At 36.5% G+C, this 144,179-nt stretch overlaps 7 protein-coding genes and 3 pseudogenes across 20 annotated transcripts; 4 read left to right on the top strand and 6 right to left on the bottom strand.

Annotated features, from left to right (window-relative positions):
• The first annotated feature begins 11,077 nt into the window (after positions 1 to 11,077).
• LOC132162293 (cuscuta receptor 1-like) lies at positions 11,078 to 28,938 on the top strand (annotated as a pseudogene). The gene is made up of 12 exons (XR_015909378.1): positions 11,078 to 11,490; positions 13,104 to 13,262; positions 13,365 to 13,439; positions 14,171 to 14,326; positions 14,553 to 14,807; positions 14,896 to 14,970; positions 15,800 to 15,955; positions 16,036 to 16,110; positions 17,648 to 17,749; positions 18,023 to 18,982; positions 20,749 to 20,755; positions 27,702 to 28,938. The product of XR_015909378.1 is annotated as a cuscuta receptor 1-like (transcript).
• A 1,127-nt stretch (positions 28,939 to 30,065) lies between these two features.
• Positions 30,066 to 46,503, bottom strand: LOC132162296 (glycerol kinase-like; annotated as a pseudogene).
• A 1,004-nt stretch (positions 46,504 to 47,507) lies between these two features.
• LOC132161828 (class V chitinase) lies at positions 47,508 to 51,960 on the top strand. 3 transcript variants are annotated; one of them, XM_059572025.2, is made up of 7 exons: positions 47,508 to 48,667; positions 49,676 to 49,813; positions 50,008 to 50,186; positions 50,400 to 50,610; positions 50,906 to 51,143; positions 51,229 to 51,379; positions 51,481 to 51,960. In XM_059572025.2, exons 1-7 carry the CDS (start codon positions 47,569 to 47,571, stop codon positions 51,787 to 51,789), a joined length of 2,325 nt encoding a protein of 774 aa, XP_059428008.2. In that variant the 5' UTR covers positions 47,508 to 47,568; the 3' UTR covers positions 51,790 to 51,960. The 3 variants fall into 3 exon arrangements, with proteins under 3 accessions (XP_059428008.2, XP_088367004.1, XP_088367005.1); XM_088510878.1 differs by having other exon boundaries at positions 50,110 to 50,186; XM_088510879.1 differs by lacking the exons at positions 50,008 to 50,186; positions 50,400 to 50,610.
• A 4,184-nt stretch (positions 51,961 to 56,144) lies between these two features.
• Positions 56,145 to 61,780, bottom strand: LOC132162298 (uncharacterized). Its single transcript, XM_088511368.1, has 8 exons — positions 60,631 to 61,780; positions 59,039 to 60,181; positions 58,823 to 58,977; positions 57,595 to 58,692; positions 57,493 to 57,546; positions 57,262 to 57,401; positions 57,036 to 57,130; positions 56,145 to 56,209 (listed from the first exon to the last, which is right to left on the bottom strand). The coding sequence occupies exons 1-8, from the start codon at positions 61,778 to 61,780 to the stop codon at positions 56,145 to 56,147; spliced, it is 3,900 nt and encodes a 1,299-aa protein (XP_088367494.1).
• Positions 61,781 to 68,764: 6,984 nt separating this feature from the next.
• Positions 68,765 to 89,817, top strand: LOC148583342 (uncharacterized). Its single transcript, XM_088511369.1, has 2 exons — positions 68,765 to 70,052; positions 89,645 to 89,817. The coding sequence occupies exons 1-2, from the start codon at positions 68,765 to 68,767 to the stop codon at positions 89,815 to 89,817; spliced, it is 1,461 nt and encodes a 486-aa protein (XP_088367495.1).
• Positions 89,818 to 97,178: 7,361 nt separating this feature from the next.
• Positions 97,179 to 121,246, top strand: LOC132162126 (cuscuta receptor 1). Of its 10 annotated transcripts, none has more exons than XM_088510868.1 (13): positions 97,209 to 97,367; positions 97,980 to 98,394; positions 98,575 to 98,797; positions 108,235 to 108,360; positions 109,975 to 110,130; positions 110,233 to 110,307; positions 111,041 to 111,196; positions 111,511 to 111,666; positions 111,755 to 111,829; positions 112,668 to 112,823; positions 112,903 to 112,977; positions 114,505 to 114,606; positions 114,885 to 117,168. In XM_088510868.1, the coding sequence occupies exon 13, from the start codon at positions 116,180 to 116,182 to the stop codon at positions 117,059 to 117,061; it is 882 nt and encodes a 293-aa protein (XP_088366994.1). In that variant the 5' UTR covers positions 97,209 to 97,367; positions 97,980 to 98,394; positions 98,575 to 98,797; positions 108,235 to 108,360; positions 109,975 to 110,130; positions 110,233 to 110,307; positions 111,041 to 111,196; positions 111,511 to 111,666; positions 111,755 to 111,829; positions 112,668 to 112,823; positions 112,903 to 112,977; positions 114,505 to 114,606; positions 114,885 to 116,179; the 3' UTR covers positions 117,062 to 117,168. The 10 variants fall into 10 exon arrangements, 9 of the variants coding, with proteins under 9 accessions (XP_088367003.1, XP_088367001.1, XP_088367000.1 ...); XM_088510871.1 differs by having other exon boundaries at positions 114,508 to 114,606; XM_088510869.1 differs by having other exon boundaries at positions 97,209 to 97,346.
• On the bottom strand, positions 104,128 to 106,608 carry LOC132174111 (uncharacterized). The gene has a single exon (XM_059585811.2). The coding sequence runs from the start codon at positions 106,586 to 106,588 to the stop codon at positions 104,132 to 104,134; it is 2,457 nt and encodes an 818-aa protein (XP_059441794.2). The 5' UTR covers positions 106,589 to 106,608; the 3' UTR covers positions 104,128 to 104,131.
• LOC132162300 (glycerol kinase pseudogene) lies at positions 117,886 to 120,454 on the bottom strand (annotated as a pseudogene). The gene is made up of 2 exons (XR_015909352.1): positions 119,480 to 120,454; positions 117,886 to 118,448 (listed from the first exon to the last, which is right to left on the bottom strand). The product of XR_015909352.1 is annotated as a glycerol kinase pseudogene (transcript).
• Positions 121,247 to 124,052: 2,806 nt separating the features above from the next.
• LOC132162127 (cytochrome P450 81Q32-like) lies at positions 124,053 to 126,401 on the bottom strand. The gene is made up of 2 exons (XM_088510996.1): positions 125,460 to 126,401; positions 124,053 to 124,679 (listed from the first exon to the last, which is right to left on the bottom strand). The coding sequence occupies exons 1-2, from the start codon at positions 126,351 to 126,353 to the stop codon at positions 124,053 to 124,055; spliced, it is 1,521 nt and encodes a 506-aa protein (XP_088367122.1). The 5' UTR covers positions 126,354 to 126,401.
• Positions 126,402 to 129,719: 3,318 nt separating this feature from the next.
• On the bottom strand, positions 129,720 to 131,724 carry LOC148583343 (uncharacterized). Its single transcript, XM_088511370.1, has 7 exons — positions 131,460 to 131,724; positions 131,097 to 131,338; positions 130,750 to 131,001; positions 130,547 to 130,639; positions 130,367 to 130,471; positions 129,908 to 130,260; positions 129,720 to 129,807 (listed from the first exon to the last, which is right to left on the bottom strand). Exons 1-7 carry the CDS (start codon positions 131,710 to 131,712, stop codon positions 129,759 to 129,761), a joined length of 1,347 nt encoding a protein of 448 aa, XP_088367496.1. The 5' UTR covers positions 131,713 to 131,724; the 3' UTR covers positions 129,720 to 129,758.
• Between the last annotated feature and the right edge of the window lie 12,455 nt (positions 131,725 to 144,179).

Genomic DNA, 144,179 nt, shown 5'->3' on the forward strand with positions numbered 1-144,179 from the left:
TGTCTGACCTCTTGACTGTACGTCTGGGCTTGAGAGCATACGTCCGGTCAGTGAGTAGGCATTTCGACCAAACGCTCCAACTGCGTTTCAGGGTTTCTATAAAGCTTATAAGCTATCATTTCTCCTTCTGGGCTATTGAATAAATACATGCAACGTAAGAAAACTCAATCATCATGCAATATAAGGGATCAAAGGCTCTTTTAAACTCTTTCAAAAACGTTCTAGGCTTTGTAAGAAATGATGCAAGAACTCTAACATAGTGCCTCTAATACTTAAAACAGTACAGAGACAACATTAAAAACATAGAAATGGGCAGGGGTTACCTTGGGAAAAATGGCAAGAACTCAAGCTCTCGTCCTTTCTAAACCATTCATTTATAATGAATGATCTGAATTGAATGAACTCTTAGCCTTGCAATTTTAGAGAATTGTAGAAACCTTAATCCTCATATTTTCAGTAACAATATGAAGAGTGTACGTATGCCTAACCAAATCATGTTTATGTGGAATTAGTGCTCTTAATCAAGTGGTTGTGGTAGTTCAATGGCCAAAGAAAATTTTCAAGTAGTTAGGTAAGTACTAGGGTGTGGGTTCGAATCCCCGCAATAAATAATCCATATGCCTGATTAATATAAACCACCTTGGTTCTCATTGATGCCATGCTGGGGTTGGCGGTTAAGCAATAGCTCGGTTGGTCTTAAGGGTGCGCCTACAGTTTCGCAGTTTAGGTCCCTCATGAGCAGTCTCTCGCGGGTTGGTACTACTATGGTCATGTCCAAGTAGAATAGCCATAATTGGTCTGCTCCAACCAAAAAAAAAAAAAAAAAATTGCTTCTAATCAAGACATTGTGGTTCATGTCAGGCTGAGTCTTGTTCTATTTCTAGTATTTCTCCCTCGTGCGAAAATAGATATATAGCTTGTTAGTAATTAGGACATCCGTGATACTATTATGAGTTCAGGTTAGTCATATATTTGGTCATGTACTCTTGCTTGCTGCTTAACTTTCTATGGTACCCTATTAAAGTTTTTTATTTTATTTATTTTTTAAAACAAATTAATTATATGTTCAAGAAGAAACAAGAGTACTAGAGCTTATCCGATCTAAAGGGAGTTTCATCGGGAGACAACTTGACTTAAATGTTATTTTTTTCTTTTTACATGTCACACAAAAGGGGAGGTAAATACACTCTTTGGCATGCCCTATTAATTATGACTCTCTCTAATATATTCGCGAAAATTGAAATACATGATGAGCTTGAGATTTTGTTTTGGGATAATGGTCTTGAAGGCAACACTAGACGGCAATCAATCCCTCCGTGCAATAATTATTGGACCAAAGAAGGACCCCAAGAAAGAGATCTCAATTTGAAGATAAGGAAAATATTATGAGAAAGACATAAATAAATTCTCCAGTTTCTGTTTTTTCTTTTTGTTGGGTAAAAATCTCTGTTAATTTCTATGTATATATAGTTGTGATCATGCATATACCTTATTGAGTCTGTATATATGCAGTTTAAAGATGTTAAAGGCTTAATTGCTTAGTACGTAGATAGCTTACTTAGTGTTAGTAGATAGTTTGTTATTAATTTCTATTGAAAAATATATATATTTTAACTCTATGAATCATTATTTATTTTGCAATTATGCCTTTAACTTTTAACATGAAAAAGATGGTATAATTTGACAACAACTCAAATGCTTTCTCTTTTTTATTTTTTCTTGGTTCAGTTGATGCGAAAGTTTATGAAAAAGTATAACAAAAAAATTAAAAAAAAATTAAATTAAATTAAAAAAATAAAATAAAATATTATAGTTGTTGTGGATAGGCATCGATCTGGGCAGGGTCACAAGGAGGGGACAATTAATTTACCTTGACTTGGGTGGGGAGAAGTAGAGGTCATTTTTCCATTTAAGGTGATAGAATAAATGGAGGCACATCACTGTAACGTGGAAATTGAGGCCACCAATTCATGTGAGAGTGGAAATTAAGGAGAAGGGTCCCTAGCTAGATTAGAAGACAGTCTGTAGCCATTGACTCAAACCTTCAAACACGGCAACCATAATTATTGAACCACAAAGAAGAGCTCTCAATTTCAAGACAAGATAAATACTAGATTTCAACGACTTATGAGAAAGAATGCCACCAACACACGAGGATATAGATAACTAATCTAATAACAATAACTTCAGAAGATTAATATATATAAGATCACAATTACCATATCTAATAAATTAATATTTATTCAAATGAACATTGCAATATGAAAATATTAAAACTAATGGGCATATGTGCCCCTTCAACAACAAAATGACAATTTCTTAAAATTTGATTAGTGAAAAAAAAAAATTATAAAAAAATTCTCAGGTTTCGTTTTTCTTTTTGTTGTGTTCTCTTGATCAATTCAGTTCAACTTTCCATTAATGTTTTTATTTTATTTTTAATGTAATTATCATTGTTCCGCACATTCTAACTTTGTTGAAACATTATAAAAAAAATAAAAATAAAATAAAAAAAATTAAAAAAAAAACACTTTTTTGAAACAAATTATTCATTAATTAGTGATTTATATTATGATCAATTATTTATTATAGTACTATCTCATAAATGGACCTCACTTACTTTAAGCCCCTCTATCTTTGTTGAGTTTATTGTTTTACCTTAACATTAAAATCGGAATTGTGAGAGCTGGTTTGGTAGACTATTATTGGAGTAATGCTAGAAGTCATTCTTGTGTCACTTTAAAATAATGTGGCTTCTACAATTATTATTGAACTTGTGATTGATCATTATTGAATTTTAATGAAATTGTGATTTTAAAGCCAGGCCACCTCATTCTTGGAGTGACACAAGATAAACATAAGAGCAACTTCTAGAGCAATTGGAAGGTGTATCAGACGAGTAATTCTAAAAGTCCCTCTTGTGTCCCTCCAAAAATAGTATGGCTATTAACATCACTATTTGATCAAAGTCCAATAATGATCAATTACAAGCCCAATGGTAATTTTAATAGCCACATTATTCTTAGAGGGACGTAAGAGAGACACAAAAGTGACTTATAGCATTACTTTGTATCAAACTTTGAAAGTCTGTAGTTGTAAGAATTGTGGACAGTTTTGATTAAATTTCGAGCGATTGGAAGGTTGAGATTAAAAAGGTTGAATTGGAAAATGTGTGTTGGCAAGTGGGCATTAAAGGGAATTAATCAAGGCGACAGATGAATTATATTTTCGAAGGGGCAATAAATGTTGCTGAAAGAGAATTGTATGTGGCATTTAATGTTGATAGAAGATAACAAAGGAGAAGCATCCTCACCATTTCATTTAGGGATTAGGATCCTTTCCAGTCCAAAATGAACGAGAATATCTAGTTTATAGTTAAGATTTCTTTTAAAAATCCTAAAGTTATAAATAGGGCACATGTCCACTAGCTAAAAATAACAATAAGATATTATTTTAGATTTTAAAAAAATAAATATAAAAATAATAAAATATTAGAAAATATTTTAAAAAAACTAAGGGTGGCCGGCCAACCCATAAGGGGTGGCCAGACCACCCCTGTTGGCCTTGGGTGGCTTCGGCCACCCCATGGCCTAGCAGGGGTGGTCCGGCCACCCCCTAGGGCCACTCCATTAAATTTTTTTTTTTCTTAGTTTGGCCCAATGGTTCGGCCAAACTAAAACGTCGGCACAACATCCTTCGCTGGCGTCGACAGAGGACGCCTACGCATCCTCCTCTGCCAGCGTCAACAAATGACGCCGGCACATATTCCTTCTCCGGCGTTTGTAGAAGACGCTGGCATCCTCCTTTGTCGGCATTGACAGAAGACATTGATACATATTCCTTCTCCAGCGTTTGCAGAAAACACCGTCCTTGAGATTATCTTTACCAGTGTTCGCTCAAAATGACGGGAAAAAGCTTTGCCGACACTGTTTAACACGGCAATAACACCAAACACCGGGATTACAATTCACAGCGTTTGTTTTCTCTTCCCTAGCACTTTTTGGGCGCCTGGAGAACCTCTTTTTTTTTGGTAGTGTGTTAAAGCTAGGCTTAATTGCTTAGTAGCTAGATAGTTTACTTATGGTTTGTTATTATTTTCTAGGAAAAAATGTAATTTAGCACTTTGAACAATTATGTGTTTAGTAAACTTTTATAAGAATTAAATAATAATAATAATAATAATAATTATAATTATTATTATTATTATTATGGTTTGTGGATAGGCCTCTGGCCGAGCAGGGTCACAAGGAGGGGACAATCCGAGATTAAAAGGATTAATTGGAAAATGTGTGTTCGCAGGTGGGGATTAAATGCGCAAGGATTTAGATTCAATGGCTCATATTGGACGGGATTAATCAAGGGTGACAGATGAATGGTATTTTCAAAGGGACAATAGATGTAGCTCAAAGCGAATGATATTAATTTGGCATTTAATGTTGATGGAAGAGAACAAAGGATAAGGATCCTCACCATTACATTTAACCAAATTTAAGGAAAATTATATGGTTTAGAGGGTTGCTACTTGCTAGGTATTCTAACACTTCTTCTCAAATTCCCTTTCCCAAATTATTTGGACCCCACATTCATTTAAGAAAAAAAATATATATATATATAATGAACCAGATCATTTGAGAAAATGGATTTGAGAAGAACTGTTGGGATATCTAGTTTTATCCTATGGTTTATAGGCAGAAGTAACGACGGGGAAAAAGGCCAAAGAAAGGAAAAAAAAAAAAAAATTACTTTTTATTTTTTAATGTTTCAATAAATATTAAAAATTCATCTAGTACATGTATCGCGTTTAAGTGTGTTGATGTGAATTTCAGTTAGAAAAATAGACAAAACCTAAACTAAAGATGCAAGTTGGTATGTTAGTTTACGACATGTATCACATGTAATACTTTTTGAAACCAAAGTAGCTATTTGATAATGGCTCTAACCACAACTACCAAAAAAAGCATTTAACTCTTATATATATATATATATACGTGTTACTTTCATAAAAAAATAAAAACTAAATTCCAATAGTAGATTAAAGATAGATGAACATGTATTTACTTTGAATGTAAAGATAAAAAGAGATTTTCGTCTTTGGAAGACTTATTCTACCAGACATTATATACACTAGTGAGAATGGGATTACAATATAAAAGAAAGGAAACTAATTAATAAGCTCTAGAGTCTAATATCGCATGGAGCAACAGCTAGTATTGCATGATTTAAGGCTTGCTAGTGGCACTTGAGATATTGTCATTTTTCAAATATACTTGCGATATTTCCAGAAAAAAAAGAAAAAAAAAAAAAGAAAAAAGAAGAAAGATAATGGTAGTTGTGGATAGAAACTGTTAGTTAGCCCTATGAGCACGTTCACCAGTAGGGGACAATTTACCTTGACTTCACTAGGAGCCAATAGAAGTCATTTTTCCACGTAAGATGACAAATATTTGGAAAAAAAACACTAAAAATAGTCTGGAGGTGCTTGTCCCATGTGCTGAAATATAATGGATGCCTATTCCTCCTCAATTTCACTTTCATTATGAAGAGTCCCTATTTTAGAAGAGTCAGAAGGCTAACTCTATCTGGCCATTCAAACATGGCCATCAATCTCTTCTTCCTGTAATCATTGGACCAAATAAGGATCACAAACAATATCTCTCAGTTTGAAGATAAGTAAAATATTATATTTCAACAACTTAATTATGAGAAAGAATACCATGAACACAGGATGATATAGATAGCTAATAATAAAAAGGGATAAATGTAAAATTAGTTTCTAAGGTTGGCCTAAATTATAAGTTACTCCTTGTGGTATAAAAAATAATTTATAGGTCCTCAAGGTAGACCAAAATAACAATTTACTTCCCAAAATCAATTTATGTTAAGTAACTTAACAGAATACGTAACTTTTTCACGTCATACCCAATAAAAACGTGACATATATTATTAATTTCTGACTTTAAAAAATGACAATTAAATTTTTTCACATCATTTTAGGACACCAGCTAAGATTAAATATCATCCCTCATTCTACTTTATATTGCTAAAGTAAATTAACCTAATCTATTCTATCCCTAAAATTTTACTATGTGTGTAACCCTCTCTCATTTTCATCTTCCTCGTCATGGTTTGGGAGCATTTTGTGAGAATTTGACCATCACATCTTCTAAACATTGAAAAATAAATATAAACAACATAAAAGTTAATAAATTGTGACTAAGTTTTAATTCAAATTAAGATGGAGAAAATCGGTTTAGTCCATTTATTATACTGACATTTGTCTTTAAAGCATGAAAATTTATTTCAGGAAATAAACTGTTATTTTGGTCTATCCTGAGGACCTATAAATTATTTTTTTATACCACAGAGAGTGATTTGTGATTTAGGCCAACTACATGGACCTCTAAATTATTTTTTATATTTGAGTGTGTGTGATTTCTAATTAAGCTAAGCACAAGGACCAATTTTGCAATATTTATCCCCTATAATAATAATAACTTCACAAGATTAATATTTTTTCAGAAATTGATTGGTTACTTTCTTTTTGTTTTTGGGTAATTATCATTTCCCCCCATGAGCTACCACTCGATTACCATATACCCCCATCAACTATCAATTTTACATTACGACCCCATCAAAATACCCTTTCACTACCAAAACCCCATTTCCGTCAATTAAGGTCATTAAGTTGGACGGTCAACCCATTATGTGCGCGTAAAGTTGGTTTTTTTTTTTTTTTTTTGACATGTCCGCACAAGAGGGGGGAGGGGGATTCGAACTAGTGACCTCCGCTTTATTAAAAGGATAATTACAAAAAAAAAAATGCATATGCATTCAAGGCATGTGACACCCACGTGATGGGTTGACTGTCCGACTTACCGACCTTGACTGTCGAAAGGGGGTTTTGGTAACGCAATGGTAGTTTGATGGGATCGTAATGTAAAGTTGGTAGTGATGGAGATATATGGTCATTGAGTGGTAGTTCATGGGGGTTTTAAGAAATTGTTATTTTGTTGTTGAAGTCTAACATATGCAAGTCAGTTTTGATATGAGAAATTATTAGTGTCAATAATTTGTCCATATTTTCTCTATATTCTCTTACAAATTTAATAAATCAACTATTAAATTTGTGGGATTTACCATTGACTTATGTGGAGTTCACATAAGTCCACAAATCTAATGGTTAATTTCTAAGATGAGATAAGAAAAATATTAACACCAATCATTTCTCTTTTTGTATTGCAACACTTATCTGAATAAATATTGATTTATTAGATATGGTCAATAATCTTATTATATCTTAATCTTGTGAAGTTATTATTATTAGCTATCTATATCAACGTGTGTTCTTGGTATTCTTTCTCATAAGTTCTTGAAATATAATATTTTTCTTATCTTCAAACCGACAGATATTTTTTTGTGATCCTTATTTGGTCAAATAATTATGGGAATGTCCTCAAGAGATAGTTCAATCGGCTGGAAACCACGCCTTATGAAGCGGAGGTTACTAATTCGAATCCCCCTCCCCCTCTTGTGTGGACATGTCAAAAAAAAAAAAAATTATGGGAATTGAAGGAGGGATTGATTGCCGTGTTTAAAGGTTTAGGCAATGGCCAGACAGAGATAGCCTTCTGATTCTTCTGTAATGGGGACTCTTCATAATGAAAGTGAAATTGAGTAGGGACTCTTCATAAGCACATGTGCTGGAATATAATGCCTATTCCTACACATCAATTTCACTTGAAGGCAAGTTCGGCAACAGTCATACTAAGGAAGGCCTTTTGTTACTTCTATTTTTCTCAAACTCAAAAATAAATAATTGGGGTAGTTATTCTTTCCGCCATGAACTACCACTCGATTACCATATACCCTTATCAACTACCAACTTTCCATTACGACCCATCAAACTACCATTTCGTTACCAATGCCCCATTCCGACAGTCAAGGTCGTTAAGTCGGACAGTCAACACATGCCTTGAATGCATATGCGTTTTTTGAGCGGTAATTATCATTTCCCTACATGAATTACCACTTGATCACCATAAATCCCCATCAACTACCAACTTTACGCACACGTGATGGGTTGGCCGTCCGACCTAACGACCTTGACTGACGGAAATGGAGCTTTTAGTTACAAAATGGCAGTTTGATGGGGTCGTAATGTAAAGTTGGTAGTTGATGGGGTACATGGTAATTGAGTGGTAGTTCATGAGGGAAAGGATAATTACCAAATAAAAAATTAAAAAAAAATCTCAGTTTTTGTTTATCATTTTGTTGACTTCTCTTGGATTTGGTTCAATTTTCCAATACAGTCTTTCTTTTTCTTTTTTTTTTAAACGTAATTACCATTCTTCCGCACATTCTAACTTTGTTAAAAAAAATTATTCATTTAATTAGTAATTTTTATCATGATCCATTCTCTATCATAGTACTATCTTATAAATGGACCTGCACTTACTCTTAAGTCTCTAAGCCCCTCTATTTGAGTTGGGTGAATTTACTGTTTTACCAAAAATCTAGTTAGGTGGACCCTCGGTGTTTCACACTTTGAAAGTCTGGAGTTGTAAAAATTATGGACGGTTTTTTGGATTAAATTCGGGGAGAATGGAAGGTTGAGATTAGAAGGGTTGAATTGGAAAATGGGTGTTGGTACTCGCAGGTGGGCATAAATGCACAAGGATTTAGACTCAATGGGTCATTTTGAAGGGGATTGATTCAATGGCTCATATTGAAGGGGATTGATTAATCAAGGGCCACAGATGAATGTTATTTTCAAAGGGGCAATAGATGGAGCTGAAAGAGAATGGTATTTGGCACCTAATGTTGATGGAAGAGAGCAAAGAGAGAATAGGGTCCTCTCCAGTCTAAAATGGACTGGAGAATATCTAGTTCATGACCATAATTTCTTCTTAAAAATCCTAGAACCATAAATAGGATACTTGTTTCACTAACAAAAAATAATAATAAAATATTATTTCATATTAAAAAATAATAAAAAAAATAAGGGGTGGTTGGCCACCCCATCTTGGCCATAGGGGGTGGCCGGACCACCCCATTTTAGTTGGGGTGGCTTGAGAGCGATCCCCAATGGCCGGGCCAGGGGTGGCCGAACCACCTTATGGCCCTTGGGGATGGTCTGGCCACCCCAAGGGCAAAACTAAAAAAAATAAAAAATAAAAAATTTGTTTGGCCCTTGGAGGTGGCCGGACTACCCCGAGGCCCAACATGGGTGGTCTGGCCACCCTCAATGATCAATTTTATTTTTTATTTTTTATTTTTTTTTTATTTTTTTTTATTTTTTTTAGATTTGGCCCTTGGGGGTGACCGGCCACCCTATTACTTTTAATTTTTAATTATTTTTAAAATATATATAATATTTTATTATTTTTTTTATTAATGGGGCAGATGTCCAATTTATGGCCTCAGGATCTTTGGCCATTAATTGGATACTCTCAAGTCCAAAATGGGCTGGAAGGGATCCGGATCCAGCAAAGAGAGGATTGAGATCCCAAAATTTTTTAAAAATGACATAAATTTCCTCTAGATTAATTTGGAGGAAATTTCATTCAACCTACTTCAATATGAGACAATTAAGTGTCATCTCTCACATATTTTTTTTTAAAAAAATTTAAGAGTTACTTATTGACATTCTACTAACTTAAGAACCTATATCTTGATTGAACGATCACTTCCCAAAAAGATCCACTAGCATTGAATAACTGCATTATAATTTTATTTTAATTAGGAAAAACCAAGACAATGGGTGAAAGTTGCTGCTTTAGGTCAGATTCCAAAAGCGGTGCTCATTGTTTGAGCGAGGAAGCTAGGTAGTACGAAAATTATTTCTTATAAAAATGGACAAAATTTTCCTCTAAACTGGATTAGAGGAAATTCATTCAACTTAATCTATAAAACTGATACGTGTTTCTTAAACATGTGAAAATCACATGTTTTTTTAATAGAAGTGACAATGTTGGAATAAATTGTATTAAAAATTCATGTGCATTTTACATTCTATTAAAAAAAATGGACATATGTCATTTTTATAAATTAGGTTAGAGAAAATTCATCCAATCCAATTTGAAAGAAAACTTTATCCTTTAAAAATTACTTAAGTCTCCGACTTATGACTTGACTTCTTTTAGTTTGGACACATCCCACCCAAACGGAAAATACCCAAATGGTACTTTCGAAAATTACCATTGATGGGTTGATTAGATCATCACATTTCATTTATAGTAGTATTAGAGTAGTACCATCAATTTTTACTATAAATTATTTACAAGTTGATATGAAAGTTTATGTGATACTTATAATGTCACTCCTTAAAATATGAACTGTCACGAGATTGTCTATAGTTTTCGAATCCAATCTCAATTAGACAATCTTCTGGCATGTCAATTTTACAAAACCAATCTCAATTTACCAAGTCAGCCTTAGATAGAATAGCCTAACAAAATGGTGAATTCAGTTGCCATGTATATAAACTACAAAAGTAAGTCATCGAACAAAATCAAAAGTTTGTTTTCTTTTTGAATTTAGTCGTTGAGTTACCTAGTGATGCCTTCGAATCTTCCACGTGCGAATCACTCATCTCACGCAAGTCTTTTGTTTAAAAAAAAATAAAAATTCATTTATAACTTTAATAGGATTTTACATTTACCAAGGCTCTAGCTACAAGCCTACGATCTACGCCTAGAAGAAGGGAAAAAAAAATTAGGAATATGCACATATATATATATTTTGGTTTTCACATTAAACATTCAAAATTAAATATTTAAATTAGGATAATTAAATTCTCTTTTATCAACCATGTTACATTAATAGGACACGGCTTAATAGTGATTCAGCAAATGAAGACACTATCCAATATTATAGACACGCACACGCCTCTACACATGAGAAAATAATTTTTTGGACAAACAACTTTTTCTGTGGACCCATTAATCATGGATTCGGAAATGAAACCGTCAAACTTGTATATACCTATATATATATATATATATATGAGAGGCCTTTCCCTTCGGGGTACACTGGTTTATTATATTGTTACAAAATAATGAAACAATTTTTGTCAAGAATGGAGTGGCCTAGTTTTGTGAAAGCTTTGCTATGGGGTTTACTTGTGTTTCTTCAATTTCATCAGCAGAGGCTGCTTCCATGAAGAGAGAATTGCTCTGCTTGAGCTGAAGGCGTTTCTGAAATCCAATATTATTCATGCAGATGTTCTTCCCTCATGGATGGACGACGCAAAGAGTGATTGTTGTAGTTGGGAGAGGGTCACGTGCAACTCCACCAACTCTCATGTCATCAACCTTTCCCTCTACAACTTAAACCATGATCCTGATTACTATGAAGATTATGATTACAATTATTACGGTCAAGATGATGAGAACCGTTGGTTGCTAAACGTGTCAATGTTGGTGCCATTGAAGGAGCTAAAAAGTCTTAATCTATCCGCCAATTCAATTGGTGGTTGCCTACCAAATGAAGGTATGTTCTCTCCCGCCCCTCTGCTTTTCCTTTCTTATGCATACATACCACCGACCCCCTCCATAAAAAACAGGGGCAGATCGAAGAATTATATTATGATCGTCTTTATTCTAGCTAATTCCCTCCACCCAAAAAGAAATAAAAAGCGAAAAGATTTCCTTGAGCCCTTTTGTTCTCTTGGGTGATAAAATTAAGAATTGCAGGGGTCGGATTTACCTCTTTAATTACAAATATTAATTTATAAAGTTTTATAATTGGTATTTTCTGTTGAATCACGGGTGTCCCGCGTGATTCTGAATTATATTAATAATTACAGCCAGGGGTCGGACCTTCTTCAGCCTTGGAGTTGGAGTATACACATATATATTGTCAGCCTGAATGATTAAGCATCACATTTTACTGATGTTGTTGTCTGTGAATTTGATAGTGCTTGGATAAATTCCACTCCAAGAGGGACCATATTGATGGAAAAAAAGTGAAAGACCTCCAGAAAAATAAAATGAGATCAGGAGACCTTTTGACAAGCTACGAGGTCTCTTTTTTACAATAAACCTATATATGTGGTTACAATGTCATAAAGACAAATATAAAAATCTTATAAGCAAGTCATATTTATAACTTCAATATTCACTAACTCATGTCTAAACTTCAGTTATAAAATAGATTTGCTCCAAGCAGACTCAATCTAATACATAGGTAGCTCATATTCCTAAATTTGATTTTCACGGTCATGGGAGTAAAACCCTCACACCGAAACTAATCATCTTCGACTCAAAGGTCAGGATAAAAACTTTCTCCCCAGAGATTGCTCATGAAAGTATATTTAAGGAGAAGTTAAACCCTTATTCAAAAAAAATAAAAAAGCCAACAAACAGCTACAACAGCTGGGGCAAGGGAGGCAAAACGCACTGGCCGGCGTGTGATGGACGAGATGGAGCTGTTTTGCGCCAATGGGTAGCTGAGGAGCCAGGGAACACGGTGGGCCGACACGTGGTTGAGCGAAACCAGTTAAGTAGACTAGATCTAGATTTGAAAAACTAGATCTAAAGCCCAATTGATTATGGGGAGGAGAAGAGCAGTGCAGCATGGTGGAGGACGGATGGAGGCAGCGCAGCATAAGCTAAGGGGAGAGGGAGGAAAGAAGAGGGGAGTAGGGGGGAGGGGAAAGGAGGAAGCAAGGGCTCCCTCCTCCCCACAGGGTTTTTAACGTTGAAGTTATTAAAAAATTAAAATTAAAACATATAACCTGGAAGTTATTATAAAAATAAAATTTCCTACTTCCCTCTCCTCTCCTTTTTCTGTATTTTCCTTCACCCTCTACACTTCCAAGTAAACCATTGGATAATTTCCATGTTAAGTAAATCCATAATACTTAAATTGAAATGAAAGCCATATAATGTAAAACTAGATTACTATTGCATTCCATTAGACGAATGGTCATGGGTTGTTACACATATACGTACTGAAGTCTGAAGGCATGCATGTATTGTATGAATATTTTAGAAGTATAGTACAAGAATTATGTAGTGAACAAACGCCGTTGACAATTAGCATCATTTTTTTAATTAATTTTCCTCATTCAACCAGTAACTTTTTCTTTTTATCTTTTGTAGGATTTGAGAAGATGTCAAGCTTAAGGAATCTGAGAATTTTAGACCTTGGTTATAACTACTTTGATAATAATAGTATTCCACAGTCTTTGGGTGCAGTGACATCGCTTGAAACTTTGATTCTTACTCAGAATAAGTTGCAAGGATACTTTCCTGCTCAAGGCGATTTCTTCTATCTTATATCTTATGAGAGGATTTATAGTTTGATACATTGATTCCACTTGGTTCTTACTAATTTTCATTTATCTTTAATTTGAAATGCAGAGTTAATTGCATTGAGAAACTTGAACAAGCTAGATATAAGCAGGAATTACTATAATGGTTTCCTACCACTGCAAGGCAAGTTTTCTGTCATGGAGAGAGTAATTTAACGGCGGGTTAGATGCATCAATCATAAGGTTCAAGAGCATGAATATCAATTTGAATGGATCACTCCGAAAATTTTTATCGAGTTGCTTTTGAAATTTTTGTATTGAAGCATATATATATATGATGGAATTCTTTTTTGGTCTTCCAATAATGTTCTTCCAGGTTTTGAAAGGCTAGTACTACTTCGCAAATTGGAGATATTGAACCTTGGTTATAGCATTATAGCATCTTTAAGTGGATTCATGTCCCTTAACGCATTGAGTCTTGCAAGGAATTCTTTTGAACTTTGGAATACATTGGAAGCTATTCTACTACTATAGCCGGCCTTTTTCCCTTTATATTTATTATCATTTCAAATCTCTCTTTAATAGTACTTATTCCGTGATTATGTTCACATATTTATTATCTATTGATGGCATGCATGCATGTATTGTAGAATTATTCATCACATATAGAGAACAAATTCTGTTGAGGGCACAATTTGATACCTTCCATTGTACTTACTTCTTACTAATTTTCATTCGAATGTACAATTTGACAAGTGCTCTATAACCATAGGTTATAAGCATCAATCATAAGGTTCAAGCTAGAGTATGAAAATCAATTTGAAATTGAATATTTCTATCAAATTAATCTTGAATTTTTTGTATTGAAGCATAAGATGGGGTTCTTTTTTGTGTCTTCCAATCATTTTCTTCCAGGTTTTGAAAGGCTAGCACTACTTCCAAAATTGGAGATATTGGACCTTTGTTTTAATTCCTTTAATTATAGCATTATACCATCTCTAAGTCGACTTGCCTCCCTTAAGACATTGAGTCTTGCAGGAAATGATTTGGGATGGTTCAATACAACTACAGGTAATCTAATATCGCTTCCCTTTATATTTATGATCATCATTTCAAAGCTTCTTTAATTGTACTTTTTCTGTAATTATATGGTCACTTCTTTAGTATCTCTTACAAGCGGACTTACATCCCCTAAAGCTGAACATATATTCTTGATTTAAAATAATTATCACGAAATACTAGTGATTATCAAGTGATGTTGTCCAGAAGTTTGAATTGTGCATATCTAGTTAGTAAGCCGTAAAATACTATTTTTCGTCTAAATACTACGAATTGCATACTTGCTTTTTTTTCTTTCTTTTTTCTTTTTTCTTTTTTTTTAATAGATCTACTACAGGTTTTGAAAGCTTGTCAAGATTAGAAAACCTGGAGACCTTAGATCTTAGTCACACCTATTTAGAAAGAAGCATCATAGAATCATTGCCTGCAATCAAATCCCTTAAGAATCTGAATCTTGAACAGAACTTCATTGGAGGATCTTTTCCAATCAAAGGTACATATGTTGATCTTCAGAATTATTTTATAGAAACTGGAAGCAGTTACAATCATATTTGAAATTTTCTTTGTTCTGCTTTATGTAGGAATATCGGCTTTTGAAAACTTGGAGAAGTTGGATTTAAGTTATAATATTCTCAATGGCTCCCTGACAATCCAAGGTAATGAGAGGGAGAGACACACACTTAAGTTTGAAATTTTCAATTACTTCATAACTATTTTACACACATCTTTCATATTTCTATTAAACTACTTATTTATTTTATGACACAAGTCACAATTTTCTCCACCTGCATTCAATCCTCTGTTTTGTTTTTGATTTTTTTCAAATTTTTACTGCTCAAAGATTTTAGGAAACGTTATATAGATTTCTTCCCCACGCAAAATAATGGAAAACTATACCATATTCTTCTTTGTTCCAATTTATACATAAATCTCTCTTAATTTTTTTTTACCAAAAATAGAAAACCACCACATAGGCTATAAAGTTTGCGATCAAAAGAATATAATTTCAATTACAACTGCAAGTGTAGGGTTGGGATGATGTTTATTGTATCTCAATCAATCACTAATATTCAATACAAAAATCCTAAATTCTTAAAGTTGTTATCAGTATTACAGTTAGTCTACCCTACTCGATAACAAATGCAAAATAGGAGCCGCCCAAGTAGCTCATAGAAGATAATTAAAAAAGTGTGTAAACATTATGAGATTGTATTGCTACATCGATCCCATTTTGTTGATGTTGACTTGAACCACAACAATTGTTCTTGGATGTCCATCATGTCGGAAATATGCAAAGAAAGTTGTGTGAAGCATGAAATGCATCAGTGTGTTTCCCTACGTGCATTATAATCAACATTACATATCAGTTACGGTTTCTTGTTGACTTTAACAGTAGAGTAGCCAAATTTGTTTAAGCTATAAAACGCTATTTTTCTTCTAAACACTGCAAATTGCATAGTTTTGTTTTTAATAGATCTATTACAGGTTTGGAAAGCTTGTCAAGATTGAAAAAACTAGAAACCTTAGATCTTCGTTACAACTTTTTCGACAAAAGCATCATTGAGTCATTGAGCGCAGTCAAATCCCTTAAGAATTTGAATCTTGCTTAGAATCATATAGGAGGATCCTTTCCTGCCAAAGGTATATTGATCTTCCGTATTACTTATAGAAACTTCCAATATTCATGTTTGAAATTTTCTATGTTCTGTTTAACAATGCAGAATTATCAGCTTTTGAAAACTTGGAGAAGTTGGATTTGTCTTGGAATAATTTTGAAGGCCCCCTAACAATCCAAGGTAATCAGCCAAACTAAAGTTTGAGGGATAAATGTAATCTTTGTCCTTGTGGTTTGAAATTTTGACAAATAGCTACCTTAGTTTTTTTTTTTAAGAAAATGATTAAACACTCATTGAGGTAAACACAAAAGACAGATTAATATTTGCATTTAAAAAAGTTGGTTGAATCCATTAGTGTGCTACATCACTACCATTCACACTGTAACAATATATGCCACTTTCAATTAAAAAAGAAAGTACTAAAAAGTATTAAAAACAATGAAACTAAGCAAGCCACTAAGAATATCTTGTTCCATTGGCGCATCATATGCCGTCTAGCTAGAACCTAATATCTTTTTCCCCTCTTTCTCATAGTGCCCAAAAAACTCTCTAGATAGTACTCAAAAGCTTTCAAGAATTTTCCAATCTTCTTGAGAAGCTCCTTATGCTTAATCTCACCATTCCCATTGACTGCGTCAAGCTTAATTTGTTGATTCAATATATATCATCGTGAAATCTAAAAATAAAAATCGAAGCGTCAGATCTTCCATGTCTATTGGGATTTTATCAAATGGCCCAATTCATCATCTGAAGTCGTACATATTGAATTGTTCCATTTTGTATAAAAGTCAACTACTTCACTCTCAGGATAAACCATTGTACCATTATAATTCTCATTTCAGCTTTTTTGCTGTGTCAGATGCCATTTGAAGACTCAAGTGGCCTGTTTTCTTCTTTAACAAAACTCCTTTGTCCTTCTCTAATTTTTTTCTTTTCTATTCGTCTATGCTCTCCCAGCATCATCAGCTCCTTTTCCAATGTCATGGTAAATGTGCATAACAGTTGGGTTTGATTCTTCATTCTGCGTTTTCGGGAACGAGATTGAATCTTTGTTGGTTTCCTGATGTTCTTTCCTCAAGCCATACCTTGCTTCTGCCGCACTCGCTTCTAGAGCTTTGGTCTCTTCCGCAAATGAATGGTTCGTGGTTTCTATTGGTTTTTAAATGGCAGCGGTTGCTGGTTGCTGGTTGGACAAACACGAGGACATAATTTTCTCAAGCATAGTACTTCATTAACGGTCTCCCTTTTAATAGAAGGGTAATAAAGAGAATTACTAATGCAAATAGGACTCTTAAATCATCTACATACCTGACCGACCGACTAGGACTAGGACTCTTAATTCATTGTAATCATCAATTAGGAGCTTATTTTGAATTGCGTTTGATAAATAGAGTTTTTAACTCAAAAATAGTTTTTGGGCAAAAGCTTCATTTTTAAGCTTTTGCCGAAAGTGTTTTTTAGTCATTTCTAGGCTTTTTGAACCTTTAAAAATGTTTTTAATTTTTTTACCAAACGAGTATTGTTTTCTTCAAACGGACTTTTTAAATGTTAAAAGCACTTTTAGGCCCCTCAAACATAATCCTAAACATGCCCTAAAACAATTTGGTAATCTAATTTCAAGGCTAAAATAAGTTGCAATCGAAATTGAATTTCTATTTATTATTAGTCGGTATGCCATTTTAAATATTTTATTGACACTATCTCTCTTCACTTGTAGTAGGTTTGTCTAATTCCAGTATTTCTCCATATATCGGGCCACTATCTTCTTTAAAGGCTATATCATTAGCTCACGGTTTTCTCAATGGCACTTTTCCAAAAGGTAAGAATCGACTAGAAAATCAAGTGTTTGCAAATTGTTAGTCTTACCAATCTAATAAATTATCTACAATTGATTAAAAATGTGAGATAAGGTGAATTGAAGGACCATGGTTGATTTAACTCAGCAATTGACCATTCACTTTCTTTTTTCTTTTTCTTTTTCTTTTTTTTTTTTCATTTTGTAAAACCCATATTTAAAACCTGATTTTTCTTGTTGATTCTTAGAGTGGAACATAGTTAAGATAGACATTTCTAATGTTATTCCTTTTGACAGATTTGTGCTCACTCAAGAAGCTTCAAGAGTTAGATCTTCATGATAATCTCTTTGAAGGGATCCTTCCAACATGCCTAAACAATTTGACATCTCTTAGATTGTTAGGTATATCTACGAATCGATTCGTTGGAAACATCTCTTTATATCTGATAACCAGCCTCACATCATTTGAGTACATTGATCTCAGTTATAACCAATTTGACGGTCTATTCCAATTCAACATATTTGCTAATCATTCTAAGCTTAAGGTGATTCTATTAGCGAGTGAAAACAACAAGCTTGAGATAGAAACTGAAATATCTGCAGGTTGGGACTTCTCATTTCAGTTAGTGATACTTGTGCTATCTAACTGTAATTTGAACAAGCTCACAGGAAACATTCCCAAGCTTCTCCTTGACCAGCGCGAATTGGAAATAATTGATTTGTCTCACAATAACTTGAATGAAAGCTTCCCTATTTGGTTGATTGAAAACAACACAAGACTACGAGAGCTATATCTTCAGAATAATTCTTTCATGGGTAAATTTCATTTGCCACCAAATCGATGCAAGAGTATTCTGTATATGGATGTCTCTGACAATCACTTAGGTGGGCAACTTCAAGAGAATATTGGAAAGATAACTCCGAACTTAAAATATCTAAATCTATCTCGAAATCATTTTGAAGGTTATCCTCCATCCTCAATTGTTCACAAGAGTCATTTGCACCAGGATTTGGACTTGTCCTTTAATTTGGACTTGTCCTTTAATGATTTCTCGGGAAAGGTACCAACAAAATTGATTGCTAGGCGCACCAACTTGATTAGTTTGAAGTTATGCAATAATCAGTTCACAGGATTTGATCTACCGGCTGCACCTTCTAAAGAGTTTGGATGGTCTGAAATGGGGTTTTTGGATATTAGCAACAATAAATTGTCAGGAATGATTCCTAGATGGATAGGAAACATGACAAGTTTGCGAAGTCTTGTAGTGACACTACAAAAAAAATGGGATTTTCTGACGTGGCTACAGTAAATATTTTGTTGCCACGTCAGCAATGTTCTGAAGTGGTACTATTCCCACGTCAGAAAATTATTACAGATTTAGAAATTTTAAAAAATTATATATTTTCTGACGTGGCCACATTTACCACGTCAGAATTTTTCTGACATTGGAATGTGCCATGTCAGAAAATTCTGACATGCTACAGTGCCACGTCAGAAAATTATATATATATATAATTTTGTTGGAACTCCTTCCAACATTACTTCTCGCATTTCTGATTATTTGAACAATCTTCGATGCCCTACTATGTCTGATTATAGATGGTATCAAGATGTTTTTCTTTCCCGTGTTATGATGAGGTCTGATAGCCAAAAGCCTTATTGGAAAGAAAAGTTTATTGATGGATTGCCTTCATTATTTGCTCACAAGGTTAAAGATGAATTGATCAGTACAGACACTGGTCTTATTGATTTTGAAAGATTAACCTATGGAGATTTATTCTCCACAGTGAAAAAACTTGGTATTAAGATGTGCATCGATAAAAAAATGATCAGACAGCAGCTTAAGAACGCCAAGAAAGCTAAATATGAAATGGGAAATTTCTGCGAACTGCTTATTTTCTGCATCTATTATCACCTCCCCCTCATCCCCTGCATCTATATGCATACTGCGCTTCCACCCCCCCCTCCTTGGTATCAGAGCCATAAGAGTTGTCGGTCTTTTGCTGCCTTGATTATACATCTTCTCTCTTTCTCCCCCCCTGAGTGCATAATCTTTGCCTCCTCCTTTTTATTTACCCCCTATTAACCTTTCTCTGTGTCGTTAGACGGTAGTCTGCCACCCCGTCACTTTTGTTGGAATGGTAGTCCACCACCCCGTCACCTCTGTTGTAAGGAACGGTAGTTCGCCACCCCGTCACTACAGTAGTCGAGGTATCTGTAAGTCCCGCTTGAGCCTGAGTTGGCGTTAGGGCGTGAAGAAGAGCTGTGGGTTAGGCCAAGGGTATGTGCGAATAGTTCTGGTTTCAGCTTAGGGCTAGGCCAAGGGTATATGTGGATAGTTTCACCAAAGGGCTAGGCCAAGGGTATGTGCAGATAGTCTAGTGTCTTTAGGAAGTTTACCAGTGTGTGAGTACCTAGGATGAGATCCTTTAAGACTTCACCCAGTGAGTGATTATGAGTTTAGTTTGTGTGTCATAATGTGGAGATCTACTTCTTCTGTTAGCTCTAATTCCAGTTTACCACCGGACGTGGTTAACTACGAAAATATTTTGGTTGATGGTGATAATGATTTCAGTAAGTGGAACATTCCCAAGCTGGACGCTAGGGATGTCTACAACACTACTTGGTTTCAATCTTCTTTTAAGATTCAATATTCTGTCAAAACTGTTGAACAGACCTTTCCGGTCACGGGTAATAATCAGACTATTACCTTGTTCAGCAAGCGTTTTGTTAACAATGCTCTTGTAAAGAAATTCAGATTTTTGCATGTTGGTTCTGTCCAGGTTGCAGTCAAATCCTTGACTCGACTCGGTATTAATGCATCTGTTTTGCTTTGTTTGCGTGATGCTCGTTTTCTTGATTTTAAAACAAGCATTATTGGTTTAATTCAGTCTTCATTATTTGGTGGCCCTGTCCACTTTGATGTTTTCCCAAACATGACTTTGAGTTTAACCGATGTTCATATTCTAAAAGCACTGACGCTGAATATTCTCACATCTGGTTATAATATGGAAGAAGGTAGCCATCCTGTTGCTATCATCTACCGTATTTATTACAAGTTGATGAAAACAAATCTTGATCCACGTGCTGTGATTAAGAATACAGGCGAATCGACTCTGTTGATTCAGAGCTCTACTCAGAATGCTCATATTAAAACTCCAAAAATGATCCGGTGGGCTGAGATTGAACTCCCCAACGAATGGCTTTTGGAAGGTGTTGCAAAACCTTCTCGAGTAGTTAACGATGCCTCTAATCTTGATTACATCCAACAATACATGGATGGATCTGTTAAAATCAATTTTGCTGATCTGGGATATTCAAACAGAATTGAACGTCCCCTGTTGATTAACGAACGAAGGAATTCTTTTGCTGGTTCAACGACCTCAGAAGGACTCCGTCGTAGAGATAAAGATGTCGAAGAATCCCTTAACGATTCTCCTCATCTTCATCCCACAGTTAGTCCTGGTTTGAAACTCAAAGGAATTTCCACTGATTCCCAAGTTTCATCTGCTTTTTATTCTACGAAAAATCATCCACTGACGGATGACGATCGTGGATCTCTTTCTCCCTCTGCTTCTGATTTTGTTGCTCCTATTCCTTTTGATTTTCCCCATCAGTGTAATGTTATCACTGCTCATATCAGAGATTTCTTCTCTGTCATTGATTGGTCTGCTTTGAACAAAGATTTTTCTTCAAAAGAAAATCGTGAGTTGCGGCATGCTTACCGTGCCAAATATTCTCAAAAGGAACGAGATCGTATCAAGGTCCGATGGGCTGAGACTATGATCGAGTCCCAGACTCACATTTTATTTTTTGATTTTCTTCAAAAACATTTTCCGGACGAAAATGATTTGAACGTTGTCAAAAAGAAGTTTGTCAGAGAGGATAAATTTGAAATCAGATCTTCCCATCCTCCTACTGAGACCACTCTTCTTAATGTCAACAACATGGTTATTAAATGTTCCCCTTTCAAAACTCATGATAAGGACCCTATCACGAACGATAGGAGAATCATCGAGCAAAATAATTTTATTTCCGAATCCATTCACATCATAGGTCAACAGTTAGATCGGATTGAAGAAAAACTTCCCTCTTCTTCCTCTGATTTAAAGTCTTCCTATGTTCCCCCAAAGATTGAAAAACCATTGATTTCTCTCCCTGATTTAAAGAAATCTCCTGGTTTAAAAACCACTTCTCAGAAGAACACTGAGAAAGTGAACAAATTGCTTGCAGAACTGACCGAGTTAAAGACGACTCGTGCCAGTACCCCTGGTCAGAATTTTGCCATGGAAAAAGCTTTTTCATCTGATTCTGAATCTTCTGCTAATTCCACAGATTCTGACATCAAAGTTCTTGAACAAAACTTTGGCAAGATTGAAATGGAGCCGAAACTTCAAAGGATCTTTGACGGATCTAGAACTTTCAATCAGACAAAGAATTTTTATCCAAAACCTACCCCTCCTGATTTACAATTTGAGGAAAGGTTTTTGCAAACTCAATTTTCTATTTCTGCTGATAAGTTGTATGAATGGAACATTGATGGCTTGTCCGAGCAAGAACTGCTCAACAAGATGAATCATATGGCCATGGTTGCTAATGGCTACATCTCAAACCACAGTAAAAGTCAAACTGATATTGTGGATTTACTTGCTACTGGTTTTTCTGGAACCCTTCGAAATTGGTGGGATAATTATCTCACTGAAGATAGAAGAAACCAGATCAGGAAAGCAGTAAAATGTGATGAAGAAGGTATACCCATTTTCAATGAGGACGTTGGCATGGGTGAACCTGATGGTGTTAACACCTTGATTTATACAATTATCAAGAATTTTGTTGGAACTCCTTCCAACATTACTTCTCACATTTCTGATTATTTGAACAATCTTCGATGCCCTACTATGTCTGATTATAGATGGTATCAAGATGTTTTTCTTTCCCGTGTTATGATGAGGTCTGATAGCCAAAAGCCTTATTGGAAAGAAAAGTTTATTGATGGATTGCCTTCATTATTTGCTCACAAGGTTAAAGATGAATTGATCAGTACAGACACTGGTCTTATTGATTTTGAAAGATTAACCTATGGAGATTTATTCTCCACAGTGAAAAAACTTGGTATTAAGATGTGCATCGATCAAAAAATGATCAGACAACAGCTTAAGAACGCCAAGAAAGCTAAATATGAAATGGGAAATTTCTGCGAACAATTCGGTTTGCCTCCTATTGCTCCTTCAAAGAAGCATAAGAAGAAAACCAGAAAAGATTTTGCGAAATCTTCCCCTCCATATTACAACAGAGCTAAGACAAGAAAATTTAACAAACCTAAATTTTCTAAACCTCCCAAACGGAGTAAAAACTCTAAATTTGAAAAATATTTTTCAAAAGATAAATGTTTTAATTGTGGAGAAACTGGACACTATGCGGACAAGTGCCCTAAACCTCCCAAAAAGATTAAACAAGAGATTAATGCTTTAAACATCAAGGACGATGAAAAGCAAAAAATCTTTCGAATTTTTCAAAACAATGGTTTTTCAGACTACTCTTCTAATGATTATCTTACATCCTCCTCGGATTCTGATTATCATTCTGATTCCTCTGTTTTTGAAAATTGTTATAAATTTGAGAACTGTGCCGGTTCTTGCTGCAACACAAAAACTTGTTCAATGATGTCCAAATCAGAAGAACAAGAAGATTTGCTTTTAACCCTGATTTCAAAAATTGATAATCCTGAGTTAAAAGAAGAGTATCTTAAAAAACTTAAGAAACTCATGTTAAAAGATTTTGAAAAACCAGCTACTTCCAAAATCTCTCTTGAAGACACTTTGAAACGTTTTTCAAATCCGAAAAACAAAGTGCTTACTGTCTCAGATTTGCAGCATGAGATTAGTAATATCAAGAAAGATATTGTGAAATTGCAGACTGACCTGCAAGCTGTGAAAACTGAAAACAAAGATTTACAACAACAGCTTCTACTGTTAAATCTTAACAAATGTTTTCCTGAAAGTACTTCCAGTAACGAAGACACTAAAATTTCTGAGCATAATGATGAGGCTGAATCCACCCATAAACCTCTCTCTGATGAGGTTAAGGTTGTCAGTATGATTAGTAAAGTTGTTCCTCCCAAATGGTATTCAAAAGTTCATATCCGTATTTCTGATGAATATGTTTTTGATGCTATTGCTTTAATTGATTCTGGTTCTGACTTGAATTGCATTCAAGAAGGTTTTGTTCCCAATAAATATTTTGAATCATCCACTCAAAGATTGAATTCTGCTAGTGGTGATAAGTTGCATATCAAATATGAACTCAATAACGTTCATGTTTGCCAAAATGATGTTCATTTTCATACTTCTGCAGTACTTGTTAAAAATATGAAAGAAAAAGTAATTCTTGGCATGCCTTTTCTTTCTTTGATTTATCCTTTTTCTGTTGATGAACTTGGTGTTTCAACTATCAAGTTTGGTTCTAATATCCAATTCCAATTTATTTCCAAATTTGAGATTGATATTAATAGGTTGATTAATAGGTTTTCAGGATTAGAGTCTGATGAGTACCCTATTCCCATTAGGACTTTATCTTGTTTAAACACTCCCCCTGGCGGTCGTGTTTTACCTACTGTTCATACCTGCACCCAGCACATGGCGCATATTATTATAACTGTTTTGCTTTGCATCAAAATAATTTTAAAATTATTTTGTGATATTTTAAAGATTTTTGCATCTTTATTCCTGATTTCTTTCCTTTTGAAATTTTGCAGTGCCACCATGGCAAGCAAAAAAGATAAAGAGAAAGTTACTTCCAAGGCTCTGACCATCAAGTCAGAGTCTTCCATTGTTCCTACTGCTTCCCCATTGCCATTTTCATCTGTTGCCCTAACCAACAGATTCACCCCTTTTTGTCCTGGTTCCCAGGTTTGCTACTCCAGCACTCTTGCTACTCCCTATGATCCCTTTGCGGATCCTACCCAGAAACCTTCTGTCAAGTACGACCGGACGTCGTCCAAATACATGACCCTCCCCTACTACCAAAATTTATTTTTTGTTGAGTTAAATCGGGTTTCCCCTTCTCTCACCCCCGGAGATATTGCCGTCTCCTATTTTCCCCCAAACTTTCATTGGATCCCTGAACATCCTTCGAAAAATTTGGCTTACTATTCTGCTATCCTGAAACAAACAGGTTCTGTTTTCTTCAAGACCATCCAGGATAAGATTAACCCCCAGAAAACAGTTTACCACAGTGTTTATTTCAAGAAAGTTATTTTGGAAAAAGAATGGGGTAATCACCCTTCTGATTCCAGGTCCCTTAACGGGTTCAACATCCCCTGTAATTATTATGATTACGTGGATGCTTTTTTCAAATTCTTGCTTCATCAAACCTCGAAATTTGAACATTCTTGGTTTGTCAGTTTTGATAAAGAGTTCTATGGTATCCTCCCTCTCTGGTTCTCCAGGTGGTGGAACCAATTTGGTTGTCTCCCTGATATTCTCCCCCTCCAACTTGTTGATGCCTTTCAAATGTTCAAAGGTCATTACAAGGTTGATTCCTATGGAGCAAAGTTTCCTACTATGCTTCATTTTGTTAAAAATTTTAAGATTCCTTGGATTCTGAGATGGCAATATCACCTCTTAGAGGACAAAATTCAAAGACATTGGTATATCAAATGGTGGGATAAATGCTCACTAAATGATTCCATTGTCCTTGCTGTTAAAAACATGGCTCATGCTCCCAAGGCCCTTCCTGCCCCAAAGGCGTCTGCCCTGTCTAATTTGTTGATTCCACCCAGTGCTTTCTCTTCTCCAAAACGAGAAAAAGAAAGTTCCCCTGCTTCCTCCCATTCGGCTTCTTCAAGCTCTTCAAAGAAGAATTCTTCCAAGAAGAAAGAAATGATTGAAGCCTTGCTTGCTGCCCTGGATACCTTAGAAGATGACGAAGACGAGACGTCTAAACCATCTGCTGAAAAGCCCATCCAGGTTCCTCCATATTTTGAAGACTCACAGGACTACTACCCTACCCAGGGGCTGAAGACATGTGAAGAATTGGGTCCTTAACGACCCCTCAAGGTTCAGTTTTATCTAGCCCTACAAACGGCTAGTTTTTCTCAGGTTTTTCCCAAAAAACTGGCTCCATGACGGCCAGTATAGTTCAGTTCGACAAAGCTAGCCCCTGACGGCTGGTTTTAGATTATTTGGTTTTCCTTGATCTTAGACGGATCACTGTTCATTAATACTTGGAGTTACTGTGCAAAATCACTGTTCACTTTTACTGTTCATGTCCGGACGACACGCGCAGGATTACTGTTCAGATGCACTGTTCACTCACTGTTCAAGATTTGTCCGCCGACTCTACAGTGCCGACAATCTACTATTTCAAATTGATGCTTTCACTGTTCAGACTGGCGCCAGACGTGCCTTTACTGTTTACTTTTTACTGTTTGCTTTTGACCGCATGAACGCGGCTCATGATTGTAATTTACTGTTTTTACTTTTGTTCAGCCTATATAACGGGCTCCCCTTCCCCCTTTGTAAGGCAGAGGCATTTGGAGAGGCAACTTAAGAGGTTCTCTGAAACTCTAGCCATTCCCCTTCAGATTCTTCTTCTTCTTCTATCCTTACTTCAGTAAGTCCGAACGCTTACTCCTGTAAAGGTTTTTATCATATAATCTATAACGATTATCTGTTTTCTGAGTTTCCATATTCATCAACTGCTTTTAAAATTTCAGTTGTTTATTTTGATTATCACTTGTCATACCGCCATCTTGGACGGTTCTATTGCTTTGATTTCAACTGCTTATTTTCTGCATCTATTATCACCTCCCCCTCATCCCCTGCATCTATATGCATACTGCGCTTCCACCCCCCCCCCCTCCTATATATATATATAATTTTATATTTTTTCTGACGTGCCAGGTGTCGCACGTCAGAAAGTTATATATATATAATTTTCTGATTGGCCCCCCAGTAGGCGGAATTTTGAATTTCTTTCCCTCTTTTTATTTCCCCCCTCAACTTTTTCCCACTTATTAATTTTTACCTCTTCATTTTTTTTTCCAGCACATTCACTCTCCTGTCTCAATCTCCCTGCTTCCTTGTTTCTCTGCAGTCTAGAGGATGAAGAAAAACAGAAGGTGAAAGGGGAAAATTGAGAAGCATGGAGCAGATCAAAGAAAGCAGAAGAAGAAGAAAAAGAAAAGGAGAAGAGAAGAAGAAGAAAAAAAAAACGAAAAAAAAGGAGAAGAGAAGAAGAAGAAGAAGAAGAGGAGAAGATCGATAAGAAGATTTTTTGGGTTTTTCATATTGATTTTTTGATTTCTTGATGGTTGGTTTTAATTTTTTGAAGATGTTTTCGGTTTGAGTTTTTGAAAATATTTTCAAAAACTCAAACCATGGTGCAGATCTGCACCATGGAGATCGACAAGAAGAGGGACAGAGTGAAAAAATTAAATGGATCAATAATGGGAGCTAGAGCTGGAGAAAAAATCAAGAGAGAGAGAATTGAGAAAAGAAGAAAGGGAGTGGGATCTGCACCATGATGCAGAGAAATGTGGGTCTCTGCACGGCAGCTCCCTCACTGCCGTGCAGAGGAATTCCCAAAAAAAATGAAAAATTAAAATTTAATTGAAAATTAATTTTAATTAATAAATTTTTTAATTTAAAAAAAATTCCAGAAAAAATTTAAAAAAAGAAAAATTAATATTTTATTTAATTTTTCAATTTTATGATGTGGTAGAAATACCACGTCAGAAAATTTTCTGACGTGGCAGAATTGCCACGTCAAAAAATTTTCTGACGTGTGACAAAGTAAAACGTCAGAATTTTCTGACGTTTTACCCACTCACACGTCAGGAAATTTTTTTTCCTAACATCTATGTTTCTGACAATCGACACGCGTCAGAAACGACCCGTCAGAAAAATTTTCTGACGTGTCAGACACTAAAAAACGTCAGAAATCTCCTGTCATAAAAAAATTGTTTTTTTGTAGTGTGAGTAACAATTCTTTTGAAGGTCAGATTCCTTGTGGACTACCAAATTCCCTGCAATTAGTAGACCTTTCTCATAACTCACTTTCGGGATCGTTACCTTCTTGCATGAATCTACAGAATATTGAGCACTTATATTTGCAAGGAAACAAACTTACAGGACCTATACCAAAATCTATTTTCAATTCATCGTCTCTTTTGACATTGGACCTTAGAGATAACAACTTTTTTGGCAGCATTCCATATCAAATCAGTGCACCTCATAACTTAAGAATACTTTTGTTGGGGGAAAACAATTTCAGTGGTATAATTCCAAATCAACTATGTTGGTTAAAGAAGATAGGCATAATGGATCTTTCCAAGAACTCTCTTTCTGGAACAATACCGCACTGCTTTCACAATATGTCCTTTGGAAAACTATATGTTAAAGATTTTCTCTATGGATCATATAGCGACGATTGAATTGTTGCGTCCCTGCAAGTTGATTCCACATTCCAAACGCTCAACGAATGGAATAATGGAAGAGATTACATAAACATAGTATATGGTCAACAAGTTGCAGTTGAAGTTGTAACAAAATACAGGTCTAACTCCTACCATGGTGACATCCTTAATTACATGTCTAGATTGGATTTGTCATGCAACAAGTAACAGGTAGAATCCCACAGGAACTAGGAGAGCTATCTTCAATTCTTGCATTGAACTTGTCTTACAATCAATTGACAGGTTCCATTCCACAAACATTCTCAAATTTGACCAAGTTGGAGAGTTTAGACCTTTCTCACAACAAATTGAGTGGAAAAATTCCTTCAGAATTGATTGATTTATACTCTCTAGAAGTGTTTACTGTGGCTTACAACAACTTATCGGGTAAACTTCCAGACATGAAAGCACAGTTTGGAACATTTGAGAAGAGTTGTTATGAAGGAAATCCGTTTCTTTGCGGAGAACCATTAGATAATAACTGCACTAGAGAGGATGAGTCACATCCATCACCAACAAAATCTTCAAATGCAAGTGAAGGGCAATGGTATGAAGTAGATCCTCAGGTTTTCTTTGCAAGCTTTATTGGATCTTATATTATTTTCTTCTTGGGTGTAGCTTGTCTTCTTTATATTCATCCTTATTGGCAACAACGGTGCGTTAATTTAATTGAAGATTTGAAGTACCGATGTTATTATCCTGTTTTTGATACCTTAAAAAGATTGTCAAACTGTTTAGAATCTTACATATATTGAGATTCCAAGGACATCTTTGGGTGGTAGTGATCATAGCTGTACATTTGATTATGAATAATGATTATTGTGGTCTAATATAAGACAAGGTGTTCACTTGCACTTGCTTTCTTCTGTATTGTAATTCTTGTCATTTGATGATGGATGTTGTTCTTATAGCTAAAAATACTATTAATAGTATGAATAAACTTGTTTTTCAACACATGTGATTTGTGGATACATTTCTAATCGGAAAACCATTTATTATATTTGGAATTATAACTTGTAGCTGTGCAAAAAGCATCGATTTGTCTAATCCTTTGCATTAGAAGAAACAAAATTGGTACTTGAACCCAAATTTGATACTCCAACTTGTGACTTAACTTTCAAGACAATGATCGACTTCGGTACAGATAAATGGATGCATTGATAATTTGGTGTTTTAGATACATTAATAATTTCTGCCTAGTCTTTTCATTCTGAAAATTGATGTTTTGTTGGAGTATTTTTGGGATCAAAACAAGCTACCTCAACAATCATCTTCTTAGACGTCTCCGGTGTGAGAATAGTGTGCGTGGAAAACAAAGAAAGCATCAAAAGCCCCTCAGCTGGAGCCAAATACTCTCCAATGCTTAAAATAGCATGTTTATTTTCAGAGTGAAGAGGAGATAGGAAAATTATCTCCGGTTCTTAGAGAACAGAAGGAGGAAGGCAGACGTTTTTTTGTCTGAGAGAGGAAGAATGAGGAGTGGGGCGCTGACAATGAGGTGTGTGTGCTGGCAATCAAATTAGAGTTAGCTCATGACTTGTTCCTCCTCAAGGATGTCATGGGGAATCCGAAAGCTAGCAAGACCGTGAAAGATAAGAATGAGAAACTCCCAGTGATTTAAAAAGAAAATGGTTGAGTATTTTCATATTGAAAAGATAAACCCACACTTTGATGACATTAATCAAATTAATTATAATATGGATGCATTGATAATTTGGTGTTTTACAGTATAAATCAGCATTATTATAATTTTATTCACTTCAATACATTCTGGTCTCCATAATTCACATAAATGTACCAAACATTAAACATTCCATAACTCAAGACAAAAGGACATGGGAAAATAAAACAGGGGATAATGGAAAATGATTGGCACGAGTACATCAAAGAGAAAGATCAGCCAAGTCAAAAGTTTTGGAAACAGCTTTGCACCAAGATTCAACCTTCTTCTTCCTTAACTCTTCATTTAATGTTGAACGGAAAATGGTTGCAGTTTTCAACTTTTCTTCAGAAGCAAATATCTCATCTTCTGTCCAAAAACCAACTGCTAATCCAGCAGCATAGGCTGCTCCAAGAGCGGTGGTTTCTATGTCAGCTGGTCTCTCGACCGGGCTTCCCAATAAGTCTGCCTACAAAACATTAATAAACAAAATTTACAATTATTGGACCACAAAAAGGAGCGCTCAGTTTGAAGAAAAATTAGATTACACGGGATAATAATATAAGATCACTAACCATATCTAAGAAATCAATATTTATTCAAATGAACATTGCAATATGAAAATATCAAAACTGAATGCCTTGGTGAAACTTTAACAAGAAAATGATAATTTCTTAAAAATTGGTTGAGGAAAAAAAAAACCCGAAAGACTACTCCTTTCACATATTATCAAATAAGTGAACGTAAAGAAGTAGCTAAAAACTTGAAGGAAATGATTAAGCAAACATATATAACATAGAATAGCTGCCCATGATTATTTACCAAAATTTATGAAAAAAGAAGCCAATCAACTCTAATTCAAAATGTAATCCTTCTCCAATATAAAAATAGGATGAATAGTGAGGTTGTGGGTTCACAGGCGGAACTAGGTAGGCACTATTGCCCTCTCAAAATTTTAAAATTTAGAAAAGTTACCTATCTTTATTAGATGCCCTCCAAAATTATTATTTTTTATTCCACTAAAATGTCTTTTCTCTTCTTCTCCCACCTAAAATTCTAATTCCACCCGTGTAGGTTCAAGACTTTGAGGAACCAAAACCCTTTTACACATAAAGATTGAAAAAATAAATTTCTCTCTAAAAACCAAAGCCTTTTGAAGTCGCTTCATTCGCTTATTCATATGGAATCCATAAGCAACAGGAAAATTAGATTCAGCCAACGACTCAAAGCAACTCAAACTAGCATCATGTTGCAAGCAGAAAGGTTGCAAATGATTTCCACAATTTGAGAAAAGCATGCAGCATAAATGGTCCAAATTCAAATGCGATGGTGAGATATCATTTGGTAACCAACATTTTGGTAAAAAATTTGGTACACCTAGCATTTTTCTTTATAAAAAGGGCGTTGATAGAAAAATAGGGAAAAAGGATGTATTGGTAATGTTGAAGTATAAACTAAAATGAAAAAAAAAATATGACAAAAGAAACACAGAAAGCCCAAACCTGAATCTGCATCAAAAGACTGTTAACAGTAGCACCACCATCTACCCTAAGCAAGAATTCCCCCTTCTCATTCTTAACCTCACCCCCCTCCCCTGCATCTTTGTGCACGGAATCCAACACATCTTTGACTTGGAAACACATGCTCTCCAGCACAGCTCGAGCAATGTGAGCCTTGCTTGTAAACCTTGTGATCCCAATACAAACTCCACGAGCATCATCACGCCACCAAGGAGCAAACAATCTATTAAAAGCAGGCACAAAGTAAACCCCACCGCAGGATTCAACCTTTAATGCCAATTCCTCAATCTCACTCGCACTACTAATTATCCCAAGATTGTCTCTGAGCCACTGAACTGTAGCTCCAGCAATAGCAATCGGTCCCTCCAGAGCATAATTTGTTGGTGTTTTGGGGCCAAGCTTGAATGCTAAAGTGGATAGGAGCCCATGCTTTGACTGGATTATCTCTTCACTTGTGTTGACAAGTATGAAAGCACAAGTTCCATAAAGTGCTTTTAGCTTCACCTTCCCGGCAAGATTGCCCCAACATTGCTGCATGTTGGTCACCTTTGGAAATTTGTCCAATAAGCTCAGAATTACTGACAATTTTGGGCAGAATTTCAGCTGGATTTTTAAAGTGGGTTTATCCCAATCAAGTGTTTTGAGATTCACGAGCATTGCTCTTGATGCATTCGAAACATCGGTAGCATGAATTCCTCCATTTATGCCACCTGTTAAGTTCCAGATTAACCAAGTGTCTCTCGTACCAAAAAGAGAATCCCCCTGCTTTCACACCCTCCTTAACAGCATCCACATTTTCCATCAACCAGAGCAGCTTCACTGCACTGAAATAGGTGCTTATGGGCAGACCACATACCTCCACAAAATGAGTCCTTCTCCAATTTTCTGTAAAACTAAAACCAGAAAAACCCAAATAAGGTACACGAAGTCATCCAGAAAAAGAACATGTACTCCTATATTGTATATTAATCGTTCAGTGAGAGGTTTAGGATATGTGAGAGTCTTAACAAATTGGGCTGGGATATTTTGTCCCATTCTTTGGCAATCTGTTCATAGATGGCATGACTTGCCAGCTTATTATAGTTGTTAAGATAAGAGTTGTAATATGTGGCTTTTTTAACTCCAAATTTATGAATAAAGTACTAATTGATCTCTCTCTCAATATCCTTTTTTCCCTCCAATTATGTCTCTCTGTAATGAATGTGATGCTACTAAATCGACACCATGTTTATTTACTCTTTTTTATAAAATATTACTATCTATGACTACTATGGGCTTTGACATTTCACTATTAATTGCATTGCGTATATATATACCATGAAATTCTTGAGTGGTCTTAAACCGCACAATTAAGATTAGCTTTATATAATTCATACTTGACAAATTAATTTCACTGAGAATGAGGGAAAGGAACCAGGTTTCATTGAGAATGAGGGAAAGGAATCAGGACTGTAACTGTTTTTTTTTTTTTTTTTTTTTACATGTCTACACAAGAGGGAAATTCGAACTAATGACATTCGATTAATTAGGCATGGTCCCCACCGATTGAGCCACCCCTTAAGAACAGTACTGTTAAAAACATGTATTTGCTTACATTGCCATCATGCTTTTTACACTCACAAGTTTATAGTGTACCCATTTGTTTTTGACTCAATACTTGATTCATACATTATGGAATAATGTTGCTATCTGCCTCAAGTTTATATATGTTTATTGTAAAATTACTTTTACTTTGTTGAATATTTATGCACTGTTCCTTTATGAGAAGCATGGATATCGGTGGGTATCCATGCTTTGTAAGAGTTTGTGATTTGATTTATTTGGAGACTTAAGTGCAAGACTGTATTAGTAGACTATTTATGTTGGGTTGATCTTGTGCCTTCCCAGTACTCAATCTGCTAATTAAACCATTTCTTAGTTAACATGAATAGCCCAATGAAGCATTTTTGTTTTGCGCACTTGTATTACCAACATAAATTCTCATCTTTCAGTTGGGCCGAGCCCGAATAAGCTATAGGTTTGAGAATGAGGCCCAGATCAAATTGGGTTTGCACAACCCTACTTGATGGATTATGTTGATTTAATCCCTGCAAAGCCCAAATTGCTTAGTTGACATGATTTTTTTTTTTTTTTCCTTCTTTAAAATTATGAATAATAAGATAATAATCTCTTTAACGGTTACCAATTAATGCATACATGAGTTAAACATATACAGCTTTTATTTTTTACAAGAAAAAAATGGTATAATTTAACAATGAGATATGCTATATATTTTCCCCGGATCATTTTCCCATCCTTCAACTTTTTAAAATTATAATTTTTAGTGTTTTCAATAACTCACATGCCTTTTCTTTCTTATTCACTGGGGAGCAGTAGAGGTCATTTTTCCATGTAAGGTGACAAAGATTTGGAAAAAATGTCTCAAAGATGCTTCCTTGCTAACATGATATCCATGAGATTATTTATCAATTTCTTTTTATTTATCATTTCTATCTTATGATTTTCTAGATATTTTGTAATTGCATAAAACATAATACAAGTATTAAAATGCTTTTGAGAGTAGGAATCAAAGCATTCTCAGCTACATATTGTAAGAAAAAGTGTTTTGAATTGTAGCCAAACAATGTTTCATCTATTTTCTGTAATACAAAAATTTCTGCTTTATCTACACTAATCACATCTATAGCATTTTTTTTTTTTTTCATATTTGTCTTTGCACAAGTGATTAGTCCCCAATTAATCTTTAGAAAAAAATGGTTTTGAAGCTTGGTATGGAAGCATGTGATGTGATCACCTTTACTCTGGCAAAATCATTACAACACCATTTCGGATGAATACAATTATTACCGCATGTTAGGAGTAAAATATATGAACCCTAGTTCCTTTGAAAATAATTACATCTTTTGCGCTCGTAATCAACCATGAAAATAATTACAAACATGTTACAGAAAGAGGAAGCAGAGGTTTGTTAGATCCTACAAGTAATTATATTTGGACCATAGCACTAAGGATTTGTTAATATGTGCGTTTAAGGGGCTTAAAAGTGTATTTAACACTCAAAAAATCCGTTTGAAGAAAAAAGTATGGGTTTGGTAATAAAATTGAAAGCGCTTTTAAGGGTCTAAAAAACCTAAAAAATTGTCAGAATGCAATTTTGGTAAAAGTTTAAAATTGAAGTTTTTGCCAAAAAAACATTTTGTGACTTAAAAATTATGTTTAACAGATACAATTTTAAACATACTCTAAGTCGATAAAAAAAATTTAAAAAAAAAACATCAATTGTGGTGATTGTGTATAGAAACTGTTGTATCTAGCCTTATGAGCACGGTCACCAGGAGGGGACAATTTACCTCGACTTCTATGGGGACAAGTAGGAGTCATTCTTCCATGTAAGGTGACAAAGATTTGAAAAAAAAACAAAACACTAATAAAGGTCTCGATCGAGGTGCTTGTCCCAGGTGCTGGAATTAATGCTACCAATGACGATTCCTTGCTAACATGATATCCATGAGATTATTTATCAATTGCTTTTTATTTATCCTTTATATATCTTATGATTTTGTAGGTAATTTAACTACCAAAATGGAGGCACATCACTGTAACGTTGAAATTGAAGCCACCAATCCATGTGATGTTAGAGTGGAAATTAAGGGGGTATTCATGTTTTAATGCATTAATTATATATTTTCAATGACTTTGGGAAAAAGTATGTCTAATTTAATCAGTCTATGAAATTCCATGCATTGAACTTCGAAAGTCCAGTTATTCATTTTTCTAAATCTTCACGCTCACGCGTTCTCCCATTATTTAAGTATTTTCTAAGATTTTATTTATTTTTAATTAAGATCTTCCGACACATTTTCTGTTGTACGGCCACGAAGTTTCGTTCAAGAAGGAAAGCAAAGCAAGCTTATGGTAAATTAATCTAACTTTAATGCATTATTCATGAGATGAGAAATATTCCTCATATATATATATATATATATATATCTCGATGGTTGAACTTTATATGTTTGGTCGGCAACCTTTTAGTTTTCAAAGAAACTTTCCGGTTTCCACACGTTTCTTTTGGTCTTTTTTTCTAAACTTACACATGTTTTCTAATAATGTAAGTCTTCGTTAGAGGGGAAAAAAAATAATTTATAACTTTAATAGGCATTTAAATATGAGAGCTGCTGCCATACGGTTGTGGCAGAAAACATGGGTTTTCTGCCCACCAATCACAACATGACACATCAACATTTTAAGAAAAATGCAAAAACTTAAAATGAGAACAAAACACCAAAACAAAAAAAAATGAGGACAAAAATGAGAAACCACCAGCCCCATCTGGGTGGCCGGCGCGGCCACCCCCAGGCCACGGGGTGGCCCGCGCGGCCACTCCCAGGCCACGGGGTGGCCGGCGCGGCCACCCCCAGGCCACGGGGTGGCCCGCGCGGCCACCCCCAGGCCACGGGGTGGCCCGCGCTGCCACTCCCAGGCCACGGGGTGGCCGCGCCGTGGTGGCTGGGGTGGCTTTGGGCCACCCCTAAGGGGCGGAAGCGGAAGAGGCGTTTTCGGGGCGGCGGCTTCAGGCGGAGGTGGGCGGCAGGTCAATGTGGGAGGAATAATATGTGTTTTGTTCTCATTTTGAGTTTATGTGCTAAGCTGAGGTGTCAGCTTGTGAGTGGTGGGCAAAAAACCCCCCCATTTTGCCTTGACCGAATTGAAGTTATTCCCTTTGAATATATATATATATATATATATATATATATATATATATATATATATATATATATATATATATATATATATATATATCGATGGTTGAACTTTATATGTTTGTTTGGTCGGCAACCTTTTAGTTTTCAAAGAAACTTTCCAGTTTCCACACGTTTCTTTTGGTCTTTTTTTCTAAACTTACACATGTTTTCTAATAATGTAAGTCTCCGTTAGAGGGGAAAAAAAATAATTTATAACTTTAATAGGCATTTAAATACGCTCTCCAGTGTCCCCAAGAGGTAGCTCAATCGGCTGGGACCACGCCTAATGAAACGGAGATCACTAGTTCGAATCCCCCTCCCCCCTCTTGTGCAAACATGTCAAAAAAAAAGAAAAAAACATAACTCTCCACTATGCCCTATTATGTCATAAGAAGGAAGCCCTGTTGTGATTTATGTCTTTCTGAAACTCAAAAATAATTCATGCTAATGTGATCAATAATAAATAATAACAAGGAAATAGGGAAGTTTATTGAGCTGGTTAAAAAACTTGACAATAAAAAAAATAAAAATAAAGAAAGCTAGAATTAACATTGACTTTTATTGTCACATTAAAATACATTTTCAGATAAAAAATAAAAAAATAAAAAGCACCCTCTAAAAGCCTCTCTTGCATGCTATAAAATCTCACCCAAAAAAAAAAAAAAAAAACAAACAAACAACGTACAAGTAAACAGAAATAGGAAAGGAAAGGAAATGAGGCTAAAAATAACATACGACTGTATTCAGATGTCACTAGGATTGCATGGAGCCTTAATTAAGGGATAAAAGTAAAATTAGTCTATGGCCTAAATTACAAATCATTCCCAATGGTATAAAAAATAATTTGGTAAAGTCCACTTAACCCCCTCAAACTACCACCCCAATGACAATCTATCCGTCAAATTATCAATTGCGATAATTTATCCCCCAAACTACCAAAACAATGACAATGTACCTCCAATTTTAACAAAATGACGAAATTACCCTTACTAAAATTTTTTAAAAAAAATACTAAAATTTAATTTTTTATTTCAAATTTTAAGAGTATTTTTGTCCTATTGGAAATTTAATAGGGGTAATTTGTCATTTTGCTAGCATTAGGGAGTACATTGTCATTATTTTAATAGTTTGGAGAGTAAATTGTCGTAATTGATAGTTTGGGGGGCAAATTGTCATAAAGAAACATTTAAAAAAAAAAAAAAAAAAAACAACAACAACAACAATTATGGTGGTTGTGTATAGAAACTGTTATATTTAGCCCTCTGGGCACGATCACCAGGAGGGGACAGTTTACCTCGACTTCTCTGGGGACAAGTAGGGGTCATTTTCCCATGTAAGGTGACAAAGATTTGAAAAAAAAAAAAAAAGCACTAAAAAAGGTCTTTATCGAGGTGCTTGTCCCATGTGCTGGAATACCAATGATGATTCCTTGCTAACATGATATCCATGAGATTATTTATCAATTTCTTTTTATTTATCCTTTATATATCTTATGATTTTGTAGGTAATTTAACTACCAAAATGGAGGCACATCACTGTAACGTGGAAATTGAGGCCACCAATCCATGTGATGTCAGAGTGGAAATTAAGGGGCATTCATGTTTTAATGCATTAATTATATATTTTCAATGACTGTGAAAAAGTGTATGTCTAATTTAATCGGTCCATGAAATACTTTGAAAGTCCAGTTATTCATTTTTCTAAATCTTCACGCGTTCTCCCATTATTAAAGTATTTTCTAATATTTTATTTATTTTTAATTAAGATCTTCGACACATTTTCTGTTGTACGAGCCACAAATTAGTTTCGTTCAAGAAGGAAAGCAAAGCAAGCTTATGGTAAATTAATCTACTTTAGAGTTGGAAAGATATCTTTAATGCATTATTCATCAAATGAGAAATATTCCTCATTTATATATATCTCGATGGTTGAACTTTATATGTTTTGTCGGCAACCTTTTAGTTTTCAAAGAAACTTTCCATTTTCCACACGTTTCTTTTGGTCTTTTTTTTTTTCTAAACTTACATATGTTTTCTAATAATGTAAGTCTTCGTTAGAGGGGAAAAAAATAATTTATAACTTTAATAGGCATTTAAATACACTTCCAGTATGCCCTATTATGTCTTGAAGGCAACAGTCATAAGAAGGAAGCCCTGTTGTGATTTATGTTTTTCTGAAACTCAAAAATAATTCATGCTAATGTGATCAATAATAAATAATAACAAGCAAATAGGGAAGTTTATTGAGCTGGTTCAAAAAAAAATTGACAATAATTAAAAATAAATAAAGAAAGAAAGCTAGAATTAACATTGATTTTTATTGTCACATTAAAATACATTTTCAGACAAAAAAATAAAAAGCACCCTCTAAAAGCCTCTCTTGCATGCTATAAAATCTCACAAAAAACTAAACTTAAAAGAGCAACGTACAAGTAAACAGAAATAGGAAAGGAAATGGAACGAGGCTCAAAATAACACACGACTGCATTCAAATGTGGCTAGGATTAATTGCATTAGAGCCTTAATTAAGGAATAAATATAAAATTGGTCTATGTGGTTGGCCTAAATTACAAATCATTTATAGTTGTATAAAAAATAATTTATAGGTACTCGATGTAGTTTTTTTTTTTTGGCATGTCCACACAAAGGAATGAAAAGGGGATTCGAACTAGTGTCCTATGCTTCATGAGGCGTGGTTCACAGCCAATTAAACTACTCCTTGGAGACTATAGGTCTATGTAGTTGGAGTAAATTACAAAGCACTTTCTATGGTATAAAAAATAATTTAGAGGTTCTCAGAGTAGGCCGAAATAACAGTTTACTCCCTGAAATCAATTTCCATTAAGTAACTTAACAGAATTTGTTACTTTGTCACGTCATACCTAACAAAAATGCAACATGTGTTATTATTAATTTTTTACTTTAAAAAATGACAACTAAGATTTTTCACATCATTTTAGGACACCGGCTAAGATTATACATCGGCTCTCACTCAACGTCATACTGCTACAGTAAATTAATCTAATCTCTTCTACCCTCAAAATTTTACTCAATGCGTAACCTTCCCTCATTTTCATCTTCCTCACCATGATTTCGAAGCATTTTGCGAGAATTTGATGGTCGCATTTTACGAGAATTTGACGTGGAGTGAGGGCTGATGTGTAATCTATATAAGTTGGCGTCCTAAAATGATGTGAAAAATTATAATTGTCAGTTTTGAAAGTCATAAATTAATAATACTAAGTGTCGCGTTTTTATTGGGTATGAGGTGCTAAAGTAATGGATTTTGTTAAGTTATTTAATGAAAAATTGAGTTAAGTGAGTAAACTGTTATTTTGGCCTACTCTAATGACCTATAAATTATTTTTTATACCATAGAAAGTGATTTGTAATTTAGGCCAATTACAAAGACCTATTAATTACTTTTTATACTACAGAGAATGAATTGTAATTTAGGTCAACCACAAGGACCAATTTTATATTTATCCCCTTAATTAATTAAGTTATCTATCTGGTAGTAATCTAATGTTGTATTTTTGAAACATGTCATTTCGGCATTGCTTTCTTCTGTGTTCGTGTTTGGCTCCTAAATTATAATCTGCTCCTCACTATTGTGAATTGTCTCTTATTTTGATCTACTAATGATCAGATGAACAGTTTCCCTTGTAACCTTTTCCCGCATTTGATTAAAAAAAAAAAAAAAAAAAAAAATGATCAGATGAACAGTTTGTAAAACCATTTGTTTTGCTGCCATTGAAATGATCACTTGCATAAGCAAATAAAAAATGAGGCAGATTTTCCTCCCTGCAATGGTTGAATTGTTTATATGTTTTACAAAATAATTAATTTTTATTGAATTATTTATTTATTTTGTTAGTTATATTCTTTAGTATTTTTAATCAACTTTTGTTTAATTTTATTTTTTAATCTTGACCCATCTTAACCAAAATCCTACTCCACCCCCACTTAATTTAAATATTAAAAAAGAAGTGATTCTGTAACACCCTCAAAATTGGCATTGACCAGTCTAGTAGGGTTACTGGCAATTACCTCAATTTAATCAATTGGTAGCTAAATGGGTAACCGCCCCTCTAAGCATCATCAGAGTTAATGCATAGGAATGTAAAATAAATCTGAGAAGCCTATTAATTATTAAATGGACAAGTATAATCGTCAATACAAAGACACGGAGCAACTAACAATAACTTAAGCAAACCTGATAATAGTGTAAACATCTTTCTTAAGCAATGTCCGTAGTGGCAATCGTGCCACTCTTTGGTTCTAGAAAAAGGTTTCCTACAACAGTAATAATCGCTTAAGTCTAACGACTTAGTAAGTAAACCTCACAATTGGGTATGACATGAGCCAGTTATCATTAAGTAGAAATAAACGTGCAATGTTGGTAAACAGTTGAAAGAGGTGTTGTCTCCGTTAATACATCGTAAAAGTATTGTTTGAATAATAAAATGTGGTGTACTTTCGGCGACAATCGCCTAGGTATTTTAATGCAGAAAACTAATGTTTTATAGATCATAATTATTATATATGGTTTACCCGAGATATTACTCATTCTCAATAGGGTTGGTGTTGTCTCGATGGACTTGTAATACAATAACAGTGCGTCGACCATTGTATGTTACCGTCCATAACACTAGCAGTCCGACCAAGTCCGACTTTGAGTGGCCCACACTACTAATGATGTACATCTTGTAGTGACCTGCCCATTAACACTGTGCCGGTCACTAAATAACCATTGGATCCAAGGCCTATATAACACATCCACATACAGTTTGACCATAGAATCAAATCTATATAGTAAGCCCATGACCATTATACCGCACGTACCGATGTACCATGTCATACAATACATTTTATCAACCAGCTATTAAAGCAGTTACCAAGTTGTGTAAAATATAGGCATACTCATATCATACGTGTGCTCAATAGCTGATATATCGCACGGTTTTAAGGAAAGCGGTTGTAAATGTTTACTTACCTCGTGTGCTCGCTTGAGTCCTCTGAGATCACGAATCTCTACTATAACGAAATACGACTCATTGTTATAAGCAGTACTAGAGAGATCTACGAGGTTTCATCTAACGAAATGGGCTGCTAAAAACCCTAGTATCACATATTTATGCTAAGGGGCGTTTGCCTTGCTCTCTGGGCAAGCGTTCGGCCAGAGACAGAAGACTCAGCCAGAAATTTCCAAAATGTGTTTCGGCTTCTATTGCTAGGCTCTAAATAGACACGTCTAGGTACAAAACATACTAGCATGCAACTTTAAAGAAAACAAGGGCGGGTTGAAATCTTTTCAAAATCATTCTTGGTTTTGTAAGAAAATGGGTGTAAAAGTTGGCCAAGGTATACTTAAAAATGTGTAACACTAAGAAAGCAATAATAGCAGCATGAAGAACTAGAAATCACCATGAGGATGGCATGACTCCACCAAGGCTTCCTCCTTCTCTCTCAAATATCACTCATCACTCTAGGGTTAAGATTTCTTGATGTAAGAAGGGACTAAAGGTGAAGAGTATGGCCTATATAGGGGCTTGGGGCGTGTTTTGGTATGAAAAAGTGGAGAGTGAGTTAAAATTACTTTTCAGAAATGTCAGCGAGAGCTCAAGTATTGTTGAGCGAGCGTTCAGGTACTATTACACAATGGGTGAAAAAGTTCAGACGTATGTTTGGGTTTTGCCCAATGGTTTTGAAGATTGGTCAACGAGTGCTCGTGTGGTCCCATGGTGCGCGCTCGCACCTTGGCCAAGAGCGTGCACTTGGTGGTCCCATAGCACGCACTCGGCCAGTGAGGGGTGGTCTTGGGGGTTTTTGCTTCCAAAAGTCTCAAGGGGTTGGGTTATTTGAAAAAGGTTTAGGTCTTTTAGTTTAAGGCCTTGTCTTATGGAAACATTAAACGTTTTAGTAAGAACTCGTTAACCTTTAAAAACGGGTGTTTTCATATGGACTCTTTCACAATACCCACTTAAATTACTAGCAATTGAAACCAATAATTACAATGATCCTTGTTCCATTCAAAGGTGTGTGTCATCCAAAGAAGACTTGACTTAAAAGTTTTATAGGTAGCTAAATTTAAGTGGATCTGTGTTTCTGAACTAATATGATTGAACGATCACTTTCCAAGTTATTAATCAAAACGCAGGGAAAAAGAAACAATAAAAAAAATAAAAATAAGTAAAAAACCTGCAAAATAGTGACTCTTGGAAAGATGACGTTCTAAGCCCCAAAAAAAGTCGCTATTGACGTAGTGCCGTTTGCATAGTGACATTTGTCAAAAGACTCTAAACATAGTTATTGGATTCAAATTTGGAGATGTTTGCATAGTAAAAAGTCATTACAATGTAACATTTAGGATCACGCATCACCTTTACGAAGTTGACGCTTGCACTGTTCAAGCATCACCTTCTTTAAGGTGATGTTTGAACAGTGTGAGTATCACCTTTTTGGACAGTGACGCATGCACGATGCCTGCACTATTCAAGCTTTACTACTCTATTAAAAAACTTTTTTTAAAAATTTAATTAATTTTAAAAAATAAAAATCAAATCAAATTTTTTTAAAAAATAAATAAATAAATTAGAGGGGTAGCTGCTGGGGGTGGCCTTCAAGCCACCTCCCAAGGGATATTTGGGGTGGCCCGAAGGATCCCCACCTTAGGGGTGGCTGCCAAACCCCTTTATTTTTTCTTAATATATATTATTTTTTCTGTGTGTGGGTGAGAGAAGGAAAATTTTTGAAGTTGTTGGGCGTGTGTGGTAGTTATAAACGTAAATTTTGAACACAATTTTTTTTTTTTAAAAAAAATTACTTAGTGTCGTTTGAAGAATAACACACTGTTCAAACTACACCTATCAAACGTGAGTAGTGATGCGTGAATAGTAACACTATTTAAACGTCGCATTTCATGTGTGAATAGTATCACTATTGAAACGTCACCTTTCAAAGCATGAATAGTAACACTATTCAAACGTCGAGTTTCACACGTAAATAAAAACACTATTGGAACGTCGCCTTTCAATGCGTGAATAGTAATGCATGAATAGTAACATTATTCAAAATGTCCCTACTATATAAATAGTAATGTTTGAACAGTAAAAAGCTGCATTTTAGTGACTTTTTGAAAAAAGAAAAAAGCTTTATATACTTAAGTAACATGAATAATTTATACTTAAGCAACAATTGGAACTCTTCCTACTTTAGTATATATTATTATGAAATATATAACGAAATTATTATGAAAACTAAATAAATCATTTTAGTATATATTATGGAATTACTAATATATTGTTAATAGTATAAATAATATTTTAGTGTCTTAATTACTATGAAAATAATTAATAAGGACAAAAAATTAGTAATGTGCCAGTTAGGCACGTTACGAACGTGGTAATGTGTCAGTTAGACACGTTATCAATTGGTACCGTGTTAAATTTGACACGTTACCAATTGGTAACGTGTCAAACTAGCACGTTACCAATTGGTAACGTGCCTAACTGGCACGTTACAAATTGGTAATGTGTCTAACAAAAAGCCTACAGCCTATTGGAATTCCAATAAAGAAAAGATCAATAGAAAAATTATTAAAATATAAGGGGAAAAAACATATTTAACCCTTTTAAAATTAACTTTAAACGATGGACCTCATATCAATTCCTTCTCCTCGCTGTCAAAATCAAATCAAACTCTAGAAATTCTCGTTTTCATACTTGTGCACAAAGTGGTTAAGGACTTTTCCGGGCAAGTTCCTCCTACCTTGTATGTGGCTAATTAATCACCTTTTCTTTTGCTGAAAAATCAGATTGCGAATAGCTATGAAAAATTAGACTATAGGGCCCATATAATTCATATCAACTTGTGCGTTGATTTTTAAAATCCAACCCAAGTCTGGCATTAGGAAATTGTATGGACATTAATGCATGACAACTTTTTCATGAACATAATAATTTTGTTAAGAAAAATCAAAGATACATAATTATTCATAAATATTAAAATATTTATGAAAACTAAAGAATGTGGTAAGCAGTCTATTTGAAGAAAACAGGGGAGGACGTTGGCTGTTTCATGAACGACTTCACAAATACGCAATGGGATAGATTGTTAAATTCTAAAGAAACCTAGACGTACATTTTAAATTCTAAAAAACTTTAAACTTTTTATAAACACAAAGTTTGAGATTAATTTTTTGCTTTCTCTTTATTAATTGATCATCATTTAACTATAAAATATATTGAAAAACGCTATGCCGACTTCAAAAACTTGTTTATCATAATTTATGCGGAATTAATATTATGAAGCAATAATTTGATTCTGAAATTTGCTAAAATTTGTGATCCAGTATTTCAGTATATTAAGCACTATTTTTCTTATATATTTTTTCAATGTGGAACACAACACTCACAAGTGCACTCATAACAATTTTCTTCAAGTATCTATTATCATAACATTGGTGTCCGGATGAGATATAAAACCCGTCTAGGGATAACTGGTGAACCCAATAGCATTAAGGATTAAGAGTATCATCATTACAAAGGTCCATCCTAAGTCTCATTCCAAACTCAGTTTGGACGGATGAAGTATGGAGCTTAAAATAATTAATGGTCAGTTCCATGTACCATGCTAATTCAAGTTTGGACGAATGAAGTTTGAAGCTTGGTAGAATGGTCCTTTCAAGTGACGTTCTAAGTCCAGTTTGGACGGATAAGGAATGGGGTTTGGCAGAGTGGTCCAATATTCCAAGTGCCATTCTATTTCGAACGAAAGATTTTTGGGAGCTCTTTTAGGTCATAGAACCTTGTGCTAGGAGAGAATTTGATGCAACGTGACTCAGTAAGCTGCAGCGAAAAACAACAATAAAGCAATGGATAACTAATTCTTGAGTCTATCAATGATCTAAGAATTTTTCTAAAAACAATAGATACTCTCTAAAATTTAAAGGAAAAGAGAAATAAACTCAACTCTGAGTATTCTCATTAATCAAAATCAATAATAATCAATAACTGAATTGTTAAAGGCTATAAGTCTATATTTATAGCCCAAGACTCCTAGTCCTAAGATAACAATGAAATAAAGTTAATTTAGAAGTCTATAAAAGACAACTAAACCAAATAAAAGACTAACAAAGAAACTTAATTCAAATAAAGACTGAAAGATAAGATATAATAAACGACTAATAAAAAAACCTAATAAAAGACTAAAAGATAAGATAAGATAAGCCTTGAATTCCAATCTACATCATCCTCCCGAGGTTGGAGAGAATTCGCCCTTGAATTTGGATTGTCTTTTCCACGGTCCTTCGGGTGCCCTATTAACTCGTTCTATTCTCCGTTCCTCAAGATCACAACAAGGCAACACCCCAAAATAAATATGACGCTTCTCATCATCAAAATACTTTGACGGTTGTCATAATAGCCCCATACACCATTTGGCAATATTGCAGATTTGCTCTTTGTTCGTTCCTTCTCCCTTCCATGTGCCATGAAGATACTCAAGAATGGGTCAACCATTGTTTCCCTTGTGAACATATAATTTTTCTCATCCGCATAAAACTCACCATAATCTTCGTTAGGAGAATTTAAAATATTTTCAATACCAAGGAAATCAACATAACCTAATTCTTCATCACTTAAATTAGGTAATGCACCTAGAAGGTCTTCTTCAACTTCTTCATCACCCTCTTCATAATTGGTGATGACATCTGTGGGCCCTTCCTCTTCCAATTGGCCATCTTCTTCTTGATAGAGACCGCCAAACATGAGAAAAAATCCATCGTTTTTGTGCTCCTCTGTGGGCCTTTCCTCTTCCCATGAGTCATCTTCTTCGGGCTCCTCATCATAGGTTGGTGGTGAATCCCAATCCCCAAACCCTTGCGAAGGATCTTCAACATCTTCATGTCAGAATTCATCAATGAACTCGGATTTCTGAAACTCTTCATCCACAGATTCCCTTTCCTCCTCCATAAAATATGGATTTGGTTGATGGATTTGAGGCTCGGGAATAATGGTCAAGTTGGCTTGTCGCGGCATCTTCGTCTTAATTCGTGCTCTTCGTTTTTCAGAATGTGCCCTATGAATGACAACCACATAATCCTCATCCACAAAGCGTGGATTTGTTCGATGGTGACGAACTTTAGGGCTACCCCGGTTGTCAATTCGGGTTGTAAAGATCTCTATTTCTTTTCATAGTATTTCCACCTCATCCACCAAGCGTTTCCAACGAATCGCCGCTTGATTCGCCTTTAATTTTTTCCGCAGCATCTCCGCCTCATCCACCATGCGTTGCCACTGCTCCTCTGTGCGTGTTTCACTGACTGCTTCCTCATGTTCATACATGTCCTCCCGATTTGCAAAGCAGTTGCCCCTTCTTCTTGTGTTTGGCTGTGCCATGGAAAGAAAACTGGAGCTTGGATGCCAACTGATGCAGCGTGACTCAGTAGGCTACAGCGAAAAACAACAATAAAGCAGTGGATAACTAATTATAGATCTTGAATCTATAAATGATCTAAGAATTCTTTTAAAAACAATAGATACTCTCTAAAGTTTAAAGGAAAAAAGAAATAAACTCAACTTTGAGTATTCTCATTAATCAAAATCAATAATAATCAACAATTGAATTGTTAAAGACTATAAGCATATATTTATAGCCCAAGACTCCTAATCGTAAGATAACAATGAAATAAAGTTAATTTAGAAGTCTATGAAAGACAACTAAACCAAATAAAAGACTAATAAAGAAACCTAATTCAAATAAAGACTGAAATATAAGATATAATAAACGACTAATAAAGAAACCTAATAAAAGACTAAAAGATAAGATAAGATAAGCTTTGAATTCCAATCTACATCAGAATTCCTGTTGTTTAGAGCCGTCATGGTATTCCTCTTTTAGAGTGAGTTTTTGAAAACCACATAATTAAACCTAGATCTTACAAAAGGCCTACAGCCTATCAAAATTCCAATAAAAAGAAGATCAAAAGAAAAATTTCAGACTTGTCTAATGCAAGACAGTGTTAACTTCAAAGATTTTGTAACTATGAACTTCTTGTAACTCTATTTATTTTATAATAGATTGATTTTTTGAGTTGTCTACCCTATAGTGATTTTATTTTTAAAAAGTTCTTAAAATAAGTTTCAACTTCTTCACAAAAATCCTTGTATGTTGATTGTTTTATGGCTTTCATATATTTTTAAAGATATAATTTGTGGTTGGTAATTTTTAAATTTCGTATTAATTGGTAATTACCTATGGGAAGGAATTGATTGGAATCTCACGTATATTTTTCAGACTTTGGCAATGAAAGGGTCCCTCAGAAAGATGACATTAATACGTCACCTGATCTCCTCTCTTCAAATGTCTCAGACAAATATCCTTAAAAAATTAACCCACCTCCTCTCCACCACTTTCAAGGCAAGCTTTTACCTTCTTCTGAATTGAAGTATAGCTTTGCTCCCATGATGTCCAAAATCATCAGCATTCTTCTTTTCTCTGTCTTTCTTTCTTTACAGTACTTGAAGCCTTCAGCTGCACAAACTTGGATCAGAGCAGGTTACTGGTACTACGGCAGCGGTTCTTTGTTACCCATTTCAGACATAAACTCAGCCCTCTTCACTCACCTTATTTGCGCTTTTGCTGATGTAAACCCTTCGTCCTCCGAGCTCTCTATCCCATACTCTGCTCAGCCATACTTCTCCACCTTCACCAACACCGTTAAACAAAAGAACCCATCAATCACCACCCTCCTTTCTATTGGGGGCTCAAGCGCAAACCACACAGTCCTTTCATCGATGGTCAGCAACGCTTCCTCTAGAAAATCATTCATCGACTCTTCAATGAAAATGGCAAGGCTTTATGGCTTCCAGGGCTTTGACTTCAATTGGGATTCAGCAAACACAAGCTCCAACATGGCCCATATGGGGATACTCTTTCAGGAGTGGCGAGCCGCCGTGGATTCTGAGGCAAAACAATCTAACCAGACACAATTGATCTTAACTGCAGCAGTTAGAAACACACCAGATATATATTTGGGCAACGCTTCTTTCCCTGTAGATTCCATAAGGGATAACTTGGATTGGATTCATGTCATGGCTTATGGCTACTATACGCCTCAGCAGTCAAACGTTACAGGTGCTCTTGCAGCCTTATTTGACCCAATCACCAATGCAAGCACGGATTATGGTATTCGTATATGGATTGATAGGGGCATGTCTGCTGGAAAATTGGTCTTGGCCTTGCCTTTCCATGGCTATGCGTGGACATTAAAGAATCCCAAAGAAAATGTTATTGGTTCACCGGCTACGGGTCCAGCCATTACACCTGATGGGATGATGAGCTATAAGGATATCAAGGCTTACATTCAGACAAATGGGGCTGTTGTAATATACAATCCTACATATGTGGTGAAATCCTGCAAAGTTGGATCGGTCTGGATCTGCTTTGATGATGCTGAGGTTGTCAAAAATAAGGTTGCTTATGCCAAGCAGAAGAAACTACTTGGTTACGTTGCGTGGCAACTCCCTTATGATGACAATTCGGAGCTTTCTCTAGCAGCAGGTAAGAGATCGATGCAGCAGACTTATTTGATATTATTTGTGAAAATAATTTACTTTCTTAGGAAGCCTAATTAGATGTTTGATAGGGGTATTCGTACTCTCGATGGTTGTATCCATCATATTGCGCTGCGGCTTTCATCAGCTGCATCTGCAGGTTACTTCCATTTTCACCTATTTAGAAGTGCTAGTGGTCTGTCTGGATTAGATTATTCTGTCTAAGTTTGTTTTTAGCTTCATGTCGAAGCTTATTTTAGCTTCTTGTCTCTCCTGTATCGTCACTTATTTTTAATGAATGCCAATTTGTTAAAAAAGACAAAAAAGAAGAATATTAATCTAATTGCCCACATATGTAAAGAATTCAAATACGTCAATATGTCAATGCCCTTTCCACTTCATGTCTAAGTTAAACTTAAAATTTTGAGTTTGTTAGCCAAATTTTAACTAAAGAATAAAGAGTTTAATGAGAATACTACTCTTAGACAAGCTTTGTAAATATCAAGAGCCAGAAAGTAAAAAAGTGAAAGCTATTTCATTTTTTACGCTTATATATTCATTTTCATTATTTCTCCCATCTACCAAAAACAAAGAAAGAATTAAAAAAGAATATTTAACTAAAGTAGAGAAAGACCTTAGAGAGTTTGATGTTTGGTTTCTTTGAAAAGTGTGGCTCTCCAACTTTGAAAAAATAGATTTTTATTTTCAAATTTAACTTTTGTTTGCAAAGCTCACTATATGTGCACTAATGTTTCTCTTGAGTTGGCTGGCCTTACGAAACTGACTTTTAATTGAGTTATCGGGTTGTCTTTGACAGAGATAGGACATGACATATATGTCATTGGTATGTATAGAAGATTATCTGGCATGCTTTAATAATTAAACTAATAACTATACAAACATTCAATTATTTCAGCAATCGAAAGTATTAGAAGCTTGAGACTGACATTGTTTTAAGATCTTTTCTGACATATTAGTCTCTCATAAATTTCATCATGATGATATGCTTTATCAGCTCAGGAGGAAGGAAATAATGTCAATGGAAAACACAAGAGGCGATTATTAGTGATTGTTTTGACTACAACTGCTACCGTTGTTCTCCTACTGGGGCTTGTCGTCTGTTACTTACGGAGGAGAATGTTCAAATTGAAAGGTAAAGTCTTGCTACTGCATTTACTATCACCTTCTATAATTGCAAGTTAGGATTATTTACTATTAAACACCATGATTGAGAAACTGACACTTTTGGGCATCTTTTCTTTTTTCTCTCTTTTTTTATTTTTTATTTTTTATTTTATTTATTTTTTACTTTATTTATTTTTTGTTTTTATTTTTCTGTTAATATAGGAATGATTGTTACATCTAAAGGATCGGAGTCCAAAATTAATCATATGGCAGCTGCAGGAAATTTTAATGGCAATGTTCCTAATATGCAAGTTTTTAATTTAGTTGAGATTGAGGCAGCTACAGATAGACTTTCAATTGAAAATAAACTTGGAGAGGGAGGTTATGGTCCCGTTTACAAGGTAAACTTCTGTTAGACTACATGTTTTGTGGCATTAACACATCATCATTACAAGTGCTTCAAGTTGTAGACTAAATAAATTGGCAGAAACATACCCTCTATCTATAAACCACTCCCATGCTACATTTTGGCAGCAGGAGTAGAAAATGTGTTGCAGTATCTTAATGATGAAAAGATATCAACTAATCATGGGTAAGGTCTATTTATTTATCAGGGTGTATTACCAAATGGACAAGAAATAGCAGTTAAAAAGCTTTCAAAAACATCTGTGCAAGGGTTTGAGGAGTTTCAGAATGAGGTTATACTTACTGCAAAACTGCAACATGTAAATCTTGTGCGACTTTTGGGATATTGCATTGAGAGGGATGAAAAAATGCTGATCTACGAGTACATGCCAAACAAAAGCTTGGACTTCTACCTCTTTGGTTTGATATATATCTTTCCTGCAATTCAATTACAGTGAATGAGAGAATGTTAGATGCAATAAGCTATTGCATCATTTGCATAGAAAGTTGCATGCCAATAATTCCTGATGCTGACACTTGTGCCAAACACCCTTTAAGCTTAAAAAAAGCCAAGGTCATCTAAACAAAAGCTTATAGGGATACTGGCACAAGGTGTCTTTTAAATATCTGGGCATTTTTTTTTTTTTGCATCTTATTCTTTTATTGGCCCCATGATAACTGAATGACTGAGTTTTCGTGATCTAATTTCACATAGACCCTATGAGACGGTTTCTATTGGATTGGAGGAAACGCATTGACATCATTGAAGGGGTTACACAAGGGCTTTTGTATCTCCAAGAATATTCAAGAATGACAATTATTCACCGAGACTTGAAAGCTAGCAACATTTTATTAGATGACGAGATGAAACCCAAGATCTCAGACTTTGGTATGGCTAGAATTTTTAAGAGAAATGATCGTGAAGCAAACACAGATCGGATTGTTGGAACATAGTAAGTACTTTGCCTAAAAAGCGTTATAACCTATGCTTTCTTGTTAGTTAAATAATCAATTTTGATGTTAAAAAATCCAATGCAGTGGTTATATTCCTCCGGAGTATGTTAGAGATGGTGTGTACTCCATCAAATCTGATGTTTATAGTTTTGGAGTTCTACTTCTACAAATCATTAGTGGCAAGAAGACTGCACGTTATTATGGTTTGGATGAGAGCCTAAACATGCTAGAATATGTAAGTAACTTTAGTAAACATTCCTAAGACAATTGTGGATCAAAATGTTACACTTCTTTTCTTTTGCTAAGTATTTGATGATTAATATTCTATAATTTCAGGCGTATGAGCTGTGGAAAGAAGGCAAAGGCATGAAATTTATGGATTCTACTCTGGATGATACACTTTCATCGTGCAAATTAATTAGATGCATCCAAATAGCTCTTTTATGCGTCCAGGAAAATGCTAATGACAGGCCATCTATGTTAGAAGTTTCATCAATGCTTAAAAATGAAACTGCAGCTCTAACAGCTCCAAAAAAGCCAGCTTTCTCAAGGAAAACAGATGAAGAGGTGGAAACTAAATCCACATTGCAGCCAGAAATTTGTTCTGATAATGACGCAACAATCTCTGAACTGGTAGCACGATGAGTATGGAGGTCTTGGGAAATATATATTTAACACCCAGATTCCGGATTCCACAATGGGCACACTAAAGCATATTTTTCTTTTTATTAAAACTTTCATGAGTATTTAAAAATTCTCACAGGTTAACTAGGACATTATATTCATTATAATGTTTTATAAATCAGTAAATCACCATTTAGCAATTCTTGATCATCATAATTAAATTGTAAAGACTTTTAAATCTAGTACTCCAAAATCCTTAATAAACTATAATACATTCCATACATCATTAGTGGCAGAGTGAGGATTTTAGTTTAGGGAGGTCAATTTTTTTTTTTTTTTTTTAAGAAAAAACAAATTAAAGTGGCATGGAACAAATATTCATTAAGAATATTAAAAACAATTCAATAAAATTTAATTATTGTTTAAAACATATAGATGTTACTTACAATTTATTTTGTCATACCTAACATGAATTTTTTTATTCAACTGATTACGTACGTGAAACTTTTCAAAAAACATAAATTGTAAGAAGGATCATAGAATCGGAACTTGCAACTTCTTGATTCAGATCAGGTTCAACTAGCATATGGTCAATTTGAAAAAAATATGACTAGTCAAAAACACCTCATGTAGTTACCTAACATACCTCACTTTTAAAAAATTACCTCAAATTAAGCTCAAGTGTGCATAAGAATTAAGCATAGGTAAAACATACCATATACGCTCAAGCTTTAGGTAACCACAAAAACAAGTCCATTGAAACAATTTTTTATCTCATGCATATTTAGAATATTCCAAGACGCAATGAATTAAATTCATGAAAGTAACATGAGAAATTAATGGACTATCTGAGTACATAAGACAAAAGAGAGAAAAGAAACAACATCAAAAATTTAAACCAAAAAACAAACACCCAACAAACTATGACGCTAGGACACAAATATATATATATGAGCAAAGTCTGTCCTAGGTATGCAATGTGCCCATCTAAACTAGGTGAGTCCAATACTACTCCCCCTCAACGGGTGAATGGTATCAACCTTCTTAACCCAAACTTTCTTCATTTTGGGAACAGAAGTGCGACTCTTGTCCAAGTCATTTAACTGGGTAATAACACCCCTTAGCATGTTGACTAATTTCTCATGACTATCCCTAGAACGAGAATAGCCTCTTTTTGACTCATGATTATTCAACTGAAAACAATTAGGGTGAATATGCCCAATCTTACCACAGTAATGACATGTAGGAATGAACCTTTGAGAAGATTGATTTCTTGGCATATGAGCACGTCTCGGTGTAGCACTAGACACATAGGAATCAGTTAGAATTCCCTTACCTTTCTCACCTCTTGAAACGGGAGGATACATTACCTTCTTCTTAGTCAAACTTTCTTCTTTACAAGCTGGTTTCACAAAAATTAACTTTGAAGGAGAAGCAACATTAGTAGAAGAAACAGCAGATTTATCAAAGCCCAATCCAGTTCTATCAAACGAATGTTTCTGATTATGCAACATGTGATTTAGCCTTTCACTAGAGAAGGTTTTCAGGTGATTTCTTGACTCATTAAGATCATTCTCTAAGGATTTCACTTTGGCAATTAACATGTGATTTTCAGACAGCAAAGTATTATGAATAGCATGTGAATCAGTTAAGGTAATAGAAAGTTGATCATTTTCAAGATTAACTTCTTTGAGTTTCTGCAAGTGCTGCTTATTCAACTTCTTCAATTTAATGCATTCCACATATATCATTATAAGCATTTTGTAGATCAACCTCCTCTTCTGATTCATTATCACATATGCCATGTTCACTATCTAGAGAGTTAGACTCACTAGCCTCATGTTCACTATCATAAAAAACCCCCAAGAGCTACATAATTAGCATCATTTTTAGCTTTTTCCTCATTGTCTGACTCGTCACTTTGAGTCACACTAAAGGCATTGCCTTTTGAATTTATCAAATTTTCACAATCAGCACGAATATGACCAATACCACCACATTCATGACACTTACGACCACAAGATAATTTATCTTTATGATTTTCATCATTTTTGCCTTCGTAATTATCTCTAACCTCATGACTAGGATTCACAGAATTTTTAGATTCCTACTTCTAAAATTTCCATTGTTTCTGAAAACTTTCCTAAACTTCCTAGCAATCATAGCTATTGCTTCATCATCTCTAGAGTTCTCAACAGAGTGAACTACAAATTTATCTTTAGCAGCCTTGATCTTAAGAGCAAGATTTTTTGAGCTTTTGTTCTTAGGTAACATGAGTTCAAATGTCTGAAGTGAACCGACAAGTTCCTCTACTCTCATTGTCCCTAGATCTTTACTCTATTGTATAGCAGTAATCTGAGGTATAAATCTCGCAGGTAGAGATCTTAAAATTTTCTTTATTATCTTAGCATCAGTCATTTTCTTTCCAAGATTAATAGTAGAGTTTCTAATAGTGCAAAGCTTAGAATAAAAATTATTAAATATCTCTTCCTCTTCCATCCTAATCTCTTCAAATTGAGAAACTAACATCTGAATTTTAGAAGCTTTCATAATTTTATATCCTTCATGAGTAATTTCCAATGTTTCCCATGCTTCTTTAGCTATTAGACATCGAGAAATTCTTGAGAATTCTTTGATGGAGATAGATGTGAAGATGGCATTTAAAGCTTTGTCATTTGCAGAAGAAGCGCTCTCTTCATCCTTAGACAATTCGGTAATTGCCTTATCAGGATTATTCAATCAGATTCAACAATATGCCAAACATCTACGGATTTCAGATATGCTCTCATGCAAATTTTCCAAAACATATAATTCGATCCGTCAAAGACGGGAAGAGAGTTAGGTGCAACTGTGTGAGACATATTATGCGGAATCTAGGATCACACTCAGGAAATTAATCCCAACAGAGTGAACCCACTCTGATACCGATTGAAAATTCTATATACGACTCCAAACGACGCCTATTCTGAATGTATAGGTGTTTCACACAATGTTATGCGGAAATAAATCTGACCTAACAATTAATAAACAACCAAAAATATCTGAAACAATAAACAATAAACGTAAAACCTTTCTGGGGCAGCCAAACCCAAGAAATCAACTAACTCAGTAAAAGAATAAAAGATTACAAGATGTTCACACTTACAAAACCTTTGCAATTGACACGATCTTGTATAAGACAAGTGACCTACTTGCCTTCTACCACAGTAGCTCTTTCCAGAGACAGTTGGAACAATCTTTCTACGTGATCTCCCTTCACCGAAACTCCAGTTGACTTTACTTCAACAATCAACAAGTAAAAACAAACGATCACTCTAAGAGAGAGAACATACTCTCTATATCACAGACTCTCTTAGCACACGACGGCGAATTCTAGATGTAGAAATTTGACTTATACAAATCTATAGAGATCTATATATATAATACCAAGACACCTAGTCTAGTTAGAACTCAATTACACTTAAATTAAACTAGCAGACTATGAGCCGTCCAGACGGTAAATGGGCTCGTCTGGACGGGCTCTAGGGCAACATTGCTTTCTACGTTCTTTTGGCGTGGCGCATTCGGACAGGGTGCAAACGAGGTTGCAGACGAGGCTCTCTGGAATTCTTGGATTTCTCTCTCGTCCGGACGCCATGCAGACGGGCTTGCAGACATGGCTCTCGGAAGAAATTAATTGTGCAACGTTGACATCCCGTCCGGACGGCTATGAGTTCCGTCTGGACGCACATAGTAATTTGACACATTTTGAATCCCTTTTGCTCACCGAACATTTAGCCAACACTTAAAACTTACAGTATGATTAAAGGGGATGCAAATTTATGATACCTTTTTTCTAGGTATGCTTGAGAGTTGTGAGTTGAGAGAGTGGGCACGAGGTGACAAATAATAATATTCTGGGAATGATTGTGTGGGTTAGTGGTTGGGTGAATGATTGCACTTCCCTCCCACTCCTCTGACCTCTCAAATGAAATGAGTGGGAAGCTCTTTAAATTAAGGATCTCTTTTACTCTTTTTCTTTTACCAATTCAACATTTGGTTGCCCTTCATATTTTGCATGCATAGTAGCTAGGACCTCCCAACTCTAATCACATGAGTTAAAATTCTATCTATTTCGAACCACTTCATGAAGAGAATCATGTTCCTTAGATCATGGCATGCTTATTAAATTATGAATTCTCTATTGTGTGACTTTTGATCCCGCGAATTCCTAAAGTGATAGAGAACTATGAGCACATTATTGTGCTGCTATGTAATTGAATGGATTTCATATTAATTACAATTGTCAGTAGGGCTGACTAAAGCTGTTTTCTACATAAAAACAAAGACTCAATAATCCTTATATATATTATAATCCCTTCAGCTTGTATCAAATCTCAATCAACCACAGAATCCACACCTGCATGCTTTATTACTTTTGCAAATGATTCAAGTTGTTTGCCTACAAGGAGAAAATGAAGTCTACAATAAGCACAAATTAGCCTGATCCCCACAAACTGGCCACATTTGCAGTTATAGGAGTACGGTTTATCAAGGCAGTCAAAGTTAGGAACAAAGCCATAAATTATTACGGGCAGTTTATCAGGACAGTCAAGGTCAGGGACGGAGATAGAAACTATTATGGACAAGAGCCAAGGGTGAAAATATGTTGCTGCTAAGGAACCAATATTTTTATGAGTTATTGGCAGTTGGGTTTAATATGTATAATTATCACCATTGACTTTGTTTATAGGGGAACAGGAAGTCGCCCACTCTAGAGTCAATGTCATATAAGGCCAACAAACTATACATAGGTTTTGAGTGAACAGGTTAAGTTGAGAGCCCCACTTGTGTTGAGCTGTTGACCACTATATTTAACATTGCCATCTGCCCCAATGTCAAAAATCCGTGCTTATTCTCTAATTCAGTCGGTTGAGTTGACCAATGTCTTTAGAATATGTATTTTTCACACATATTTTTATCTGATAATCTAATCTTATTTAAAATAAACCAAGTTGTAATTTTTTAATAGATTAAAGTAATGGAGGGATGTTTTTTAGATGAATAAGTATTTCATTAAACCAAAGCTCAAAATAGAGCAACTCCACAGCACAGATACAACTCCTTCCAAAGTCAGGGACACAACCCCTTACAAAGAAAACAGAGGAAACAACCCCTCACAAAGCAAAAAACAGGGGAAACAACCTACAAATCAAAATTACAAAGAATAGTAGGAGGTAAATTCCACAAAGAGCACAACAAAAGGTTTTCCTTAGATCTAGGAAAACCTCTTTTCACACCAATCCTTGACCTGACTTCCCAGAAAACTTGCTTCAACAATTGCTCATCAGTTTTGGGAACACCATCATGTTTAATCTCATTTCTGGTACGCCAAAGGTTATAAACCACATAACCAAAAACCACCCGACACAACAAGCAATTAAGAGATTTATTCCCCCAGCAATTACACCCTAACTGCACAAGATGATCCCAGATAACAGGAGGCCTACACACCCTACAACGAACCATGCCATATTTCCATATTCTAGAACTAAAACTGCATTCAAAGAAGATGTGATCACGAGTTTCAATTTGACTATGACAAAAACATCATTGAATATCACCCTTATAACCCCATTTAAGTAACCTTTCACCTATAAGAAGCCTGTTTTTCATTGCAAGCCACAAGATAAAGGCCAGCTTAGGGATAGCAAGGGGGAACCAAATCTATTTCCACCAAATAACCTCTGCATTCTTCTTTCTAAGAGCTTCCCAAGTTTTTGCACTAACATAGACAGCCTTCTTAGAACCAAGCCAAATAGGTTTATCACACTAGCCTAAGCAAACTTCAGAAAGACTAGCTTGAATGTCAACTAAAGCTTCTGATCTCGCAGGTCTCCAAAACCAATCTCCATTGCAGATGACAGAAGACAGTTTAGCTTCAATATTACTTTGAGCATCATAAACAACCCTAAAGCCATACTGCTCAATTAATATCCCTGCAGGATGCCACAAATCCAGCCACATATGAATATTATCCCCATTCCCAACCTCAAACTTTAAGAATCTTTTGGCAATATCTCTCAGCTTCAAGATTTTCCTCCAACTCCAAGAATAGTTCTGAGAAATGCCTACACTCCAGAAACTCTTTCTCTTCAAAAGATTTTCTCTTACCCATGCAACCCAAATGGAACCAGACCTAGCAAAAATGCTCCAAATATGCCTAAGCATAGATGATAGATTCCAAACTGCAAGTCTCTTCAACCCCAAACCTCCCTCCTTCTTAGGAAAACAAAGATTAGACCAAGCAACCTTAGCCTTAGCTACACCTTCCTCTTTCCCATTCCAAAGAAACCTATTGAATTTTTGTTCAATAGCTCTAATAATCTTTTTGGGAAGAATGAGAATACGCATCCAATACACTTGTAAACTGTAAAGAACAGAAGATAACAACTGGAGCCTACCTGCATAAGAGAGATTTTTGGAAAGCCAAGAATCTATTCGACCATAAATTCTGCTAAGTAAAGCTCCACAATCAGCTGAAGAAAGTCTAGAAGAAATGAGAGGAACTCCAAGGTACCTCACAAGGAGATGACCTTCTTTCATCCTTAAATCATCCAAAAGAACATGCTTCAATCTATCTGAAATTTCAGAACAATAAAATGAACTTTTTGAAGGGTTAGCTTTCAAACCAGACAAATTTTCAAACTCAAGCAGAGCAGCCTTGATAACTCTTATAGAGCTCAAACTAGCTTCTGAAAAGATCAAGAGATCATCTGCAAAACACAAATGAGTAAGCCTCATTCTCACACATTTAGGATGAAATTCAAAACCACCATTACCACTAGTGTGATCAGCCATAATCCAAGAAAAAACCTCCATAGCAAGAACAAACAAGTAAGGAGATATAGGATCACCTTGCCTCAGCCCTTTTTTACCTTCAAACTAGCCAATCAAAGTACCATTAATACAAACTGAAAAATTTAGGAGATGTGATACGCTTCCTAATCCAGCTCAAAAACCTATTAGGAAAGCCAAAGCAATGAAGAAAACGAAGCATAAAATCCCAATTCACAGAATCATATGCTTTCATAAGGTCTATTTTTAAAGTGCATCTAGGATTCCCTTTTTCCTTATGATAACCCCTCACAAGTTCCTGAGCCAATAAAACATTCTCAGAAATATTCCTAGAAGGAATAAAAGCAGATTGGTTCATACTCACCAAATCACCTAAAAAATGGCAACATTCGGTTAGACAGAATCTTTGTGATACATTTATATATAACATTACAGCAAGCAATAGGCCTAAAGTCTCTCATAGCAGATGGATTAACCTTCTCAGGCACTAAAGATAGAATAGTATCATTCACTTCCTTTAGCAATAAACCAGAAGAAAAGAAACCTTTAATGGCAGCCACTGCCTCCTGTCCCACAATAGACCAAGTAGATTTAAAAAAATCTGCAGAAAACCCATCAGGACCAAGGGCCTTGTTTGCTTTCATATGAAATAAGGTGTCTCTAATTTCTTCTGCAGTAACCTTCTTCTCCAAAATGGCTGCATGTTCAAGAGATATAGCAACAGGAATAAGTTGCCTAACTCTAGCTACTTTTGCCTCAGTAAATTGCACCTGATCTGTACCTAACAGATTCTTGTAAAAATCCCCAGCCACCTTCTTGATCTGATCAACATCATCTACTTTAGTGCTATGCTCATCCCACAAATAGTTAATAGTTTTCCTAGCATTTTGAACCTTTAGAGATCTATGGAAAAAACTATTATTCTGATCTCCCAATTGCAACCATTGATTCCTAGCCTTCTGTTTCAAAAAGGATTCCTCAGCTCTAGTAATGGAAACATAAGCATAAAGACATTCCCTCTCTTTAAGAAGACTATCAGCACTACCAAAAGAAGCAAGAACACCATTCTGAGCTAAAGTCAGATTCTCACGAGCTTGAATAACCCTTTGCTTTAAATTCCCAAAACAAACCATATTTTTCTCCTTTAAAATAGCTTTCATAGACCGAAGTTTCACATACAACTGATACATAGGGAAGCCCTCAGTCTGAATGCTCCAACCCTCATTAACCCAATCCAAGAACCCTTCATGCTCCAACCAAAAGTTATAGAACTTAAAGGGTTTAGGGCCAAAACTTTGTAAAGAACCTGCTGAAATAATAGTAGGGGAATGATTAGAAATTCCCTCAGAAAGGAATTCCACAGCAGTACTTCCAAAAGAACGCATCCAATTCACATTAGCCAAAACTCTATCCAATTTTCTGGCTACAAACCAAGGCTCCTCACTTTTATTAGTCCAAGTGTAAAAACACCCACTAAAATTAAGATCCAAAACTTCAAGATCATTCACACATTGACCAAATTCAATTTCATACGAAGAAAGCTTATCAGAACCCCATTTTTCAGCCAAAGAAAGAACTACATTAAAATCCCCACAAATCATCCAAGGATTATTACCTACTTTTCCCTTCATAGAACATAAATCAGACCAAAGATGCCTTCTATCCACCCCCTAATTTGCCCCATAGACAAAAGAATGAAACCAACAAAGATTTCTATTAAGAGACTTAACAAAACAATTAATACTTTGCTCACTTTTATCCAGAACAATCACTTCAAAATCTGAATTGTTCCAACAAATCCAAATTCTTCCCAAATAGTGTTTCTCATAGTTAAAAACATAGTCCCAATCTGGAACAATACAAGCCTTCACCTTATTAGCCTTATTTTCCTTCACTCTAGTCTCAATCAAACAAATAAGACTAACCATATGTCTTTTAATCATACTCACAACCTCCTTCTGCTTAGAGGGGTGATTCAAACCCCTTACATTCCAAATCAAAAAATTCATAAGGTGGGAGAGAAACCTCTCATCAAGACCTCCTCCTCCTCTTCACCCATTTTACCCTTCCCTTTTATTTTTGCACTCTCCTCAACCATAGCAGACTCAATAACATTTTGAAGAGAAGAAAAAGTATCTGAACCTCTCACCCCTGATTTAAGATTACCATCAGCTCTAGCCAAAAGATGGAATGAATTAGTCCAATTACTTTGGTTATCCTTCACAGTAGACTTGGAAACAGGAATTTTTTTAGCTCTAACCACATTCCATTTAGGTTCAGCCACTATATTAGAACCACCATTCTTCAACTCAGCAGCCTTTTCCACCACAAGACCAGCATTCAAATTTTGAACAGGCTCAGTATGTTTTGGAAGCCAAACCTGTTTCTCAACCTTTGTGCAAGTATGAGAAAGATGACCAAACAACTTACATTTCTTACATTTAACAGGAAGCCATGGATATTCAATGCCAACTACAACCCTACCCCCATCAACACCAACAATTTCAACCTCTTTAGGAAAAACAGAATTCATATCTACTTCAACCAAAACTCTAGCAAAACCAAGCCTCAACTGTTCCTCAGTAACCGAATTAGCACATATAGGCTTACCAACACCACTAGCTATATAACTCAAACATGTAGCATTCCAAAACTCAATAGGCAGATTATGCAATTTAATCCAAACAGGAACAGAAGATAGAGAAATCTTTAGAAGTTGTATACCAGGGGTCCATTTGCGTAAGATCAAAGGTTTATTAGCCATATGCCAGACTCTTGCCTCCATCTCCTCATCTCGTGTCTTCTCATCAGCAAATTTAAACAAATATAATCCATTCTCCAACAAGAAAACTTCAACCTTCCCATATTGAGCCCAAATACTCTGAACAGAACGTTTAACAATATAATAAGGAAGAGGTTTATCAAGAAACTGGCCTACTAGAGAAGAGGACCATTTTGAAATACCTTCCTTAATCGCTTCCTTTGGAGGCTTCACTACAACTCTTCCACCCTCATGAGAAGGAGCGAAATACTGCAATGTTCCTATGGATTTCTCCTTATGAAACAGTTGCCTCCAATCCTGTGCTTCACTCTTCTGAGCAACCTTAACTGGAGACTCAACAGCACCAGATTTGCTCACAGATTCATCCTCAAGAAACCCAGAAGAAACCTCCATAGCCTCCACTCGCAGAACATAACTGCTTTCAACGGGCAAGCTCTGAACATCAAGCTTCGAAGCATCCCATCCTCACAAATCTCTTCCTCCTCACTCAAATCAACCTCACAATTCAGAGATCGCGAAGCAACCTCCAAATTCGCTGAAGCCTCTTTCAACAACAATTTTGATACCTTCTTCCCCCCACGGCCCCTATTTGCTCGTTTGACCATAACTCACCGACTCATAATTCACCGAGCAAGGAACGCCGGAGCACCGGTGCTGGAATCGGGATCGCCGGAAAAGTGACGCGCCCACAAGAGTTGCAACAAGGGGGCGTGTAAGGAACCAAGCGCAGAAGAAAAACGCTGAACCTCTTACTGTGAAAAAATCGCAAGGAGCCCTGCCACGTCAACAGAGCCCAAAAAAAAAAATTCTGTTCGTCTGGGATTCATGTTCAATGGAGGGATTTTCTTTAAACCAATTTAAAGGAAAACTATATTCTTAATTATTTTTTTCTAGGTTTTTATGTAAAGATAGTGATGATATAAAATACTACATGGTCCAACATGTATGGACCTCTATAGAAAGATTGCTAATTGATGGAACCTCGACCGATGGATACCCCCTCCCGCGCACACTAGGAAGTGGATTGAGTAGCCCCTAAAGAGATGAACAGACCTATAGACCTCTAATTGACTGCTGATCTCCTAGCTGATTCATGAATCAACAGTCTCCTGGTCATCAATTACTTGCCCAACAGATTTATGATAAAAAGACTATAGAAGGAAAGGTATCCCGACTTAATCTTATAAAGGAAAAATTGACTTTATAAGGAAAAGACTCGCTTGATCATTCATGAGAATTTACTACCTTCCATGCCGGATCTTGCCATAGCCCTATCACTGGCAATCCTATTAAAAGATTGCGAACCGATATGTGTTCCCTTCTCTTTTCATTCTCTTGTTTCATACCCTTTCAAAGATCACCTTACTAGCTTAGACATCGAAGTGACACTATTCCCTGTAAGTCACTTATGTTTATCTTTGTTTTTTCAAGTATTCTTAACTAGAGTACTGATACGCGATCAACTGTATCCTGGGATGGAATTAGGAAAAAAGAAAATGAAGGAAATTAAAAACACAAAAGAGATGGATACATAATGATTTGTCTGCTATCCACCCTTCCTTTCCATCATGTCATGGAAGGAAAAAGCACTCAACTTTAAGTCATCAGAAAACAAAGGTGCTCTACCATCCCCATAATGATGATCGGAATATCATGTAAACAGACTCGACTTAACAGCTCGATTAAATTGACACACTTTTTTCTAATTTTCTTTAATGTACAGCGTCCAAATCCAATTAGGCTAACATATTTATATTTAGAAAAAATAAATAAATGTGACATCACATTAATTAATATGCACCACTTTATCACATGGGCTAAAATGTTGATCTTCACTTTCTTTCTTTTCTTTTTTTCAAGCATATTAGGTTGACTATGCAGTGCAAACCCAGATATAATTGTAACCTTTCCAGCTCAGGTAGAATGTACAATTTACCTCTCCAAACCATTATTCTAGCTAATTGCACTGTCACCTATAATTACAACTCATTTCAACTCAAACCAACAAGCTACTAAATTATTTCGAGTTACTTCTTGTGTCAGATTTATCCGTTAGTTTCAATGAAAAATGTAATAATACCAGAATCACTCTTTAGAGTAGTCTAGAATTGCGACATGTGGCGTGAATCCAATTTTTTTAAGACTAAACCGGTTTTTTAAGGCATAATTTTTTAACCGGTTTCTTAAGAGTGAACCAGTCATTAAATTAGCTTAATTAAGAACATTTAATTATATTTCAATAATTTTCCTTATATGTGATTTGATTAAGTTAAAAAATTTAATGTATGATATTATTTTCTAAGAATTTATTACTTTCCAAAACTATATAAAGACAACATTTAGAATTTAAAAACATACTACATTAATTAACTACTCACAATCAGCCATATAAGTCATAAAAAATAAATAAATAAATAAAATTAAAAAAATAAAAAAAATCGGCCATATAGCCCATTTTTTAAAAATGCTATTTTCTTATGTTTTACTTGATTTTTTGTTTTGTTTATGTGATTTAGTCGATTTTCGACCAATTTTGAAAGTGTTTTTATGCTTTTGAAAGCAAAGCAAGGCAAACATTTATTTGATTAATAAGCATAAATTGAACATAAATACTTTCAAAACACCAAAGAAATATTAAGTATTGCACCATATGTGAGAATTGATTTGATTGCGTTAAAGGTTTAGTGAAAGATTTTGTTTATTTTGTATTCATAAAAAACTATTTTATTTAGTTTACTTTGTATTTTTTAGAATGTATAGAATTATATGAACTTTTTTGCTATGTTTGTTAACAAAACAGAGTGGACGACTCTAGATTCTCCATCACTAACATGGCTAACAAACTTTTGCGTTAGCTTTTTTTCTTGTCTTTTTAATCTCTAGATTCTCTATCACTAAAACAGTACTTCGCCTTCATACAAAAGACGGGCATATTAATAAAACAAAAATGGCTTAGGCGCATGCATATGCTAGCCACATGTGACGTTGCCCAAACTAACGGCCAAATCTGACACATGCATGAGTTAACTTGAAATATTTGTTGTTTGTACGTTTGAGTTTTGGTGAGTTGTGTGTAGTTTGTGGAGACAAAGTGTAATTTGGTGAATGAAGTGTTTTTATTAAAAGGCTAGATGAATTTGAAGCAAGTGATAATTGCAAAAAAAAAAGAAAGTGTTGTGATAGATGTATACTGTCATTTTTGTTCAATTTGTAATTTAACATGATATCATAGCCAAATGCCTTGAATTCAACCAAGATAATATAGGGGGCAACAAGACATTGTGGACCCAACAATGAGCTCTATTATATGAGAAGTGTTTGGTTTTCATTTTTACTGATCTCTTATCCATCTTCTTATAGGAGATGGACAAATCCATATTTAAGTGAATTTAAATATGATCATATGAAAACGTTCATACATATATATAAGTGCATGTGTTGTTAATGCTATCAGTGAGACGGACCCAGGGGGGACACTACAAGAAATTGACTCATCAGGGGCGACTTATTAAAGTCGCCGCTAATAATTAACTATTAGGGGCGACTTTTGAAAGTCGCCCCTAATAGCTAAGTATTAGCGTCCACATCCAAGTGGATGCTAATAGCTGATCGAAAAGATGAATAGAGTGGACGCTAATAACTTGACCCTAATATACACGCGGGAATTATTCAAGAAGCGGGAAAAAGATCAAAGTCGACCCTAAAGAGTAGGTAGAAAAATTAAAAAAATAAAATTGATGACCAATAGCATCCACTAAAAGTGGACGCTGAAGACCAATTATTAGAGTCGACTTCGAAAGTCGACCTTAAAGAGTAGGTAGAAAAATAAAAAAATAAAAAATTGATGACCAATAGCGTCCACTAAAAGTGGACGCTGAAGACCCATTATTAGGGTCGACTTTGAAAGTCGACCCTAAAGAGTAGGTAGAAAAATTTAAAAAATAAAATAAAAATTGATGACCAATAGCGTCCACTAAAAGTGGACGCTAAAGACCCATTATTAGGGTCGACTTTGAAAGTCGACCCTAAAGAGTAGGTAGAAAAATTAAAAAAATAAAATAAAAATTGATGACCAATAGCGTCCACTAAAAGTGGACGCTGAAGACCCATTGTTAGGGTCGACTTTAATGGACCCTAAAGAGTATGTAGAAAAATAAAAAAAAATAAAAAAAAATAAAATTGCTGAGCAATAGGGTCGACTAAAAGTCGACGCTGAAGAACCATTATTAGCGTCCACTTTGAAAGTGGACGCTAATACCTACTCTTTTGGGTCGACTTTAGTGGACCTTAAAGAGTATGTAGAAAAATAAAAATAAAAATAAAAAAATAAAATTGCTGAGCAATAGGGTTGACTAAAAGTGGACGCTGAAGACTCATTATTAGCGTCCACTCTGAAAGTGGACGCTAATGATGTACAAATTTAATTGTACTCGCAAGCGCACGAGTCGTGTGCAATATAGTGTGTGTGCAAGTGCGAGGTCGATCCACAGGGAATTGTGTTTGTGAAATTTAATTTCTATCTAAATCAATTATATCTTAACCTAGTTCCGAATGATTTTGATTTTGAAAATAAACTAACATAAACTAAATAAAATAAAAATAATCAAAAGATAAACGACTAAGGTTTTAGAATTCACCTCACCAAATCAAAGCATACATTCTTATGTTTTCATTCATGCATCCGACAAACAATTAAACCCTATATATGTTCTATTGTTTTTTTATAAACCAATTGAATCATTCGATGAATCCATCTCTATTACAAATCACAACGAATATCCAATTGAGATGAAATCATCCATTGTATCCGTAAATCACAATGGATATAAGTCTCAATCAAATCATTCGATGTATCCGTTGGATGAAACACAACGAATATCCAACATTTTCACGATTTATAAACAACAATCAATCACAATTTTGTCACACAATTGAACTGAAACGAACATACATTACATTAAACGACGGATTTGTACGAACGAAACATAAAAATATAAAACTAATCAATGGTGAGGCTTCATCTTCAACCTTAGTTGAAGAATTAGCCTCTCATGACAAAAGAAATTTGTGTATCTCAATCTGCCATTTGTAAGTGATTTGACTTGTAAATTCCTTGGAATTTTGAAAATGAAGTTTATAATTTTAATCCTGCTAATGAATGAGAACCATTATTTTTGTGATGCTTTATCCTTTTGAATAACATAATGATGACAATGTTTGTGGGTATCATTCCTGGAAAACCCTCACGAGACTTCACTCGTCCTCTAGGGAATGCCTAGGGGTTTAAAAGGCTTGTTGCATGTGCTAAATGCAATCGTACATCCCATGAAAGATGGACTTATCTTTTTATTTTTCAGTTTATTTTCTATTTTGTATTGCTAAGGGACTAGCAATATGTAAGTTTGGGGGTGTGATAAGCGCCGAATGTTGCACATTCAAGCCCCTTAATTTGCATATGTTAATTCCTTAGCGTTGTTATTTGTTTGATTTTGTTTTGTTTTTGTGTTTTCAGGTTATAAATAAAGATGCAATTAATTCCATTCATTTTGGGCTTAAAAGCACACTTTGAGAAGACCTAGAAGATATGATTAAGCTTAACCAATCATGGTTAAGTTTAATCAAATAAAGGAAGAGATTAATTCGGAATTTTTCAAATTGGAGTCAAAATCGGATTGGATTCAATTTTGGATTCTGCATATGTCTCGGTATTTTGGCCCTAACTTTCAGCTCAAATATCCGATTGAGGTGATTCAAGTGGCACTGGAAAGCTAACTCAAATTTCTACAAATCATTGTGAAATATCATTTTCCTAATTCGGAGCGCCGCATTGCCAAAATTGCCCCGCAAGATAGGAACGCAATTCTGGGCGAATCCTATTCCGATTTGGACTTAGGTTTTCTTTATCATAATTGGACTTGGACTTAAATCTCCGAAATTTATAGGATTCCTAGGGCTTCTAGGACTCTCCTAAGCCCTATAAATAGGCCTCTAAGAATTGAGAAAGGACACACCGCTTCTAGAGCAAAATTCAGTAAATTGTCTTTGGAGCTTAGGAGATCATGAGCAACTAAACCCCTTCGTGGGGTGTTGATGTAACCCTATTCAAGCATAATGGTTTGATTGTATTTAATTTCTAGATTTTTAATTTATGCATGTTGATTGTATAACTATGAGGATTGCTACAATTGATTTATGTTCTTCATATTAAATGCAATTGTTCTTTAATTTCAATATCAATATTTGTGAAATTCTTCTCTTGTCTTAGAAAGTATTTTACTTTTATTGAAATCAAATCATTCTTGTTTTCTGTGATTATGAGGATGATGGTTATACAATGAGTTTAATTGACATATGATCAATAGGATTTGATAGGCCATGCCTAGGGAAGACGGATTGTACTACACCCTAGTTTAGTGTAATTTAGGTAGACAGTCCGTGCCAACCAAAGATGGGTTACACTTATTCATTGATTGTATGTATCTTATTAAAGAATTTGATAATTTATACCTAGGAAAGACGGGTCGTACCGCATCTTAGTGGTTAGGTGGACGATCCGTGCCAACCGAAGATAGATTATGCTTATTCTTTAATAAGGTAGTTTCTTGTTTATTTATAACATGCATAAAATGAATTTCTGGGATTAATTATGATTAGCCATTGTTGTGCGGATAGAGGTGAAGTCAATACCCTACACTCTCTCTCTTATTTTTAATCTCTTTTATTTTCATGCACTTTAGTTTTTAAAGAAAATCAAATCAATTCTCCTTTTTAATTAAGTTAATTTTGATCTTTTGAATTTTGATAATAAAACCCCTGCAGTCCTTGAGGTTCGACACCCTCTCTATAGCCGTATCCTACAAAGATTCGTCCTATTGCGAGTGGTTATTTTTATAATTGATATTTTTGGTCACAAAAATACCACATCAATTTTTGGCGCCGTTGCCGGGGACTGCTTAACGGTTTTATTGTCAAATTTTAGAGATTAACTTTAGCTTAATAAATTATTTTCCTGTTTTAAGTTGCTAAATTTTAATTCTGTTTTGCGTTGATTTTATTCTTTTTCAGAAACTGCAAACAGGTCCGTAAGCTGCCTTCTCTGTGACTGCGATCGAACGCACCCTACCGTGCGATTGAGCGCACTTGCGGCATCCTGCATCCAGACCCTAAGTGCACACTAAGGCCGTTTGTGAGCTTGTTTGTTTTCTGTTTTAGCTTAATTTTTTTTTTGTTTTCTTTTAAATTTCTGTTTAGTTTATGCTAGGTCGTCGTTCTTTATCTTTTCCATTAATTTCTTGCGACCTTGAAATTGAACGCACTCTTAGACGAATTAGATCCCAATAGAACTCTAATTTGCTAGAAGAGCGTTCCACTGAGACCATGGGGGACGGTAACCACGTAGCATTGCAAGATCACTATCTTCCTACCACTTACACTACTCCCACATGTCTTCGGTTGCCGGAAATTACGGCAACCCATTATGAAATTAAGCCTAGCACTATACGAAGTTTACCTTCCTTCTTAGGGCTTAGCACTGAAAATCCTTATGAATTCCTCAGTGATTTCGAATCAATCTGTGAGACCACTAAAATGAATGGATTCACTGAGGATGCCCTAAGGATGCGTCTTTTTCCTTTCTCCCTCAAGGAAAAAGCCAAACATTGGTTCCAGTCCTTAACACCCAATTCTATCACTTATTGGGCTCAATTGCAACAAGAATTTCTTAAGAAGTACTTTCCCATAGGCATGACCAATGATACTAGGAGAGCCATTACTACATTCTCCCAGTACGAGGGAGAGGATTTCCATGAGACTTGGGATAGGTTGCAGACCTTGCTTAGATCATGTCCACACCACGCTGTCCCAAAATGGCAGCTAGTGCAGTGTTTTTATGATGGCCTGACCGAGTCCAATAGAAAAATGGTAGATGCATCATGTGGGGGGACATTCATGTTGAAAAGTGAAAATGAAGCATGGTCTATGTTTGAAAACTTAAGTAACAATTCTCTTCAGCAGGTTTCCGCCAGACGAAGGGCACCAGCACCTAAAGCACCCAAGACGGAGAGTTTGTATGAAGCAGGCCATTCCCCAAACATAGCCAACCAAGTAGTTGAGGCTATCACCAAGAAGCTAGATCAAGTTTTGATGACTGCTGGTTTTACTCCTAATACTGCTCATAGGCACACACCACATAAATCTTGCTCATTTTGTTCAAGTCCTATGCATCATGAAAATAATTGCCCTCTTGCTGGAAATTATATTGATGTTGCTAATGAGCAGGTTAATGCAGCTTTCTCCAAACCAGGTAATGATCCGTACTCCAATTCCTACAACCCCGGGTGGAGAAATCATCCCAATTTCTCATGGAAGAACTCAAATTCGGGCAACTCAGCCCCAGGGCCATACAATCAAGCTCAATCCAACAGGCAGCCTTACCAACCTCAGTCCACTTACCGGCCTCCACAGCAGCACTACCAGTCTCCATCAGAGTCTAATTTTGAGGATCAGATTCTAAAAGCAGTGAATGAGCTAACCAGCGAGATAAAGCAGTCAATCAAATCTCAAGAGGAAAGAGTAAACTCACATACCCACTCCATTGCCAAACTAGAAGCTCAAGTTGGACAACTTGCCAATACCCTCAACAGGAGGGAAGAAGGAAAGCTTCCAAGTCAGCCAGTGACCAACCCTAGGGGACTATACGTGGTAGAAGGAAGCACATCTCAGCTGGAGCAAGTTCAAGCCGTCACCACATTGCGAAGCGGAAGACTGGTTGACAATCATGTGGAAGAAAAGAAGGATGAGCAAATCGAGGCCCCACAGAATCTGCATCAGGACAAGGGTAAACAAGTAAGCATCGAGGCATCTTTATCATCTACCCCCACTCCTGAGGTACCATATGAGCCTAAGGCCCCTTTCCCAGAACGTCTCAAGGCACCTTCCCACTTCGAGAAACAAGGAGAGAAGATACAAGACATGATGGAAACCTTCAAGCAGGTTCAAATCAACATCCCACTCCTTGAGGCCATCAAGCAAATTCCAGCCTATGCAAAGTTTCTCAAAGACCTATGCACTCAAAAGAGGAAGAATCAGAAGCACATTCCCAAGAAGGTCATTCTCACCGAGCAAGTAAGCTCTCTGATTCAGCATAACACTCCTCCAAAGTTCAAAGACCCTGGAGCGCCTACAATTTCATGCGTCATCGGAAACACCGAGATTGAGAGAGCTCTCCTCGACTTAGGAGCTGGTGTTAATTTGCTTCCATACTCGGTATATCAGAAACTGGGCCTAGGGGAATTGAAATCGACAAGTACTGTCTTGCAATTGGCTGACCGCTCGATCAAGAAACCCCGCGGGATTGTGGAGGATGTCATTATCAAGGTGGACAAGTTCTACTATCCAGTTGACTTTATAGTTCTGGACACAGAACCGGTCCCAAATCCAGAGAAGCAAATTCCTGTCATCCTTGGGCGACCTTTCCTTGCCACAGCCAATGCATGCATAAATTGCCGAACCGGAGTAATGAAGATCTCCTTTGGGAATATGAAGATCAGATTGAACATCTTCAATGCCTTCCAGAATGCACCTGATCAGAATGCATGTTACCTCTTGGATGACATTGGAGAAACTGTTGAAGACCCACTTCCTGATCCTCCATCTAGAGCCCCATCATGGAGCAACCCACCGGAGCCAATGCCTTTCACTTCAAGTACTCCACCACCTGATGACAACCCCACAGGGGACATATTTCATTCAAAAGCTGCTGAAGTTGATTTCATCGGGGTGGAAATTTTTTTTGCAAATTCCCTGGCTACCCCAGTTTTTGAGAACTCCCATAGAGACAAGAGGTTGATCATGAAATCAGTTCGGGACAAACACCCTGAACATTGTCATGGGGAGCATCAAGACCTATTCGCTGGGAGAGGCAGTTTCGGGATGTTAAGAAGAATCCTCTTCCTTGTGGAGTGCTACATGATCATAAAGAAGAAGGGATGGAAGAGCTTGATTGGACTTCTGAAGGATCGAGGTAAGATCCTTCAGGACTCGGACTTACATTGAGAAATACCTCCTAGGATCAAGTGCAGGCCCTGTGCGCTTGACCCTCCACTCCACTAGGGCATATGATCTCCATCCAGGTTTATTTTCTCCATTGTTGTTTCATTCTTTGTTTATCTTTTTACAACAATGTGTGCACTTGATTGGTATTTGGTTGGAGTATCACTTTATTTTTAGGACATGTGTTTTTGCATTCAAGTTTGGGGGTATGATATGCCCACATCTGCTCATTCAGGTATTTCTGTACTCTTGATCTTATTCTTTAGTTCTATACATACATTGGGGACAATGTATGATTCAAGTTTGGGGGTATGGAAAAACAAAACACGGTCCATTTTTGTTGTTATGTCATTCTTAAGCATATGGTTGAGCTTTGATTTTGGTTTAAATTTCATTGATATGCTTAAAGTTATGAACACATGATCATATGACTTAGGGATTTTAAGTCTTGTTACTTACTTTTGGCAACATGAGATGCTTCTTGTTTCAATTTAAATCTATCTTGAGCACACTAGCACATGTCTGTGAGGTATGAATTTTGAGACCAATTATGTTTGTTTTCAATATCTTGAATTCTGTTGGGTGACATATTGGGTGAATAACTTTGGCATGCTATAAAAAAAAAATAATAATAATAAATAAAATAAAATAAAATAAAAAAATCAAGTTTGAATTTTTCGCTGAGTAACCGGACCCCTTGCCTCATTAAGCAGTGAGTGTTCGCGTCAAAAAGTGAAATTTTTGGGTTGATTAATAAAATGGCTAGCTTAGCTTCGTAGCCTTTTTGACTCGAGTTAGTAAGTCCTTAGGGGTGTCTTTACACCTAATGCCCTAAAGCCATTTGGTTTGGGAGATATTGGCCTAACACTCGATACATGAGTCAACTAGAAAGCTTAAGGGAGCTAAGTATTACAAAGCCTTAAAAAAAAAAAAAAAAAAAAATGTATGCCTTGGTTGTTTCATTTGATTTGAAGTCCAATAAATTCTGAGATGTTGATTCATACATATTGGAATTATTTTGAAGCCTCATGATTATGTGTTAGTTCACTTTGCACTAATTGAAATTTGTGTATCTCAATCTGCCATTTGTAAGTGATTTGACTTGTAAATTCCTTGGAATTTTGAAAATGAAGTTTATAATTTTAATCCTGCTAATGAATGAGAACCATTATTTTTGTGATGCTTTATCCTTTTGAATAACATAATGATGACAATGTTTGTGGGTATCATTCCTGGAAAACCCTCACGAGACTTCACTCGTCCTCTAGGGAATGCCTAGGGGTTTAAAAGGCTTGTTGCATATGCTAAATGCAATCGTACATCCCATGAAAGATGGACTTATCTTTTTATTTTTCAGTTTATTTTCTATTTTGTATTGCTAAGGGACTAGCAATATGTAAGTTTGGGGGTGTGATAAGCGCCGAATGTTGCACATTCAAGCCCCTTAATTTGCATATGTTAATTCCTTAGCGTTGTTATTTGTTTGATTTTGTTTTGTTTTTGTGTTTTCAGGTTATAAATAAAGATGCAATTAATTCCATTCATTTTGGGCTTAAAAGCACACTTTGAGAAGACCTAGAAGATATGATTAAGCTTAACCAATCATGGTTAAGTTTAATCAAATAAAGGAAGAGATTAATTCGGAATTTTTCAAATTGGAGTCAAAATCGGATTGGATTCAATTTTGGATTCTGCATATGTCTCGGTATTTTGGCCCTAACTTTCAGCTCAAATATCCGATTGAGGTGATTCAAGTGGTACTGGAAAGCTAACTCAAATTTCTACAAATCATTGTGAAATATCATTTTCCTAATTCGGAGCGCCGCATTGCCAAAATTGCCCCGCAAGATAGGAACGCAATTCTGGGCGAATCCTATTCCGATTTGGACTTAGGTTTTCTTTATCATAATTGGACTTGGACTTAAATCTCTGAAATTTATAGGATTCCTAGGGCTTCTAGGACTCTCCTAAGCCCTATAAATAGGCCTCTAAGAATTGAGAAAGGACACACCGCTTCTAGAGCAAAATTCAGTAAATTGTCTTTGGAGCTTAGGAGATCATGAGCAACTAAACCCCTTCGTGGGGTGTTGATGTAACCCTATTCAAGCATAATGGTTTGATTGTATTTAATTTCTAGATTTTTAATTTATGCATGTTGATTGTATAACTATGAGGATTGCTACAATTGATTTATGTTCTTCATATTAAATGCAATTGTTCTTTAATTTCAATATCAATATTTGTGAAATTCTTCTCTTGTCTTAGAAAGTATTTTACTTTTATTGAAATCAAATCATTCTTGTTTTCTGTGATTATGAGGATGATGGTTATACAATGAGTTTAATTGACATATGATCAATAGGATTTGATAGGCCATGCCTAGGGAAGACGGATTGTACTACACCCTAGTTTAGTGTAATTTAGGTAGACAGTCCGTGCCAACCAAAGATGGGTTACACTTATTCATTGATTGTATGTATCCTATTAAAGAATTTGATAATTTATACCTAGGAAAGACGGGTCGTACCGCATCTTAGTGGTTAGGTGGACGATCCGTGCCAACCGAAGATAGATTATGCTTATTCTTTAATAAGGTAGTTTCTTGTTTATTTATAACATGCATAAAATGAATTTCTGGGATTAATTATGATTAGCCATTGTTGTGCGGATAGAGGTGAAGTCAATACCCTACACTCTCTCTCTTATTTTTAATCTCTTTTATTTTCATGCACTTTAGTTTTTAAAGAAAATCAAATCAATTCTCCTTTTTAATTAAGTTAATTTTGATCTTTTGAATTTTGATAATAAAACCCCTGCAGTCCTTGAGGTTCGACACCCTCTCTATAGCCGTATCCTACAAAGATTCGTCCTATTGCGAGTGGTTATTTTTATAATTGATATTTTTGGTCACAAAAATACCACATCAGGCAGCCAGCCTGTTGTAGTCATGATACAGGTGGGCATAAAATTGGATCACCAATTTTCTGTAAGGAGTGGGGGTGACCGGCTTGAAAAGCTTCTGGAGCCCCCGTCGCTTGAACTCGGAGACCGCCCATTGAGTCTACTCAAGATTTTGAAAGTCTTCGCGAACGGTGAAGGTGGTCTCAAATAGAAGCTCCTGCTCCTCAAAAGTGGGTGGGGGGAGAAATGGCTAGGGTATCGGACCCTCGGGAGGACGAAGCTCGAGTTCTTGGCATGATGAGCTTGATTGGGGACTTTTGTCAAACACATGGTGTGCACTAGAGATAGCCAAAATTGCAAAATAACGTAACTTCGCTCAAAACCTCCTGCAAAAACACCAAAATCCAACCACAACAAAAGCAATGTGGGTGGATGAACACCCACAATTGCAGAAATATGAGAAAAAAAAAAAAAAGGTGGCGGAAGTGATTGTGGTTGGGGTGTTGATGGGAATGGGGTGTAAAGTAGAGGTGGTGAAAAGTACCTGGTATGGTTGCCGGAGAAGAGAATCGTGTGGTGGCTGTGTGGTAGAGGTGATGAAAAACGGTGGACGAGTGGTTTTGTGCTTTGGTTGTGTCGGAGTTGCATGGGTGCTTGGAGAGGTGTACGGCGCAGGGGAAGAAAAATATGTGGGGTGTGGGGGAAAGTGACCTAAAATAGGTCACGTGGTGTGCTGTCCGAGTGCGCTCGATCGCACACATGGTGCGATTGATCGCACTCGGCCAAGGGTGTGCGCGGTGATTCTGTTATTGCGATCGAACGCACCCAAGTTGCGATCGATCACAATAACAGAATGGCTCAAATATATATATATTTTTTAATTTTTATTGCATAATGTACGACAACTTCGATCATGATATGATCAAATAATCGATCAAACTTGAAACAATTGAAATTGAAGGTTTGATCGAATATCCGATCAATCATAATGAATTAGTTCGATTGATCATGATAAGATCAAATGATTGAAACAATTGAAATTGAATGTTTGATCAGACATCCGATTGGTCCTACCTAGTGCATTCGTTCGATCGATCGTGATAAGAATCAATGATCGAACAAAATTCAAACAAATTAAATGTTCGATAGAACATTTAATTGAACTCTAAGCATTGTATATTATATTAGTGCATTACTTAAATTGATCGGGATACAATCAATAAAACTTGACATGATTGAAGGTTCAATCAAACATCTGATAAAATCAATTCCGATCAATACTATTACATATTAGTCTGATCGATCGTAATGGGATCAAATGTTCGATCAAACATCCGATTGATCATAATGAATTAGTTCGATCGATCGTGATATGATTAAATGATCGATCAAACATCTGATCGATCCTAATAAATTAGTTCGATTGATCGCAATAGGATCAATCGTTCGATCAAACATCTGATCGATCATAATGAATTAGTTTGATTGATCGTGATAGAATCAAATGTCTGATCGATCCTACTGAATTAGTTCGATTGACTGTGGTATAATCAATTGATAGATCAAATTGGATACAATTGAAGGTTCAATCGAACATTCAATTGAACTGTTAGCTTTTTATATTATCTTAGTGCCTTAGTTATATTGATCTTATATTACTTTTGGATTTTGTATTATTTTATAATTAATTATAAGATAAATATCAACTTAATGATCTTTATCATAAAAATTTATTAAACAGAAATTTTTAGTTAATATTATAAGAGAAAAATTTAAAATAAATAAATAAATAAATAAAAATGAAAAAATTGGAAGTATATTTTTTTTGGGAAAAATATAAAAAAGCCACCCAAAGTACCAGTCGTTTGCAATATAACTCTCCAATGTTCAAAAGATACTAAAGTAGCCTCCCGAACTACCAAATTGTATAAAAATGCCACTTATTTTTAATATTCCTATAATACCCCTATTATTTTAACAAATAAATAATAAAATAATTGAAAAAAAAAACGAAACAATTTTTAAAAAAAAAATACAAGAAAACCAATGGGTGAATAAAAACAAAAAAGGAAAACGTTTTTTTGGAATAAATAGTAAATAATTAATAACTGTAGTTGGCATAAATTACAAATTGTTTCATGTTTTATTAAAGTAAATCAAAGATATGACAATTTTTTAAAAATACAAGAAAACCAATGGACGAATAAAAACACAAACAAAAAAAGAAAATGTTTTTTGGAATAAATAATAAATAATTAGTCACTGTAGTTTGCCTAAATTACAAATTTCTTCATATCATATTAAAGTAAAATCAAAGGTACAAAATTTGACTTCAGGGAATAAACTGTTTTTTTTTTTTTTTAAATATCTAAAGAACCGTACATTTGATTTTACTTAAAAGAATAGGGGAATTATAGAAATATAACAAAATAAGTAGACTTTTTGATACAATTTGGTAGTTTGACAGGTTACTTTAGTCCCTTTTGAACATTGAAGGACTATATTGCAAACGGCTCATAGTTTGAAGGGTTTTTTTTTTTTTTTTTTTTTTTATATATATATTTTTCTCATTTATTTTTTTTTAAAGAAAATACCCCAAGTATTGATAGATGGCGGTAAACTGGCGGGGGTTCTAAAATTTTCGGAACCCATTTTTTCACCAAATCCCACACCTCTCGCCAATCGTCTCTCACTCTCACTCTCTCCCTCCCTCTCTCTCAATCTCTCTCTCTCTCACTCACTCCACGCAAGTTTCTCTCTCTCCGGCAACTTTCTTTCCGGTGCACCTCTCTCATTGCCAGCTCTCACTCCGGCGAACTTAACGCTCTCTTCTAGCTCTCTCAGGTATGAGTTTCTCCTAAACCCTTGCAAACCTTAAATGCCTCTCAATCACTCAAATAGTATCCATGAATTGTGATTTGAAGAAATTAAGTATTTGGGTACTTCCTCTCTTCTTCTCTTTCTATTTTGTCCCTACATAACTGATTGGTTCCATTCAAAAATTGCCGTGGACCCCTAAATTCTTCTAAATTTCTAGGAACAAATTTGAAAAAAAAAAAAAAAAAAAAAAAAAAAAAAAAACGAATTGTAATGGGTACTCAGTTTCTATTTTTTTGTTTTTTTTTGTTTTTAACTCTCTACTTCTAGGGTTGTTTAGGTTTAAGAAGAATTTTTTTATTTTCTGAAATATCTATAAATTGTTGTATCTTTTGCTGCTGAGTTGCGTCTTGTTTCCTGAGATGTTTTTGGTTGGCTTTTGTTGGTTGTGATTTCTCCTTTTGAGAGTGGTTTGTAATATCTGGTGGTTGGTTTTGTGTTTCAGCTTGTTTCTGGTTGTTAAGAAAGAAAATATTTACTCATAAAAAAAAAGAAGAATAAAAGTGAAATTATGTCAAGAAGAAAAAAGTATTTACTCGAAAGCATAAACTCCATGTTTTTCTTTGTGAATGCCTATATATAGGCCGTTGTCTCTCATTATTCTTCTTTAGGGTTTTAAGAATTTCCACCAATACTTTCTAATTTACTGAAGTGGAGATTCATTCCTCAAGTTTGTTGAGAAGGAATGCATAGCATAAGTAGATAGTTGTTGAGTGTTACATCTTTACAAAAGTGCACCTGAATCCTTATCGATAATTTGAGTCGTGGACCATCGGGCCTTCCAATTATGGGTTGCCGACTTTCTAAGCTTTTTGGTTGTGGGCAGTCAGGCCATTGGTGGGTAACGTAGCGAAAAGTCGTAGATAACCAAGCCCTATAATAAGTTCTAACCTTATACAATTGTCTTTGATATGGTACATTTGTGCCGCTTCAATCTTCATAGTAATATATACATAGTCATTGATTTAGGATATAATTTGCATGCTTTAGAAAGTTGATTAGGAATGTCTCTGCTTGTGAGAAATAGCTTTTCATTTTAGGGGTTTTGATCCTCTTCCTAGTTTGAGAACCAAAGGGGAGTCATGACTTCTATAAGTTTTAGTTTTAATTTTTTTAGTAACTGAGCAAGCTTTTACACTCAAGACACACACACAAAAATCAAGCCCTTTAGTTCCATCGTGCTTTCTAAATGTCGTTATCTGGGGTGGAAAGCAATGAGGAAGAATGGCGAGGACACCTAATATAGTTATTGTATGCATATTATGCTTCTTGAAGACATATGTTTATTCTTTGGCCTTATTTATGTGAGCCCCATCCAACCAAAAAATAAAAAAACTCATCTTGGGAGATCTTGAGATCACTTGATGGATCTGAGTTTCAAATATTGAGGCTTGGCCATTATAGGAAGTAGTCCTATTGATCAGTCTTATAATATGAATAATGTGGTCATGTAGGTGGTTGCTAGCAAGTCCTGTTTGCATTGATATTAAGTTTGTTCCTTCTTTTTTTTAATGGCATTGAACGCCTATCTGCGATCGATCGCATCAGGCCTGTGATCGATCGCAGATTACTCTGATTCTCATTTTGAGCTTCTGGGACTGCGATCCATTCTGCGATCGATCGCAGATTACTCTGATTCTCACCTTGAGCTTCTGATCCTGCGATCAATCGCACTTGACCTGCGCTCGATCCCCTTAGGAGATGCTTTAACATATATAAACACATATAATCTTTTGTGGTTCCATTAAACCTCTCTTCTTCTCTTGTGGTTGTATTAAACCTTGCTTCTTCTCTTATTATTACTTTTAGATTAGTATTAAGTCTTATTCTTATATTAGGATTATGTTATTCATTTTCTACTTCACATCAACTTATGTTATCAAAGTTGGTATGGGTTATGATTGTATTGTCTTTTCTATTTAAGTTCAATTACGGAAGCAGCATAGTAAACTTGAAACAAGACAACATTCTATAATAAATATCAAAGCTAACAACAATACTAAAAAATGTAAAACTGTCATTGAGCTAAACTAGTAAATAAATTACAAATAGAAATTTGTTCTAAACTAGTAACCCACTTCTAGAATATTTTGTTAGGTAACATCGCATTGAGCTAGCATCATTTCGTAAATATTTGTTCTAAACTAGTAACCCACTTCTAGAATTCTCTCATTACTCATGCTCATTTTAAACTTTTCCTCCCTTAATATTTGAGAACAGACCTCCCATTTAATCCTCTTAATTCTTAAGAATCTGACCTTCTAATTCCCTTGTGTGCGTACATGTACGTAACAAATAACCTCTAATAGGGACATCAATATGGATAGGAGTTGGATGCGGGAAAGTACTCGGTGTTCAGAGCGATTTCAAAAAGGTGTGGAAGAATTCATGGGAATGCAGTTAAATCAGTTGATTCACGTGATATGACAAAGTGTCCATGCCGTGATTGTGCAAATCGATATTATTGTCATATTAGCGAGGTGAAGGGTCACTTGTATATGAATGGATTTACTCCGACATACACTCGATGGATATTTCATGAGGAAGAAGATCATTTTAGGGTAAACACTTCTACAAACATGCACACACATACAAGTGAAATGATGGAGGAGGTTGATGCAGTTGAAGAATTATTAGACGATGTATATATGGGGACATTTGTTCATGCTAACATCGGAGAATCCTCTACTTCACAGGGCCCCACAATTGATGATTACGAACAAACAAGCTCCTTCTACTGATTATGGGAAGATGGTTTACGAGAACTGTATCCAGGCTGCAAGAAATTTACACAAATTGCTTTTGTACTGAAGATGCTTCATATAAAGGTATTCTGCAACATGAGTAACAAGGCGTTTGATATGATGATTGACTTTATAAAGACGGCCCTCCCAGATGGAGAGACATTGCCACGCTCGTATAGAGAAGCAATACAGTTTAGGCGACACTTGGGATTCGGTTACGATAAGATACACGCATGCAAGAATGGTTGTGTGCTTTTTTGGAAAGAACATGCAGACAAAGTGGTATGCCCAAAGTGCAATAATTCAAGATGGATTGATGGCAAAGGCAGAAAAAGTAATATTCCTCAAAAGGTCTTACGGTATTTCCCAATAAAATCGAGATTACAACGGTTGTTTACGACAAAAAAAATGGCCAAGGAAATGCGGTGGCACAAAGAAGGTTGAGAAGATGATGGCAATACTCTCAGACACCCCGCCGATTCTATTGTATGGAAAGAGTTTGATAAAAGACATGAGTGGTTTACAAGTGATTCCCGTAACGTGCGGCTTGGTTTAGCAAGTGATGGTTTCAACCCATATGGTAATATGAGTACAACATATAGCATATGGGCAGTAATGTTAACGGTATACAATCTCCTTCCGTGGATGTGTATGAAGAGTCCAAATTTGATGTTGTCCCTTATTATCCCTGGGCCTTCAGATCCTGGAAAGAATATTGATGTATATTTGCGGCCATTGGTTGATGACTTGAAAGATTTATGGAATGAAGGCATACACGTGTACGATGCATCAAAGAAAGAGACATTTCAATTGCATGCGACATTACTATGGACTATAAATGATTTTCCCGCATATGAAAAATTATCTGGGTGGTCTACAAATGGAAATCTTGCATGTCCAGTATGTAATAAGGATACATCGTTCAGGTACTTGAAGTATGGGCATAAGGTGTGCTTCATGTGTCATCGTCGGTGGCTTCCTCAAGAGCATCCATGGCGCAAAAGAGGAGATTTGTTCGATAGTACAAAGGAGCATAGATTGGAACTTGAAGAATTGTCTGCAAGTCAATTGTTGAAACAACTAAAGGATGCTGAGGGTTTACAATTTGGAAAAACATGCGGGAGAAAGAGAAAGTACACAGATGCTGTGTTGAACTGGAAGAAGAGAAGTATTTTCTTTGAGTTGCCATACTGGTCAAGCTTGAAACTACGTCACAATTTAGATGTAATGCATATTGAGAAGAACATATGTGAAAGTATCATAGGTACGTTGATGAATATTGATGGGAAGACCAAGGACACAATCGAGGCACGAAGAGATTTACAGTTGATGGGTATACGTTAAAAATTGCATGTGCAGCCAAATGATGAAACTTATAGGATGCCACTTACGAAGTACACCTTGACAAGAGATGAGAAGAAGAGTTTATGTGAGTGGTTGAATGGTGTTAAATTTCTTGACGGGTATGTATCGAACATTGGTCGATGTGTGAACAAGCTTCCTGGTAAAATCTCGAGTATGAAAAGCCACGATTGTCATGTCTTCTTACAACGCTTGCTTCCTGTTGCAATTCGAAATTTCTCTACGTCGGAAATATGAACAACATTGACCGAGTTCAGTACCTTTTTTATGTAGTTATGTGCACGGACGTTGAAAGTTGATATCCTGAAACAAATGAAAGTCGACATTGTAATAATTTTATGCAAAATGGAAAAAATATTTCCGCCAGCTTTTTTTGATGTTATGATCCATCTAGCACTTCATTTACCTCGGGAGGCCGAGCTTGCCGGTCCTGTACAAAACCGTTGGATGTATCCATTCGAAAGAGAACTTGGAAGATATAAGAAGTGGACGCGTAACAAAGCGCGTCCAGAGGGGTCTATTGCCGAGTGTTACCTAGCTGAGGAGAGCTTCACCTTCTGTTCCAGGTATCTTCGGGGGATTGAGACAAGATGGAACCGTGAACGGAGAAATGTTGACGTTGATATTGTAGAAATGAGCCAGCGCTTGGATGTGTTCTCCCAACAAGTTCGGCCGTTAGAAGCAGCTAAATTAGTAACACTGGATACTAATGATTTTGGTAGGGCACGATGGTATGTGCTTACCAACTGTACTGAAACGGCCTCATATTTGGAGTAAGTTTAGTAATGGTCTTTGTGTTTTACCTGTTACGACATGTTATAATTTTAGCGTTGATGATCATTTACCAATACGTTTATTTTTCATGCAGTGAACATTATAATATGATCAAAAGAGAAGGCGGCCGTGACATTGAAAAAAAACATGAGGCTAACTTTGTACGTTGGTTCCATAAACGTTTATGTAATAGTGGGCATACTGCAGACAATGGCTCAAAACAATTATACGATCTTGCATGCGGGCTTGATCGTCATGTTAGATCGTATAGAGGTTGCATCGTGAATGGGGTTAGGTCCATACGAAAGAATGTGCAGAAACTCGTACTACCCAGAACAGTGGTATTTCTATTTCAGGTGAGGACGAAACCTCAATAACGGAGTATTATGATGAGTTAAAAAATATTTTAGAGTTACGTTACCCTGGCCAAAATCTCGTGTACTTGGTTGAGTGCGATTGGTGGGACACTGGGAGTGCAACAGGAGTACGAATGGACCAAGGCTTCACGATTGTGAATACTTATCGTAAATGGTGTGAATCCGACCTGTTCATCTTAGCATGTCAAGCTTCGCAAGTGTTTTACTTGGATGATCCTAAATTGGGTGGTAATTGGAAAGTGGTGCAGAAGTGGATCAATAGAGACATCTATGATATTCTAACAGTATAAAAGGGAGATAATACAGAAGATGACCAAAGACTCAGTGATGACGTATACCAGGAAGGTGAATGTGTTGGGGGTAATATGGTATTTGTTGATGAAGCAAATGTTGAAGCCTCCACTGAATTACGTAGAGATGATGCGACAATAGCAATTGATGAATTATATATTCAACTTGATGCAAGCATGTTTGCCAACGATAACTTGCCGGACGAGAACCATGATACAAACTTTGATGAGGAAGAGGAGTTATGTAGCGACAACAATATAGACTCTGAACACGAAGAGGACTCTAAACACGAACAATTATCTTCAAGTAACAGTGATACAAATTTTGAATTTGAATCTGATGATGAAATGTGTTGAACATAGGCTCACATTTGGTGTAAGTACAAAGTGTATTAGAAAATTTAATGAAGTTGATGCTCTCTCTCTCTCTCTCTCTCTCTCTCTCTCTCTCTCTATATATATATATATATATATATATATATATATTGTGGTGTTTTTTTTTTTTAATTTTTTACTAGCATGATTATTGTATGTTTGTCAAAAATATTGAACATGCTATATGGTTATAATTTTTTTGTTTTTGAGTTGTTAGCGGATTGATCATAACAATGACAACAACAGGACGCAAACGTGTTCTAGCAGCACGAGGCCGAGGCCAAGGTCAAGGTCGGGGCTTATTGACGAGCATGAGAGTCCGACTCCCAATTTCTGGGCTTGGTGATACAGATATGCAAATGGCGCCCTCGCCCCTCCTCCTCCTCGAGTCAGTGGATAGGCATCTTTTGCACGAGTCTAATAATCTTATTCACTCAGTGGTAGGATTGGATTCACAGGGAACCGCCCCTACTGCATCTTGTAAGTTCATGAATTATATGTTTATGAAATGTTATTTTTGTATTATTTTGGTTTGTTATAGACATTTGACAATATACTTTTCCAAATATAACTTACTATGTTACCATGTTTTGCGTAACAGTTACCACGTCTGTCAGAAGTGTAAGGGGTAAGGTCAAGTGTAAGAAGTTGAGTGACCACGTACTTAAGAATGGTCCCTTAGTGCTAAACATCCCAAATAGACACCGGACACCTGTAGGCGATAATGCATCATGGTTTGCAAGCAAGATTGGGGAGATTATTCGTAACATGTACGAACTCTATCACGGTGAATGGAAAAAGGTCCCAGCTGAGGAAAAGAGCAAGTTATTATTTCATGTTCAGGTATGAATATCAATGTAATGTTTAAGAATATGTTTCGTATGAAAAAATAATGTGACACATTTTTTAACATTGTTTTCTTATCTATTATGTATTAGTCAAACTTCGCACTGAATATAGGACAATACGAGCACATCAAAGCTGTTGAACTTAAATTGGGTCGTGCATATGCTAGGCTTCGTTCGAACTTGTATAGGGACTTCTACAAGAAATATTTTGAAGGCATTCGTAAAAACGATGATGAGGGGATTGTCAAGGCTAAGGCTATTGGGAGGGAAAACGTGCCAGCATGGTATGATCCTAAACAGTGGAACCTAATATGTGACTCATTTGATGGCGATAAATGGACGGTAAATATATATTATTATGCTGATTAGAAAATTCAGATTGATATAATTTGCATGCACTTGAAGACATTTTATGAATAATTGTGTTTTTTTTTTCCTCCAAATTTCATAGAAAAAGTTTGAACGAAATAGAAAAAATAGAAGCAAATTGGAAAGAAAGCACACAGCTGGGACTTGTTCATTTGTCAACGTCATTTACAAAAAGGTAAGTATCTCGTAGCATAATTTAATGAAAGTAACATTATTTAGTGTAAACTTTGATTATATGTATTATGTGTAGGAACAAGAAACAAAAGTGAATCCCAATCCTGTTGAACTATATATGGCTACCCATACAAGAAAAAATGATAAAGAGTTTGTGAACGACAAATGCAAAAGTCTATATGTAAGTAAATGTTTACGCTCCGATCATTAAGTTGATTAGTGAAGAACATGAATAGTAAACTTGCATGAAGTATATATTAAACTAAGGCCAACTATGACTTATGCAGCTTCAGATGGAAGAATTAACAACCAGTGAGGCCTTAGAGGAAGGCAATGTGGAGGGAACAAGTGTGGAGGACCGAATGCAAGAAATAGTCACACAAGTACTAGGGGGTCGACGATCTGGGCACGTTAGAGGAATGTGATGCAGTCTTATTCCTACCTCTTTAAGTATTTCATCTCAAGCGTTTGCCCATTTCGACAACCATGACGAGTGTAGGAAAAGACAAGAAGATACTCAAAGCGAGCTTCAACAGACTAGAATCGAACTTCATCAGTACAGGGAGAATTTGCAAGTCAACGTTGAGGAAACGAACAAATTGAAAGCCACTGTTGAGTTCTTAATGTCACGTATTGGAAGGTTAGTGAAACTCTACCTATGCATTAATTTTACAAAAACACACATACTAAGTAATCGTTAAAAAGCTTATTGATCATTATATGAAATTCTATTCTTCTTAGGTCTAGAGGGAGCTTGATTGGAGGTGCATCAAGTGATGCCAACAATTGAGGGAGCTTTGGAATAATCATTTATTTAGGATGTACTTTTTGATACCATCTATTTGGGATATATTTTTAGATACTATGTATTTGGATAGTTGTTGGTACTTTCTATTTGCTACTGTGTATTTGAGTATTTGTTGATCGTGATCTGTTTGATAATGTATATTTGTTAGTACTTTTTATTTGGTTTATATTATGTTAAGATATTCGCAAAATTTTTGGTTCAAGAACTTTTGAGTTAGTAAATCTCCCTTGACATGTTTATCAAGGTTAAAGAACTTTGAGTAAACAATGCAAGGGAGTAATAATATCTTTCAAAATTTTATTTTTAAGTGTATGCCGGATGACAAAAGTACAAGAAAGTTAAACCACCCAAGCAGGTTCTCACTTTAATATGTTTCATGAAGAAACACATTTTTAGTATCTCTCTCTATCATGTTGCGTTTCATTCTCATTGTCTTTGATATTATATATTGGTTCATTGTGGTAGATTACTCAAATTGCTTATGAGGATGAATTGCCAAGAAAGAGGATGCAGATAAGTACTTTATTTTGGGTTCTGGAATTTTGCTGCCCATGGATTGTAAAACATATATTTAATAGTTTTCTCCCTTGGCTGGTTTGGTTTATGGGGCAATTCTCACATATTTTTGGTGATTTTGATGAGGTTAGTCATTTTGAGTTACGTTTCTTTTGGGCATTTAGATTAGTTTGAAGATTGTTGTCTGATGTGGTGAAGTAGTGTTAATGCATAGTAGTCTTCTCCAAAAGGTGTTAAACTTTTAAACTTTGCCAATATTTGTGGTTTTCGGCTTGTGTTTCCAATGATAGGTGTCGTTTTGTAGTTTTAAGCCATTATTCATGATATGTTTGGCCTTTATATTATATTTTTTTCATAATTATAGGATAAAGAGGTATAAGATCATATAAAGTTCAAAAATCACCATTTTTTCCCTTTACATTCTCAACAAAATAATGGAGAATCTGAATTTTCGCTTTTTTCTTTTTTCTCTTTCCATTTTCTCTTGGTCTCTTTTTCGACCCCATAGATACTATTGTTTTGTGCTTTTTCTTCTACTAGGAGTTGTGATTTGTTGTGTGGCAAAACGAACTATGTTATGTTATATTTGTCCCCAAAGTCTGATTTCGTCGAACATATAGATGTAGATATCCACTCTCAATTATAGGGTCATTTGCATTCTGTGCGTAAATAAAATAATTTTGCTATCAACATTTAACTCTAGATTAATATGCAACATCCACTACACCATTCAAATTAGGGTTAAAATTAATGTAATAGTGGGCAGATGAATGGTGGGTTGCACTAAGCTGTCAAAATTAATAGATTAGTGCCTTTTAATATGTAATGTCCTCCCTACATCATCCCCCAACTAATATGTTAGTTTTGACACTCATTTGGAGAAGGTAAATTGGATATTGAATGACCCCATAGTTTAGGGTAGATAGCTGAACTTAACCATTTCATTTAATTTCAAGAAATTTGGTGGGTTATGCTTGTTATTTTCATTTCAGGTTCCTAGCACAGAGATTGACAATACCCCTCCCAAGTTCTTCACACATTGGGATCTAGACTCTAAAATGTTTACGGTTAGTTTGTTTAATATTTGCTGAACTGCTTCCAATGTTTTTAGATGTGATTTGGCACAAAGATTGACAGTTTTATTGAACAGTCTACCTGGTCTGAGTTGTTTATAAGTCACTGGACTAAAAACCTTCTGTAACCTAGACATGTCATTTGATTGCCAGTGGGTTAGGTCTTGGTCTTAATTCTCATTGTAGCTCTCTCTCTCAATTTATTTTGGCACCTACTGACGCAACCAAGTAGACCAACTTACCTGCTTGCTGAATTGGGCTGGACAATCTTTTCTTTCTCTTTCATAGGCCACTTGCTAGTCAGGTTAAAATACACTGAATTTTCTTTTTTCAAGTTTTTTTGTTGGTTTGTTCCTGCTAATGGTAACTTATCTGACCCCCCCCCTTTTTTTTTTGTGTCTGTCAATGTGAAGTTGCAATTATATTTCAGACAACCAACCTTAACAATTTGTCAATCAATTCAAAGAGTTCAATAAAAGAGGAGGCTTTCATGTGAACAAGCATGTCAGAAGGAAAAAAGAAAGAAAGAAAGAAAGAAAGAAAGCTTTAAACGGACTATATGTACATTGATGTTTTGAATTTTTTTAGCCACATTTATCTTTAGTTTCACTCAAAACAGAGTACAATATTTTTATTCTTGTCATGATTAGTAGATAAATTGTTCAGGACACGTTCAATAAATAACATGATCTAGTTATAGGAGGCAGCCTGCTTTTGACATACACAACTGGCTATGTTGCTCCTCTCCTTTTGCTCATAATTAACATGTATTGGTGGGACTGTTACTGATATATGTTAGAAATATTGTGGTTAGGAGTTAGCCGATATATGTTACTGATACCAGTGTTCCGCATTTGGATGCAACTATATTTGATTGAAGAGATTTGTTATACTTCAGTTGTTGGATGTTCCTTAATAGGAAGGCCTTTTGTGACTTCCCTTTTTTCTCAAACCCAAAAATGATATATGCTAATATGATTAATACTCATACATGTTTATAGCCAAATAAGGTGTAGCTCAAATTCTACTTCTTTCATTATAAGAATAGGATATCCCCATGACCATGAATGTTGCTATATATTGAGTGCATTTGCATATACTTAAAATAAAAATAAAAACTCCTATGTCCGTGAATGAGAACTTTCATTTTTTTTTTTTTTTTCCTTTTTGAAGGATAACGATGAATTTGACAATTGTTGTTCGTAATTGACATATAGAATAAAAAAATATTGTGTTATTAATTGCTTTCAAGATTATGGGGAAAAATTGTCTGGAAAAGCCATAATTAACACAATTTCTGCTTTTATTTTATTTTATTTGTTATAATTCCAATTAACTATTGATGACAATGGGCTGACATTTTGGGTTCATTAGTATCATAAGCTAAGCAAAAAGGATTGCTCATAGAGCTAAGTCTCTATTACTTCTTTCTACAATGAGTTATATCGAGTTCGGGTGCCTTTCTACCATTGTTGGTGTTTGTTAATCTTATTGTCGATTCTTATTATTATTTTTAAATTAAGGCTCTATTTGTTTCAACATAAAATATTTTCTGTTCAAAGTATTTTTCAGCGTTTAGCAAGTATAAAAAATCAACAAATATTTCTTATATTTTTATTCAATCATATTAACGTATAAATATCAATTATTACTACAAACATAAGAAAATTAATGCAGCAAAAAAAAAAAAAACAAAAGAAGAAACTTAAAAATTATGTTTAGTTAACATATCAATTTTTTGTCATATACCCTTGCACTTACAAACTGGTAAAGTTTTGATCTGATCAATGTTGTGCATTCATTCTTCATGGGTTTGCCATTGAAAAAACTACAAAGGGGAAAAAAGAAAATCCAAGGGTATTGATTTTGAACTTATGTATTAGGTGAGATCATATATTTGCATTTTAGTTAATTCATATATATATATATAAACTGTTAATTAGCCCTCTAGGCACGGTCACCGATAGGGGACAATTTGCCTTGACTTCGCTGGGGACCAATAAAAGTCATTTTTCCATACAAAGATTTAGAAAAAAAAAAGAAACAAGAACACTAAAAATAGTACTCTGGAGGTGATTGTCCCATCACCCATGTGCTGGAATATAATGTGTATTCCTAGCTCCTCAATTTCATTTGCATTTCAGAAGACTATCTCTATCTACCCATTGACCTCAAACTTCAAACACGGCGATCAATCCCTCATTCCCATAATTATTGGACCAAATAAAGATCACAAAAAATATCTCTCAGTTTGAAGATAAGAAAAATATTATATTTCAACCACTTATGACAAAGAATACCAAGAACACACGACGATATAGATAACTAATAATAATTATAAAAAATAAATTAAAAATTAAAAATTAAAACTTCATAATATTAATATATAATAAGATCATTGACCATATCGAATAAATTAAAATTTATTCAGATAAACGTTGCAATATGAAAATAACAAAACTGACAGCCTTGGTGAAACTTCAACAACAAAATGAGAATCTCTTAAAATTTGGTTAGTAAAAAGAAAAACATAAATAAATTCTCAGGTTTCCGTTTTTTTTTTTTTTTGTTCCTTTTAGTTGTCTTCTCTTGAATTCGGTTCAATTTCCAGTGTTCCGGTATATATATATATATATATATATATATATATATATATATATATATATATATATATTAACGTTATATTAACGTAATTATCATTCTTCTGCACATTCTGTAGTTGTGAAATTTCTGGTATACATGAATATATACAATTGGGATGCAATGGAATTCTGCCAAATCCTCACATTTCTCACCGCAGCGGTTGTTTGTAAAACTATTGATTTTGATACTTGGCGCAATCAAACAATTGATTTCGTTGAGAACGAGGAAATAGAGGAATCAGGACCGTAACCATTCAAAGCATGTATTTGCTTACATAGTGATGTAGATTGGAATTCAAAGCTTATCTTATCTTATCTTTTAGTCTTTTATTAGGTTTCTTTGTTAATTGTTTATTCTATCTTATCTTTCAGTCTTTATTTGAATTAGGTTTCTTTGTTAGTCTTTTATTTGGTTTAGTTGTCTTTCGTAGACTTCTAAATTAACTTTATTTCATTGTTATCATAGGACTAGGAGTCTTGGGCTATAAATATATGCTTATAGCATTTAACAATGCAGTTTATGATTATTATTGAGTTTGTTTAATAAGAATTACTCAGAGTTGAGTTTCTTTGTGTTTTTCCTTAAACCATAGATAGAATCTATAGTTTTTAAGAAGATTTCTTTGATTCTTGTGATAGTCTCACAATCTTAGAAATATTTATCCCTTCTACTTGCTCTTTTTCTTGTTCACCACAATCCTACGCTGCATCAGTTGGTATCAGAGCTCAATTACTTTCCATGAATGGGGAGGAGCAACCGCTTTGCAGACATGAACGAGGTGCACGTGCGCACGGAGGCAGCACGTAAGGAGCAACCGGCGATTCGTTTGCGGCACATGGAGGAGAGGTTTGGTGGTCTAACCGTGCAGAAGGAGGGGCGTGCGCGCACCCATCACGGGGTCCCTATCAATCATTTGGCCGACATGGATGGTCCGAGCGTTCATCATCGTCAACCAAAACCGAGATACGCGGGGGCGGAAGACAAATTTATCGTCGAGGGTGAACCTATCAATCCTTATGCAGGGCGCGGAGTGCGGAAGGAATTTCCAACGGCACAAACCCATGCTATATCATGGGATGCAGGCGTCAAGCTCAGCAACCAAAAAGAAAAAATAGAAAATTCATACAAAAAAAAGGTGTCTTGGGAGATGGCGGAGGTCAAGCATCAATCGGTGTCCCGAGACATTGGAGGTACGTACCGACAATTTCAGACTACATGCACCATGGGAGGCAAGGTGGCCAAGCTTGTCGTCGATCCAAGGAGTGGTATGAATGTAGTCTCGGAGGAAGCAGTTCGGAAGCTAAGGCTTGAGACCAAGAGACATCCTACTCCCTATCGGTTGGAATGGCTCATGAAAGGAAACAAGGTAATGGTTTCTAGACGTTGTCTAGTGTCTTTTTCTATTGGAGATAAATATGTGGATCATGTGTGGTGTGATGTGGTCGACATGGATACGTGTCACCTATTGTTGGGAAAGCCATGGAAATATGATAGAGCTGCTATCCATGATGAAACAAAGAACACATACAACTTCATGTTTGGTAAAACCAAATTGAAGTTGCTACATAGCCCATGGGTGGAGCCAAAACCTTCACAAGGGAATGATCAATCCTTTGTAGCCAAGCAGGAGTTGACGGACAAGGAAAGCGGCATCAAGGGAGAGGTGTCGGGGCCGATAAAGGAGCTGTTGGGGAGATGTGTCGACATAGTCCGAGTAGAATTACCGAAAGTGATACCATCATTGCGAGACATTCAACCTCAACATGATTTGGTACCGAGAACTAATGTTACTAATCATCTGCACAACATCAAGAGTCCTAAAAAGCTTGAAGAATTGGGGAAACAAGTGGAAGAGGTAAACCTTTCAGAGAGTATCGCAATTTTTCATGAAGAAGAGGAACCCTTGGCAAAGGTAAATCTTTCGGATAGTTTTGCACTTTTTTACGACAATTCTAAATATCAAGTACCTGATAAGAGCCCCGAAGATAAAGTCTTTGATTTTAGTGTTGAGCCAATGGACTATGTTGATTTCATTGGGATAGATGCTATTTTGTCAAATTCTTCTAACCAAATTTGTGATGAGATCTATTTGGCGGAGGAGAATGTTCTGTCACAAAGTGACGGGGTCGTTGCTAGTTATTTGAAGATTTTCATGGTATATGGGAAAGACAAGTCACAAGAAAAGCATGGCAAGTCTACACGGCAAGGGGAGGTGCGGGGCCTTCAACATCATCGTCCCAGTCTACTGATGATTAGAGCCCTCATGTTTCTTATGGGGTGTGGCCTTGTTGTGATCTTGAGGAACGGAGAAGGGAACGTGTTAACAGGGCACCCGAAGGATCGTGGAAGAGACAATTCGAATTCGAGGGCGAATTCTCTCCAACCTTGGGAGGATGATGTAGATTGGAATTCAGAGCTTATCTTATCTTATCTTTTAGTCTTTTATTAGGTTTCTTTGTTAATTGTTTATTCTATCTTATCTTTCAGTCTTTATTTGAATTAGGTTTCTTTGTTAGTCTTTTATTTGGTTTAGTTGTCTTTCGTAGACTTCTAAATTAACTTTATTTCATTGTTATCTTAGGACTAGGAGTCTTGGGCTATAAATATATGCTTATAGCCTTTAACAATGCAGTTTATGATTATTATGGAGTTTGTTTAATAAGAATTACTCAGAGTGGAGTTTTTTTGTGTTTTTCCTTAAACCTATCTATAGTTTTTAAGAAGATTTCTTTGATTCTTGTGATAGTCTCACAATCTTAGAAATATTTATCCCTTCTACTTGCTGTTTTTCTTGTTCACCACAATCCTACGCTGCATCACATAGCCATCGTGCTTTTTACTCGGACAAATCTACAATGTACCCATTTGTTTTTTACCCGAACTTTTTACTTAATTCATATATTTCGGATAAATGTGTATATGTTTGTAAAATATTATTATGAAATATATATATGTTTATTGTAAAATTACTCATACTTTGTTGTATATTTATGCACTATTCCTTTTCAAGAAGCCTTTTACCGGTGGGTAAACTGTTTGTAAGAGTTTGTGACTTAATTTATTTAGAGATTTATGTGCAAGTACGTATTGATAGACTATTTATGTTGGGTTGATCTTGTGCCCTCTTAGTACTCAATCCACTAATAATCCACTTTCTTACATAAAATGAATAGCCCGGCCAATGAAAATGCTCTAGGGGCATGTTTGAGATTGCGTTTGAGAGATTTAAAAGTGATTTTAATACTCAAAAAGTCCGTTTGAAGAAAGACTTGTAACATGCATGATTTTACTCTTTACTTGTAACATGCATGATTTTACTACTCAAAAAGTGATTTTAATACTCGTCTGGAGATGCTTGTCCCATACGCTGGAAGACTTGTAACATCCCACTCCAATGACACACAATATTGTCTGCTTTTAGCTCCCCTCGAACCAGACTTCCCAGGGTGGTCACCCATCCTAGTACTACTCCAGTAGAAGTACGCTTAACTACGGAGTTCTGATGGGATCATGACCATCACGGCTTTAAAATGCATTGTTGTCATTAAGGGTGTAGTATACATTTAAGCACATCCTCATCTCCATACACTAGGGGTGGGTATCGGGGGAATCGGTGACGGTAGGGGGTTTTCCGCCTACCGTCTTGAGTTTGTCGGTGAAGTCGGTAATTTCACCGACTTCATCTCGACAAATTTCATTTCGACCGTTACCGTCATCGATTATTCGGTGACGGTAACGGTCGGTAAACTGTTAAGAGAGAGAGAGAGCTTCGTGGGGTGTAGGACTGTGCAGATCGGCCGCCTGCCGCCCACCAGCCGCATACCGTCCGTCACCGCATCGACGCCGACTCATGGGCTGACAGATCGCAATTTTCGCAAGAAGAAAGCTGGTTCTTCAAGAACCATTCTGTGTTTCTTCAGATCGCAAACAAAGAGTCAAGGACAAGCAAGATTTTAGCTGATAAACTAGAAGAAAGAACCGTTTTTGCTTGGAGCATAACCATTCTTGCTTGAAAATGGAAGCCTGAAAAAAGCAGATGACAAAGTGTGCAGTGTGCCCAACACAGCTAGAAGAAAGAAAAAGTAAAGAAAAAGTGTGCAGTGTTCAGCGTGCGTGGAAGTCTGGAAAAAGCAGAGAGAGAGAGAAGAGAGAAAGAAGGATAACCATTCAAAATGGTTTATGAATTCCAAGAAAAAGTGTGCTGCATGTGACCATAATAAAACAAATATTTAAATAAAATATAAAAGAAGAAACAGGAAATATAATTCTAAAAAAACTGTTAAGGGTTGTGTTGTATTCCACGTAATAAAAATAAATGGGAATCACTTGCACTTAAAAAAAAGACTTATATGAGTTTTTTAACCCATGCATTCACTTAAAAAAAAAAATTAAACTTTAAGTCATAAACACATCACTTAAAGAAAATCACAAATATATTTTAAATAACATAACAACAATTAAACTTAACATTATTATCCATACTTCACAAATCACAAAATACTTTAGTGTTAATATCATACTTCACTAAAACAATTAAATAAAGTGCAAATTATTAATTCACAACCCAACTTAGAATTAAAAAAAAAAAAAAAAAAAAAAAAAAAAAAAAAAAAAACTAAATAGTAAATAGCATCATTTGATTCATTCGATCAAAGAAACTCCATTCATCAGAGTCCATCCTTGAAGCCTCACTCCACGTCAAATGTGATGGAATTGGACATATATTCTACCACAATAAAAATTTGACAAAATTAGTAAAATCAAAACAACGAATAAGTTGAACAGTTACAAAATTATGAAATTTATTTTGCTAATATTACCTGACTCAAGCTTATAGCTTTCTTCATCTTCAACATTAGACAAGTATGACTCATGTGTACTAATGGGAGAAGATGTCAACCAATTTTGAGTACATACAAGAGCCTCCACTGTTTTCCCAGCCAAAGAACTCCGGAAAGGATCTATCACGCGACCTCCAGTGCTAAATGCTGACTTAGAAGCAACTGTGGTAATTGGAATTGCCAATACATCTCGGGCTACCTCAGCGAGGATCGGAAACTTTGTTGAATTTACCTTCCACCACATTAAAATATCAAAGTTTTCACTTAGCGTCTCGACATCCTCAAAAAAATATTGTATGAAAGTAGTTTTAGACTTAGAACTACCCACTGATGTTGTACCACTTCTCACCTCTTCATCATTTGACAATATAGACCCACTTCCAACATTTTTATAACCATTAGAATAATGCTCGTATAACCGACCCAATACCCATTTTAGTTGAGTGTCCATCCGGTCTGCTTTCTCAACCCCAAAACTAAGCCGAAACCAATATTCCAAAGCAATCATCTTGTAACGTGGATCAAGCAAAGAAGCCACAAACAACAATGGGTTAATCTTCTCGACATCTCCCCAATATTTATCATATTTTTCTTTCATTTTGTTCGCCATTGTACTCAACAAAGGATCATTACTTTCACAATACTCTGTCAAACATGAATGAACAGAACATAATATGTCGAAAAATAAGTTGGAAGTTGAATACATAGAACTAGATATTTTCACTGTGACATCATAAAATACTTGTAAGAACTTAATAAATTGACGGATATTGTGCCAATCATCATCAGTCAGAGTTCCCAACCCATTTTTTCCTACACCATCATCATACAAATAGTTCATAAAATGCCCATCTTCATCTAGCATAAGTTCAAAGGCCCTTTGGTACTTTTCTGCCACCTCCAACATGATATAAGTAGAGTTCCATCTAGTGGAAACATCAAGTTTCAATGAAGCATTACACTCAATGCTTTTTCTTTCCGCACAAGACTTAAAGAGAGCCAATCTTTGGGGGGAAGACTTCACATACTTCACCATATTTCGGATCTTTATGATTGAATTGTCAACATTCTTCAAACCCTCATGCATAATTATATTAAGAATATGTGCAGAACATCTCACATGAATAAACTCGTGACGACAAACAACTTCCTTATTGGATGTTGTTTTTTTTTTAAACCAATCAATTGCAGTTTCATTAGCACTTGCATTGTCAACTGATATTGTCAGCATGCTATGAATCCCCCATTCTACCAAACACTCTTCTAATTCTTTCGCAATTGTTTGCCCCTTATGATCCGACACTCGACGAAATGCTAATATTCGTTTATGATATGTCCAATTAGGATCAATGAAATGTCCAGTGACACACATATAATTCATATTTTGAATTGAAGTCCACGTGTCGGTTGTCAAGCAAACTCTTTGACCAGTTGTCAAAAATGTATTCTTCAGTGTGTTTTTATCCTTTATATATAGCTTGAGACAATCCTTCATCACTGTATAGCGAGAAGGAACATTAAATGAGGCTCAAGAGCCTTGACAAACTTTTGAAATCCCTTTCCCTCCACTGTCATAAACGGCATTTCATCAACAATAATCATTTCGCAAAGTCTTTCCCTAATAACCTTCTCAGAATAATTGGCAATCATGAGATTGTTACCAGTACCATCTTGCTTGGCTCCAAAAGTAAACTTAGATTGAGACCTATCTTGCTTAGCCTTTAGACTCTTGTACTTTTGGCATGAGCTCACATGATACAACATGGATGATGTGCAATTGTTTTTTGGATGACATTTATAGGAAGCTCCACAATAATTGCAATGTGCTACAGGATCATTATCGTGAGTACTTTTATCCCTAGTAAAATGGTCCCATGCTGCAGATTTGTTCGTCACATTTCTTTTTTTCCTAGGGAGTGGTGGTCATCCACCACCACCACGACCATCAATTGGCATAGAACTAGCACCAGATATTTCTACATCTTCAATTTCTATGGGAGTCATTGGAGTGTCCATAGGGAAAGATGGATGACAATGAGCACTACCTGATAAATGTGTCATTTGAAGTGAATCCATCTTTAATTGATTAAGAACTAAAAATTAATAAATTTTTAACATTGATTCTTTTATAAGAATAAATAGATTCATCAACATTTAACATTGATTTTTTTATAAGAATAAATAAATTAAATTTGACAACTGATATCAAATTTAAACTTGGCTAATTACTGTAGCAAATCTGACGTAAAGTTAATGTCTAAAGGCTGAAGCATTGAGCCAAGTACTTAACAAAAAAGAGGCATGCAACGGCAGAATTGTTTGATTATCTTCTCTTAAAGCCAACTCACATTTACTCTCCCCCTCTTTGTTATTTGTTATTTACTTTATCACCTACTGCATGCTATCACTAATGCACAAAACACACGCCAACTCACATTTACTCTCCCCCTCTATATTATTTACTTTATCACCTACTGCATGCTATCACTGATGCACAAAACACACGCATCCTAATAAGTAAAAGTAGAAGTCTGAGTCCTGACACACACAAGCTCTGACTTGTCCTCAGAAAAAGAAAAAAAAAATTAAAGAAAAAGAAGAAAGAAGTAAGATAAGACATTACTTTAAGAAAAAGTGTGCAGAAAAAACAAATAATAATAAAGACAGAAATACATGCTCGGACTTGTCCTCAGAAAAAGAAAAAAAAATTAAAGAAAAAGAAGAAAGAAGTAAGATAAGACATACACTTTCAGAAAAAGTGTGCAGAAAATAAATAATAATAAAGACACAAATAAGTGACTATTTTAAACTCACTTGGACAGAGAGATGAGAGAAACTGAGAAAGTGAGTTTTGGAGCCGGAGAGACCGAGAGAATGTTGGCAACGACAAGAAACCTTACTGCATTTTTTGAACGGCAACGACAATGACGAAAGAAAGTGGGTTTCAGCCTTTTTCCAGTTAAGTTAAGGTTTTATTTTGTGTTTTCAGTTAAGTTAGGGCTTTTTTTTTTTCTTTTTTCTTTTTTTTAATAAAAAATAGATCTAGAATCGTTTGTTTGACACAAAACGGTGTCATTTTGTATATATTATATTTTTATACTTTAAAAAATTACAACTGATCGGTTCGGCTCGGTTTGAAAACCGAACCAAACAGTAGTATCTCGCCTACCGACCGACCTGATGTCGGTAGGGAGATTTCTTGCTGTTTACCGGCCGCCAGTTGTCGGTGGTGAGTCGGCGTCGGTGCGGTGACGGACGGTATGCGGCCGGTTGGCGGCAGGCGGCCGATCTGCACAGTCCTACCATACACAGGCGATGTGGGACGTCACAAGACTGACCCTAGAAACTAAGTCTGGGTCCCTAGTTTAGAAGATTGACCCTAGCCAGTGACTCCAACCTTCAAACACGGCATTCAATCCCTTCATATGCCCACCACCCACCTTCTAGCTCTCAAACTTCTATATATAATGACCATATTTCTTTGAATTTTACATTGAGCTTTCCCTTTAGTGTGCAAAGGACGAAGCTGGTTTACTTACAAATTAATAAAGCAATTTTTCTCAATGACAGACCCGCCTTTACTGAAAGCCTTGCTGTGGGGTTTACTTGTGTTTCTTCAATTTCATGAGGACGCAGCCTGCTTCCACGAAGAGAGGATTGCTCTACTTGAGTTGAAGGTGTTTCTGAAATCCAATATTATTTATGCAGGTCACCCCCTTCTTCCCTCATGGATCGACAATGCAAAGAGTGATTGTTGTGGTTGGGAGAGGGTCACGTGCAACTCCACCACCGCTCACATCATCAAACTTTCCCTCTACAACTTAAACCAAGATCCTGATTACTATGAAGCTCCTTTTTTTTTATGCATATGAAAATTTGGATAAGAAGCATTGGTTGCTAAATGTGTCATTGTTGGTGCCTGTCAAGGAGCTGAGAAGTCTTAATCTGTCCGGCAATGTAATTGGTGGTTGCCTACCAAATGAAGGTATGTTCTCAGCCTCCCTTGCTTTTCCTTTCTCATATCAAATCCCTCTTAGAAAACACACACAAAAAACGCAAAAAGAGAAGTTACAAAATAATGAAACAATTTTTGTCAAGAATGGAGTGGCCTAGTTTTGTGAAAGCTTTGCTGTGGGGTTTACTTGTGTTTCTTTAATTTCATCAGCACAGAGGCTGCTTCCATGAAGAGAGGATTGCTCTGCTTGAGCTGAAGGCATTTCTGAAATCCAATATTATTCATGCAGATGTTCTTCCCTCATGGATGGATGACGCAAAGAGTGATTGTTGTCGTTGGGAAAGGGTCACATGCAACTCCACCAACTCTCACGTCATCAACCTTTCCCTCTACAACTTAAACAATGAACCTTATTACTATGAATATTATGATTACAATTGTTAGAACAGTTTTCTTCACGATGAATGCGCGTTCTTTGAGATCTGCAATTCGACGATGTGTGCTCTCCAAATGGCTGCAAAAGAATGAGAAAGCGTCAAAGAGTCCGACGGCGTATATGCCGTGGACACTCCGATGCCAAAATTAGAACCCAAAAAATATTATGCTTTGGTGCACAATAATTTAGTATGCTTAATAATTTCTTATCTGAGAGAGAACCTGTCTTGTACCTTGTGTAGGAGCCAATTTATAGGCTTGAAGGTTGAAGCTGATTTGAATTGGTTTAAGAGTTCGAAGTTGAGATAATCCCAAACGATTATCTTATAAAGATAATCTTTTACGTAGAGATAATGTTGAGCTTTATCTTAAAATGATAAACGTGAATAACAATCTTGTAGGGATAAATAAGATTTCCTGATGATAATATAATCCTAATTGGAAAATATTATATAGTGATTAATTAAATAGCCCTTGCTATTTAATTAATATTTTATGGGCCTATTCTTGGCCGTTGGGCCCAAAATTTGATAGGCTTGTAGTGTGAATTTATTCTTAACAGTTACCCCCCAATTCCCTCAGCCAAAGTACTTGGATGATGGGAATTTAGCCAAAGCCTTCTGGTGGCTTGTTGTTTGACCTTGTCTAAGACTCATGTCTCCTTAATGAATGTGTTTTGAGCTTGTTAACTGGAGCCTTTCAGCTCGGTTTTTGGCATCGTTTGAGTTTTCGGAAATACCCCCCAGTTCTATTCCTTGCTGGGGGTTACGCTCGTTATAGTTTCGAGACACCTGGGGATCATATCTGGGTCCCTCTCCGAGTCATCGAGATAATCCAAACCTGCATATAATTTGTAAATCTTTCAACTATCTTTGTTCCCCGTTCGTCTTGGGTGATTCCTTGTTTTTGCCCAAGGTTTTCTCCTTATCATTATTTTAGAGGGTTGTCTCCCTATTCATTGTTTTTGCTAAAGGTTTTCTCCTTGTCCTTGTTTTAAAGGGTTGTCTCCCTATTCATTGTTTTTGCCAAAGGTTTTCTCCTTGTCCTTGTTTTAAAGGGTTGTCTCCCTATTCATTGTTTTTTACCCAAGGTTTTCTCCTTGTCTTCAGATATGAATCTCCTTGTTTTTGCCCAGGGTTTCCTCCCTGTCCTGTCTACCAAAAAGTAATTGTCAAAGGGTGGTCCTCGGGAGACCGAGGACCCTCCGATGCTTAAGTCAGTATTGATCTTAAATCAAATAATAATAAAAGCATAAACAAACCAAACCATGGGCATACTACTGGCAATACTTCTTCAAGTGCTCTGAGTCTTTCTATTTCTGTCCCAGGTTTCCTTGCCTTCAGATATGAATCTCTTTGTTTTTACCCAGGGTTTTCTCCCTGTCCTGTCTACCAAAAAGTAATTGTCAAAGGGTGGTCCTCGGGAGACCGAGGACCCTCCGATGCTTAAGTCAGTATTGATCTTAAATCAAATAATAATAAAAGCATAAACAAACCAAACCATGGGCATACTACTGGCAATACTTCTTCAAGTGCTCTAAGTCTTTCTATTTCTGTCCCAGGTTTCCTTGCCTTCAGATATGAATCTCTTTGTTTTTACCCAGGGTTTTCTCCCTGTCCTGTCTACCAAAAAGTATTTGTCAAAGGGTGGTCCTCGGGAGACCGAGGACCCTCCGATGCTTAAGTCAGTATTGATCTTAAATCAAATAATAATAAAAGCATAAACAAACCAAACCATGGGCATACTACTGGCAATACTTCTTCAAGTGCTCTGAGTCTTTCTATTTTTGTCCCAGGTTTCCTTGCCTTCAGATATGAATCTCTTTGTTTTTACCCAGGGTTTTCTCCCTGTCCTGTCTACCAAAAAGTAATTGTCAAAGGGTGGTCCTCGGGAGACCGAGGACCCTCCGATGCTTAAGTCAGTATCACTCTTTATTCAAATAAAATTCGATAGTGAAAGACAATCAAATGATAAAAGCATAAATAAATCAAACCCTAGGAGTACTACTGATAGTACTCCCTCAAATGTTCTGTGTTCCATTGCAGTATTAAAAGACAATCAAATAATAAGAGCATAAATAAATCGAACCCTGGGTGTACTACTGATAGTATTTTTTCAAATGTTCCGCGTTCCACGGCCTTGGTAGTGGCTTTCCATCTGTCCTCTGGAGGTGGTATGCTCCTTGTCGATGACACTTGACAACCTGGTAAGGCCCTTCCCATGTTGGACCCAGTTTCCCTTCAGTGGGATCTCTTGTGGCTATGGTTACCTTTCGAAGAACCCAATCTCCGACTTTGAAGTCCCGATGCTTAACCCGTTTGTTGAAGTACTTAGCTGCTTTCTGCTGATATGCAGCCATGGTGATCTGAGCTCTGTCCCGCTTTTCTTGTAACAAGTCTAGGTGCAGCTTCATTCCTTCTTCATTCAGCCCCGGGTTGTAATGCTCCACTCGGTAACTAAGAGACCCTACCTCCACAGGAATCACAGCTTCAGTTCCGTATGTCAGGGCAAAGGGTGTTTCCCCTGTAGGAGTTCGGGTGGTGGTTCTGTAAGACCACAACACCTCCGGAAGAAATTCTACCCAAGCTCCCTTACTATCTTCAAGTTTCTTCTTTAGAGTTTTCATCAAGGTCTTGTTGGTTGCTTCTACCGATCCATTTGCCTGGGGATGTCCCGGTGAAGAGTAGTAATTCTTTATATGGAGTTTTTCACACCACTTTCGGAATGGTTCACAGTCGAATTGCTTACCGTTATCTGTTACAAAGGCGTGAGGAATTCCGTACCTACACACTACTGATCTCCACAGAAAATTCTGGATGTTTCCGGTTGTGATGGCTGCCAATGCTTCCACTTCTGCCCATTTAGTGAAGTAATCTACTGCAACTACTATGAACTTGCATCCTCCTTTTCCCGTGGGTAATGGACCTACCAGGTCGACCCCCCATTGTGCAAAAGGCCATGGTGACGAGATTGGACTGAGCTCTTCAGGGGGATTCTTCATGATTTTAGCAAACCTCTGACACTTGTCGCAATGTTTCACGATGTCACTAGAATCCTTGTTCATTCCGGGCCAATAGTATCCGGCTCTGATAGCTTTGTGAGCCAGCATTCGGCTTCCTCCGTGGCTGCCACATACCCCTTCGTGAATCTCTCGCATCACATAATCTGCCTCTGCCTTAGTAATACACTTTAAGAGAGGCAATGTGTACCCCTGCCTATAGAGAGTCCCATCAATCCAGGTGTATCGAGCGGACCTCATCCGGATCTGTCGTGCCTTCTGTCTGTCATCTGGGAGCCCTCCATCTCTCAAGTATCGGATAATATCAATAGCCCATTCCGGGGCTTCGTCTCCTTGTTCAACTTGTAGGATCTTCGTAGTTGATAATATGGAAGGTTCGGTGAGGACTTGTACTTTTTGCTTCGAGACTTTTGCTTCTTCGTCTGTTGCGGACCCGTGTCTTGCTAAGAAATCGGCCCGGTTGTTGTCTTCTCGAGGGATCCTAGTCAACACTACCAGATCAAATAAGACTTGTAGTTCTTGTACCTTGGCGAGATACTTCTTCATTTTTACCCCCCGAGCCTCGTATTCTCATTGAATATGCCCGATTACCACTTGGGAGTCACTCTTTACCTCCAGACTCTTGGCCCCCATGTCCCGGGCTAAGCTCATTCCGGCTATGACTGCTTCGTACTCTGCTTCGTTGTTGGTCGTAATGAAGTCCAACCGGATTGAGAACTCTAGGGCTTCTCCTCCTGGGTCTATCAGCACGATCCCGGCTCCGCCTCTCTTTTGGGTGGAAGACCCGTCTACATATGCTATCCATGTTTCTCCCTTGGGTAGTTGATCTGGTTCTGGGAAATTACAGAATTCCACGAGAAAGTCGGCTAGTGCCTGCCCTTTGATTGCTATCCTTGGATGAAACTCTACATCAAACTCTCCCAATTCTATGGCCCAATTCACCAATCTTCCTGAAACATCTGGTTTCTGCATCACCTTCTTTAATGGGTACTCTGTCAAGACTCTGACGGTATGAGCTTGGAAGTACGGCCTTAGTCTTCGGGCTGACGTTATTAACGCGAATGCCAGTTTTTCTATCCTGGGATATCTTTCTTCTGCTCCGTGTAAGGCTCAGCTAGTGAAATACACTGGCTTCTGGGTGCCCTGGTCTTCCCGGACCAAAGCTGAACTCACGGCAGTGGGCGATACTGCCAAGTAGAGGTAGAGTACCTCTCCTTCACTGGCTCGGCTGAGTAAGGGAGGATTCCCTAAATATTGTTTTAGCTGATTGAAGGCTTCTTCGCATTCCTCATCCTATACAAACGCTTTCCGGAGAACCTTGAAGAAGGGCAAGCATTTGTCTGTTGACCGGGAAATAAATCGATTTAAGGCGGCAACCCTACCAGTGAGCTGCTGTAATTGCTTTGTGCTTCGTGGTGCTTGCATATCTATCACTGCCTTTATCTTTTCCGGGTTGGCTTCAATTCCACGCCTCGATACTACAAACCCTAAGAACTTACCCGAGGACACTCCGAAAGCACATTTAGCAGGGTTTAGCTTCATACCATAGAGCCTTAGAGCCTGGAATGCCTCGGCTAGGTCTTGGATGTGGTTTGTGGCTAGGGTGCTCTTCACTAGCATGTCGTCTACGTAGACTTCCATATTCCGCCCAATCTGACCTTGAAACATCTGGTTGACCAACCTCTGATAGGTTGCCCCTGCGTTTTTCAATCCAAATGGCATCACTTCGTAGCAATAGGTTCCCCGGTCTGTCACAAAGGATGTTTTTTCTTGGTCCGGCTCATACATGCGTATCTGATTGTACCCGGAAAAAGCATCCATGAAGCTAAGTAATTCATGCCCTGATGTCGAATCAACCAACAAATCAATCCGTGGTAAAGGAAAGCTGTCTTTTGGACAAGCTTTGTTGAGATCTGAGAAGTCCACACACATCCTCCATTTACCGTTAGACTTTTTCACTAGCACTACGTTGGATAGCCACTTTGGGTATTGCACAGTTCTGATGAATCCTGCCCGAATTAACTTCTCCACCTCTTCTGCTGCAGCCTTACTTCTTTCGGGTGCACAACCCCTTCTTTTCTGAATCACCGGCGTGTGATTTGGGCTCACATTCAACTGGTGAACTATTACTGCAGGGTCTATTCCGGGCATATCTTCGTGGCTCCAGGCGAATACATCTTCATTCTTTCGGAGGAAGGTCACCAATTCTTTTTTCAGCTCCTGGGTCAACTGCGACCCGACCCTGACACTCCTCTCGGAGTTACCGATCGAATGTTCCTCCAAATCTTCGACCGGTTCCCCGCCCTGTAACTGCTATTTCTCACCACTGCTACACCCGGTTCCGAGAGTAGCCTTCCCGGGGACGTCTTTCATAGTCACGTTATAACACTGGCGGGCTGCTCGCTGGTCTCCTTTGACTTCTCCAACCCCGTGATCAGTAGGAAATTTCATCTTTAAATGAGGAGTTGATGTTATTGCCCTGAGCTCATTGAGTGCTGCTCTGCCGATGATGGCGTTGTATGCCGAAGGCCGGTCAATCAATAAGAATTTTACTATTATCGTCGCCTGATTAGGGATAGTGCCGGCTGTCACCGGAAGGTCGATCGTACCAACTGGTTGAACCTGCTCACCTGCGAATCCTATCAATGGGAATTTCGCTGTTCCGACCTTTTCTTGGCCTATGTTGAGCTGTTTGAAAGCTGGCCAGTACAAGATGTCAGCTGAACTTCCGTTATCTACCAAAATTCTGTGCATATTATGGTTGGCCACAGCTAAAGTAACTACCAGAGCATCCGTATGAGGGAAAGATATCCCTTCATAGTCCTCGTCTGAGAATCCGATCATTAAAGACTCTTTTTTCTGAACTTTCATTGGCCTTTCGACCGCCCATACCTCTTGACTTCCTGCTTGTCGCGCATAAGCCTTCCTTGCACGATTAGACTCTCCTCCCCCGGAAAATCCTCCAGCAATTGTTCGGATCTCTCCTATTATGATCTGGTTTTCCGGCCCTCCATGTTGTCGGCTACGACTCCTCTCTCTTTGATTGCGCTCTTGTGGGCTGTCCCCTCGTGGGTGATTCTCCCTGCCTCTCTCAGCTTGGCGCGGGCGGCCTCGAGGACGGTGTTCCCGGTCACGATTGTTGTAAGGCCGGTTGCCCCGGTTATTCCTTGGTTGATCCCTGTGATCCCCTAGGAATTGAACCAGCTTTCCGTTTTTGATGAGCTTCTCAATCAATAGCCTCAGCGCTATGCAACCTTCGGTGTAGTGACCCCTAGCTTCATGAAAATCGCAGTACCGATCTTTGTTCTTCTCGGGAGGACTACCCGGTATCTTTGGCGGCCGTACAAACTCCGGATCCTTCTTGACCTCCATTAATACTTCTGAAATTCCCGCATTGAGAGGTGTGAAACCATAGTCTCGGAATTTCTTTTTTGGGAGCTTAAGTTCTTCTACTGTCTTCCGGGTTTCTTTCTTCCTTTCTTCTTTCCTCTTTCCTTCAATTCTCTGTTCCGGGTTTCTTGTGCTATCAATCGCTTCTAGGACATCAGCTTCATTAATGAACTCTTCTACCTTGCTCATTAGTTCTTGGAGATTACTCGGCGGTCTTCGCGCCATCTTCTTCATTACCGGTTCTTTAGTTAAGAGCCCGTGATAGATTGCCGAATATACGAGGTCGTCTGAGGGTTCTTCAATTTCTGTCTTCTCCAGGTTGAATCGCGTTATGAACTGCTTTAAGGTTTCATCATTGCGCTGTTTCAGAGTCAGCAGATAGGACGGGGGTTTCTTCCGGGTCCGTGAAGTCATAAACTGAGTTAAAAATACCCGGCCTAGGTCTTCAAACTTGTCAATTGAGCCCGGGGATAGCTTCCTGAACCAGTTCCGAGCACTTCCTGACAAAGTGAGGGGAAAGGCCCGACAAGCCACTTCATCTGGGATGCCAAGGAGGCGCACATGTGATCGAAAATCTTCTAAGTGTTCGACTGGGTCTCCGACACCCTTATAACTCATCATAGAAGGGGCTTTGAATTTTTCAGGTAACCGATATCCTTCCACACGTGGAGAAAAGGGGGAACCAGTTCCTTGCAACATCTTCTCCACAAAGATGTCCTTCCCTTTATTCTTTCGTTCCATCTCCAAGTCAGCGAATTTTTTGTCAAACTCTACCATCCTTCGGCTGAGTTCGTCATCCCTATCCTGGGTACTGCCGATTTTGCTATCATCCATTCGGTTTTCCTCCTTCCTGTTCGCATACTGTTCAAAATTGTCCTCTTGGTGTCCTCCTCCGGGCTGGTTGTGAGTGTTAGCTCGACTGTTGTGCTCTTCTTCATCTCGCCTACCACGAGTTTCCTCGCGACGAGATTGCTCGGACATCCGTGAGAGGAGTTCTGCGTTCAGCCGAGTTAGGGCTTCGATTTGTGCTGCCATCGCCGCAAAACGTTCAGGATCTCCCATTTCCGGTTGACGAGGAGGTTTGTTATGTTGAGCCATTCCCTGATGAACCATGGGATCAATAGGGTTGACGTGGTTAACCGGTCCCTGATGAACTATAGGATCAACAGGGTTGGCGTGGTTAACCGGTCCCTGATGACCTATGGGATCAACAGGGTTGACATGATTAATCGGCCCCTGATGAACCATAGGATCAACAGGGTTGACGTGGTTAACCGGTTTCGGATTCGGTTGTACCGAGGAACCAACTTGATTAGTTAATCCCGCTTGTGACTTTCTCTGCCGGATTGCCATACTTCCAGATCGTGTTACGGCCACCATGATGAAAAATTTTATCTAGAATAGGGTATCCCCAAAATTCAATAATTGGAAATAAGAATTATCCTATTCTTATAATCAATTAAAGCTAAAAAGTCTATTCCTAAACCAAAATAATCTATCTTTGAACTAGAATAAGAGTATAAACTTAAACCAAAATAAGAATATAAACTTAAGCTAGAGTATCCTATTCTCGAATTTGAATAAGAATATAAACCTAAACCAGAATAAGAATATAAACTTAAACTAGAATATGCTATCCCTGAATTAGAATAAGAATATAAACTTAAACCGGAATAAGAATATAAACTTAAACTAGCATATTCTATTCCTGAATTAGAGTAAGGATATAAACTTAAATCAGAATAGCCTATTCCTAAACCATAATAGGAATATAAACTGAATAAGGATAACCTGTTGCCAAACGCCCACTCTTCTTCCACAAAATTTTCGAAGCACAGCCCTCCTTCCAGCAGATTCTTCTTTTCTTTTTCTTTTTTTTCTTCTCCTTCTACGAGCAGTAGCCAACGCACAGTGACAGCGTGGCAAATCGACGATGCCGCGGCGGCCGGGAGATTGCGGTGCTGGGCTCCGGCAGTCCAGAGATCGGCGGCAACGGATGGGAGTGCTGATCTGTGACGAGCGGCTGTGCGTGCAGATCTCTGGCAAGCTGGTTCGGCGAACGGTAGTGCGGTTCAGAGCTTCGGGATCCTCGCGATGGGTCTCCGGCGATCCGGTGGGGTGGCCGCCGATCTGCAGTGGGGTGTTCGCCGATCTGCAGTGGGGTGTTCGGCCGCCAATCTGCAGCGTTACGTGGGCTTCGGCGATCCCTGCGTGGAGTCTCCGACGACTTCCAGATGTGCAGGTCCGACGAGATGCGGTGTTGCGGCCTTGGGGTTTGGATTTCCGGCAGTTGCAGATCAGCAACACTGCAGGTGTGGAAATCGGTGATGCTTGCAGTTCTCCGGCGATGTGGGTCGTGTCGGCGTTGGGTCTCCGGCAGCCTATTTGACTATCACTGGAATGCGTGCTCACCGTGAAAATTTTTTTATGAGAAACGAAATAGTCGCTTCCCACAGACGGCGCCAAACTGTTAGAACAGTTTTCTTCACGATGAATGCGCGTTCTTTGAGATCTGCAATTCGACGATGTGTGCTCTCCAAATGGCTGCAAAAGAATGAGAAAGCGTCAAAGAGTCCGACGGCGTATATGCCGTGGACACTCCGATGCCAAAATTAGAACCCAAAAAATATTATGCTTTGGTGCACAATAATTTAGTATGCTTAATAATTTCTGATCTGAGAGAGAACCTGTCTTGTACCTTGTGTAGGAGCCAATTTATAGGCTTGAAGGTTGAAGCTGATTTGAATTGGTTTAAGAGTTCGAAGTTGAGATAATCCCAAACGATTATCTTATAAAGATAATCTTTTACGTAGAAATAATGTTGAGCTTTATCTTAAAATGATAAACGTGAATAACAATCTTGTAGGGATAAATAAGATTTCCTGATGATAATATAATCCTAATTGGAAAATATTATATAGTGATTAATTAAATAGCCCTTGCTATTTAATTAATATTTTATGGGCCTATTCTTGGCCGTTGGGCCCAAAATTTGATAGGCTTGTAGTGTGAATTTATTCTTAACAACAATTATAACGGTCAAGATGATGAGAACCGTTGTTTGCTAAACGTGTCAATGTTGGTGCCATTGAAGGAGCTAAAAAGTCTTAATCTATCCGCCAATTCAATTGGTGGTTGCCTACCAAATGAAGGTATGTTCTCTCCCGCCCCTCTGCTTTTCCTTTCTTATGCATACATACCGCCGACCCCCTCCATAAAAAACGGGGGCAGATCGAAGAATTATATTATGAGCGTCTTTATTCTAGCTAATTCCCCCCACCCAAAAAGAAATAAAAAAAGAAAAGATTTCCTTGAGCCCTTTTGTTCTCTTGGGTGATAAAATTAAGAATTGCAGGGGTCGGATTTACCTCTTTAATTACAAATATTAATTTATAAAGTTTTATAATTGGTATTTTCTGTTGAATCACGGGTGTCCCGCGTGATTCTGAATTATATTAATAATTACAGCCAGGGGTCGGACCTTCTTCAGCCTTGGAGTTGGAGTATACACATATATATTGTCAGCCTGAATGATTAAGCATCACATTTTACTGATGTTGTTGTCTGTGAATTTGATAGTGCTTGGATAAATTCCACTCCAAGAGGGACCATATTGATGGAAAAAAAGTGAAAGACCTCCAGAAAAATAAAATGAGATCAGGAGGCCTTTTGACAAGCTACGAGGTCTCTTTTTTACAATAAACCTATATATGTGGTTACAATGTCATAAAGACAAATATAAAAATCTTATAAGCAAGTCATATTTATAACTTCAATATTCACTAACTCATGTCTAAACTTCAGTTATAAAATAGATTTGCTCCAAGCAGACTCAATCTAATACATAGGTAGCTCATATTCCTAAATTTGATTTTCACGGTCATGGGAGTAAAACCCTCACACCGAAACTAATCATCTTCGACTCAAAGGTCAGGATAAAAACTTTCTCCCCAGAGATTGCTCATGAAAGTATATTTAAGGAGAAGTCAAACCCTTATTCAAAAAAAAGAAAAAAGCCAACAAACAGCTACAACAGCTGGGGCAAGGGAGGCGAAACGCACTGGCCGGCGTGTGATGGACGAGATGGAGCTGTTTTGCGCCAATGGGCAGCTGAGGAGCCAGGGAACACGGTGGGCCGACATGTGGTTGAGCGAAACCAGTTAAGTAGACTAGATCTAGATTTGAAAAACTAGATCTAAAGCCCAATTAATTATGGGGAGGAGAAGAGCAGTACAGCATGGTGGAGGACGGATGGAGGCAGCGCAACATAAGCTAAGGGGAGAGGGAGGAAAGAAGAGGGGAGTAGGGGGGGAGGGGAAAGGAGGAAGCAAGAGCTCCCTCCTCCCCACAGGGTTTTTAACGTTGAAGTTATTAAAAAATTAAAATTAAAACATATAACCTTGAAGTTATTATAAAAATAAAATTTCCTACTTCCCTCTCCTCTCCTTTTTCTGTATTTTCCTTCACCCTCTACACTTCCAAGTAAACCATTGGATAATTTCCATGTTAAGTAAATCCACAATACTTAAAACGAAATGAAAGCCATATAATGTAAAACTAGATTACTATTGCATTCCATTAGACGAATGGTCATGGGTTGTTACACATATACGTACTGAAGTCTGAAGGCATGCATGTATTGTATGAATATTTTAGAAGTATAGTACAAGAATTATGTAGTGAACAAACGCCGTTGGCAATTAGCATCATTTTTTTAATTAATTTTCCTCATTCAACCAGTAACTTTTTCTTTTTCTCTTTTGTAGGATTTGAGAAGATGTCAAGCTTAAGGAATCTGAGAATTTTAGACCTTGGTTATAACTACTTTAATAATAGTATTCCACAGTCTTTGGGTGCAGTGACATCGCTTGAAACTTTGATTCTTACTCAGAATAAGTTGCAAGGATACTTTCCTGCTCAAGGCGATTTCTTCTATCTTATATCTTATGAGAGGATTTATAGTTTGATACATTGATTTCACTTGGTTCTTACTAATTTTCATTTATCTTTAATTTGAAATGCAGAGTTAATTGCATTGAGAAACTTGAACAAGCTAGATATAAGCAGGAATTACTATAATGGTTTCCTACCACTGCAAGGCAAGTTTTCTGTCATGGAGAGAGTAGTTTAACCGTGGGTTAGACGCATCAATCATAAGGTTCAAGAGCATGAATATCAATTTGAATGGATCACTCCGAAAATTTTTATCGAGTTGCTTTTGAAATTTTTGTATTGAAGCATATATATATATGATGAAATTCTTTTTTGGTCTTCCAATAATGTTCTTCCAGGTTTTGAAAGGCTAGTACTACTTCGCAAATTGGAGATATTGAACCTTGGTTATAGCATTATAGCATCTTTAAGTGGACTTACGTCCCTAACGCATTGAGTCTTGCAAGGAATTCTTTTGAACTTTGGAATACATTGGAAGCTATTCTACTACTATAGCCGGCCTTTTTCCCTTTATATTTATTATTATCATTTCAAATCTCTCTTTAATAGTACTTATTCCGTGATTATGTTCACTTATTTATTATCTATTGATGGCATGCATGCATGTATTGTAGAATTATTCGTCACATATAGAGAACAAATTCTGTTGAGGGCACAATTTGATACCTTCCATTGTACTTACTTCTTACTAATTTTCATTCGAATGTACAATTTGACAAGTGCTCTATAACCATAGGTTATAAGCATCAATCATAAGGTTCAAGCTAGAGTATGAAAATCAATTTGAAATTGAATATTTCTATCAAATTAATCTTGAATTTTTTGTATTGAAGCATAAGATGGGGTTCTTTTTTGTGTCTTCCAATCATTTTCTTCCAGGTTTTGAAAGGCTAGCACTACTTCCAAAATTGGAGATATTGGACCTTGGTTCTAATTCCTTTGATTGGAGCATTATACCATTTGTAAGTGGACTTGTGTCCCTTAAGACATTGAGTCTTGTAGACAATTCTTTCGTATGGTGGAATACAACTACAGGTAATCTACTATCGCTTCCCTTTATATTTATGATCATCATTTCAAAGCTTCTTTAATTGTACTTTTTCCATAATTATATGGTCACTTCTTTAGTATCTCTTACAAGCGGACTTACATCCCCTAAAGCTGAACATATATTCTTGATTTAAAATAATTATCACGAAATACTAGTGATTGTCATGTGATGTTGTCCAGAAGTTTGAACTGTGCATATCTAGTTAGTAAGCTGTAAAATACTATTTTTCGTCTAAATACTACGAATTGCATACTTGCTTTTTTTCCTTTCTTTTTTTTTTTTAATAGATCTACTACAGGTTTTGAAAGCTTGTCAAGATTGGAGAACCTAGAGACCTTAGATCTTAGTTACAACAATTTAAACAGAAGCATCATAGAATCATTGCCTGCAATCAAATCCCTTAAGAATCTGAATCTTGAAGGGAACGACATAGGAGGATCTTTTCCAATCAAAGGTACATATGTTGATCTTCAATATTATTTTATAGAAACTGAAAGCAGTTACAATCATATTTGAAATTTTCTTTGTTCTGCTTTATGTAGGAATATCGGCTTTTGAGAACTTGGAGAAGTTGGATTTAAGTGGTAATGAGCTCAATGGCTCCCTGACAATCCAAGGTAATGAGAGGGAGAGACACACTTAAGTTTGAAATTTTCAATTACTTCATAACCATTTTACACACATCTTTCATATTTCTATTAAACTACTTATTTATTTTATGACACAAGTCACAATTTTCTCCACCTGCATTCAATCCTCTATTTTGTTTTTGATTTTTTTCAAATTTTTACTGCTCAAAGATTTTAGGAAACGTTATATAGATTTCTTCCCCATGCAAAATAATGGAAAACTATACCATATTCTTCTTTGTTCCAATTTATACATAAATCTATCTTAATTTTTTTTTACCAAAAATAGAAAACCACCACATAGGCTATAAAGTTTACGATCAACAGAATATAATTTCAATTACAACTGCAAGTGTAGGGTTGGGATGATGTTTATTGTATCTCAATCAATCACTAATATTCAATACAAAAATCCTAAATTGTTAAGGTTCCATATGTTGTCATCAGTATTGCAGTTAGTCTACCCTACATGATAACAAATGCAAAATAGAAGCCACCCAAGTAGTTCATAGAAGATAATTACAAAAGCAGTGTAAAACATTATGAGATTGTATTGCTACATCGATCCCATTTTGTTGATGTTGACTTGAATCACAACAATTGTTCTTGGATGTCCATCATGTCGGAAATATGCAAAGAAAGTTGTGTGAAACATGAAATGCATTAGTGTGTTTCCCTACGTGCATTGTAATCGACATTACATATCAGTTACGGTTTCTTGTTGACTTTAACACTAGAGTAGCCAAATTTGTTTAAGCTATAAAACGCTATTTTTCTTCTAAACACTGCAAATTGCATAGTTTTGTTTTTAATAGATTTATTACAGGTTCGAAAAGCTTGTCAAGATTGGAGAATTTAGAAACCTTAGATCTTAGTGGCAACCATTTCGACAAAAGCATCATTGAATCATTGAGTGCAGTCAAATCCCTTAAGAATCTCAATCTTGCGTGGAATGATATAGGAGGATCCTTTCCTGCCAAAGGTATATTGATCTTCCGTATTACTTATAGATATTGATCCTTTCATGTTTGAAATTTTCTATGTTCTGTTTAACAATGCAGAATTATCAGCTTTTGAAAACTTGGAGAACTTGGATTTGACTGGGAATAATTTCGATGGCCCCCTAACAATCCAAGGTAATCAGCCAAACTAAAGTTTGAGGGATAAATGTAATCTTTGTCCTTGTGGTTTGAAATTTTGACAAATAGCTACCTTAGTTTTTTTTTAAAAAAATGATTAAACACTCCTTGACATAAGCACAAAAGACAAATTAGTATCTGCATTTAAAAAAGTTGGCTGAATCCATTAATGTGCTACATCACTGCCATTCACACTGTAACATATGCCACTTTTTTCAATTAAAAAAGAAAGTACTAAAAAGTATTAAAAACAATGAAACTAAGCAAGCCACTAAGAATATCTTGTTCCATCGGCGAATCATATGCCATCTAGCTAGAACCTATTATTTTTTCCCCCTCTTTCTCATAGTGCCCAAAAAACTGTCTGGATAGTACTCAAAAGCTTTCTAGAATTTTCCAGTCTTCTTGAGAAGCTCCTTATGCTTAATCTCACCATTCCCATTGACTGCGTCAAGCTTAATTTGTTGATTCAATATATATCATCGTGAAATCTGAAAATAAAAATCGAAGCGTCGGATCTTCCATGTCTATTGGGATTTTATCAAATGGCCCAATTCATCATCTGAAGTCGTACATATTGAATTGTTCCATTTTCTATAAAATTCAACTACTTCACTCTCAGGATAAACCATTGTACCATTATAACTCTCATTTCAGCTTTTTTGCTGTGTCAGATGCCATTTGAAGACTCAAGTGGCCTGTTTTCTTCTTTAACAAAACTCCTTTGTCCTTCTCTAATTTTTTTCTTTTCTATTTGTCTATGCTCTCCCAACATCATCAGCTCCTTTCCCAATGTCATGGTAAATGTGCATAACAGTTGGGTTTGATTCTTTATTCTGCGTTTTCGGGAACGAGAGTGAATCTTTGTTGGTTTCCTGATGTTCTTTCCTCAAGCCATACCTTGCTTCTGCCGTACTCGCTCCTGGAGCTTTGGTCTCTTCCGCAAATGAATGGTTCGTGGTTTCTTTTGGTTTTTAAATGGCAGCGGTTGCTGGTTGGACAAACACGAGGACATAATTTTCTCAAGCATAGTACTTCATTAACGGTCTCCCTTTTAATAGAAGGGTAATAAAGAGAATTACTAATGCAAATAGGACTCTTAAATCATCTACATACCTGACCGACCGACTAGGACTAGGACTCTTAATTCATTGTAATCATCAATTAAGAGCTTGTTTTGAATTGCATTTGATAAATAGAGTTTTTAACTCAAAAAGAGTTTTTGGGCAAAAGCTTCATTTTAAGCTTTTGCCGAAAGTATTTTTTAGTCATTTCTAGGCTTTTTGAACCTTTAAAAGCACTTTTAATTTTTTTACCAAACGAGTATTGTTTTCTTCAAACAGACTTTTTAAATGTTAAAAGCACTTTTAGGCCCATCAAACATAATCCTAAACATGCCCTAAAACAATTTGGTAATCTAATTTCAAGGCTAAAATAAGTTGCAATCGAAATTGAATTTCTATTTATTATTAGTCGGTATGCCATTTTAAATATTTTATTGACACTATCTCTCTTCACTTGTAATAGGTTTGTCTAATTCCAGTATTTCTCCATATATCGGGGCACTATCTTCTTTAAAGGCTATATCATTAGCTCACGGTTCTCTCAATGGCACTTTTCCAAAAGGTAAGAATCGACTAGAAAATCAAGTGTTTGCAAATTGTTAGTCTTACGAATCTAATAAATTATCTACAATTGATTAAAAATGTGAGATAAGGTGAATTGAAGGACCATGGTTGATTTAACTCAGCAATTGACCATTCACTTTCTTTTTTCTTTTTCTTTTTCTTTTTTTTTTTTTTTTTCATTTTGAAAAACCCATATTTAAAACCTGATTTTTCTTGTTGATTCTTAGAGTGGAACATAGTTAAGATAGACATTTCTAATCTTATTCCTTTTGACAGATTTGTGCTCACTCAAGAAGCTTCAAGAGTTAGATCTTTCTGATAATCTCTTTGAAGGGATCCTTCCAACATGCCTAAACAATTTGACATCTCTTAGATTGTTCGATATATCTAGGAATCGATTCGTTGGAAACATCTCTTCATATCTGATAGCCAGCCTCACATCACTTGAGTACATTGATCTCAGTTATAACCAATTTGAGGGTCTATTCCAATTCAACATATTTGCTAATCACTCTAAGCTTAAGGCGATTCTATTAGCGAGTGAAAACAACAAGCTTGAGATAGAAACTGAAATATCTGCGGGTTGGGACTTCTCATTTCAGTTAATGATACTTGTGCTATCTAACTGTAATTTGAACAAGCTCGCAGGAAACATTCCCAAGCTTCTCCTTGACCAGCGCAAATTGGAAATAATTGATTTGTCTCACAATAACTTGAATGGAAGCTTCCCTATTTGGTTGATTGAAAACAACACAAGACTACGAAAGCTAAATCTTCAGAATAATTCTTTCATGGGTAAATTTCATTTGCCACCAAATCGATGCAAGAGTATTCTGTATATGGATGTCTCTGACAATCACTTAGGTGGGCAACTTCAAGAGAATATTGGAAAGATAACTCCATACTTAAAACATCTAAATCTATCTTGAAATCATTTTGAAGGTTATCCACCGTCCTTAATTGCTAACGAGAGTCATTTGCTGCAAGATTTGGACTTGTCCTTTAATGATTTTTCGGGAAAGGTACCAACAAAATTGATTGCTAGTCGCACCAACTTGTTGAGTTTGAAGTTATGCAATAATCAGTTCACAGGATTTGAACTACAGGCTGCACCTTCTAAAGAGTTTGGATGGTCTAAAATGAGGTTTTTGGATATTAGCAACAATAAATTGTCAGGAATGATTCCTAGATGGATAGGAAACATGACAAGTTTGCAAAGTCTTGTAGTGAGTAACAATTCTTTTGAAGGTCAGATTCCTTGTGGACTACTGAATTTCCTGCAAGTAGTAGACCTTTCTCATAACTCACTTTCTGGATCATTACCTTCTTGCTTGAATCTACAGAATATTGAGCACTTGTATTTGCAAGGAAACAAACTTACATGACCTATACCAAAATCTATTTTCAATTCATCGTCTCTTTTGACATTGGACCTTAGAGATAACAACTTTTTTGGCAACATCCCATATCAAATCGGTGCACCTCCTAAGTTAAGAACACTTTTGTTGGGGGGAAACAATTTCAGTGGTATAATTCCAAATCAACTATGTTGGTTAAAGGAGATAGGCATAATGGATCTTTCCAAGAACTCTCTTTCTGGAACAATACCGCACTGCTTTCACAACATGTCCTTTGGAAAACTACATGTTTATGATTTTCTCCATGGATCATATAACGACTATACAATTCATCGGTTCCTGCAAGTTGGTTCCACATTCCAAATGCTCTCCGAATGGAATAGTGTAAGAGATTACATAGACATAGAATATGGTCAACAAGTTGCGGTTGAATTTGTAACAAAATACAGGTCTAACTCCTACCATGGTGACATCCTTAATTACATGTCTGGATTGGATTTGTCATGCAATAAGCTAACAGGTAGAATCCCACAGGAACTAGGAGAGCTATCTTCAATTCTTGCATTGAACTTGTCTTACAATCAATTGACAGGTTCCATTCCACAAACATTCTCAAATTTGACCAACTTGGAGAGTTTAGACCTTTCTCACAACAAATTGAGTGGAAAAATTCCTTCAGAATTGATTGATCTATACTCTCTAGAAGTGTTTACTGTGGCTTACAATAACTTATCAGGTAAACTTCCAGAAATGAAAGCACAGTTTGGAACATTTGAGAAGAGTTGTTATGAAGGAAAACCATTTCTTTGCGGAGAACCATTAGATAATAACTGCACTAGAGAGGACGAGTCACATCCATCACCAACAAAATCTTCAAATGCTAGTGAAGGGCAATGGTATGAAGTAGATCCTCTGGTTTTCTTTGCAAGCTTTATTGGATCTTATATTATTTTCTTCTTGGGTGTAGCTTGTCTTCTTTATATTCATCCTTATTGGCAACAACGGTGCGTTAATTTAATTGAAGATTTGAAGTACCGATGTTATTATCCTGTTTTTTATACCTTAAAAAGATTGTCAAACTGTTTAGAATCTTAAATATATTGAGATTCCAAGGACATCTTTGGTGGTAGTGATCATAGCCGTACATTTGATTATGAATAATGGTTATTGTGGTCTAATATAAGACAAGGTGTTCACTTGCACTTGCTTTCTTCTGTATTGTAATTCTTGTCATTTGATGATGGATGTTGTTCTTATAGCTAAAAATACTATTAATAGTATGAATGAACTTGTTTTTCAACACATGAGATTTGTGGATGCATTTCTAATCGGAAAACCATTTATTATATTTGGAATTATAACTTTGTAGCTGTGCAAAAAGCATCGATTTGTCTAATCCTTTGCATTAGAAGAAACAAAATTGGTACTCGAACCCAAATTTGATACTCCAACTTGTGACTTAACTTTCAAGACAGTGATCGACTTCGGTACAGATAAATGGATGCATTGATAATTTGGTGTTTTAGATGCATTAATAATTTCTGCCTAGTCTTTTCATTCTGAAAATTGATGTTTTGTTGGAGTATTTTTGGGATCAAAACAAGCTACCTCAACAATCATCTTCTTAGACGTCTCCTGTGTGAGAATAGTGTGCCTGGAAAACAAAGGAAGTGTCAGAAGCCCCTCAGCTGGAGCCAAATACTCTCCAATGCTTAAAATAGCAATTTATTTTCAGAGTGAAGAGGAGATAGGAAAATCATCTCCGATTCTTAGAGAACAGGAGGAAGGCAGACATTTTTTTGTCTGAGAGAGGAAGAATGAGGAGTGGGGCGCTGGCAATGAGTTGTGTGTGCTGGCAATCAAATTAGAGTTAGCTCATGACTTGTTCCTCCTCTAGGATGTCATGGACTCATGGGGAATCCGAAAGCTAGCAAGACCGTGAAAGATAAGAATGGGAAACTCCCAGTGATTTTAAAAGAAAATGGTTGAGTATTTTTATATTAAAAAGAAAAAACCACACTTTGATGACATTAATCAAATTAATTATAATATGGATGCATTGATAATTTGGTGTTTTACAGTATAAATCAGCATTATTATAATTTTATTCACTTCAATACATTCTGGTCTCCATAATTCACATCAATGTACCCAACATTAAACATTCCATAACTCAAGACAAAAGGACATGGCAAAATAAAACAGGGGATAATGGAAAAGGATTGACACGAGTATATCAAAGAGAAAGATCAACCAAGTCAAAAGTTCTGGAAACAGCTTTGCACCAAGACTCCACCTTCTTCTTCCTTAACTCTTCATTTAATGTTGAACGGAAAATGGTTGCAGTTTTCAACTTTTCTTCAGAAGCAAATATCTCATCTTCTGTCCAAAAACCAACTGCTAATCAAGCAGCATAGGCTGCTCCAAGAGCGGTTGTTTCTATGTCAGCTGGTCTCACGACCGGGCTTCCCAACAAGTCTGCCTACAAAACATTAATAAACAAAATTTACAATTATTGGACCACAAAAAGGAGCTCTCAGTTTGAAGAAAATTTAGATTACACGGGATAATAATATAAGATCACTAACCATATCTAAGAAATCAATATTTATTCAAATGAACATTGCAATATGAAAATATCAAAACTGAATGCCTTGGTGAAACTTTAACAAGAAAATGATAATTTCTTAAAAATTGGTTGAGGAAAAAAAAACCCGAAAACCACTCCTTTCACATATTATCAAATAAGTGAACGTAAAGAAGTAGCTAAAAACTTGAAGGAAATGATTAAGCAAACATATATAACATAGAATAGCTGCCCATGATTATTTACCAAAATTTATAAAAAAAAAGAAGCCAATCAACTCTAATTCAAAATGTAATCCTTCTCCAATATAAAAATAGGATGAATAGTGCGGCCGTGGGTTCACGGGTGGAACTAGGTAGGCACTATTGCCCTCTCAAAATTTTAAAATTTAGAAAATTTACCTATTTTTATTAGATGCCCTCCAAAATTATTATTTTTTATTCCACTAAAATGTCTTTTCTCTTCTTCTCCCACCTAAAATTCTAATTCCACCCGTGTATGTTCAAGACTTTGAGAAACCAAAACCCTTTTACACCTAAAGATTGAAAAAAAAAAATTTCTCTCTAAAAACCAAAGCCTTTTGAAGTCGCTTCATTCGCTTATTCATATGGAATCCATAAGCAGCAGGAAAATTAGATTCAATTGACGACTCAAAACAACTCAAACTAGCATCATGTTGCAAGCAGAAAGGTTGCAAATGATTTCCACAATTTGAGAAAAGCATGCAGCATAAATGGTCCAAATTCAAATGTGATGGTGAGACATCATTCAGTAACCAACATTTTGGTAAAAAATTGGGTACACCTAGCATTTTTCTTTATAAAAAGGGTGTTGATAGAAAAATAGGGAAAAATGATCTATTGGTAATGTTGAACTCTAAACTAAAAAGAAAAAAATATGACAAAAGAAACACAGAAAGCCCAAACCTGAATCTGCATCAAAAGACTGTTAACAGTAGCACCACCATCTACCCTAAGCAAGAATTCCCCCTTCTCATTCTTAACCTCACCCCCCTCCCCTGCATCTTTGTGCATGGAATCCAACAAATCTTTGACTTGGAAACACATGCTCTCAAGCACAGCTCGAGCAATGTGAGCCTTGCTTGTAAACCTTGTGATCCCAATACAAACTCCACGAGCATCATGACGCCACCAAGGAGCAAACAATCCATTAAAAGCAGGCACAAAGTAAACCCCACCGCAGGATTCAACCTTTAATGCCAATTCCTCAATCTCACTCGCACTACTAATTATCCCAAGACTGTCTCTGAGCCACTGAACTGCAGCTCCAGCAATAGCAATTGATTCCTCCAGAGCATAATTTGTTGGTGCTTTGGGGCCAAGCTTGAATGCTAAAGTGGATAGGAGCCCATGCTTTGACTGGATTATCTCTTCACCTGTGTTGAGAAGTATGAAAGCACCAGTTCCATAAGTGCTTTTAGCTTCACCTTTCCGGCAAGATTGCCCCAACATTGCTGCATGTTGGTCACCTAAACATCCTGAAATTGGGACACCAGACACTGCCCAACCTTTGGAAAATTTTCCAATAAGCTCAGAATTACTGACAATTTTGGGCAGAATTTCAGCTGGAATCCCTAAGGTTTTTAAAGTGGGTTTATCCCAATCAAGTGTTTTGAGATTCATGAGCATTGTTCTTGATGCATTTGAAACATCAGTAGCATGAATTCCTCCATTTATCCCACCTGTTAAGTTCCAGATTAACCAAGTGTCTATCGTGCCAAAAAGAGCATCCCCTGCTTTCACAGCCTCCTTAACAGCATCTACATTTTCCATCAACCAGAGCAGCTTCAGTGCACTGAAATAGGTGCTTATGGGCAGACCACATACGTCCACAAAATGAGTCCTTCCCCCAGGCAATTCCTTCTCCAATTTTCTGTAAAATTAAAACCAGAAAAACCCAAATAAAGTATTCAAATTCATGCAGAAAAAGACGAACAGGTACTCCCAGATTACGGGAACTACAAAATGAACAGAATGTGAAATACGAAACATATGTAAAGAACAACAGCTGAAAACATCGGAACAAATCTCATAGTCTGAAATTATATATATAAAATAAAATAATTATAGCTGAAACCGAATTCTGAACTGGGATTTGTGATTGCTTGATCCAAAACATGGGATTTGTGATTGCTTGTCCTTCCCCCAGGTATTCCAGTACACTAATTTCGGAGATCCAAAATTTGTTCTTCTGTTTCTCTATTTTCCAATTTTGAGAGAACAACTTAAGATATAATACCGCAATCTTACATAGTGAATAAAATATATTTTATTCTGGCAAAAGCTAAGAACAATTTTAAGATTTATGTCTCAAGATTACCTGTCACCTTTTAACTCGTAATGATACTATCCATATGAGTTACCCCTATCATTCCACATTCTGGGATAAGTGTCGTACCACGTTCCCATATTCGTTCCATTTACCACAACAATCCATCTTCTATGCAACTTAAAGTTAACTAGTAAGGAAAACAACAGAAACAATCATTTAATGAATGATTTTTCAGTGACTTGTCAACTGGCTTGTTTACAGGTTCTCAATGGCAATCCATATAACAGGAAATGTGATGTGTACAGTTTTGGAATCTGTTTGTGGGAGATATATTACTGTGACATGCCATATCCTGACCTTAGCTTCTCAGAAGTGACTTCAGCTGTGGTTTGTCAAGTAAATCATCTACTCATACCCCAATCATTGCACCCTTTGAGTATCGAGTCTTTTTGCTCAAGATTTTGTGTAATAAAGTTGAATTCTTCATGTTGAAATCCCAAAATCTGAGACCAGAGTTACCAAGATGTTGCCCAAGCTCCCAAGCAAATGTAATGAAGCGATGTTGGGACGCCAACCCTGACAAGCGACCAGAGATGGAAGAGGTAGTTTCCATGCTAGAGGCAATTGACACATCAAAAGGTGGAGGTATGATCCCCGGCAATCAGCCTCAGGGTTGTCTCTGCTTCCGCAACTATTGGGGTCCGTAAATTGTTTGGTCCCATAAACAACTTGGGGTAATTATTTTGAAGACCAGAGAGATCTAGTCAAAGTTCTAGTGAAGAAGATAGAATTTGGGATAGCTTGATGAGATAAAAAGATGGTGGTGGGTATAGGCGGAGGAGCTGTGCTACACATCTCACTTTGTTTGATGATGTATAGCTTTTGTTATTTTTTTTTTTCCTTTTTTAAACATATTTTTTCTTAAATACCTTTCCAATTTACAAAATATGTGTATTTATTCTGGTTGTTGGACTGGCCCTGCAGCCTCTCTGTAAGATCTCCCATTGATATAGTAGTCATAATTGTTATTGTTATGATCAACTTGAACTTCATTGCCATCTCAATCTGGTATGTGCTCTCAGCCAAAGCATTTTGTTGATGTAATGCAATAATGATTTTAGTTTCTTTTTAAGAAGACTCGTTTGCTATGACCAGTCTAGATATTCCCTGTTTTAACTGTTCATATTAAATTTTACATATTTAATGGTGTATATATGAAATGAATATGAATCAAATTGGATTTCACATATCTAACGGTTGGAATATGTTGCTGACCCATATTAGAAAATTGATTGCTGCATTAGTTTTCATTTCTGATACAATTGCTTGATCTCTCCTATATTTGTATGTGGGACTTTTCTCTGATTGAACACGAAATAGCAGTGAAAGATGCTTATGCATAAAAGAGTTCTGCCTCCCGAGCTCTTTTGTCCCATTGGGTCGACCTGTAGTAGCTGGCATAAAGTATGAGCTGCACCAAACCAAAAAAAGTTCCCAAACCATTGGGAATCTAGAACGATCAAAAAAGAAAAAAGTCAGTTTTGCTGAAAATAATTATCTTGAACTGAAAAATCATGTTGAAAACAAAAGTTAAGAGGAGGATGAGGATGCACGGGCTTCGATAGAGAATGCCGGAGAATGAAGTTGTGACGGCGTCCACTGTTGACTCCGGCACAACTCCTTCTCCGGCGTTCTCTGTCGATGCCAGCAGATGAGGATGTGCTAGCGTCTTTTGCAAACGCTAGAGAAGGAGTTGTACCGGCGTGGACAATGGACGCCGTCGCATCCTTCTCTGCCGGCGTCGACAAAGAATGCCGGAGGAGTTGTGCAGGCATCAACAGTGGACGCCGGCACAACTTCCTTCTCCAGCGTTTACAGAAGACGCCAGCATCCTCCTCTGCAGGCGTCGACAGATCACGCCGGCCTTTATATTTTCTTCACCGACAGTCGCCCAAAACACCGAAAAACAGCTTTGCCGATGCTGTTTAAGCCAGCCTTAACACCAAGCGCCAGGAATACAATTCCCGGCTTTTTTTTTTTTTTCTCTTCCACGGCATTTTTTGGGCGCCGGGAGAACCTGTTTTTTTTTTTTTTTTTTTGTAGTGTTCCTTTAGTTTGATAAACAAAAACAAATAATTGGTCGTTTGTCAGTTGAATCTTGCCATAAACCACTAGGGGCGGTCGGATCTCGCCACAAAAACACCAAGGGGCAGTCAGATCTCGCCGTAAAATACCAAGGAGTAGTCGAATCTCGCTGCAAATTTCCAAGGGACGGTCGGATCTCGCCGCAAATACCAAAAGCTTAAGCTGATCGGAAGAGGTAAATTTAATCACTTAATCATTACTTTAACACTTTCCCTCACGTGTGGGCTCAAACTTCATTTTTAATATGTGAGGCCCAATACGTGAAATATTTAATAGGGGGTGAATTGACGGAGTCAAGGTTCAATCCCAGGACCTTTGACTTTGATACCATGTTAAAATCTCTGAATTTATGTTTGTTGTCTTGCTTGAATATGCTTGACTTGATCAAATTTTATCTTCTAACAGTTTCAAACCTTCCCTTCTTGAGCAGGAATTGAAGTGGACTCAAACAGGTTCAATAAGATAGTAATTATTGTCTTATTCGAAATGCATTTTAGTTTGCTGAGAATGATTGAAATTATTTTTTAATTGAATCTAATACACTTTACAAGTAAATTCGAAATGCATTTGAAGAAAGAGCGAGGAATAATATTTCTTGTTTAAAAAATATGTAATAAATTGACTCATTCTACATGCATATATATCATTTCTCGAATTTCTTAACTTGAATTTACACCCATTTATTTACCAGATATTTATTTAAAACGGTAGGAAAGGAAATATATTTTTACCCAAATACTCTCTTATAAATTCTTAAACAAATTATGCTTCCAATTGAATCCAGTACAACTTATTAACCAGTACAAGCAAAGAGATCCGAATGCAAATGAATACAGCAATTCAATGTACATATGGCAGTGTCTTTATTAATTAATACGAAGCTTACTAAGTAATGAACATATACCTAAAATATATTTCAGTACTATATCCACTCAAAACTCTAGGACATTTTTTTTTTTTTTTTCTTTCTTTATTCTATTAAAAAAAAACCCTAGGACTTTTTTTTTTTTTTTTTTTCTATTAAAAAAAAAAAAAAATCTCTAAGACAATGTTAATGTTAATTCAAACATAATCTACACACTCGGAAAGGAGGTTATTCATAATGGGACGCGCCTTACACAAGGCCTCCAGTGCAACAGCTTTTGGCATGGTGATTCCAGTACCTTCAGCCATGTCTATTTCTTCCTCGCCAACCCTCTCCCACTCAAAACACTGAATCAATGACCCCAAAGCCAACCCCACCGTCCGTTGGGCTAGTCCTGCCCCTGGACACGCCCTCCTTCCCAACCCAAATGGCATCAACTTGTGCGGATCAGCCTCATCGCACTTGAATCTCTCGGGCTTAAAATTGGTTGCGTTATCCCACACCTTGGGGTCTCTGTGTATGGCCCATGCATTCACCAATAATATTGTGTTACGCGGAACATCGTATCCTCGAATGGTGCAATCATCGGAGGACATGTGGGGTACTAACAGTGGGGCTGCCGGATACAATCGAAGGGTCTCTGAGATTATGCTTTGAAGGTACCGCAGTTTAGGCACATCTGGTTCGTCCATCAAATTCTCTTCTCCAATTTGACTGTCCAACTCAGCTCTAGCCTTCTTCAACACATCAGGATGGTTAAGCAGATTGGACATAGCCCACTCTAATGTCACTGCGGATGTGTCAGTCCCGGCAAGTAGCAAGACCTGCTCAATATCAATTAATTAGTACAAGAATTTGAAAGGAAAAAAATGCATTGATTATTGGGAGTACGTAGAATTGATCAAGCAAGATTTTATGACAAGTTGTAAAAGAATTCATAATGTCCCCAAGAGATAACTCAATCGGCTGAGACCACACCTAATAAAGCGGAGGTCACTAATTCAAATTCTCCTCCCCCCTTGTACAGACATGTAAAAAAAAAAAAAAAAAACAAATGAAAAGACTTCATAAGATGTTGAGCTTATTCAATAATAATAATAAGGACAGAAATGAAATATCCTTCAATCTATTTAAAATAGTGTCAAGTGTCTATAAACATTTAAAATGTTTATAAACATTTAAAATTGTCAATGCAATAGCAACTTTGCTCAAAAAAAAAAAAAAGTGTTTATAAACATTTAAAATGTTAGTCTAAGTTAATAAACTACTATTAATGACCTTAAGAATTTAATATGTGTTTTAAATGTTTATAAACACTCGACACTATTTTTAATGAGTTGAATAATATTTCCTCTAGTCTGGTTTAAAGGAAATTTATGTCCTAATAATAATAGAAAAGAAATCTTAAAAGGGAAAATATTTAGATATATTACAACTTTTAGTAGAAAGTCATTTATAATTAATAAAAGAATTTTTTTTTTTGAATGTAATAAAAGAATTAAAAGAATTAACAAATTAAACAAAACTATTAATAATAGTCTGTCACATCAATATATATAAAAAAATGGTAATAACCTTGACACAACTTATCTTGGAAAACTTACCAAAATAAGGCCTTTGATAATCTGGTCGGTGTAGTAATCGGGCTGGGATTTCTGCAAAGAAAGCAGATGGTGAATCATAGTGTTTCCCTCCTCCTTACCCTTCTTCTCGTCAATAAGGCCTTGCAAGAAGGCATCCGTCCTCATGGCAAGCCCCATCAGCCTCTTCTCCAAACCCCCGTGATCAAACCACCGCAGCATGGGCACGAATTCTTGAGGATTCGACGCTCCTGCATTTGCGAAAGTCTCTCTCATTATTTCCCTAAACTGCCTCGCCTCTTCCTCGTCCTTGACGTCCTCCCCATACCCGTAGTACCGCTTCCCCGCCACCATTCTCATTATGATGTTAAAGGTGAGCTCCGAGAACATTGATTTCAGCTCCACCTTGGCGAAATCTTGGCAAGAGTTGCGCCCCAGCTTGCTCAGCAAGTGCTTGATCTCGTCCCTTCGGATGCCCAAGGACATGTTGAGGCGGGTGGTTGAGAAGATCTCGAGTGCGCTGATGCGGCGGAGGTTGCGCCAGTGGTCGCCGTAGGGGGATGCTACCACAGTGGTCTGGTTGTAGCCGACAATCTTGGCCATGAGGGAGGGAGGACGATTGGCTAAGACGATGTCGTTCTTGGTGAAGCAATCCTCGACTGCGGATGGGGAAGATACGATAACCACCAGGCGAGAGCCGAATCGGAGAGAGAAAATCTGGCCGTATTTTTGCGAGAGGCTGTGGAAAGTCCGGTGGATGGGCTTTTTGGCGAGATGAAGATGACCCAGAATTGGCAGAGAAGGCGGGCTGGGAGGGAGGTGTTTGGGTGTTGTTGTTTGAAGGTGGATGATGAGCTTGAAAGCAACAGCAACGACGAGAAGAGAGAGGGATGAGTATATCAACAACATATCTTCCATGTTTCTGTGAAAATGTCTGTGAAGAAGATATGGTGTATATGGTTTATATGTGGGATAAGCCTTCGTAATTAATAATTTCTGGTAGACAAGTTTTGTTGCTAGTAATTATTGATTAGCCTTTGTAATCCACACGTGAAACAATTAACGCCTAATGTCAGTGCGTGCGTATATACGCTTTCAATTATGCTTTGCATTAGGCTTTGCACGTACGAGACAAACGTACGGTGATATCACGTGTCTATGCTAAGTTAAGGAGACTTGTAAAACAAACGTAGTAGATAAGAGGATTTAGTGATTTACAAATGGGTTCTTTAAATAAAAGTTAAATTTAAGGTTATTTAAAAAAAAAAAAAAATTAAATTTAAGAAGAAAAAATTACTTTATTAAATTTAGAGAATTACTTTTAAAAAGAAACAAACATCACGGCGGTGTTTGCTAATGGCCCAGACCGGTACTGTACATGGCCTCTTCCTTAATCCCCCCCCAAAAAAAATATCTTCATCTTAAAATTAATCCCAACATTCACTACAAGAAATTAGCTCTTTAGGGGCGACTTAAAGTCGCCCCTAAAGACCCTAAAGTGGACGCTGTTGGCAACAGCGTCCACTTTTCGACCCTAAAAGTGTCGACCCTAATAGTCCGACCCTAATGATCAAACGTCTGATCATCAGGGTCCACTTAAAAGTCGACCCTAATGATCACTTTTAGCGTCCACTTTATCGCCCCTAAAAGTCGCAATGTTTGGACCCTAAAGATGATGTAAACGGGAGCGAAAGTCGACCCTAATAGTCAAGCAATAGCGTCCACTTTTAGTTAACCATTAGCGTCGACTTTATGGACCCTAATATCCCTTTTAAAAAAATAATAATAATAACTATTAGCGTCCAAATAAGAGTGGACGCTGATAGTTAAACCATTAGCGTCCACAAAAGTGGACGCTAATGGTCCTAAAAAATTAAAAAAAAAACTAACTATCAGCGTCCACTTAGAGTCGACCCTAATGATGACTTTTAGCGTCCACTTTATCGACGCTAAAAGATACATGTGTTTGACTCTAAAGATGATGTACACAAAAGAATTAGTCGACGCTAATAGTTGACCATTAGCGTCCACAGTTGTGGACGCTGATGGTCCAAAAATATTAAAAAAAAATTGACTATCAGCGTCCACTTTGAAGTAGACGCTGATTAGTTGACCATTAGGGTCGACAATTGTCGACCCTAATGGTCCCTAAAAAAAAAAAAAAAAAAAACTGCGATCGATCGCACACTTGTGTGCGATCGATCGCATCATCAGTAGGTTTTCAAAATTTGGAGATCGATCGCACTTGGACTGAGATCGATCGCAATTTTCCGAAAACCTACTGATGCTGCGATCGATCGCACTCCAAGTGCGATCGATCGCAGCATCAGTAGGTTTTCGGAATTTGGAGATCGATCGCACTTGGAGTGAGATCGATCGCAATTTTCCGAAAACCTACTGATGCTGCGATCGATCGCACTTGAGTACGATCGATCGCAGCATCAGTAGGTTTTCGAAATTTTGGGATCGATCGCACTCCCAAGTGCGATCGATCGCAGCATCAGTACGTTTTCTAATGATTTCCAGTTCAAGTGATTCTCAATTCACACAAAGAACATCAAAAAAGCAACTGACTAGTCTTAGCAAAAAGAGTCACTAATAGAGTAAGATCTTGATGGCTTAAAATATATCATATTTGTAACTCTGACAAATGACAACTAAAACGCCAAAGTGCAGTCCATTCTTATCCATGCAACACATATCAATGATGTTAAAAATTAGACTTTTAGTCAGCTCATTATTTATCAACCCACTTAACTTGTCTCAAGAGTCATGGAGAGATGAAGACCACATGAAATTAGTCAAAATACAACCACCAACCTCTTGTTGAATGTGGACACCGAAATCTCCAAATACAATGTTCCCAAACGCATCTTTAGCATTAGTTTTCTGAATAAAATTCTGCATCAAAAAACAATAACATACTGAATTTTACTCTTCATCTTGGGGAAAAATATAATGAAGAAGTTATAAGATCTATGCAATGCAATGAAATGAACACAGGCAGTTTTTCACAGTATTTCATGAAGCCAAAAAAGAACTGCACAATTAAAATCTCCTGATCAATTAATAGTATTCAACCCAAAAGCGAAAATATGAATTCCTTACGTAACTCACCTGCCGTGCTCCCTCTGCGACACAAATAACAGCCGAACCCTTTGTCTCAATCAGGTATTTCAGATGACTCAAAACACCATGAGGCCCGTGCAAATTAAAAGATACCTTAGATGTGCATATCAGTAGAATCAGTAACAGCTCACAAAGATAACTATCCAATTAATTGCTAGTAATAAGTACCTCATGAATCAAACATATGTCAATTTGTCCACTAGCTAGGGATGCATGCATAGCTATATATCTACTGCTACGGCCCATCAATTTGACAATGCCAACACCATGATAAGCATTGTGCGCCTAACAAGATTGAGGCCAAAAAAAAAAGTTCACTATGAAGAAACCAACACTAAAAGAATTCAGCAGGAAAACTTATCCGGAGAAACATAACTCCATGCATGGGCAAATAAAATGCACGTAGAGTACCTCTATAAGAAACATTGCATTTATGTTTAAGTACACAACAACATTCTTTGATGAATCAATTAATATATGAAATAATCAAACTAATCTAAATGCCCACAAGAAACATAACTCAAAATGACTAACCTCATCAAAATCATAAAAAATATGTGAGAACTGCCCCATTAACCAAACCTGTCAAGGGAAAAAACTATTAAATATTTTTTTTACAATTCATGGGCAGCAAAATTCCAAAACCCAAAATAAAGTACTTATCTGCATTCTCTTCCTTGCCAATTCATCCTCATAAGCAATTTGAGTAATCTACCACAATGAACCAATATATAATATCAAAGACAATGAAAATGAAACCCAAAATGATAGAGAAAGAGATACTAAAAATGTGTTTCTTCATGAAATATATTAAAGCGAGAACCTGCTTGGGCGGTTTAACTTTCTTGTACTCTTGTCATCCTGCATACACTTAAAAATAAAATTTAGAAAGATATTATTACTCCCTTGCATTGTTTACTCAAAGTTCTTTAACCTTGATAACCATGTCAAGGGAGATTTACTAACTCAAAAGTTGTTGAACCAAAAATTTTGCGAATATCTTAATATAATATAAACCAAATAAAAAGTACCAACAGATATACATTACCAAACAGATCACGATCAACAAATAGTCAAATACACATTAGCAAATAGAAAGTACCAACAACTATCCAAATACATAGTATCAAAAAATATATCACAAATACATGCTATCAAAGAGTACATCCTAAATAAAGTTATTCCAAAGCTCCCTCAATTGTTGGCTTCACTTGATGCACCTCCAAGCAAGCTCCCTCCAGACCTAATAGAATAAAATTTCATATAATGATCAATAAGCTTTTTAACGATTACTTAGTATGTGTGTTTTTGTAAAATTAATGCATAGGTAAAGTTTCACTAACCCTCCAATACGTGACATTAAGAACTCAACAGTGGCTTTTAATTTGTTCGTTTCCTCAACGTTGGCTTGCAAATTCTCTCTGTACTGATGAAGTTCAATTCTAGTCTGTTGAAGCTCGCTTTGAGTATCTTCTTGTCTTTTCCTACACTCATCGTGGTTGTCGAACTGGGTGAACGCTTGAGATGAAGTTCTTAAAGGGGTAGGAATAAGACCGCATCCCATTCCTCTAACGTGCCCAGTTCGTCGGCCCCCTAGTACTTGTGTGACTATTTCTTGCATTCGGTCATCCACACTTGTTCCCTCCACATTGCCTTCCTCTAAGCCCTCACTGGTTGTTAATTCTTGCATTTGAAGCTGCACAAGTCATAGTTGGCCTTAGTTTAACATATACTTCATGCAAGTTTACTATTCATGTTCTTCACTAATCAACTTAATGATCGGAGCGTAAACAATTACTTACATATAGACTTTTGCATTTGTCGTTCACAAACTGTTTATCCTTTTTTCTTGTATGGGTAACCTCATACAGTTCAACAGGATTAGGCTTCACTTTTGTTTCTTGTTCCTACACATAATACATATAATCAAAGTTTACACTAAATAACGTTACTTTCATTAAATTATGGTACGAGATACTTACCTTTTTGTAAATGACATTGACAAATGAACAAGTCCCAGCTGTGTGATTTGTTTCCAATTTGCTTCTGTTTAGGGTATTTCGTTCAGACTTTTTCTATGAAATTTGGAAAGAAAAAAAAAACACAATTATTCATAAAATGTCCTCAAGTGCATGCAAATTATATCAATTTGAATATTCTAATCAGTATAATAATATATATTTACCTTCCATTTACCGTCATCAAATGAGTCACATATTAGGTTCCACTGTTGAGGACCATACCCTGCTGGCACGTTTTCCCTCCCAATAGCCTTAGCCCTGGCAATCCCCTCATCATCGTCTTTATCAATGCCGTCAAAATATTTCTTGTAATGATCCCTATACAAGTTCGAACGAAGCCTAGCATATGCACGACCCAATTTATTTTCAACAGCTTTGATGTGCTCGTATCGTTCCATATTCAGTGCGAAGTTTGACTGATACATAATAGATAAGAAAACAATGGTAAAAAATGTGTCACATTAATTTTCCATACGAAACATATTATTAAACATTACATTGATATTCATACCTGAACATGAAACAACAACTTGCTCTTTTCTTCAGCTGGGACCTTTTTCCATTCACCGTGATGGAGTTCGCACATGTTACGAATAATCTCCCCAATCTTGCTTGCAAACCATGATGCATTCTCGCCTACAGGTGCCCGGTGTCTATTTGGGATGTTTAGCACTACGGGACCATGCTTAAGTACATGGTCACTCAACTTCTTACACTTGGCCTTACCCCTTACACTTCTGACAGACGTGGTAGCTGTTATGCAAAACATGGTAACGTAGTAAGTTATATTTGGAAAAGTATATTGTCAAATGTCTATAACAAACCAAAATAATACAAAAATAACAGTTCATAAATATAAAATTCATGAACTTACAAGATGCAGTAGGGGCGGCTCCCTGTGAATCCAATCCTGCCACTGAGTGAATAGGATTATTAGACTCATGCGAAGGATGCCCATCCACTGACTCGAGGAGGAGGGGGGGCGAGGGCGACACATGCATATCTGTATCACCAAACCCAGAATTGAGAGTCGGACTCTCATGCTCGTCAATAAGGCCCCGGCCTTGACCTTGGCCTCGGCCTCGGCCTCGTGCTGCTGGAACACGTTTGCGTCCTGTTGTTGTCATTGTTATGATCAATCTGCTAACAAGTCAAAAACCACAAAATTATATTAGTCAATTTATAACCATATAGCATGTTCAATATTTTTGACAAACATACAATAATCATGCTAGTAAAAAATAAAAATAAAAACACCACAATATATATATATATATATATATATATATATATAGAGAGAGAGAGAGAGAGCATCAATTTCATTAAATATGCTAATACACTTTGTACTTACACCAAATTTGAGCTTATGTGTTCAACACATTTCATCATCAGATTCATATTCAGAATCTGTAGCACTGTTACTTGAAGATGATTGTTCGTGTTCAGAGTCCTCTTCGTGTTCAGAGTCCTCTTCGTGTTCAGAGTCTATATCGTTGTCGCTACATAACTCCTCTTCCTCATCAAAGTTTGTATAATGGTCCTCGTCTGGCAAGTTATCGTTGGCAAACATGCTTGCATCAAGTTGAATATATAATTCGTCAATTGCTATTGTCGCATCATCTCTACGTAATTGAGTGGAGGCTTCAACATTCGCTTCATCAACAAAGACCATATTACCCCCAACACATTCACCTTCCTGGTATACGTCATCACTGAGTCTTTGGTCATCTTCTGTATTATCTCCCTTTTGTACTGTTGGAATATCATAGATGTCTCTATTGATCCACTTCTGCACCACTTTCCAATTACCACCCAATTTGGGATCATCCAAGTAAAACACTTGCGAAGCTTGACATGCTAAGATGAACGGGTCGGATTCACACCATTTACGAGAAGTATTCACAATCGTGAAGCCTTGGTCCATTCGTACTCCTGTTGCACTCCCAGTGTCCCACCAATCACACTCAAACAAGTACACGAGATTTTGGCCAGGGTAACGTAACTCTAGAATATTTTTTAACTCACCATAATACTCCGTTATTGAGGTTTCGTCCTCACCTGAAACAGAAACACCACTGTTCTGAGTAGTACGAGTTTCTGCACATTCTTTTGTGTGATACCTAACCCCATTCACGATGCAACCTCTATACGAATGAACATGACGATCAGGCCCACATGCAAGATCATATAAGTGTTTTGAGTCATTGGCTGCAGTACGCCCACTATTGTATAAACGTTTATGGAACCAACGTTCAAAGTTAGCTTCATGCTTTTTATCAATGTCACGGCCGCCTTCTCTTTTGATCATATTATAATGTTCACTGCATGAAAAATAAACGTATTGGTAAATGATCATCAACCCTACAATTATAACATGTCGTAACAAGTAAAACACAAAGGCCATTACTAAACTTACTCCAAATATGAGGCCGTTTCGTTACAATTGGTAAGCACATACCATCGTGCCCTAGCAAAATCATTAGCATCCAGTGTTACTAATTTAGCTGCTCCTAACGGCCGAACTCGTTGGGAGAACACATCCAAGCGCTGGCTCAATTCTACAACATCAACGTCAACATTTCTCCGTTCACGGTTCCATCTTGTCTCAATCCCCCGAAGGTACCTGGAACAGAAGGTCAAGCTCTCCTCAGCTAAGTAACACTCGACAATAGACCCCTCTGGACGCGCTTTGTTACGCGTCCACTTCTTATATCTTCCAAGTTCTCTTTCGAACGGATACATCCAACGGTTTTGTACGGGACCAGCAAGCTCGGCCTCCCGAGGTAAATGAAGTGCTAGATGGATCATAACATCAAAAAAAGCTGGCGGAAATATTTTTTCCATTTTGCATAAAATTGTTACAATGTCGACTTTCATTTGTTTTAGGATATCAACTTTCAACGTCCGTGCACATAACTGCGTAAAAAATGTACTGAACTCGGTCAATGTTGTTCGTATTTCCGACGTAGAGAAATTTCGAATTGCAACAGGAAGCAAGCGCTGTAAGAAGACATGACAATCGTGGCTTTTCATACCCGAAATTTTACCAGGAAGCTTGTTCACACATCGACCAATGTTAGATGCATACCCGTCAGGAAATTTAACACCTTTCAACCACTCACATAAACTCTTCTTCTCATCTCTTGTCAAGGTGTACTTCGCAAGTGGCATCCTATAAGTTTCACCATTTGGCTGCACATGCAATTCTTTACGTATACCCATCAACTGTAAATCTCTTCGTGCCTTGACTGTGTCCTTGGTCTTCCCATCGATATTCATCAACGTACCTAAGATACTTTCACATATGTTCTTCTCAATATGCATTACATCTAAATTATGACGTAGTTTCAAGCTTGACCAGTAAGGCAACTCAAAGAAAATACTTCTCTTCTTCCAATTCAACACAACATCTGTGTTCTTTCTCTTTCTCCCGCTTGTTTTTCGAAATTGCAAACCCTCAGCATCTCTTAGCTGTTTCAACAATTGACTTTCAGACAATTCTTCAGGTTGCAATCTATGCTCCTCTGTACCATCGAACAAATCTCCTCTTTTGCGCCATGGATGCTCTTGAGGAAGCCACCGACGATGACACATGAAGCACACCTTATGCCCATACTTCAAATACCTGAACGATGTATCCTTATTACATACTGGACATGCAAGCTTTCCAATTGTAGACCACCCAGATAATTTTCCATATGCAGGAAAATCATTTATAGTCCATAGTAATGTCGCATGCAATTGAAATGTCTCTTTCTTTGATGCATCGTACACGCGTATGCCTTCATTCCATAAATCTTTCAAGTCATCAACCAATGGCCGCAAATATACATCAATATTCTTTCCAGGATCTGAAGGCCCTGGGATAATAAGGGGCAACATCAAATTTGGACTCTTCATACACATCCACGGAGGGAGATTGTACACCGTTAACATTACTGCCCATATGCTATATGTTGTACTCATATTACCATATGGGTTGAAACCATCACTTGCTAAGCCAAGCCGCACGTTGCGGGAATCACTTGCAAACCACTCATGTCTTTTATCAAACTCTTTCCATACAATAGAATCGGCGGGGTGTCTGAGAGTATTGCCATCATCTTCTCGACCTTCTTTGTGCCACCGCATTTCCTTGGCCATTTCTTTTGTCATAAACAACCGTTGTAACCTCGATTTTATTGGGAAATACCGTAAGACCTTTTGAGGAATATTACTTTTTCTGCCTTTGCCATCAATCCATCTTGAATTGTTGCACTTTGGGCATACCACTTTGTCTGCATGTTCTTTCCAAAAAAGCACACAACCATTCTTGCATGCGTGTATCTTATCGTAACCGAATCCCAAGTGTCGCCTAAACTGTATTGCTTCTCTATACGAGCGTGGCAATGTCTCTCCATCTGGGAGGGCCGTCTTTATCAAGTCAATCATCATATCAAACGCCTTGTTACTCATGTTGCAGAACGCCTTTATATGAAGCATCTTCAGTATAAAAGCAATTCGTGTAAATTTCTTGCAGCCTGGATAAAGTTCTCGTAAACCATCTTCCCAAAATTGGTAGAAGGAGCTTGTTTGTTCGTGATTATCAGTTGTGGGGCCCTGTGAAGTAGAGGATTCTCCGATGTTAGCATCAACAAATGTCCCCATACATACATCGTCTAACAATTCTTCAACTGCATCAACCTCCTCCATCATTTCACTTGTATGTGTGTGCATGTTTGTAGAAGTGTTTTCCCTAAAATGATCTTCCCCGTGAAATATCCATCTAGTGTATGTCGGAGTAAATCCATTCATATACAAGTGACCCTTCACCTCGCTAATATGAGAATAATATCGATTTGCACAATCACGGCATGGACACTTTGTCATATCACGTGAATCAACTGATTTAACTGCCATTCCCATGAATTCTTCCACACCTTTTTGAAATCGCTCTGAACATCGCGTACTTTCCCGCATCCAACTCCTATCCATATTGATGTCCCTATTAAAGGTTATTCGTTACGTACATGTACGCACACAAGGGAATTAGAAGATCAGATTCTTAAGAATTGAATTAATAGAATTAAATGGGAGGTCTGTTCTCAAATATTAAGAGAGGGAAAGTTTAAAAGGAGCATGAGTAATGAGAGAATTCTAGAAGTGGGTTACTAGTTTAGAACAAATATATACGAAATGATGCTAGCTCAATGCGATGTTACCTAACAAAATATTCTAGAAGTGGGTTACTAGTTTAGAACAAATTTCTATTTGTAATTTATTTACTAGTTTAGCTCAATGACAGTTTTACATTTTTTAGAGAAATGTTAGCGGTCAATAAGTTTTTGATATTTGGCTTATATTCTCTTACACACTCAAGAGATCAACCATTAGACTTATGTAGTCCACCATTGATTTATGTGGAGTCAACATAAGTCCACAAATATAATATTTGATTTGTAAGATTAAATTGACTAAATATGGGAAGAATGGCAATGCTAGGGCAACGAGGATGGGTTAGGTGTGAAAGAAACCCATCCATGTGGAGCTAGGGACAAGATGAAAAATTGATTTGGAAGTATTTGATTATTGTCGGGAAATGATTATGCGGAGATAGTACACATAACACAACGTAATTTTACCATTTTTAAAAACTCAAAAACACATGGGCCACTTTCGTATTTAACCCTAATTTTAAAGCCTAATATTAGCAATTACATGAGCAAAGTTCCAATAAACTTTACTTTACTTTAATCCATTAATCCATTAAACTTTACTTTAATCCATTAAACTTAACTAATCGGAATCAGAGCAAACTGCGATCGATCGCATGATCGATCGCAGTACCAGACACCCAATGTGAGGAACCTACTGATGCTGCGATCGATCCTGCGATCGATCGCAGTACCAGACACCCAATGTGAGGAACCTACTGATGCTGCGATCGATCGCAGGATCGATCGCAGTACCAGACACCCAATGTGAGGAACCTACTGATGCTGCGATCGATCGCAGGATCGATCGCAGTATCAGACACCCAATGTGAGGAACCTACTGATGCTGCGATCGATCGCAGGATCGATCGCAGGATCGATCGCAGGATCGGACACCCAATGTGAGGAACCTACTGATGCTGCGATCGATCGCAGGATCGATCGCAGGATCAGAAGCTGAAACTGAGAAACAGAGTACCCTGCGATCGATCGCAGGCCTGATGCGATCGATCGCAGATAGGCGTTTGCAGAACATCTTCCTGCTTCTGTGGACACAAATAGAGGACCTTATACACCAGACATAGAGGACCTTATACACAAATAGAGGACCTTATTTTTGAATTTTAATCGTATTGATTAGGGAAGAAAACAAGAAGAAGAAGAAGTTGTAATGCATATTAGGGCCATGATTTCTAAATGAAAGGTCATCTAACATATATGCAATAACCTTTATTTATACAAAAGATTAATTTCATAAAATTAATCAAAATCCAGTTCAATTATTTGATGTGTTTGAGAAGAGAAAAATAAATATATAATCAAAGGTCATCTAACAGATGTGTTTGAGAAGAGAAAAATTGCAAAGATTAATTTGATCCAATTCCATTTCCTCCGGTTTAGTTAACACTTTAGAAAAAAAAAAAAAAAAACATACTCATACGAAAAAGAAATCATGGGACTTAATCCAACATCAGCTAAGGACATAGAGTATGGTGTGCTCTTAAGAATTGTTGAGTCCTCTTCAAGCAAACAATTGCCTAAAATAGAATGCTTTCGTAGATCCCGCTTTTGAGCCTCTCTCTCCTATGCAATTCCGATAGTATCGTTTCTCCAAGAGCTACCACAAAGCTCTTGGACTCCTCATCTAAACCAGAATCATTGGCCATAATTCTATCCATTAACTTGCACCACCAACACTAAAACCTCTACCAGCAGCATAATCCACAAAGCTGTAAAGAGGTACCACACTCTCACCATACTTCTCAAAGCCATCCAATTCCTGCTTGGCCTTGGCCCTAAGCTCCTCTGCTACCTCCATTGCCTTTCATTTATTGGGTATTAGGGGCCTCTCACAATAGCTATGGACTGCAATCTGGATAGGAGATTGTAGCCACTAGCTACATCCCAAAACTCAATCGAACGCTTGTCATGATTCTTCTTAATTTCCCCAATATATAAAAGGGTGGAAAGTAATATCTTAAACTCAAATCTTTCAAAATAGGAAAAGCAAACCCTTTTTGTAATTTGCTCAGGTAACAGGAGGGGTGACCAAGATCCCTAGTGATAACTTCACATGCACACCATGGTGGCTCCCTGTTTGGCTTGTGATTCAAACCCTAGAGAGAGAGAGAGAGAGAGATAGAATCTTTCTATTGGGGAAAGATAAGAAAAAGATGATGTTGGGGCATGTCTAGTGTATAAGGATCAAAGCCACATAAAGACTGTTTGTGTAATGAGAAAAGGGGGGAATTGGACTCTCTCATGGTACATAAAGATTAAAGGGTCCTCTAATACCCAAGTAGTAACTTTGCTTTTTTCCTTTTGTGATTCTTTTGACTGCCTTCAAAATTCTCGTAGGGATATACAACTCTTTTAAGTTTCTTATTATTTTCGTCCATGAATATAAGTTTGTTAAGACGAATAATGTAAATCTTAGTATGTTTTATGAACTTATTTTATTCTTTATTTTCTACTTGTGATATGAAACATCAATTTGTCACAACATTCTATAAGTTGAGATAAACGAACCCACCTAATTTCTAAAAGGCAATGGAGGTAGCAGAGGAGCTTATACAAAAAAAAAAGCTTCATTTAAGTGATTTTTTTTTTAATTTTCTAAATGAAAGGTCATCTAACATATATGCCCAATAAATGAAAGGTCATCTAACATCCAATTTTTAAATGAAAGGTCATCTAACATTGATATAAGTTGGCCGCTTTAAAGTTTCTGCTTCATCTTTGTGAGTTGTAAAAGTTTATTAATATTATTTACTTAAGAAATACTAAAACTACACTCTCATCCCACCAAGTTGATATGACATTTCCATCGATCCTTAATTTTCGTTTCTTTGTTACCAAGGATTTATTGGTTGATGAACACTACCAAGTTAGCCTAAATGAAATGAAAATTGTATTTCTTAAGTAAATTATCAATAATTTTTTACATCAATGAATATCAATAATTTCAAATTTTAAGCACGAAATAACATCCAAGATCTCACAACATTTGTGCAAATTATCACAATCAACCAACCAACCACTATAAGTCCAATAGTCCACTATCTATCTTCCAATTAAATGTATATAGAGGTTCATGAGAAATGAAGCAATATAAGATGGTGTAAAAAGCAACAAGTAGACAATCAAACGTACCATCTAGAACCTCTATTAGAGTTTGAATTTACAAGCAATTTCATGAGAAATGAAGCAATATTGTGAAACTAATTCATTATTTACCCATTCTTGAGCTATTAGAGTTTGCATTTACAAGCAATTTCATGATAAATGAAGCAATATTGTGAAACTAATTCATTTGAGAATGGGTAAAGAAATATTGTGAAACTAATTCATTATTAACCCATTCTTGAGCTATTAGAGTGTGAATTTATAAGAATTGTGATAACTTTCTTTACCCATTCTTGCTCCTTTTCTTTACCCATTTCTTCAAATCACAATTCATGGATATTATTGAGTGATTGAGAGGCATTTAAGGTTTGCAAGGGTTTAGGAGAAACTCATACCTGAGAGAGCTACAAGAGAGTTGATGAACACTGGAGTGAGAGCTGGCAGTGAGAGAGGTGCGCCGGAAACAGCTGCCGGAGAGAGAGAAACTTGCGTGGAGTGAGTGAGAGAGAGAGAGAGCTCGAGAGAGAGGGAGGGAGAGAGTGAGAGTGAGCTCGAGAGAGTGAGAGAGTGAGATTGAGAGACAGCGTGAGAGTGAGAGTGAGAGTGAGAGACAGCTAGCGTGAGAGTGGGGAACTAAAAGTGGCGCGCGGGAGGTCTTCAGACAATAAATAGTGCCCAAAATTTTAGAACCCCCGCCACTTTCAGACAATTCTGAAATTCTTTTAGTTCAGCAAAATTTTAGACAGATACCACTTTTAGTTCAGCAAAATTTAGTTCACAAAAAAGCTATTGGTAAACTTTTTTGTGCAACTAAATATTTGGGGTATTTTATTTACAAAAAAAAAAAAGAAAAAAATATAAATAACTACAGTAGCCTGTCAAACTATCAAATTGTATCAAAAAGTCTACTTATTTTGTTATATTTTTATAATACCCCTATTCTTTTAACAAAGTAAAATCAAATGTACGGTTACTTTAATACGATATGAAGAAATTTGTAATTTAGGTAAACTACAATGATTAATTATTTATTATTTCTTCCAAAAAACATTTAATAAAAATAACACACGGATATCCTACGTGAATCAATTCTATTGCAATTTACAAGATGATGCAAAAGCAATCCCGAATAAAAAAAAAAAAAAAAAAGATTAAAAAATAATATTTAATAAAATAAAGAATATGGAGTTGGTATTAAAAAATTAGTAGCTAAAATATAGAATTGTGCTTTGACTAGGTAGAATACATCTTACTGCTGAAGATGCTCTTGAAAGTTCATTGTAGCAGTAATAGGAAAATCTTCTATTTTACAGTGTCTATTGGAGCAAGAAAAGTTAACAAAATAGCTAAATTTAACTAAAAAGCTAGTTTAAAAATACTACTGGAGATGCTCTAAATTTTAATATTTTTTAAAATGTGTGTGTGTGTGTTTTATTTTTTTGCTTTGGTTGTAATATAATATAAAATTAAGGTTTTAGTATTTTATATATTGAGATATTTTGTTATTGTTTTTAAATTTTTGTTAAAAAAAAAATAAAAAAATGGCCTGATACGTGGACAGTTGAATATTAGATTAGTGTTGGAGACAGATGCCCTGATTTGTCAATAAAGGGAAATTCAAAAAGAAAAGAAAAAATTGCACTAGAATTATAGAATGAGAGAAGTGAAAAAGAATAAAAAATGAAGTAAATAAATATGACACTAATTTGTATGTTTATTAGGATCGATCGGATCGGATGTTTGATAGATCAAAAATGAAGTAAATAAATTATAACACTAATAGGATATCCGTGCGATCAATCGAACTAATTCATTAGGATCGACCGGATGTTTGATCGATCATTTAATCATATCGCGATCAATCGAACTAATTCATTAGGATCGACCGGATGTTTGATCGATCATTTAATCATATCGCGATCAATCGAACTAATTCATTAGGATCGACCGGATGTTTGATCGATCATTTAATCATATCGCGATCAATCGAACTAATTCATTAGGATCGACCGGATGTTTGATCGATCATTTAATCATATCGCGATCAATCGAACTAATTCATTAGGATCGACCGGATGTTTGATCGATCATTTAATCATATCGCGATCAATCGAACTAATTCATTAGGATCGACCGGATGTTTGATCGATCATTTAATCATATCGCGATCAATCGAACTAATTCATTAGGATCGACCGGATGTTTGATCGATCATTTAATCATATCGCGATCAATCGAACTAATTCATTAGGATCGACCGGATGTTTGATCGATCATTTAATCATGTCAAGTTTTATTGATTGTATCCCGATCAATTTAAGTAATGCACTAATATAATAGAAAATGCTTAGAGTTCAATTAAATGTTCGATCGAACATTTAATTTGTTTGAATTTTGTTCGATTATTTGATGTTATCACGATCGATCTTACGAATGCACTAGGTTGGACCAATTGGATGTCTAATCAAACATTCAATTTCAATTGTTTCAAGTTTGATCTCACATTTGATCATATCATAATCGAAGTTGTTGTACATTATGCAATAAAAATTAAAAAAAATAATAATTGCATAAAATATAAATATATATATATATGTATGTATGTATGGTGATTCTGTGATTGCGATCGATCGCACATTGGGTGAGATCGATCGCAATCACAGAATCAAACACGCGGATCCTTGGCCAAGTGCGATCGATCGCACTAGGTGTGCGATCGATCGCAATCACAGAATCAAACACGCGGATCCTTGGCCAAGTGCGATCGATCGCACTAGGTGTGCGATCGATCGCACTCGGACAGCACACCACGTGACCTATTTTAGGTCACTTTCCCCCCACCCCCACAAAAATTTCCTTCTCCCCACTGCGCCGTACACCTCTCCAACGCTTGGTCCACGCACCTCCGGCACAACTAATTCGTCCACCATTGCCAATCACTTCTACCACACAACCACCACACGGTTGTCTTCTCCGGCAACCATACCAGGTACGTTTTCACCACCTCTAGTACTTTACACCCCATTCCCCATTCCCATCAACACCCCAACCACGAGCACCTTCACGAGATTTTTTTTTTTCTCATATTTCTGCAATTGTGGGTGTTCATCCACCCACATTGCTTTGTTGTGGTTGGGTTTGGATGTTTTTGCAGGGGGTTTTGAGCGAAGTTGTGTTGTTTTGCAATTTTGCCTATCTCTAGTGCACGCCAGGTGTTCGACAAAAGTCCCCAATCACGCTCATCATGCCAAGAACTCGAGCTTCGTCCTCCCGAGGGTCTGATACCCGAGCCACTTCTCCCCCGCCCACTTTTGAGGAACGGGAGCTGCTATTTGAGACCACTTTCGCCATTCGCGAAGACTTTGAAAATCTTGAGGGGACTCAATGGGCGGTCGCCGAGTTCAAGCGACGGGGGCTAAAGAAGCTTTTCAAGCCGGTCACCCCCACTGCTTACAGAAAATTGGTGATCGAGTTTTATGTCCACCTATATCATGACTGCAGGAACATAGCTGCCCTCTCTTCGAAAGTGCAAGGCAAAGCTATTGACATAACACGGGCCGACATTGCTGCTGCCCTTCAATGCAATGATGAGCAACCTCCAGAAGCCGCACAACTTGCTGACCAACCGGACAGCTTCTACGTGGCGGAAATTATTGACGACATGTGCGAAGGGATGTATGCCGATGCCCACCATAATGCCGCCAGCCGATCAAAGCTACCTCAACGGCTTTGGTTTGTGGACTCCGTATTACACCGTAATGCGTTTCCCTTGGGGCACAAAAGTCAGAGGCGGGATCAATTTCTTCAAGCACTCTACGCCTTCCATAAAGGTGCTTGGTACTCCATTCCCGACATAATTTGGAGGCAAATTTACAAATTTTGGAATGGGGTGCACGTTGGAGGAGCGGGGTCCACACATTCATGGGGGTTGCCTTTCCCATACTTAATCTCCTACATCCTCCGGAAGAAAGGCGTCAAGGGTACCGCAGCTGATGAACCAGTCACTACTACTCCCATATTTGGCATTCGCCAATGGAACAAGAGCCTCTCCCACATGCCCCAGGTAGCTCCAGCACCAGCAGCTGCTGCGGAAGAGTATGAGGCCGAGCCAATGGCCGAAGATGAACCAATAGTTGATTCAGAGGCAGCTGAGGAGGAGGCCCCGAGAATTTTTCGTGAAGCACGAAACCGCTCAGTTAGTGAAGAAATAGCGGGCCTTCGGAGAGAGTTGGCTGGCCAAAGAAAGGAGGCTCGGAAAAATTACGAATCAATGGACAAACGCCTAGGCGCCTTAGAAGAATTGATGCAGTCCATTGTCAACCGGTTGCCACCACCATCTGCAGGAGCATCATCTTCTAGACAACAGTAAGCAGGGACTATCGTCTGGCTGAAGACATTAAACTTAGCGCTCATGGGAGGCACCCCATAGTTTACCCTTTTTATTTTGTTTAGTATGTTTTAAGTTAATCTTTTTATTTGTCTTTAGTTTTGTTTCTTTTGACTTGCTTTTGTGTTTTCTTATGGGAATGACCCCGTATTTGCACATCATAGATGGTTTTTGAATTGCAAGGTATCAATATATTTTCACTTAAAACTGAGATGAATTATTTTACGGTTTAGATTTTATTTTGTTATATTTAACAGTGTAAAATCTTTCCATAAGGTATCAATATATTCATCATATAATATATATACACTATTAGATCTGTAAAATTTAATATGAATTATGAAATGAGAATTAACTCTTCAAATTAGTCCATATGTAACAACTAACCAAATGGCAAATATATACAATTTAAAATCTTTCTTTAGGAGGATGGAATCGACGGTGCATATTGTGTCACTTTATTTCAAAATTTTAAATAATGCAGTGATATATATATACACAATTTTAGTAGATGTTATTGGGCAGCAATAAAATATATATATATATTTGAGCTTTTCTGCATGGGTGCGGTCGATTGCAATAACAGAAAGTTGGAATCAAACTTTCTGTTACTGCGATCGATCGCACCTTGTGTGCGACCGATCGCAATAACAGAAAATTTGATTCCAACTTTCTGTTGTTGCGATCGGTCGCACCATGGTTACGATCGATCGCAGTAATCGAATATTGGATTTCAACATTCTGTTACTGCGATCGATCGCACATTGTGTGCGATCGATCGCAATAACAGATGGATTATTTTTTTTTATTTTACTACGGACTCTTTAGGGTCGACAAAAGTCGACCCTAATACATAAGCATTAGCGTCGACTTTTAGAGTCGACCCTAA

This window comes from Corylus avellana, chromosome 10 (genome assembly GCF_965113065.1).
Source record: "Corylus avellana chromosome 10, dhCorAvel1.hap1.2, whole genome shotgun sequence".
NCBI lineage: Eukaryota > Viridiplantae > Streptophyta > Magnoliopsida > Fagales > Betulaceae > Corylus > Corylus avellana.

What these genes read in the sequence shown, in the direction of transcription:
- LOC132161828 (XM_059572025.2), top strand. Translation starts at nt 47,569, where the DNA reads ATGATGTCCAAAATCATCAGCATTCTTCTTTTCTCTGTCTTTCTTTCT. An exon ending in GAGAATGTTCAAATTGAAAG is followed by an intron (nt 49,814 to 50,007) that starts GTAAAGTCTTGC and finishes CTGTTAATATAG; the next exon opens with GAATGATTGTTACATCTAAA. An exon ending in GCCTAAACATGCTAGAATAT is followed by an intron (nt 51,380 to 51,480) that starts GTAAGTAACTTT and finishes CTATAATTTCAG; the next exon opens with GCGTATGAGCTGTGGAAAGA.
- LOC132162298 (XM_088511368.1), bottom strand. Translation starts at nt 61,780, where the DNA reads ATGGAGGTTTCTTCTGGGTTTCTTGAGGATGAATCTGTGAGCAAATCT. An exon ending in ATGGCATGGTTCGTTGTAGG is followed by an intron (nt 57,131 to 57,261) that starts GTGTGTAGGCCT and finishes TTGGCGTACCAG; the next exon opens with AAATGAGATTAAACATGATG. An exon ending in AAGGATTGGTGTGAAAAGAG is followed by an intron (nt 56,210 to 57,035) that starts GTTTTCCTAGAT and finishes TTCTCCTTGTAG; the next exon opens with GCAAACAACTTGAATCATTT.
- LOC148583342 (XM_088511369.1), top strand. Translation starts at nt 68,765, where the DNA reads ATGGGGGACGGTAACCACGTAGCATTGCAAGATCACTATCTTCCTACC. An exon ending in GGAAGAAGGAAAGCTTCCAA is followed by an intron (nt 70,053 to 89,644) that starts GTCAGCCAGTGA and finishes CACATTCTGTAG; the next exon opens with TTGTGAAATTTCTGGTATAC.
- LOC132162126 (XM_088510873.1), top strand. An exon ending in AGGATCTTTTCCAATCAAAG is followed by an intron (nt 111,667 to 111,754) that starts GTACATATGTTG and finishes TGCTTTATGTAG; the next exon opens with GAATATCGGCTTTTGAGAAC. An exon ending in CAATGGCACTTTTCCAAAAG is followed by an intron (nt 114,607 to 114,884) that starts GTAAGAATCGAC and finishes TCCTTTTGACAG; the next exon opens with ATTTGTGCTCACTCAAGAAG.
- LOC132174111 (XM_059585811.2), bottom strand. Translation starts at nt 106,588, where the DNA reads ATGGTGGCCGTAACACGATCTGGAAGTATGGCAATCCGGCAGAGAAAG.
- LOC132162127 (XM_088510996.1), bottom strand. Translation starts at nt 126,353, where the DNA reads ATGGAAGATATGTTGTTGATATACTCATCCCTCTCTCTTCTCGTCGTT. An exon ending in TTATCAAAGGCCTTATTTTG is followed by an intron (nt 124,680 to 125,459) that starts GTAAGTTTTCCA and finishes GATATTGAGCAG; the next exon opens with GTCTTGCTACTTGCCGGGAC.
- LOC148583343 (XM_088511370.1), bottom strand. Translation starts at nt 131,712, where the DNA reads ATGACAACAACAGGACGCAAACGTGTTCCAGCAGCACGAGGCCGAGGC. An exon ending in TCAATGTCATTTACAAAAAG is followed by an intron (nt 130,472 to 130,546) that starts GTAAGTATCTCG and finishes TATTATGTGTAG; the next exon opens with GAACAAGAAACAAAAGTGAA. An exon ending in TTAATGTCACGTATTGGAGG is followed by an intron (nt 129,808 to 129,907) that starts GTTAGTGAAACT and finishes TTATTCTATTAG; the next exon opens with GTCTGGAGGGAGCTTGCTTG.